This window comes from Oncorhynchus mykiss, chromosome 11, assembly GCF_057628025.1.
Source record: "Oncorhynchus mykiss isolate SJ-2025 chromosome 11, ASM5762802v1, whole genome shotgun sequence".
NCBI classification, from domain to species: Eukaryota; Metazoa; Chordata; class Actinopteri; order Salmoniformes; family Salmonidae; genus Oncorhynchus; species Oncorhynchus mykiss.
In genome coordinates, this window is record NC_143032.1 from 73459953 (window position 1) to 73604131 (window position 144179).

Below are 144179 nucleotides of genomic sequence, written 5' to 3' on the forward strand. Positions count from 1 at the left end.
AACGTGCAATCATTGGAAAACAAAATGGATGATACACGATCAAGACTATCCTACCAACGGGACATTAAACACTGTAATATCCTATGTTTCATAGAGTCGTGGCTGAATGACGACACGTATAATATAGAGCTGGCAGGATTTTCTATGCATCGGCAGGATAGAGAAGCTATGTTTGGAAAGACAAGGTTTGTTGGAAATGTCTAATAGTCTTGGTTGTATCATAAGGCAGAGTACCTTTTGATAGACTGTAGACCACACTATCTACCAAGAGAGTTCTCATATACAGTGCCTTGCAAAAGTATTCGGCCCCCTTGAACTTTGCGACCTTTTGCCACATTTCAGGCTTCAAACATAAAGATATAAAACTGTATTTTTTTGTGAAGAATCAACAACAAGTGGGACACAATCATGAAGTGGAATGACATTTATTGGATATTTCAAACTTTTTTAACAAATCAAAAACTGAAAAATTGGGCGTGCAAAATTATTCAGCCCCCTTAAGTTAATACTTTGTAGCGCCACCTTTTGATGCGATTACAGCTGTAAGTCGCTTGGGGTATGTCTCTATCAGTTTTGCACATCGAGAGACTGACATTTTTTCCCATTCCTCCTTGCAAAACAGCTCGAGCTCAGTGAGGTTGGATGGAGAGCATTTGTGAACAGCAGTTTTCAGTTCTTTCCACAGATTCTCGATTGGATTCAGGTCTGGACTTTGACTTGGCCATTCTAACACCTGGATATGTTTATTTTTGAACCATTCCATTGTAGATTTTGCTTTATGTTTTGGATCATTGTCTTGTTGGAAGACAAATCTCCGTCCCAGTCTCAGGTCTTTTGCAGACTCCATCAGGTGTTCTTCCAGAATGGTCCTGTATTTGGTTTCCATCCATCTTCCCATCAATTTTAACCATCTTCCCTGTCCCTGCTGAAGAAAAGCAGGCCCAAACCATGATGCTGCCACCACCATGTTTGACAGTGGGGATGGTGTGTTCAGCTGTGTTGCTTTTACGCCAAACATAACGTTTTGCATTGTTGCCAAAAAGTTCAATTTTGGTTTCATCTGACCAGAGCACCTTCTTCCACATGTTTGGTGTGTCTCCCAGGTGGCTTGTGGCAAACTTTAAACGACACTTTTTATGGATATCTTTAAGAAATGGCTTTCTTCTTGCCACTCTTCCATAAAGGCCAGATTTGTGCAATATATGACTGATTGTTGTCCTATGGACAGAGTCTCCCACCTCAGCTGTAGATCTCTGCAGTTCATCCAGAGTGATCATGGGCCTCTTGGCTGCATCTCTGATCAGTCTTCTCCTTGTATGAGCTGAAAGTTTAGAGGGACGGCCAGGTCTTGGTAGATTTGCAGTGGTCTGATACTCCTTCCATTTCAATATTATCGCTTGCACAGTGCTCCTTGGGATGTTTAAAGCTTGGGAAATCTTTTTGTATCCAAATCCGGCTTTAAACTTCTTCACAACAGTATCTCGGACCTGCCTGGTGTTTTCCTTGTTCTTCATGATGCTCTCTGCGCTTTTAACGGACCTCTGAGACTATCACAGTGCAGGTGCATTTATACGGAGACTTGATTACACACAGGTGGATTGTATTTATCATCATTAGTCATTTAGGTCAACATTGGATCATTCAGAGATCCTCACTGAACTTCTGGAGAGAGTTTGCTGCACTGAAAGTAAAGGGGCTGAATAATTTTGCACGCCCAATTTTTCAGTTTTTGATTTGTTAAAAAAGTTTGAAATATCCAATAAATGTTCCACTTCATGATTGTGTCCCACTTGTTGTTGATTCTTCACAAAAAAATACAGTTTTATATCTTTATGTTTGAAGCCTGGAATGTGGCAAAAGGTCGCAAAGTTCAAGGGGGCCGAATACTTTCGCAAGGCACTGTATATGTTACGGTGCGTGAATGAGGACCCAAAAGCGAATCAACTTAAACAGAGCTTCTTTAATTACCAAACATAGGTAGGCTCAGATGGACCGGCAGATTCCGACAGGACAGGACAAGGTTACAGCAAACATGACGACAGTCTGGTTCAGGCATGAATGACACAAACAAACAAGAATCCGACAAGGACAGGAGCAGAAACAGAGAGAGATATTGGGACCTAATCAGAGGGAAAAAAGGGAACAGGTGGGGAACGGGGTGAATGGGTAGTTAGAGGAGACAAGGGACAGCTGGGGGAAAGCGGGGGAGAAAAGGTAACCTAACACGACCAGCAGAGGGAGACAGGGTGAAGGGAAAGGACAGAGACAAGACAACATGACAGTACATGACAGTACCCCCCCACTCACCGAGCGCCTCCTGGCGCACTCGAGGAGGAAACCTGGCGGCAACGGAGGAAATCATCAATCAGCGCACGGTCCAGCACGTCCCGAGAGGGAACCCAACTCCTCTCCTCAGGACCGTACCCCTCCCAGTCAACTAGGTACTGATGACCACGGCCCCGAGGACGCATGTCCAAGATTTTACGGACCCTGTAGATAGGTGCGCCCTCGACAAGGATGGGGGGGGGGGGGGGGGGGGACGAGCGGGGGCGCGAAGAACGGGCTTAACACAGGAGACATGGAAGACCGGGTGGACGCGACGAAGATATCGCGGAAGAAGAAGTCGCACTGCGACAGGATTAATGACCTGAGAGATACGGAATGGACCAATGAACCGCGGGGTCAACTTGCGAGAAGCCGTCTTAAGGGGAAGGTTCTGAGTGGAGAGCCAAACTCTCTGACCGCGACAATATCTAGGGCTCTTAGTTCTACGCTTATTAGCAGCTCTCACAGTCTGCGCCCTATAACGGCAAAGTGCAGACCTGACCCTCTTCCAGGTGCGCTCGCAACGTTGGACAAAAGCCTGAGCGGAGGGGACGCTGGACTCGGCGAACTGAGATGAGAACAACGGAGGCTGGTACCCGAGGCTACTCTGAAAAGGAGATAGCCCGGTCGCAGACGAAGGAAGCGAGTTGTGGGCGTATTCTGCCCAGGGGAGCTGTTCTGACCAAGACGCAGGGTTGCGAAAAGAAAGACTGCGTAAGATGCGACCAATAGTCTGATTGGCCCGTTCTGCTTGACCGTTAGACTGGGGGTGAAAGCCGGAAGAGAGACTGACGGAAGCCCCAATCAAACGGCAAAACTCCCTCCAAAATTGAGACGTGAATTGCGGACCTCTGTCCGAAACGACGTCTGACGGAAGGCCATGAATTCTGAAAACATTCTCGATGATGATTTGTGCCGTCTCTTTAGCAGAAGGAAGCTTAGCAAGGGGAATGAAATGAGCCGCCTTAGAGAACCTATCGACAACCGTAAGAATAACAGTCTTCCCCGCTGACGAAGGCAGTCCGGTGACAAAATCTAAGGCGATGTGAGACCACGGTCGAGAGGGAATAGGAAGCGGCCTGAGACGGCCGGCAGGAGGAGAGTTACCGGACTTAGTCTGCGCGCAGACCGAACAAGCAGCCACGAAACGACGCGTGTCATGCTCCCGGGTGGGCCACCAGAAACGCTGGCGAATGGAAGCAAGCGTACCCCGAACGCCAGGGTGGCCGGCTAACTTGGCAGAGTGAGCCCACTGAAGAACGGCCAGACGAGTAGGAACGGGAACGAAAAGAAGGTTCCTAGGACAAGCGCGCGGCGACGGAGTTTGAGTGAGTGCTTGCTTTACCTGCCTCTCAATTCCCCAGACAGTCAACCCGACAACACGCCCCTCAGGGAGAATCCCCTCGGGGTCAGTGGAGGCTACTGAAGAACTGAAGAGACGAGACAAAGCATCAGGCTTGGTGTTCTTAGAGCCCGGACGATAAGAAATCACGAACTCGAAACGAGCGAAAAACAGCGCCCAACGCGCCTGACGCGCATTAAGTCGTTTGGCAGAACGGATGTACTCAAGGTTCCTATGGTCAGTCCAAACGACAAAAGGAACGGTCGCCCCCTCCAACCACTGTCGCCATTCGCCTAGGGCTAACCGGATGGCGAGCAGTTCGCGGTTACCCACATCATAGTTACGTTCCGACGGCGACAGGCGATGAGAAAAATACGCGCATGGGTGGACCTTGTCGTCAGAGAGGGAGCGCTGAGAAAGGATGGCTCCCACTCCCACCTCTGACGCGTCAACCTCGACAACGAACTGTCTAGAGACGTCAGGTGTAACAAGGATAGGAGCGGATGTAAAACGATTCTTGAGGAGATCAAAAGCTCCCTGGGCGGAAACGGACCACTTAAAGCACGTCTTGACAGAAGTAAGGGCTGTGAGAGGAGCTGCCACCTGACCGAAATTACGGATGAAACGACGATAGAAGTTCGCGAAGCCGAGAAAGCGCTGCAGCTCGACGCGTGACTTAGGGACGGGCCAATCAATGACAGCTTGGACCTTAGCGGGATCCATCTTAATGCCTTCAGCGGAAATAACTGAACCGAGAAATGTGACGGAGGAGGCATGAAAAGTGCACTTCTCAGCCTTCACAAAAAGACAATTCTCTAAAAGGCGCTGGAGGACACGTCGAACGTGCTGAACATGAATCTGGAGTGACGGTGAAAAAATCAGGATATCGTCAAGGTAAACGAAAACAAAGATGTTCAGCATGTCTCTCAGGACATCATTGACTAATGCCTGAAAGACAGCTGGAGCGTTAGCGAGGCCGAAAGGAAGAACCCGGTATTCAAAGTGCCCTAACGGAGTGTTAAACGCCGTCTTCCACTCGTCCCCCTCCCTGATGCGCACGAGATGGTAAGCGTTACGAAGGTCCAACTTAGTGAAAAACCTGGCTCCCTGCAGGATCTCGAAGGCTGAAGACATAAGAGGAAGCGGATAACGATTCTTCACTGTTATGTCATTCAGCCCTCGATAATCTATGCAGGGGCGCAGAGACCCGTCCTTCTTCTTGACAAAAAAAAACCCCGCTCCGGCGGGAGAGGAGGAGGGGACTATGGTACCGGCGTCAAGAGCTACAGACAAATAATCTTCGAGAGCCTTACGTTCGGGAGCCGACAGAGAGTATAGTCTACCCCGGGGGGGGGTGGTTCCCGGAAGGAGATCAATACTACAATCATACGACCGGTGTGGAGGAAGAGAGGTGGCCCTGGACCGACTGAACACCGTACGCAGATCGTGATATTCCTCCGGCACCCCTGTCAAATCACCAGGCTCCTCCTGTGAAGAAGAGACAGAGGAAACAGGAGGGATAGCAGACATTAAACATTTCACATGACAAGAGACGTTCCAGGAGAGGATAGAATTACTAGACCAATTAATGGAAGGATTATGACAAACTAGCCAGGGATGGCCCAAAACAACAGGTGTAAAAGGTGAACGAAAAATTAAAAAAGAAATGGTTTCACTATGATTACCAGAAACAGTGAGGGTTAAAGGTAGCGTCTCACGCTGAATCCTGGGGAGAGGACTACCATCCAGGGCGAACAAGGCCGTGGGCTCCTTTAACTGTCTGAGAGGAATGTCATGTTCCCGAGCCCAGGTCTCGTCCATAAAACAGCCCTCCGCCCCAGAGTCTATTAAGGCACTGCAGGAAGCTGACGAACCGGTCCAGCGTAGATGGACCGACAAGGTAGTGCAGGATCTTGAAGGAGAGATAGGAGTAGTAGCGCTCACCAGTAGCCCTCCGCTTACTGACGAGCTCTGGCCTTTTACTGGACATGAAGTGACAAAATGACCAGCGGAACCGCAATAGAGACAGAGGCGGTTGGTGATTCTCCGTTCCCTCTCCTCAGTCGAGATGCGGATACCTCCCAGCTGCATGGGCTCAGCACCCGAGCCGGCAGAGGAAGATGGTAGTGATGCGGAGAGGGAGGCGACGGAGAGCGCGAGCTCCTTTCCACGAGCTCGGTGACGAAGATCAACCCGTCGCTCAATGCGAATAGCGAGTTCAATCAAGGAATCCACGCTGGAAGGAACCTCCCGGGAGAGAATCTCATCCTTTACCTCTGCGCGGAAACCCTCCAGAAGACGAGCGAGCAAGGCCGGCTCGTTCCAGCCACTGGAGACAGCAAGAGTGCGAAACTCAATAGAGTAGCCTGTTATGGATCGATTGCCTTGACATAGGGAAGACAGGGCCCTGGAAGCCTCCTCCCCAAAAACAGATCGATCAAAAACCCGTATCATCTCCTCCTTAAAGTCCTGATACTGGTTAGTACACTCAGCCCTTGCCTCCCAGATTGCCGTGCCCCACTCACAAGCCCGTCCAATAAGGAGAGATATGACGTAGGCGACACGAGCAGTGCTCCTGGAGTAAGTGTTGGGCTGGAGAGAAAACACAATATCACACTGGGTGAGGAACGAGCGGCATTCAGTGGGCTCCCCAGAGTAACACGGCGGGTTATTGATTCTGGGCTCCGGAGATTCGAAAGCCCTGGAAGTGGCCGGTGGATCGAGGCGGAGATGGTGAACCTGTTCTGTGAGGTTGGAGACTTGGGTGGCCAGGGTCTCAACGGCATGTCGAGCAGCAGACAATTCCTGCTTGTGTCTGCCTAGCATCGCTCCCTGGATCTCGACGGCTGAGTGGAGAGGATCCGAAGTCGCTGGGTCCATTCTTGGTCGGATTCTTCTGTTACGGTGCGTGAATGAGGACCCAAAAGCGAATCAACTTAAACAGAGCTTCTTTAATTACCAAACATAGGTAGGCTCAGATGGACCGGCAGATTCCGACAGGACAGGACAAGGTTACAGCAAACATGACGACAGTCTGGTTCAGGCATGAATGACACAAACAAACAAGAATCCGACAAGGACAGGAGCAGAAACAGAGAGAGATATTGGGACCTAATCAGAGGGAAAAAAGGGAACAGGTGGGGAACGGGGTGAATGGGTAGTTAGAGGAGACAAGGGACAGCTGGGGGAAAGCGGGGGAGAAAAGGTAACCTAACACGACCAGCAGAGGGAGACAGGGTGAAGGGAAAGGACAGAGACAAGACAACATGACAGTACATGACAGTATATTATTCGTAGCCATCTATTTTTCGGGATCAGTGTCTCATCCATGGGACGGTTGAGCTAACGTAGGCTAATGCGATTAGCAAGAGGTTATAAGTATCAAGAAAATTTCCCAGGACATAGACATATCCTATATTGGCAGAAAGATTAAATTCTTGTTAATAATCTAACTGCACTGTCCAGTTTACAGTAGCTATTACAATGAAATAATACCATGCTATTGTTTGAGGAGAGTGCACAGTTTTGAACATGAAAAGTTATTAATAAACAAATTAGGCAAATTTGGGCAGTCTTGATACAACATTTTGAACAGAAATGCAATGGTTCATTGGATCAGGCTAAAACTTTGCACATACACTGCTGCAATCTAGTGGCCAACATCTGAATTGCACCTGGGCTGGAATAATACATTGTGGCCTTTCTATTGCATTTCAAAGATGAGGGTACAAAAACAAATGTTTTTTTTTTCCTATGTATTATCTTTTACCAGATCTTATGTGTTATAGTCTCCTACATTCCTTTCACATTTCCACAAACTTCAAAGTGTTTCCTTTCAAATGGTATCAAGAAAATGCATATCCTTGCTTCAGGGCCTGAGCTACAGGCAGTTAGATTTGGGTATGTCATTTCAGGCGAAAAATGAAAAAAAAAGGGCGGATCTGTTTTACCTTATTTCTACCAGCATGTCACATGTGCAACCACAGAGGAAAAAAAACTCTACAGCACTTTTACTCCACACACAGAGATGCATACAAAGCTCTTCCTCACCCTCCATTTGGAAAATCTGACCATAATTCTATCCTCCTGATTCCTGCTTACAAGTAAAAACTAAAGCAGGAAGTACAGCAGGAAGTGTCTTCACTGACATTTTCATCCTCTCCCTGACCGAGTCTGTAATACCTACATGTTTCAAGCAGACCACCATTGTCCCTGTGTCCAAGAAAGGGACGGTAACCTGCCTAAGTGATTACTGCCCCATAGCATTCACGTTGATAGCCATGACGTGCTTTGAAAGGCTGGCCATGGCTCACATCAACAGCATCATCCTGGATGACCTAGACCCACTCCAATTCGCATACCGCCCCAACAGATCCACAGATGATGCAATCGCACTCCATATTGCCCTTTCCCACCTGGACAAAAGGAACACCTATATGAGAATACTATTCATTGACTAGAGCTCAGCCGTCAACACCATAGTGCCCACAAAGCTCATCACTAAGCTAAGGACCCTGGGACTAAACACCACCCTCTGCAACTGCATCCTGGACTTCCTGACGGGCCACCCCCAGGTGGTAATGGTAGGCAACAACACATCTGCCATGCTGATTCTCAACACTGGGGCCCCTCCTGTGTTCCCTGTTCACCCACGACTGCGTAGCCAAACACGACTCCAACACCATCATTAAGTTTGCTGACGATACAACAGTGGTAGGCCTGAATACCGACAACGATGAGACAACCTATAGGGAGGAGGTCAGAGACCTGGCAGTGTGATGCCAGGACAACAACCTCTGCCTCATTGTGAGCAAGACAAAGGAGCTGAAAGTGGACTACAGGAAAAGGCTGGCCGAACAGGCCCCCATTAGCATCAACGGGGCTGTAGTGGAGCGGGTGGAGAGTTTCAAGTTCCTTGGTGTGTACATCACCAACAAACTACCATCGTCCAAACACACCAAGACAGTCGTGAAGAGGGCACAAAAACACCTTTCCCCCTCAGTGGGGGAAAAAAAGTTCTACAGTGTCACCATCGAGAATATCCTGACCGGTTGCATCACTGCCTGGTATGGCAACTGCTTGGCATCTGACCATAAGGCACTATAGAGGGTAATGCGTAAGGCTCAGTACATCACTGGGACCAAGCTCTCTGCCATCCAGGACCTCTATACTAGGCAGTGTCAGAGGAAAGACCAAAAAATTGTCAAATACTTCAGCCACCCAAGTCATAGACTATTCTCTCTGCTACCGCAAGGCAAGCAGAACCGGAGCGCCAAGTCAAGGAAAATAAAAGGCTACTTAACAGCTTCTACCCCCAAGCCACAAGACTGCTGAACAACGAATTAAATGGCCAATCAGACTATTTACATTGACACCCCCCCCCATTTGTTTTTACACTGCTGCTTCTCGCTGTTTATTATCGGTGCATAGTCACATTACCCATACAGTATCTACATGAACAAATGACCTCGACTAATCTGTAACCCCGCACATTGACTCGGTACTGGTACCGCCTGTATGTGGCCTCATTATTGTTATTTCATTGTGTTACTTTTTATGATTTTTTACTTTAGTTTATTTGGTCAACTCTTTCTGGTAACATTGATTTGATTTGGTAAACGCAGGCTAGGGAGATCGTAAACATTTTGTTCTATGAGATAATCTTCATCAGCTAACGTTACATTTTGTGAATTTTGAAGGATAAATGTAAACACAAAAAGCACATAATGCACATAAAGGCTTCATCATTCATTAAGGTCATGTTAACTGACTGATGTTATCTCAGAGAACAAAACGTATAAGATCTCCTACGCATGTGTTAACCTCAGACCTTATTTTCGGTGTTTATCCCCAAACCGTTTTCTTTCCCCATTCATTTTACCGGTAGGAATGGCTGAACAAAGCAGAGGTAAATCATTTCCAGTTTTTAGGACTACAAGCTGGTGAGATCTTTAGAAAGGACTAGAATCAACTAATCTCTCATGGGCAAATTCTGATAAGGAAGCTGACCAAATTTAGCAAGAAGGTACTTCCGGGTTAACAAATCTAGAAGAGAATAAAATAGAACTATTATCAATTTTGTGTGGTCTGCCTTTCTGCCTATTTCACATAGAATATATTACTTGTCTGCAATGGAACAACTTGTCTCAAAGGTTTTCAAATTAGCCTACGCAGCATTTGTAATCTGCCGTTGTCAACATACACCTTTTGAATTTGCAGACAAGACAATTTTCCAAGTTAATCGTTTACGCTTAAGATAGTATCATTGAGTTCAGTTCAAGTTCAAGTTTTTTGTCACAAGCACAATTACATTGAAGTGCTTAACTTGCAAGCTCAAACCCAAAAGTGCAGTGATCAATATCAAAATAGTAATTAATTGTTATATACCAGTCAAAAGTTGACACACCTACTCATTCCACAATTTTTCTTTATTTTTACTATTTTCTACATGTAGAATAATAGTAAAGACATCAAAACTATGAAATAACACATGGAATCATGTAGTAACCAAAAATGTTTTAAACAAATCTAAATATATTTTATATTTTAATTTCTTCAAAGTATCCATCCTTTGCCTTGATGACAGTTTTGCACACTCTTGGCATTCTCTCAACCAGCTTCACCTGGAATGCTTTTCCAATGGTCTTGAAGGAGATTCCACATACAGTGCCTTTCGAAAGTATTCGGCCCCCTTGAACTTTGCGACCTTTTGCCACATTTCAGGTTTCAAACATAAAGATATAAAACTGTATTTTTTTGTGAAGAATCAACAACAAGTGGGACACAATCATGAAGTGCGACCTTTTGCTGCGATTTAACAAGGCATACCTGTAAATTGAAATGCATTCCAGGTGACTACCTCATGAAGATGGTTGAGAGAATGCCAAGAGTGTGCAAAGCTGTCATCAAGGCAAAGGGTGGCTACTTTGAAGAATCTCATGATTCCATATGTGTTATTTCATAGTTTTGATGTCTTCACTTCCTACTCATTCAAGGGTTTTTGTTTATTTTTACTATTTTCTACAATGTAGAATAATAGTGAAGACATCCAAACTATTTTATTGGTCACATGCACATATTTAGCAGATGTTGTTGCGGGTGTAGCGAAATGCAACTTGAAGAGGTTGAGAATGCAATTATCCACAAACCATGAGTTTTTAGCCATGTGCAGCATAACAATATCAAGGTGCATCAGAGGGGTATACTACAAAACAAGATCAATGACTTATATTTTGAAATAACTTGCATTTGTTTTGAAAAGATAAGCTTGAATAGGCATGGATGGACTGATTGACCCAACAACCAAAAACACATATCTTAGTTAAGCTTTCCTAATGAACCAGAAAACCTGTAGTTATTTCTGTTTGTTTATCAAAGTTTGCTGACTAACCCATTGATCCTACTTTGTAGTAGGCCTATTTCCTATTTGTATTTGTTGTGGATCTCCATTAGTTGCTGCCAATGCAGCAGATACTCTTCCTGGGATCCAGCAAAAAATAATATTATATAACACTTTTAAACATTAAAATACATTTTACAACAGATTTCACAATGTACCCCTCAGTTTTAAATGAAATCTTGACAAATACCATTCAAATTAAATGTTTAATTGTCACATGCTTCATAAGAGAACAAGTGTAAACTATTAGTGAAAATTACTGACTGAGCATTTTGTTGGATTAAGGTTAAAAGACAAAATGCTCTTACGTTGATGAGGTTTTGCAAATCCAATTTGTCTTCATCACATTGATTTTTGTGGTCGAAATGACGTGGAAAAATATTGATTCAACAATTGTTTTCCCAGTGGGCTGTTCTACAGATCTGTGTGTGGACCAATTAAAATAAATACCATCATTGTGTCATCTAAATGGGCCAATGATTGTATAAAAAAAACTATCTTGATTGTCTTTCAATTTATACCCAGTTATACCTGTACTGTAATCTTAGCTGTGGATAAACCTTGTCCCATGGTACCTACTGCTATAATAGGTAGAAGAGTTCAACCAAGTCTTATGTAATTGACTTGCTGTGGTCCTATCTTCTAGCTAGCTGACTTCTGCCCCCTTAGTGATCACTGTTTCATAAGCTGGCCTAGATCCATACTGAATGTGAACCAATTTGCTGCTTAAGGACTTAAGCTCTGTGTTTCCCAAGAGTTCATTGCATCCTTGTATTTTTTTATGATGTCTTTGGAACATTGACTTTTATTTCTCTGTGCCCTTGAAATGAAACCCCAGAGATAAGCCATTGGCAGTTTAAACCTCTTTGTAGAAGATTGGAATTTTCATACCATGCTGCAAGACAGTACATGGAACAACTTTGGGATTTTCATACCATGCTGCAAGACAGTACATGGAACAACTTTGGGATTTTCATACCATGCTGCAAGACAGTACATGGAACAACTTTTGGATTTTCATACCATGCTGCAAGACAGTACATGGAACAACTTTGGGATTTTTTGGTGCATTTTTCTGTTCAACTTTACAACACAGTATAGCCTTCATGGGTTGCAAGTCCATACATGCAAGCTCTCTCTCCTTTTTGTTAGATTTATCTGTTTTGTGTCCAATTGTTCAGTTAGGCAATCAGGTGATATACTGTATTTGTGCTGACTTGCATAACATGCTGGACACTGGCCAACCCCCACTTCCTCTCCCTCCCCTCACCCCATTTCTTCACTACTCCTTTTTCACTTCTCCCATTCAGAGAAAAACAGGCTGTCAAAATGTTCTGTTCTTTAACCATTCTGTGGCAGGCTTCACTTTTTAAAAACAAAGGAATGAGACAGAGGTAGTCATATGATCTGCATGCAGATATAGATATAGGGACATTTTGATTTGCAAGCCTAGTGCGCACAGACATGACAAACAATTACCAAGCAATAGTGATGGTTAAAAGTTCACTGTTACTTTCCATGTTACTCTCAAGATCTGTGTACTCCCCTTCTCTCTCTCTCTCTCTCTCTCTCTCTCTCTATATATATCACTCTCTCTCTCTCTCTCTCTCTCTCTCTCTCTCTCTCTATCACACACAGATGTGCAGAAGTGCATATGCACAGAACCCCATCATGAACTTTGTCTTCCTTTCGGGTATACAGGAAAATAACAGTGTGAGTATAAAAGGGGGGAGCAGAGGGAGTTGTTGTTGTTCCAAAAGCTACTGCTAGACAGAGCTGAACTGACTAAGGAGGGACATTTTAACAGAGGGTAAGTGACTGCAGAATTATTTTGTAACTTGTTGTGCATTCTGATAATACAGAGAACAGCCTACATCTCTATATGTTTTCTTTCTGTATATAACCTGTGATGCACGATATGAACAAATTGAGATAGTGTTTTGCTATTTAAAGAAAACGCTGTTTTTTGATGCTCCGTGAGGCGTATATTTAATAATTTCCAGTTGGTTCACAATTAAGTGTTTCTATAGCATTAATATGCAGAGAAAGAGAGAGAACTTTCTGCATTTACCCACCCGTCTCCGAATCTTTCTTTTTCTGTTGTTCATCAGTTTGCCTTTGGTTGTGCAATAGAATAAAAAATAAAATAAAACAACAACAACATGATATCCCTATAATTACAGGTTAGAGTGTAAAACATCAGAAAGAATGACCTTATATTCGAATCACTAATTTATTTCATATCAGCAGATAAATATATATTTTTTCAAAGTCTTCCGTTCTTTGTCTCCGTTAAAGGGGCAATCCGCTGTTGAAACAATAACAGAGCGTCTCATCGCCACTTTTTCTGTAATAAGCTGAGGGATGGGACTGGAGAAATGTAACCACTCTCAAATTCATAGACAGAGCTATGGATGCAAGAACTGACCATCCATAATATGAAAATAGTTTTAACCATGTTTGTGGCTATACAGTGTTTGTTAACATTTACTTTATTTACAAACATTGGTGTAAAACAAGCTTATATTTTGGGTTCTGATGGGCTACGACAGTTGAACTAAGCTCACAAGGCATTCGTATGGACCAGTACCAAAATATTGTGCACTCACTAATGTAAGTCGCTCTGGGTAAGAGCATCTGCTAAATTACAACAACAACAATATATATATATATATATATACTGTATATATATATATATATATATATATATATATATTCTTCAAGAATCAATGGGTACATATAATTAATTTATGAGTCCAAAAATGGATGCAGCAACTGCAGATTGCTCCTTTACCTGCCATTGAAAAGACCTAATAAATCAGTTCCTTTCAGAGAAAGAGAAGTAATATAGGAAGATTTGGACCAAACATTTGTACATAGGGAACATCCCCCTCATTCTCTGAGATTGTCAGCTTGAGCTTTCTCTCTAGTGTTGACACAGGAAAGGGACACTGTTCAAATCTTCGTTACCTGAGCTGACTCTAACCTGAGTCCTGCTTCTTTCTCTCTCTCTCAGTCTCTCTCTTCTACTCACACACACTCAGCAGATCGAGCCTGCTGCAAGGCACCGTGATGAAGGCGGGGCTCAGCCTGCTCCTGGCTCTCTGCCTGCTCCCTGGGGGCGGAGCAGAGAGTGAGGGGGAGGGGACCCGCTGTAAGCCACCACCTGGTTGGAGCATTGGGGAGGTGGAGCCAATGAAGGGGGTTATGGGCCAGGTCACGGTGGTGGCCCTCCTCCAGGCCAGCTGATCGTTCTGCTTGGTGCAGGCATCCTTGTAAGTGGACCAGATAGGGCTCTGTTCCATTCCCTTAGCCACTTTCCTACCCCTAATGGAGTGTGTTTTTTTGAAAGAATCTTTACAATTGACACTTTTCCGGTTGTCAGCAGCACATCTCTTTATAGAATGCCCGTTCTTTATTTTGTTATAACATGATTTATTTTTGGCCATCCCTCCATATCCTCACTTTTCACTTCCTTGTGTTCCTTTGAGCAGATTGGATGAGCTGCGCCTGAAGCTGGAGGGCCAGGGTCTGGACAATGTGACCTATATGGTGGTGAACCACCAGGGGGAGCAGGCCCAGCACCTTCACACCTTGCTGAGCCAGAAACTGTCTGAGAACATCATATTGTACAAACAGGTACCCAAACAGGATGACGTGTGGCAGGCCCTGGCTGGAAAGAAGGATGACTTCCTCATCTATGACAGGTCAGCTCCTTACTGTGGTCTTGCTGTCTGTCTGTCTCTCTGTCTGTCTGTTTGTCTGTCTCTTGTCTGTTTGTCTTTCTGTCTGTCTCTTTCTCTGTCTGTCTTCCTGCCTGCCTGCGCTCGGTCTGCTCAGAAATACAAAACACTGCTCAGCATTCTGTCTGTTCCTCTCTCTCTTTCACACACAGTATCTTGTCTTATACAGTATCATATATCTCATATACATACCACTTTTTCCTACAGCATGCTGCTGTGTAATCATTAAAGTATCTCTCTCTCTCTCTCTCTCTCTCTCTCTCTCTCTCTCTCTCTCTCTCTCTCAATTAAATTCAAAGGGCTTTATATGCATGGGAAACTGTATGTTTACATTGCCAAAGCAAGTGAAATACAGTGCCTTCAGAAAATATTCATACCCCTTGATTTATTCCACATGTTGTTGTGCTATTCGACATTCTAAATGTATTAAATTAATTGTTTTCTCTCACCCATCTACACACAATACCCCATAATGACAAAGTGAAAACATGTTTTTAGAAATGTTTGCAAATGTATTAAAAATGAAATATAAAATTCTCAACCTTGAGTCAATACTTTGTAGAAGCACCTTTGGCAGCGATTACAGCTGTGTCTTTCTGGGAAATGTAAATGTATCCCCTAGTGTTCTTTGGAATGCAGACTAAACCAGGTTTTCCTCTAGGATTTTGCCTGTGCTTAGCTCCATTCCATTTATTTTTTATCCTGAAAAACTGCCCAGTTCTTAACAATTACAATAATACCCAAACATGATGCAGCCACCACTGTGCTTGAAAGTATAGTATTGTGGAGTAACTACAATGTTGTTGATCCCTCCTTAGGTTTCTCCTATCACAGCCATTAAACTCTGTAACTATTTTAAAGTCACCATTGGCTTCATGGTGAAATTCCTGAGCGGTTTCCTTCCTCTCCGGCAACTGAGTTTTTGTAGTGACTGGGTGTATTTATACATCATCAAAAGTGTAATTAATAACTTCACCATGCTCAAAGGGATATTCAATGTCTTATTTTGTTTTGCATTTACCAACAGGCGCCCTTCTTTGCGAGGCATTGGAAAATCTCGCTGCTCTTTGTGATTGAATCTTTGTTTGAAATTCACTGCTCGACTGAGGGACCTTACAATTGTATGTGTGCGGTACAGAGATGAGGTAGTCATTAAAAAATCACGTTAAACACTATTATTGCACACAGAGCCAGTCAATGCAACTTCTTATGTGACTTGTTAACCACGTTTATACTCCTGAACTTATTTAGGCAGGCCATAACAAATGGGCTGAATACTTTAACAATTTCTAAAAACATAATTCCACTTTGACATTATAGGGTATTGTGTGTAGGCCAGTGACATAACATTTACATTTAATCTATTTTAAATTCAGGCTGAAACACAACAAACTGTGGAAAGGTCAAGGGGTTTTACAAAAGTGAAATAAACCATCAGAAATGAACAGTAAACATTACACTCACAAAAGATTCAAAAATATAGAGGCATTTCAGATGTTATATTATGGCCATATACAGTGTTGTAACACTGAAAATAGTTGACGTAAACATAAATATGGGTTGTATTAACAGTAGTTTGCCCTTTTCTTGTAGCAACAGGTCACACAACTTGCTGATGTGATAGCACACTATGGTATTTCACTTAGTTTATTTTCTAATTCTTTGTGGGTCTGTGTAATCTGAGGGAAATATGTGTCTCTAATATGGCCATACATTTGGCAGGAGGTTAGGAAGTGCAGCTCAGTTTCCATCTCATTTTGTGGGCAGTGCCTGTCTTCTCTCGAGAGCCAGGTCTTCCTATGGTGGCATCTCTCAATAGCAAGGCAATGCTCACTGAGTCTGTACATAGTCAAACCTTTCCTTAATTTTGGGTCAGCCACTCAGTTATTATCCAACTGTGTACTCTCTGATTAGGGCCAAATAGCATTCCAGTTTGCTCAGTTTTTTAGTCAATTCTTTCCAATGTGTCAAATAATGATCTTTTAGTTTTCAAATGATTTGGTTGGGTGTAATTGTGTTGCTGTCCTGGGGCTCTGTGGGGTCTGTTTGTGTTTGTGAACAGAGCCCCAGGACCAGCTTGCTTAGGGGACTCTTCTCTAGGTTAATCTCTCTGTAGGTGATGGCTTTATTATGGAAGGTTTGGGAATCGCTTCCGTTAAGGTGGTTGTAGAATTAACAGCTAATTAGCAGGTATCCTCTTAATTCTGCTCTCCATGTGTTATTGGTGTTTTACATTGTACACGGAGGAGGTTTTTGTAGAATTATGCATGAAGTCTCAATTTGGTATTTGTCCAATTTTGTGAATTCTTGGTTGGTGAGCGGACACCAGACCTCACAACCATAAAGGACAATGGGTTCTATAACTGATTCAAGTATTTTTAGCCAGATCCTAACGGGAGTTTTATGATCCTTTTGATGTCATAGAATGCCCTTCTTGCCTTGTCTCTCAAATCATTCACAGCTTTGTGGAAGTTACCTGTGGTGCTGATGTTAAGGCCAAGGAATGTATAGTTTGTTCTGTGCTCTAGGGCATCGGTCTCTAGATGGAATTTGTATTTGTGGTTCTAGCATCTGGACCTTTTTTGGAACACCGATATTTTTGTCCTACTGAGATTCACTGTCAGGGAGCAGGTCTGTTAATGATAATCCAGAGGATTTTGCCAAGGTTGCTGTTGACGCATATGCCACGGTAGTTATTGGGGTCAATTTATTGGGGTCAATTTTGTCTCTCCTTTTGTGGATTGGGGAGATCATTAGTTGGTTCCAAATATTGGGGAAGATGCCAGAGCTGAGGATCATGTTAAAGAGTTTAAGTATAGCCACTAAGAATTTGTGGTCTGCATATTTTATCATTTTATTTAGGATACCATAAACACCACAGACCTTTTTGGATGGGAGGTTTCGTATTTTGTCCTGTAGTTCATTTAATGTAATTGAAGAATCCAGTGTGTTCTGCTAGTCTTTAATAGCTGATTCTAAGATGTGTAATTGATCATGTAAATGCTCTCTCTCTCTCTCTCTCTCTCTCTCTCTCTCTCTCTCTCTCTCTCTCTCTCTCTCTCTCTCTCTCTCTCTCTCTCTCTCTCTCTCTCTCTCTCTCTCTCTCTCTCTCTCTCTCTCTCTCTCTCTCTCTCTCTCTCTCTCTCTCTCTCTCTCTCTCTCTCTCTCTCTCTCTCTCTCTCTCTCTCTCTCTCTCTCTCTCTCTCTCTCTCTCTCTCTCTCTCTCTCTCTCTCTCTCTCTCTCTCTCTCTCTCTCTCTCTCTCTCCCTCTCAGGTGTGGTCGTCTGACCCACCATATCTTCCTCCCCTTTTCCATCCTGGGTACTCCCTACGTAGAGAACGCCATTAAGGAGACCTACTGCCAACGCATCTGTGGGGACTGCACGTATGAGGTACACACTCACACACACTCGGTATGTATGTGTTTGTATGTGGGAATTAGTTCTATGACAAACCATCCAACACCCATCCTCCTCTCTCACACACAGAACACAGAGATCCCAGCAGAGTGCAACAGGATGTTAGAGGTAAAGCCTGAGGGAGAAGAGAAGCCAGTCACTGGAGGGGATACACCTCACGGTGGACGCGGCCATCATCACCATGGCAATGGGCACGGTCACCATGGCAAAAGCCATGGTCACGGTCACGGTCACCATGGCGAGAGTGAGGTGGGGCGCGAACACGGTCGTGGCCATGGGGTGGAGCAGCAGCAGCACCAAAATGGCGCTGAGGGGCTCCACCATGGCCAGGCCCATGGCCAAGTGCACGTTGGTCAGGAGCATATGGGTCAGCAGCCCAAGGAGGTGCAGGAAGGGCATATTATGCAGAGGCCCTGAGTGAAGGGGAGGGCCAGGTGAAAGGCAGAGCTCAGCTGACATTTGAAGGAGGGGTCTGACATAAGTCCCTCCTCCAAGGTCAGCTGATGCTGACACTGACGGGGGCTGTTTGGCAATGGGGTGCGCAACGAGCCAATCGGGCTCTGACACTGTGATGAGGCGCTGCCCGCCTCCTGACAGTGACAGGGACTGATGGGCGACTCCAACAATCACATCAGGGAGACCTGACAGTGACGCTTGCCCCCCACAGACTGACAGCAGCCTCTGCCAGTGATGTCAGCCTGATCCCCGGGTGTTGAAACCTGAAGCTGAGAGCAGCTGTAAGCAGGGCCATGGCTCTGTGAAAGTTATCTTGCTTATAGGCCTCATATTAACATCTGTGAGACCAACACCGGGGCAAAGGGCTCATACCATCTTACCAACTAGTATTGCTCCGGTACTGTAAAGCCACACTTGATAGAGAGGGATGGAGGAATACATTGGGTCTGGTAGAAGAATGCTAAGCCTAAACCTGTTACGATATGGGGAATAGGATGGTATTTGAGATGTACCCAAAGGGATAGTATGACATCAAGGAAGGTAGCCTCCACCCTCTCTTTCTCTGTCGGTGCATTGGTGTCACCATCCCGGGAGTGTATTGGGTGACTATTTTGATGTTTCTCCCCCTCCGTTTTGCTCCCTCCATCCAAAATGAAGGTAGGCACAGAAACTACGCTGTAGTGGTGTCTGTCTGATGTCCGGCTGGGGAGAGGGGAGGGTGAGGGCCATACAATATGACCACCCCCTTAATTCAAAGTTCACAATATCGAGAGCTTTAGAAGGAGTATGAAGGAGTAGCGGCCAATGTTGAAATAAACTGAAATCATGGCCAGAAATGCAAGATTTGAACCAAAGTTAGACATTGTTATATTCAGCGTTAGTTAGACATTGTTATATTCAGCGTTAGTTAGACATTGTTATATTCAGCGTTAGTTAGACATTGTTATACTCAGCGTTAGTTAGACATTGTTATATTCAGCGTTAGTTAGACATTGTTATACTCAGCGTTAGTTAGACATTGTTATACTCAGCGTTAGTTAGACATTGTTATACTCAGCGTTAGTTAGACATTGTTATATTCAGTGTTAGTTAGACATTGTTATACTCAGCGTTAGTTAGACATTGTTATACTCAGCGTTAGTTAGACATTGTTATATTCAGCGTTAGTTAGACATTGTTATACTCAGCGTTAGTTAGACATTGTTATATTCAGCGTTAGTTAGACATTGTTATACTCAGCGTTAGTTAGACATTGTTATACTCAGCGTTAGTTAGACATTGTTATATTCAGCGTTAGTTAGACATTGTTATACTCAGCGTTAGTTAGACATTGTTATACTCAGCGTTAGTTAGACATTGTTATATTCAGCGTTAGTTAGACATTGTTATACTCAGCGTTAGTTAGACATTGTTATACTCAGCGTTAGTTAGACATTGTTATATTCAGCGTTAGTTAGACATTGTTATATTCAGCGTTAGTTAAACATTGTTATATTCAATGTTAGTTAGATATTGTTATATTCAGCGTTAGTTAAACATTGTTATATTCAGTGTTAACAAAACACATTTGAATAAAATACATTATTGATAGAGTAAGATTTTTCTATTATGACCCCATCAACCTTTTCAACTTTTTCTTCAACTAAAAATCTAATGTCACTCCTTTCAAGCAACAACATTTATTTGTACCTTTGAATTAACGCTGTGTTTATTAAAGCAGTAGTGTGTTTTGTAGACAAAATTCAATATTCATAGCGTACAGCTGTGATAATGTGTGTTTAGTTTTCCATGTTTCTGTCACTGTTATTGCTGTTGGCAATATTACACATATCTATAATGCACTGTTCATGAACTAACAAAACAAAGTGACCGCTTTTCAACCAACAAAAAAACAGCTGGAATGAAGGTGGGTAGAGAGAAATATTGAATATACTGTACTTAATGAAGGTCTCTGGGGAAGACTACGGTCACCTAGAACACCCTATGCTTTGTACAGAACAAATTCTTTCTGACTGTGGAGTGTAGGTGGTGGAACATGTAAGAAAATATCAATAAAGGTGGTTGATGCACTCATATTGCGCTATGTGGTCTCTCTCTCTCTCTCTCTCTCTATATATATATATATATATATATATATGTATATACACTGCTCAATAAAATAAAGGGAACACTTTAACAACACAATGTAACTCCAAGTCAATCACACTTCTGTGAAATCAAACTTTCCACTTAGGAAGCAACACTGATTGACAATAAATTTCACATGCTGTTGTGCAAATGGAATAGACAACAGGTGGAAATTATAGGCAATTAGCAAGACACCCCCAATAAAGGAGTGGTTCTGCAGGTGGTGACCACAGACCACTTCTCAGTTCCTATGCTTCCTGGCTGATGTTTTGGTCACTTTTGAATGCTGGCGGTGCTTTCACTCTAGTGGTAGCATGAGACGGAGTCTACAACCCACACAAGTGGCTCAGGTAGTACAGCTCATCCAGGATGATACATCAATGCGAGCTGTGGCAAGAATGTTTGCTGTGTCTGTCAGCATAGTGTCCAGAGCATGGAGGCGCTACCAGGAGACAGGCCAGTACATCAGGAGACGTGGAGAAGGCCGTAGGAGGGCAACAACCCAGCAGCAGGACCGCTACCTCCGCCCTTGTGCAAGAGGGAGTAGGAGGAGCACTGCCAGAGCCCTGCAAAATTACCTCCAGCAGGCCACAAATGTGCATGTGTCTGCTGAAACGGTCAGAAACAGACTCCATGAGGGTGGTATGAGGGCCCGACGTCCACAGGTGGGGGACCTTTGGCATTTGCCAGAGAACACCAAGATTGGCAAATTCGCCACTGGCGCCCTGTGCTCTTCACAGATGAAAGCAGGTTCACACTGAGCACGTGACAGACATGACAGAGTCTGGAGACGCCGTGGAGAATGTTCTGCTGTCTGCAACATCCTCCAGCATGACCGGTTTGGCGGTGGGTCAGTCATGGTGTGGGGTGGCATTTCTTTGGGGGGCCGCACAGCCCTCCATGTGCTCGCCAGAGGTAGCCTGACTGCCCTTAGGTACCGAGATGAGATCCTCAGACCCCTTGTGAAACCATATGCTGGTGCGGTTGGCCCTGGGTTCCTCCTAATGCAAGACCTCATGTGGCTGGAGTGTGTCAGCAGTTCCTGCAAGAGGAAGGCATTGATGCTATGGACTGGCCCGCCCGTTCCCCAGACCTGAATCCAATTGAGCACATCTGGGACATCATGTCTCGCTCCATCCACCAACGCCACGTTGCACCACAGACTGTCCAGGAGTTGGCGGATGCTTTAGTCCATGTCTGGGAGGAGATCCCTCAGGAGACCATCCGTCACCTCATCAGGAGCATGCCCAGGCATTGTAGGGAGGTCATACAGGCACGTGGAGGCCACACACACTACTGAGCCTCATTTTGACTTGTTTTAAGGACATTACATCAAAGTTGGATCAGCCTGTAGTGTGGTTTTCCACTTTACTTTTGAGTGTGACTCCAAATCCAGACCTCCATGGGTTGATAAATTTGATTCCCATTGATAATTTGTGTGTGATTGTTGTCAGCACATTCAACTATGTAAAGAAAAAAGTATTTAATAAGACTATTTAATTAATTCAGATCTAGGATGCGTTATTTTAGTGTTCCCTTTATTTTTTTGAGCAGTGTATATTCTGTGGGGCAAAAAAGTATTTAGTCAGCCACCAATTGTGCAAGTTCTCCCACTTAAAAAGTTGAGAGGCCTGTAATTTTCTTCATATGTACACTCCAACTATGACAGACAGAATAAATAAAACAATTCCAGAAAATCACATTGTAGGATTTTTAATGAATTTGCAAATTATGGTGGAAAATTTGTATTTGGTCACCTACAAACAAGCAAGATTTCTGGCTCTCACAGACCTGTAACTTCTTTAAGAGGCTCCTCTGTCCTTCACTCGTTACCTGTATTAATGGCACCTGTTTGAACTTGTTATCAGTATAAAAGACACCTGTCCACAACCTCAAAGAGTCACACTCCAAACTCTTCTATGGCCAAGACCAAAGAGCTGTCAAAGGACACCAGAAACAAAATTGTAGACCTGCACCAGGCTGGGAAGACTGAATCTGCAATAGGTAAGCAGTTTGGTTTGAAGAAATCAACTGTGGGAGCAATTATTAGGAAATGGAAGACATACAAGACCACTGATAATCTCCCTCAATCTGAGGCTCCACGCAAGATCTCACCCCGTGGGGTCAAAATGATCACAAGAATGGTGAGCAAAAATACCAGAACCACACGGGGGGACCTAGTGAATAACCTGCAGAGAGCTGGGACCAAAGTAACAAAGCCTACCATCAGTAACACACTACGCCGCCAGGGACTCAAATCCTGCAGTGCCAGACGTGTCCCCCTGCTTAAGCCAGTACATGTCCAGGCCCGTCTGAAGTTTGCTAGAGAGCATTTGGATGATCCAGAAGAAGATCGGGAGAATATCATATGGTCAGATGAAACCAAAATATAACTTTTTGGTTAAAAACTCAACTCGTCGTGTTTGGAGGACAAAGAATGCTGAGTTGCATCCAAAGAACACCATACCTACTGTGAAGCATGGGGGTGGAAACATCATGCTTTGGGGCTGTTTTTCTGCAAAGGGACCAGGACGACTGATCCGTGTAAAGGAAAGAATGAATGAGGCCATGTATTGTGAGATTTTGAGTGAGAACCTCCTTCCATCAGCAAAGGCATTGAAGATGAAATGTGGCTGGGTCTTTCAGCATGACAATGATCCCAAACACACCGCCCGGGCAACGAAGGAGTGGCTTCATAAGAAGCATTTCAAGGTCCTGGAGTGCCTAGCCAGTCTCCAGATCTCAACCCCATAGAAAATCTTTGGAGGGAGTTGAAAGTCCGTGTTGCCCAGCAACAGCCCCAAAACATCACTGCTCTAGAGGAGATCTGCATGGAGGAATGGGCCAAAATACCAGCAACAGTGTGTGAAAACATCATGATGCAAAAAGCATTATACCGACTGTCACGGCAGATTTCCTCCTCTTCGTCTGAAGAAGAGTAAGGATCGGACCAAGATGCGGCGTGGTAAGTGTTCGTCATTTTAATGGAAAAACTAAACACTACAAAACAACAACGTGACAACCGTGACGCTAATGAAACACTGTGCTAACAAGCAACATAACATAGACAATCACCCACAACCCACAATGACAAAACAGGCTACCTAAATATGGTTCCCAATCAGAGACAATGACTAACACCTGCCTCTGATTGAGAACCATATCAGGCCAAACACAGAAACAGACAAACTAGACATACAACATAGAATGCCCACTCAGATCACACCCTGACCAAACAAAACATATAAACATACAAAGCAAACTATGGTCAGGGCGTGACACCGACTGTATTTCTGTAGTTTGACAGCTATACAGTGCGCTTTTTCCACAGTTTATTTATTTATTTTTATTTATCCATTGTTTTGCCAGGTAAGTAGACTGAGAACACATTCTCATTTGCAGCAACAACCTGGAGAATAGTTACAGGGGAGAGGAGGGGGATGAATGAGCCAATTGTTAACTGGGGATTATTAGGTGACCATGATGGTTTGAGGGCCAGATTGGGAATTTAGCCAGGACACCAGGGTTAACACCCCTACTCTTACGATAAGTGCCATGGGATCTTTAATGACCTCAGAGAGTCAGGACACCCGTTTAACATCCCATCCGAAAGACGGCACCCTACACAGGGCAGTGTCCCCAATCACTGCCCTGGGATATATATATATATTTTTTAGACCAGAGGAAAGAGTGCCCCCTACTGGCCCTCCAACACCACTTCCAGCAGCATCTGGTCTCCCATCCAGGGACTGACCAGGACCAACCCTGCTTAGCTTCAGAAGCAAGCCAGTAGTGGTATGCAGGGCGGTATGCTGCTGGCATTATGTTACGTTATAGCCTTATTCTAAAATTGCTAATATTTTTCCCCCTTACAAATCTACACACAATACCCCATATTAAGTTAAGACATTTTTGAAAATGTATATTTTTTTAAATGAAATACCTTATTTACATAAGTATTCAGACCCTTTGCTATGAAACTCAAAATTGAGCTCAGGTGCATCCGGTTTCTTGGATCATCCGTGAGATGTTTTACAACTTGGAGTCCTCCTGTGGTAAATTCAATTGATTGGCCATGATTTGGAACGGCACACACCTGTCTATATAAAGAACCTACAGTTGACAGTGCATATCAGAGCAAAAAACAAGCCATGAGGTCGAATAAATTGTCCTTAGAGCTCAAAGAAAGGACTGTGTCTAGCCACAGAATTCAGGAAGTGTCCCAAAACATTTCTGCAGCATTGGGCTGCCGAGTGGTGCAGAGGTCTAAGGCACTGCAGCTCAGTGCTTGAGGCGTCACCAGACCCTGGTTCAAATCCAGACTGTATCACAACCGGCCGTAATTGGGAGTCCCATAGGGCGGCGCACAATTGTCCCAGCGTCGTCTGGGTTTGGCCAGTGTAGGCCATCATTGTAAATAATAATTTGTTCTTAACTGACTTACCCAGTTAAATAAAAAAATAAAAATAAATAAGGTCCCCCAGAACACAGAATGACCTCCATCATTCTAAAATGGAATTTGTTTGGAACCACCAAGACTCTTCCTAGAGCTGGTCGCCTGGCCAAAATGAGCATTCTGGAGAGAAGGGCCTTGGTCAGGGAGGTGACCAAGAACCCAATGTTCACTCTGTCAGAGCTCCAGAGTTCCTCTGTGCAGATGGGAGAACCTTCCGGAAGGACAACCATCTCTGCAGCACTCTACCAATCAGGCCTTTATGGTAGAGTGACCAGACGGAAGTAAAAGGCACATGACAGCATGCTTGGAGTTTGCCAAATGGCACCTAAAGGACTCTCAGACAATGGAAACCAAGATTGAACTCTTTAGCCTGAATGCCAAGGATCATGTCTAGAGGAAACCAGGCACCGCTCATCACCTGGCCAATACCATCTCTATGCTGCCACATGGTCGTGGCAGCATCATCATGCTGTGGGGATGTTTTCAGTGGCAGGGACTGGGAGACTAGTCAGAATCATGAGAAAGATGAATGGAGCAAAGTACAGAGCGATCCTTGATGAAAACCTGCTCCAGAGTGCTCAAGACCTCAGACTGGGGCAAAGGTTCACTTTTCAACAGGACAACGACCCTAAGCACACAGCCAAGTGGAGTGGCTTTGGGACAAGTCTCTGAATGTCCTTGAGTGGCCCAGCCAGAGCCTGGACTTGAACCCGATCAGAATCTCTGGAGAGACTTGATAGTAGCTCTGCAGTGACGCTCCCCATCCAACCTGACAGAGCTTGAGAGGATCTGCAGAGAATAATGGGAGTAACTCCTCAAATACAGGTGTGCCAAGCGTGTAGCTTCATACCCAAGAAGACTCGAGGCTGTAAACACTGCCAAAGATGCTTCAACAAAGTACTGAGTAAAGGGTCTGAATACTTATGTAAAAAATGGTATTTGTATAATTTTGCAAACAATTCTAAAAACCTGTTTTTGCTTGACATTATGGGGTATTGTGTGTAGCTTGATGAGGAAAAAAAACAATTGAATCCATTTTAGAATAAGGCTGTAACATAACGAAATGTGGAAAAACTGAAGGGGTGTGAATACTTACCGAATCTTTAAAACTTGATTGCTGATATACAAAACATTTTGGGACTATATCAACTATGGACTACTGAAATAAAATATAATATAAAATGTTCCTTTAAGTGTGTTTAGGGGTGTTGGCCGCGCCCAATAATTGGCAACACCTACTAATTGGCCACATCGAATTTAATGAGTGCTTCCTTTGAAATGGAGTCTGTTTAAATAGACTAAAATCATCCATCCTGGTGACAGATAATGGACTAACTACATGGATAAAGATCAGAAGATTATAGGTCATGATGCTGTGTCACAATAAAAAAGAAATGTATTTGTAGGATTAACGCCTAAGGAAATGTGTTTCCATGTGTCCTAACAGTGCTTGGAGTTTTGAAAGGTTAACCCAAAATAAGCTAGCCGTGTTATTACAAGTTGCATTAAAACATTCAGTGAAAGTTAAGTTATTGAAAAACCTCCAAATAACCTGTAACTTCCATCCTTAAAGCGTTAATAAAACCTCCCATGAAAACGTTTTAAGAGTTAAACATTCTCAGAACCTCCCTACAACCTAAAAATCAACATGCCCAGAAGGTGAAATGTTCCCTTCTGTTCTCAGAATGTTTAAAAAACATGTTGTTTTACCGGTCAGGAAACGTATGGCTTCGTTCCCACAACCAATGTGAAACCAAAAACATACAGTACCAATCAAACGTTTGGACACACCTACTCGTTCAAGGGTTTTTCTTTATTTCTACTATTTTCTACATTGTGAAGCAGGTTGAGAGAATGCCAAGAGTGTGCAAAGCTGTCGTCAAGGTAAAGGGTGGCTACTTTGAAGAATCTAAAATATTAAATAGATTTTGATTTGTTTAACACTTTTTTGGTTGCTACATGATTCCATGTGTGTTATTTCATAGTTTTGATGTCTTCAACATTATTCTACTTCTAATAAACCAAATGTGCTAGCTGGGAAGTAATTTGAGAAGCCCTTCAGAGTGGTATGACTGTCAAACGAATTTGGCATGTCGCCTACTGTACAAGTGTCTAGTTCTTTAACACCTGACTCACATGTTAGTCAAGTAGTGTTACTCATATTACTACAAACATGTATCACGGTAATAATCATGTACAACTTTTAACAACTATTCAAACAAAATAGTAAACAGTAAAGCACTCCCAGAAACACTTTTTTTTGCCTGTAATTCAGAACCATTAACACCAGATGGCAAAGGAGATACGTTAAAGGTCCCAGAGCTCTCTCTTGCACAGGCCATCCTGCTCATTGCCAGAGCGTGTCTCTTTGTGTAAGCAGCCTGTAGACTAGTTATACCAGAAAACTGGGCAGTGTCCCTTTTCACATGCACAGACGACTGAGTTCACAAATTACATTCCTGGGAGGAACATTGCTTTCAAAGTGAGTCAACTCCCTCTCTGTGTCTACATAGTACAGGCCTAGGCATAATACTGCTGCAGTAGGATAATAATTGTTTAATTAATAAAAGTGATGTTCCTACTCTAATTCTTTGTATAAAGAAACCCATGTTTCAAATATTTTTGCTGAGCTGAGTTTTCCTCGTGTAAGACATTGGCCCTTCAATGTCATCCTCACTGAATTCTCATAGTTAACAAACCACACATCAATCAAAACAGACTTTTCAACTGTGACCAGGAGGTTCCCTTCGTGTGATCAGTGTGACCAGGAGGTTCCCTTCGCGTGATCAGGAGGTTACCTTTGTGTGACTAGGTTACCTTCGTGTGACCAGGAGGTTCCCTTCGTGTGACCAGGAGGTTCCCTTCGTGTGACCAGGAGGTTACCTTTGTGTGACCAGGTTACATTCGTGTGACCAGTAGGTTACCTTCGTGTGACCAGGAGGTTCCCTTCGTGTGACCAGTGTGACCAACTGCAAACAGTGTTCTTTCTCTTTCTTTCATCAAGTTAACACGGCAGCATGTATTCTAATGCCTTACCTCTGAGGCCTAAACTGGGATTCTACACAGCACATATGCACAGAGTGTATAAAACATCAGGAACACCATCCTAATATTGACTTGCACCCCCTTTTGCCCTCAGAACAGCCTCAATTCATCTGAGCATTGACTCTACCAGGTGTTGACTCCAAAGCTTCTGACAGTTCTGTCAAGTTGGCTGGTAGTGGATCTCTACTCTGAACAGCTCGTTCCATCTCATCCCACAGATGATCAATTGGATTGAGATCTGGTGACTGGGCAGGCCACTGCAGTAAGCTGAATTCACTGTCACGTTTGTGGAACCATTCCTGGACAATCCTAGCCTTGTGGCATGGGGCTTTATCCTGCTGAAAAAAATGTGGAGATGGATACACCGCTGCCAGGATAGGCAATGATGTTTAGACATCATGTGGCATTCAAACGTTGCTCTACTTTTATCAATGGGCCCAATGTGTGCCATGAAAACACGCCACACACCATCAGTCTGCAATGTTGACACCCGGCATGATGGATGCATGACCTCATATGGTTCTCCATACCCTAGTCCTCCCATCAGCATGAAACAGCAAGAACCTGGATTCATCAGACCAGGCAATGTTTTTCCAATTATCCAGTGTTTTCGTTCCTTTGCCCACTGCAACCCCAGTGTCGTGTTTTTTTGTCAGAAAGAAGTGTAACTCCGTAAAGTCGTCGGCTGTCATACCCCATTCGTGTCAAGGTACGACGAGTTGTTTATTCTTGTTTGCGTCTTTGGGCACCAATGTTGTCCTGGACTGTCAGTTGACTAACTGTGGCCCGTCTGTTGCTCTGCACAATTCGTGTCAGTCTCCTTTGTCCTCTTTCATCAATGACACATTTTCGACCCCTGGCATGCCATTGGCAGGATGACCTTTGTGTGGTGGACCATTCTTGATACTGGTCCAATGAGCAGTGTTGCAGTTCCTGACACACTCAAAACGGTGCGCCTGGCACCAACTACCATACCCCGTTCAAAGGCACTTAAATCTTGTCTTGCCCATTCACCATCTGAATGGCACACACACGCAATCAATGTTTCAATTGTCTCAAGGCTTAAAAATCCTTCTTAAACCTGTCTCCTCCCCTTCATCTACACTGATTGAAGTGAATTTAACAGGTGACATCAATAAGGGATCATAGATTTCACCTGGTCAGTCTGTCATTGAAAGAGCAGGTGTTCCTAATGTTTGTACACTCAGTGTACTTAGGAGTTTATGTAATGGGGTCAAGGCATCCTCTTCCACCTTTAAAAAGCATATTCCAGAAGCGTCTCTAGACAGCAACTCCTCACTGTAATGGAGCTGAATAACCATTGAGACTGCTCCTCTAAGAAGGTCAACAAGCAAGCAGAGGCAATAAACGAGTGCTGTGTGGGCAGATAGCGTGGGCGTAATTGGCCTGAAGATCCAATACAGGGGGAGCAGTGACTTATGGGTAATTACCTGCAATGTCCTGGGACGCAGAGCTGTGAGTGGCTGGCTCTCTGATCCAATCAGCCCCACACTGAGCAGCTGAGTACACAGGCTCTGTCTAATTGGCCAATCTGTTGTCCTCTCGACACAGGGCTGCTTCCAGGATGCTTCCTGATCCACTTAGCTCCGGAGAGACCCACACAGTTGCATCGACAAACGCCCGAGCACGCACACACTATTTATTCCTTGCTGTGTAGAGCATTTACTGAATCAACACCCTCCACTGTCACGGCACATTGTGAACTCATCCTGAGTGACCTAAAATGTGGAATATCACACTCCTATTTCATTCTGCATCAGAAGGTTTAATGGCCCATGCATTCTGGCCTTTAAATCAGAGTATCTACACTCAGGCATGACCTTTTTAAGTAGTGTGAGAAATCAACAACAATGTACAAATACCTAACCGACAAAGATATATATTTATTGTGAATCTTTTTGAAAGATATTGAACAGAAAACAGGAAAGAAAAAAATGCAGCAGAACCTCAGAAACCCGTCGAACGTCGAGGCCCTCGAACCAGACCCTGTCAAATTTTATCAAGCTGGGTGTATAGCCAATCAACTCCAAAATAAATCCCAGAACTCAACACTTTCAGCCTAAAAATAACAAACAAACAAACAAACATAACCTGAGCCTGTAGCGTCGATGCTCTGGTCTGCTGATGCAAACGCTTCGTGACGATTTAAAAACCACTATAACTCATATCTATAGTAGCCTCCTGCTCATCTCGCTCTTTAATTGTCAACGTATGAAACACTTACGATAACCCTTTGACACAGATGACATGGGATTGTACAAAAACCAAAAACAATATAGAGTTTAGTTACAGCACGATCAGACTAAGATATTGGCTTATATCTTGAAATAATACTTGTGCTACAGTATCTATACTGTATCACCATATACAAAATACTCTGTAGGAAAAACACACAATATCTTATCTTTGTAGTGAATATCAAGGCAATAGGTGTCTCCATCTTCAATTCTTATACAATTTTAAAACAGACTTTGCTATGCATTCATGATAGATAATTCACAGACTAATTCACAGACTTGACTTTGTCTGAAATACAAAATATGTATATATAACAGCCTAATTCATACAGTGTCTAATATTCCAAAGCACAAATAATTGAGCTAATATTGACACATTAGTATTCAATTTAACATAAGGTACATTGGCAAAATTACTGACACAAATGGTAAACAAATGTCTGGTGACCTTGAATGGTAGCACTTTACTTGACACCCAGCGTCATAACATGTTATATAGTCATAACGCTGTCATGACACATATATTTAGACCCATTGTGACATATATTGCGTTATTTTATGGCTGGTTATGACACCTACATAAGAATGTCAAAACCCACAAAACCTACTGTACCACACAAGGCAAAACATTCCATTACACCACAGCCTACGAGTCCACAGTATTACCTACCTCCAACGCAGGAGGCGAACAAGACACTCTCTTTTTGACTGGTATCTGACATTAGGACGAGGCTTATATGATTCTGATGGTCATGATGCTTCTTGACAGTGTCATAAAGTGTCTTTTCAACAAGTTACTTAAAATCTGATAAAACAAAACATTACTGTAAAAAATTCATTGCAACAACAAAAAATGATTTAAGATTCAAACTTTCAAAGAAAGGAAACTATTTGGCATGGAAAAAACTAATTTGAATAAATGTGGATTTTGACACTTATGTAGGTGTCAGAACCAGCCACAAAATAATGCATAATATGTCACAACAGGTGTAAATATATGGGTCATGACAGTGATATGACCATGTTATGACAGGTTATGACCGTGTCATAATGTGTTATGACTCTGGGTGTAAGGTACAGTGTTACACCTTGGGTATAGCAACCTTGGATGCTACAAACCATGTCCATGTCGCATTGCACATTCCACTATACAAACATTTACCAACGTCCAACAGACTAAAACCTTAGCAGTACTTGTCTAAATAATCTGATAGAGCTTTCCTTATAGTGTACATACACATAGGCACCTCTGGCTTATTCAGTTAATTGCAAAGTTTTAGAATGTTGCATATAGAAATGCAATGAATAGAGCTGACTCCAATGCTTTCATATTCTACTACACAACATAGAACAATGTCTGTTCCAAGATAATGCATTTCTATTTCAACCTTCTATGAAGTTACACCCGCCTGAATAAGCCCGTGGCAAGGCTGAATGCAGACAGGAAACGTGCCGAGCAGCAATATTTCTGACTAGTAACAAGACAAAATACAACATACATAATACAGTAGTTGTTACAGCACTAGTAGAAATATATTAAGACATTTATTTTTCAATGTTTACATGCTGGTAGCAGAGAGAGAGAAAGCGAGAAAAAGAGAAAGAGAGAATAAGCATGACAGAGAATGGCACATTTGCACAGGTTGTGAACGATAGCATGTGTCTAAAAACAGTTATCATTCATTAATTGTTAAATAGATGAATCCACAAGTGAACATTCTTGCTGTGCCGGCATAATATATGTTTCATATTTACCTCAGAAACCGGGTCTTAAGGTTTGATTGGCAAGGGCTGTGTCACAGCTTCGATCTAAAATAGCTTATTCTATGCTGTTGTATTTGTGATAAAGCCATGCGAATCGTCAAGTTCAAGAGTTCCTGTAGTGAACACAAAACAATCACAGATTTCCTGCACGTACAGAGAGGCTTTTAGTCCTTATGATGCAGTTTGTACAGGCTGAATGGATCCCAGTTATACAGAGAAACGTTGCAAATCCAATCAGTTTTCCACACTGACTCAAAGTAATCACATTGAATTTGTTTGTTGAAATGACGTGGAAACAATGTTGATTCAGACAGTTTTGGTTCAGTGGGACAGCTCCTCACATATCCTCTGGAGCTGATGGTTCTCTTGTGGATCAAGATAATCTTTCTGATGATGATAATAATATTTTGTTTGTAGTGTGCATTTTCCGCGCTCAATGCGCATAAGGTAGAAAACTAAAACAAAACAACAAAAAAACAGCATGAAGTATAAACAACAATCACAATACATGGAAACATTACATACTAATGCAAAATACAGGCTTTAAGCTAATTGAGTGATGATACATGTACACTGAGTTTACCAAACATTAGGAACACCTCCATAATATTGAGTTAAATCCCCCCCCCTCTCCTTTTACCCTTAGAACAGCCTCAATTTGTCAGGGAATGGACTCTACAGGGTGTCAAAAGCATTCCACGGGGTTGCTGGCCCATGTTGACTCCAATGCTTCCCACAGTTGTGTCAAGTTGGTTGGATATCCTTTGGGTGGTGGAACATTCTGGATACACACGGGAAACTGTTGAGGGTGGAAAAACCCAGCAGCGTTGCAGTTCTTGACACAAACCAATGCGCCTGGCACCTACTACCATACCCCGTTCAAAGGCACCTAAATATTTTGTTTTGCCCATTCACCCTCTTAATGGCACACATACGCAATCCATGTCTGAATTGTCTCAAGGCTTACAAATCCTTATTTAACCTGTTAACTCCCTTTCATCTACACTGATTGAAGTGGATGAAACAAGTGACATCATTAAGGGATCATAGCGTTCACCTGGAATTACTAATGCAGATGAATGAAATATGATAATGTGTTCTTTGTTTTAATGTTACATTTCCCGTTCACAGCCAGTTGTTGTCCTTTACGACAGTGTGTGTGTATGTCAGCTCAAAAGAAGAGTGGATACTATCCTTTCCCCTTCTGTGTGTGTGTGTGTGTGTGTGCCTGGGTATGTTTGTAAGGTTGTGGGCGTATAGAAAGCTCTGAGCTTCTAAGTACATATTTCACTACATCAAAAGGAGGTAATTTTACTATCATTACAAAGTGCAAGCGAGAGCACATTAACATTGGCATTACATTTAGAAACAGAAAAATATTATAACTACCCCTTTTCACATTTCCAGTCATAGAGTAGTACCACAGTATGAGTCATAACACCCATAACACCTAGTGGTCAAACAGGGAAATGATTCCAATTATTTTCCCACCATAAATATTTCCCTTAGGGGATTTTAGAAATAGGTAAACTAAGGGCTGTGTTTGGTGTAGGTTTACCCTGGCATGACGTTTTGAGAACCATGTAAATCTCTCAAGGACAAGGTGTCTTATCAATATATTTACCTGTTTTTACCTGCACAAAAATCAAACGCTAATTCATGCTAATGTCACTATCATAAAGAACTACAAATGCCATGATGATCTGGACAAGACTGCCAAATCTAGGCAAAGGTGAGAATCTCTGGATGAACCATTGTTAGCTAAATGTAGTAATGAATATATTGGCAACATTTCTTTAAACATAGAATTCTATGAACTGTCTTGTGCAAATGTTAAATTGACACAATATCTGTTAGCAAAGGTGTCAGCTGGAGACGACGTGCAGGAGCTTGCAGGGATTTGTAGTTTTGCATGTCTACTTTGACATCAATTAGCATTTTTCAATTCTGAGCGTAAATAGATCTGAATATATTGATAAAGTCACCTTGTCCGTGAGAGATTTACAAGGTTATCAAAACGCCACGCCAGGGAAAGCCTACATGAAACACAACCCTTATTTTAAGTGTTTCTAAAATCCCCTATGGTGGAAAAAGAATGATTGGAACTATTTCCCTGTTTGACCACTAGGTTTTATGGTTATTATGACACCTCCACTGTGGAGCTCTATTGTCCCTGCATTTACAATTAATGCAAAGTCAGAAAGTAGAACATATAAAAGCAGTCTTTCCTATATTGTGAGAATGAAGTCTATGCTGTAAGTGAAATCTGCTTGGTGTTACGGGTTTTCTTGTTCTCTGTTTATTATAGTGACCGGTGTCTGAGTTGTCACAGTGAGTGCAGACAGGTCGTCACATGGCCGTGTTAAAAACTGACCTCAGTCTGGTAATAATTAGATGACTCTGCCGCAAAAAGGATGCAAGAGAAATATAAGCATGAAAACATGCCATTAAGCAAAATAATGAGAGCGCAAAATGAACGACCGTAGTTACTAATAGTCACTGCTCGCTGTAGCGCTAAGTTTGACAAACAGCACACTCAAGTGTTCTGTCAATTAATGAGGCCATAACGATGATGTTAAAGTTGGTGTGTTTGTATAAATGGCAAGTAGATGTGCTTGTTATTCTCCCAGACATGTTGTTATTGGATCCATCTACAGTCAAATTAAGACTTAAACCAACAAGCTAGAGTATTAAATATGTATATGTTAAACGTAGATATTTATACATTAAGGTGGGACTAGGTGTGTCTGCAAGGCAAATGTTTACATTGCACCTCATCAGTAAAACAACAGATCTATTGAAGTATCAGGTAACATAGAACTAGAACCATGTCTGAGCTTGTCTGTCTGCGTATGTATGGTGCATAAGTGTATCTGTGTGTATATTAGAGAACCGTGCATTTCAAGGTTTCAGACTGTGGGTTTTTCGGTGTCTCAGTCTTAGTCAGAAAGAACACAGTAAGATTTGTTCACATATTACTTTAAGCCTTGTCAAACCAGAAAGGCCAATTTTACAGAAGCTCTTTCCTCAAGTTCCAGTCACTCATAAAAGCCAAACACAACAACTAAACATTTCTCTTCCTCAGCTTCCCTTCAAGCAAACTCTCAAACAAACGACCATGCTTGTTGTCGAGTCTGTCCCGTGAGATATTTGGCTTCCAGCATTGATCAAGTAGAACAAGGCTGTCTGTGATGATTATTGACTTCATGACAAGTGGCCTCCAACCTCTACGCCCCAAGGCCTACTGGGCAGTGTAGTTTTTCTTAAGGCGAGAGGTTGCCCAACAGGTCCGGGGTGAGGTACCCTATGGGCATGACGGGCAGGGGCTTGGAGGGAGGTTGTGGGGAACAGGTAGGGGACCTCTGGGGGGAAGGGGGGTTGAGGAGAAGGCTGTGCTGGAAATCAACATCCTGAACCACAGTGTAGTCCGAAACAGGGGGGAGGAACTGAGCAGGGGGGGAGTCAGGAAGGATGTAGGGGGACTGGTAGTCCCCTAGGAGGGTGGTAGCAGGAAGATAGGCCTCCTGGTGGGGCTTGCTCTCGGCAGAAGGTGGAGGGAAGGTGTGGTAGACATCCCCAGGTGAGGAGGGGTCAGGGGTGCTCATCTGCCGGCTACTGCTCTCTGTCGTGTAGCCCCCTGCCTCAGGAGCAACCACCAGCAGCTGAAACTTCAGCTTGTTCGTTCTCCTATCCTCCTCTTCCTCACTCTCCTCCTCTCCTCCCTCCATTTTTCCCTTCTTATCCTTCTCTGTTGTTGGAGTGTTCTCCGGGGCTCCGACCTGCTGGCCTGGCGAGAGCACCACCCCTCCGGTGGGCGTCACATCGCTGACCTGGGCATAGAAGTCCATGTTAACCCAGCTCTGAGGGCCTCCCAGCTGGGTCTGGACCAGGTGCCTCTCCCCTCCCTCTGGAGGTAAGTCTGGAGCCTGGAGCCCGGGGCATGGGACCTCCAGCACATCTAGGGATGGGGTGCTTGAGTGGCTACAGTTCCCCAAGCATGGCTCAACTTTGTTGGGTTGGCAGGACAGGAGGGCAGCCATTAACATCAGGGTTTCCTGGTCAGGCAGCTCTGGATCATAGGAGCTGGCCCGGCCAGAGTCATCCTCAGGGATACTGAGAGAGGGAGGGAGAGAGAAAGAGAGAGGGGGACAGAGGGAGGGAGAGAGGGACAGAGGGAGGGGGAGAGAGAAAGAGAGATAGAGGGAGGAGGAAAGAGAGAAAGAGGAGGAAAGAGTGAGAGGAAGGGGTGGAAGGGGAGAGAGAGTTACCTGGAGGTACCATTCCAGATCTCATAGCTAGCTACTTTAACGCTGCTTCATGCAAAGAGGCTCCTGTAGACTGACTCTTTCCTAGTATAATTTCAGAATTGTTTCACTGAACAAAGCCTGCTCCATCCTATACCTGAGGCCATGAAAGCAGCCATGGTTTGTGTGGTGGTTGTTGTGACCCAGCAGTCTCTGTGAGTCTGAGCTCTGGTTGTCCTTCTCCCCAGGCTCAGGCTCGTCTGCGTCCAGCTCGATGAACTCCACCCAGGGCACGTCCTGGTACAGGTCCGGGGGGTAGGAGTGGAGAGCCCCCATACCAGCTCCACTCAGGATGAAGTTCAGCTCGTCCAGCTTTCCCTTCTGGATGGAGTGTGACAGAGGGAGAGACATTTGAAATGTCATTATTCTTTTGGAACTTCTGTGAGTGTAATATTTACTGTACATTTTTATTATCTACTGTCTTTTTATTTTTTTTATTTCACCTTTATTTAACCAGGTAGGCTAGTTGAGAACATGTTCTCATTTACAACTGTGACCTGGCCAAGATAAAGCATAGCAGTGTGAACAGACAACAACACAGAGTTACACATGGAGTAAACAATAAACAAGTCAATAACACAGTAGAAAAAAAGGAGTCTATATACAGTGTGTGCAAAAGGCCTGAGGAGGTATGCGAATAATTACAATTTAGCAGATTAACACTGGAGTGATAAATGATCAGATGGTTATGTGCAGGTAGAGATACTGGTGTGCAAAAGAGCAGAAAAGTAAATAAATAAAAACAGTATGGGGATGAGGTAGGTAAAATGGGTGGGCTATTTACCGATGGACTATGTACAGCTGCAGCGATCGGTTCAGAGAGCAGATGTTTAAAGTTGGTGAGGGAGATAAAAGTCTCCAACTTCAGCGATTTTTGCAATTCGTTCCAGTCACAGGCAGCAGAGAACTGGAAGGAAAGGCGGCCAAATGAGGTGTTGGCTTTAGGGATGATCAGTGAGATCCGCCTGCTGGAGCGTGTGCTACGGGTGGGTGTTGCCATCGTGACCAGTGAACTGAGATAAGGTGGAGCTTTACCTAGCATGGACTTGTAGATGACCTGGAGCCAGTGGGTCTGGCGACGAATATGTAGTGAGGACCAGCCGACTAGAGCATACAGGTCGCAGTGGTGGGTGGTATAAGGTGCTTTAGTAACAAAACGGATGGCACTGTGATAAACTGCATCCAGTTTGCTGAGTAGAGTATTGGAAGCTATTTTGTAGATGACATCGCCGAAGTCGAGGATCGGTAGGATAGTCAGTTTTACTAGGGTAGGTTTGGCGGCGTGAGTGATGGAGGCTTTGTTTTGCGAAATAGAAAGCTGACTCTAGATTTGATTTTAGATTGGAGATGTTTGATATGAGTCTGGAAGGAGAGTTTACAGTCTAGCCAGACACCTAGGTACTTATAGATGTCCACATATTCTAGGTCGGAACCATCCAGGATGGTGATGCTAGTCGGGCGTGCGGGTGCAGGCAGCGAACGGTTGAAAAGCATGCATTTGGTTTTACTAGCGTTTAAGAGCAGTTGGAGGCCACGGAAGGAGTGTTGTATGACATTGAAGCTCGTCTTGCTATGGCAATGTTAACATGTGTTTCCCATGCCAAAAAAGCCCTTGAAAGAGTGGAATAGAGAGAGAGAGAGCCCACCACACAATAAATACTCATACAAAACCAGTTACACATCAATTAAAAACACAAGTCCAATTCCTCCTCCACAGTAACTAAACACAACAGCCTCTGAATACCCCATATACTCAAAAACAGATCAATATTGTTGACAAGTTTATTATAGGCAAACTCAACACTTAGTCTCGCTGAAAACATTCCCTCCAGCATTCCCACCACATCCACAGACCCCTGTCCCCGAATGCTGTTCTTTCGGGTCTTCCATATCGCTAATTTTGCTGCCCCTAACACAAAATTGAGCAACACAACTACAGCCTTTTGACTGAACCTGTACTTTGGCCCAAATATATACAGTTGCGAAGAGAAAACCTCTCCCAACGTTGAGAACCAATTAGTGATCAGGTCAATCATCCGGACCAACCTGGGACAGATGTGCCAGAGTTTCAGACTCAGCACAGAATGGACACCCCTCCCCAACAGTAGGATCCAGGTGTACCAAATGTATATTGGTGGCTATGGCTCCATGTATTATCCTCCATTGGAGGTTATCAATAGGCAGTTTATATAATGATCGCCAACAGCCATTTGGGGAGGCACCTGGACCAAGCACCCACCTCGTTGATTTCACCCCTTCCAGGGAAGAGGCATGGGACACCTTTACACATATTCTGTACATGGCCTTCTTTCCCACCTCCTTGAACTCCCCCAGCTCCGGGGTATCGAAGGAAAGCAGCATCCCCACGTCCTCCTCAAATGCCCTCGCTGCAGCACTAACAATCAGTGCAGGAAACACAATCCAGACCCTCCTTCCACCGATCAGAATTGGAAGTGTCAGTCACATACTGCAGATGAAGCACTGGCAAGGAGTCACAGACCTCACCGTCGACCTTCCTCAGTAGGCGAGATAATCGGATCCCCGCTCTTTCTCCCAGCTCCTACAACAATCTGCTCCTGCTCCGCATCAGATGACCCAGCTTGGTACACCCCACACCTAACAGGCATGAACGTAGGCTGGCTGAACCCACAGCACGGGACTGGATGGCAGTGTTGTTAAAAAGAGGCTCTTAAAAAAAAGCACATCCCTGGTGGCGTGCAGGCGTTACAGGACTTGACAAGAACCCTCCAAGCCTGCATAACACACTCATAAAATGGAGTCAGGCCAGGCAAATCACCCCCCTTCAGCTTTAAGAGGAAAAGGTGCTTGTCTAAGCCCAAACAGCCCGCTCTCCTCATCAATATGTAGGCTGTTTTGACCCAGCTAGAACCGTCTCTGGCTGCTTGAAGTGGGAAAGCCATGATTCTAGAGGAAATGTCCACCAGGCCTTGCCCACCCTCATGCAGTGGCAGGTACAGGGCTGCAGCTTTAATCCAGTGTTGTCCAGACCTGAAGAAATATACAAGGGTCCTCTGAAGCTCTTGTATCAGACCCTTTGGTGGCTGCAAAATCATTAGTCTGTGCCACAGGGTAGAGGCATCAAGATTATTAGCTAGACAAGTGAATATCAACAGTAACATTATGGTGATCAGAGAAACCCACAGGAGTAATGTCACACCTTCCAACCCTACTACAGTAGTGATCAGAGACATACAACCTGTCTAACCTTCCAACCCTACTAGAGTAGTGATCAGATACATACAGCCTGTCTAACCTTCCAACCCTACTAGAGTAGTGATCAGATACATACAGCCTGTCTAACCTTCCAACCCTACTAGAGTAGTGATCAGATACATACAACCTGTCTAACCTTCCAACCCTACTACAGTAGTGCTCAGATACATACAACCTGTCTAACCTACCAACCCTACTACAGTAGTGATCAGATAAATACAACCTGTCTAACCTTCCAACCCTACTAGAGTAGTGATCAGATACATACAACCTGTCTAACCTTCCAACCCTACTACAGTATTGCTCAGATACATACAACCTGTCTAACCTTGCTGCACTGACACGACCTTCATGAACTTTTAGCCATGTGCACTGTCTAACTTTTGCATTCCTTACCCTCCACAGAAAGCTCAAACTCAGTTAATAGACCAGACAGGCAAGTGGCTGACCGCAGGAGTGGTTCTTCAGAGGTGCGATCAACAGTAAAATCCACTGTACAGTTCCAGTACCCCCCTAAAACCATACACCCCTCTTGGTCACACTGTCTTAAGGTTTCCTTTACTTTATCAAAAACAACAATACGCTCTGTATCCTCATTAGCAGCAGAAACATAACAAATAAAAATAAAAACATAACATCCACCTTGACCAATAAAACCCGACCCCTGACAATCTGTTGTAGATACCAGTCACCCCTAAGCCTGAGGAAAATAAGATTGCCAACCCAGCACTGAAATTAGTACCATGACTGAGTACATGCTGCCCCTCCCACCACATACCCCAGTCAACCTCATTTTCCTCATCACTATGCGCTTCCTGTAGGAAAACTAAATTAAGCCTTTTCTGTTTTATTACTTCTAATACCCAAGCCCTCTTATTCCTGTCCCTTCCCCCATTAATATTGAGAGGACCTACCCTTAGTAGCTCCATATAGAAAAGAGAAAAGAAAAGCAGAAGAAACCACAGAGAAACCAACGAGAAAAAAGACACCCTGTTGTAGATACCCTCACCAGTCTGAGGAACTGGCTCTTCAGATCCATCACTCGTACCATTATCATCATCATTATTTAAATATTCTCTTATTAACCTGACCACGTTTCCCACCACCTTTTGCTGCTGCAAAAATTATTCAGCCCCTTTACTTTCAGTGCAGCAAACTCTCTCCAGAAGTTCAGTGAGGATCTCTGAATGATCCAATGTTGACCTAAATGACTAATGAGGATAAATACAATCCACCTGTGTGTAATCAAGTCTCCGTATAAATGCACCTGCACTGTGATAGTCTCAGAGGTCCGTTAAAAGCGCAGAGAGCATCATGAAGAACAAGGAACACACCAGGCAGGTCTGAGATACTGTTGTGAAGAAGTTTAAAGCCGGATTTGGTTACAAAAAGATTTCCCAAGCTTTAAACATCCCAAGGAGCACTGTGCAAGCGATAATATTGAAATGGAAGGAGTATCAGACCACTGCAAATCTACCAAGACCTGGCCGTCCCTCTAAACTTTCAGCTCATACAAGGAGAAGATTGATCAGAGATGCAGCCAAGAGGCCCATGATCACTCTGGATGAACTGCAGAGATCTACAGCTGAGGTGGGAGACTCTGTCCATAGGACAACAATCAGTCGTATATTGCACAAATCTGGCCTTTATGGAAGAGTGGCAAGAAGAAAGCCATTTCTTAAAGATATCCATAAAAAGTGTCATTTAAAGTTTGCCACAAGACTTTGCTGTTGTTCTGGGATTGATTTCCACTTTTTGCACCAAAGTACGTTCATCTCTAGGAGTCAGAACGCGTCTCCTTCCTGAGCGGTATGACGGCTGCGTGGTCCCATGGTGTTTATACTTGCGTACTATTGTTTGTACAGATGAACTTGGTACCTTCAGGCGTTTGGAAATTGCTCCCAAGGAGGAACCAGACTTGTGGAGGTCTACAATTGTTTTTCTGAGGTCTTGGCTGATTTCTTTAGATTTTCCCATAATGTCAAGCAAAGAGGCACTGAGTTTGAAGGTAGGCCTTGAAATACATCCACAGATACACCTCCAATTGACTCAGATTATGTCAATTAGCCTATCAGAAGCTTCTAAAGCCATGACATCATTTTCTGGAATTTTCCCAGCTGTTTAAAGGCACAGTCAACTTAGTGTATGTAAACTTCTGACCCACTGGAATTGTGATACAGTGAATTATAAGTGTAAATAATCTGTCTGTAAACAATTGTTTGAAAAATTACTTGTGTCATGCACAAAGTAGATGTCCTAACCAACTTGCCAAAACTATGGTTTCTTAACAATACATTTGTGGAGTGGTTGAAAAACAAATTTTAATGACTCCAACCTAAGTGTATGTAAACTTCCGACTTCAACTGTGTATTTGTGTTTTAAGCAGGTATACAAAAAAATAAGAATACGTATTTTAAGTAATGTTTCAATTGCAATTCTGGTTCTAGGCAAAACAATTCAAATACATACATAATGATGTATTTGAATGTATGTGGCTATGAGAAGTGTAACGTGTATGACAGGGATACTGTGCAACATGTTGAGTGTGTAAGGACCCATTTATATTTTGTATACAGCAGTACTGTGTATTGAAGACAATTTTCCCCTCTGAAACATTCAACTTCCTCATATGCTGGCATTATCACTCTCCATTAGGGTAGCAAAGGGTCAGAAACTTTCCAGGAAATTTCAGGAAATTTTCCATGGGAAGATAGGCCTGGGAATTTTGCTTAAATTCATCAAAAAAATTAGCTTATAACAGTGAACCTTTTTTAGTGGGATAGACATGTCAAATTTAGGTCTTTTGGCATATTTTGGTTAAACTATCCCCAATTCAATGGAATTGCAACCCTCTGCATGCACAGTGCACTCTTCCATCACATGTACAGCTGATTCTTAAGATGTTGCTATTGAGCCCACACTACTACACTGTCTGACCGAAGGACTACACACTTTCTGTTTTGATTACAATACTGGGTGGGGTGAATATATTTTATGACATACATTATTATTTGTTAACTAGTAAATAGTAGCCTACAGCAGTGTGTTTAAATCATTTTTAACTTGTTAACAATTTCTGCTAGTTATTTTTTGCTACCATGTGGCTTTTAGCTTGCTTGAGCCTGCTAACCGAGGAGTGTAATTCATCTGTTTCCATACATGTTTCATTTTAAAATACGTATCTTACAAAGCAGTTGTTTAATCTAACTGCTTAACTATTTATCTGTACAAGAAATTGTATTGGTTTAAAAAAAAAATCTTTATAGGAAAATGCCACAGGCACTATCTGATGTGTGGAGACATTAAACTGCAGAACATGTAGAAGGAAAAGCTGTGTATATTTGCAAATATTGTGCCAAATCATATGTGAAGAATGCAACACAGATGCAGAATCATCTGGCCAAGTGCATAAAGTTCCCTCAGCGCTCACAACAAGCAACCTCTACTTCTATTTGAGGTGAAAATTATTAATCAGACACCTTATCGATAGCAACAGCTCATGGTCCTCCTGGAATCAATAGTTTTTTTTGACTCAATGGAGGAACATCGTCAGAAAAATAGTGATGAATGTATCGCTCGAGCTGTGTATGCAACTGGTTCACCTCTGATGCTCACAGTCAATGTGTATTGGGAGAGATTTCTGAATGTTCTTCGCCCAGCACGCACCCCTCCAACCAGACATGCTTTATCTACTAATTTGCTGGATGCAGATTTCAACAGAGTTTAAGTGAAGGTCAAGCAAATCATAGAGAAAGCAGACTGTATTGCAATCATCTTTGATGTGTGGTTGAATGTTTGTGGGCAAGGAATAATTAACTACATTATCTCCACCCCTCAACCAGTATTCTACAAGAGCACAGACACAAGGGACCACAGACATAACGGTCTCTACATTGCAAATGAGCTGAAGGCAGTCATTAATGACCTTGTACCACAGGAGGTATTTGCACTGGTGACAGACAATGCTGCAAACATGGGTAGACCAAACAAGGCTGCTTGTTCTACCCTCACATCACACCCATTGGCTGTGCTGCTCATGCATTGAATCTGCTCCTCAAGGACATCATGGCACTGAAAAGAATGGATACACTCTACAAGAGAGCCAAGGAAATGGTTAGGTATGTGAAGGGTCATCAAGTTATAGCAGCAACCTACCTCACCAGGTTGCTGGTGAGGTAGCAGATTCACTTGGTGCTGGTGAGCACCAAGTGAGAAGAATAAGAGCACCACATTGAAGCTGCTCAGCAACACCCGTTGGGGTGGTGTTGTCATGTTTGACAGTCTCCTGGTGGGGAATGAGTCTCTCCAAGAAATGGCCATATCACAGTCTGCCGATATGGACAGCCCCATCAAGAGGATCCTCCTGGATTATGTATTTTTGGAGAGAGTGGTAAGCAGCCTGAAACTCCTGAAACCGGTAGCAGTTGTCATTGCACGGATTGAGGGAGACAATGCCATCCTGTCTGGTCTGATGTTCAGACTCTGCTTGCAGATGTAAGGGAAGAAATATGTACTGCCCTGCCCACTTTACTGTTGCTCCAAGCAGAGGAAACTGCAGTTCTGAAATACATCAAAAAGCGTGAAGACTTCTGCCTGAAGCCCATACACGCCACAGCGTACATGTTGGACCCCAAGTATACTGTTAAGAGCATCCTGTCTGGTGCAGAGATCAACAAGGCCTATGGTGTCATCACTACCATGTCTCACCACCTTGGCCTGGGTGAGGGCAAGGTTCTTGGCAGTCTGGCAAAGTACACTTCCAAGCAAGGGCTTTGGGATGGAGATGCAATATTGCAGTCGTGCCAACATACCTCATCAGCCACCTGGTAGGGACTTTGTGGATCTGAGGCTCTTTCCCCTGTTGTCTCTATCATCCTCCAAATTCCACTAACATCAGCCATCTCAGAGCGCAACTGGTCCTTGTTTGGGAACACACACACCAAAGCACACAACAGGCTGACCAATACAAGGGATGAAAATTTGGTGGCCGTCCAGGCAAATGTTTGCCTTTTTGACCCTGACAACGAGCCTTCCTCAACAAGGTTGGAAAGTGACAGTGAAGATGGGGCCTTAGAGTCTGATGTTCAAGAGGTGGACATTGAGGAGGTCCAGGGAGAAGACATGGAAGCCTGAGAGGAAGACAACCAAAGCTTTAGTTTCTAGACTATCATTTTACAGATGTATGTTGACAACGTTTTTGGGAAACGCGATGGATCATTGGGGAACATTCAATATTCTCTTTATTTTGTTGTTCAGTGAAATCATCCCATGTTTAGAGTCAACTCATTTAATTAAAGTTCAATTTGTAACTAAATATATGTATTTTTCTATTGGAAGGATTTAATCATTTGCAATGATGTCTACTTATGATCAGGTAAAATGTTTATGTTTCTGTCTCCATATGATATGGTAAATATATCCAATGCAAAAACCATCTACATTTAAATGGTATTAATATTAATTTGCATATATTTCCGTTAATTCCCACCGAAAGTTTCCACCTGAATATTCCCCAAAATGTGCAACCCTACCCTCCATCTTATCAATTGTCTCTAAATGTTAAAGTATACAATATGTTGTACCGTATATGCTGTTGTCCTAAGATCCAGTCCTTAAAATAGTATAAGAGCATCTTGAACTCTGACCACTGAAAAGTATAGTGGAGCAGAGAGTTTATAAATTGGCTATAAAAAAACTCCAGGCATTTCCAAGGACAAAATTGATGGTCTTTGCGTTTCATTGCCAAGCCCTCATGTGTACCCACAAAGCCTATTATTATAATAATATCAATAATTTAGATTCTATTTCTATGTGCGTGCCCTGGTAATTTCCAGTCCTATCATATTACTGTGTTAATATGAAAGTAATAATAAAAACACAACAAGTCATCTCTTATAGTATGTCATTGTTCAACTTCCTACTCAAACCATCTCTTGAATTAACATCAATGTGGATTATGTGTTTTCATCATATGTACTTGCACATATAGCTTATGATACGCTACATGACCAAAATTATGTGGACACCTGCTCTTCGAAAATCTCATTCCAAAATCATGGGCAATAATATGGAGTTGGTCCCCCCTTTCCTGTTATAGCCTCCCACTCTTCTGGGAAGGCTTTCCACTAAATGTTGAAACATTGCTGCGGGGACTTGCTTGCTTTTAGCCACAAGAGCTTTAGTGAGGTCGGGCACTGATGTTGGGCAATTAGGCTTGGCTCATATTCGGCATTCCAATTCATCCCAAAGGTGTTTGATGGGGTTGTGGTCAGGGCTCTGTGCAAGCCAGTCAAGTTCTTCCACACCGAACGACAAACCATTTCTGTATGGATCTTGCTTTGCACGGGGGCATTGTCATGCTGAAACAGGATATGACCTTCCCCAATCTGTTGCCACAAAGTTGGAAGCACAGAATTGTCTAGAATGTCATTGTATGCTGTAGAGTAAATGTTTCCCTTCACTGGAACTAAAGGACCTAGCCTGAATCATTAAAAACAGCCTCCTCCACCAAACAGTCCACGTGTAATCACGCCAGACCAGGACCCCCACATCTGGCTTTTTAACCTGCGGGATAGTGGTGGGGTTATGGTATGGGCAGGCATAAACTACGGAAACAAACACAATTACACTTAATTGATGGCAATTTAAATCCAGAGAGATACCGTGACAAGATCCTGAGGCCCATTGTTGTACCATTCATCCGCCGCCATCACCTCATGTTTCAGCATGATTATTCATGGCCCCATGTCGCAAGGATCTGTACACAATTCCTGGAAGCTGAAAATGTCCCAGTTCTTCCATGACCTGCATACTCACCAGACATGTCACCCATTGAGCCTGTTTGGGATGCTCTGGATTGACGTGTACGACAGCATGTTCCAGTTCCCGCCAATATCAGCAACTTTGCACAGCCATTGAAGAGGAGTTGGACAACATTCCACAGGCCACAATCAACAGCCTGATCAACTCTATGTGAAGGAGATGTGTCGCACTGCATGAGGCAAATGGTCACACCAGATACTGACTGGTTTTCTAATCCACACCCCTACCTTTTTATAGGTATCTGTGACCAACAGATGCATATCTGTATTCCCTGTCATTTGAAATCCATAGATTAGGGCCTAATAAATGTATTTAAATTGACTGATTTCCTTATATGAACTCTAACTAGGTAAAATCTTTGAAATTGTTGCATGTATATTTTTGTTGAGTATAATAATCTGTAATGCACTCTGAGCCATAACAATTCATACTTGTTTTTACATCCTAAATAGTTGATCACACCTACTCAAAAGACAAACGCACGCACACACTCAGTGTTTGTTGTCTTACCTTAAGCAGTGCTGGATCTATCCCTTTGATTTTGGGTGCAGGGACAGGAGGCAGCAGAATCACCATCAATCTGAGAGGAAGAGGATGAGATGAAGATGACTGTGTGTGTGTGTTTGTGCACATGCCTGTGTGTGTGTGTGCGCGCATGCCTGTGTGTGTGTGTGTGTGTGTGTGTGTGTGTCCTCACCTCTGCTGCTGAGAGAAGATGATGAGCATGAGGAGAATGGCCACGCCCACAGCCCCGAAGATCAGGACCAGAGTCACAGGGAACGTTGACTCTAGAACAGGATCATCATCATCAACTTAATCATCATCATCATCTTCATCACAGCCATCATCATCATCATGGACCATCATCATCATCACGGACCATCATTATCATCATCATCATCATCACCACCAACATATCTTATAATGAAGAACACTTATTTAACCATTGTCATTATGCAGTGATACTATCTTATCCTTGCACAAGATGGCTGCCATGTTTGTTCCCAGGGACGGCAGTTGAAAAATCTGGATAAAATGGGCACTTTTACAGTAATGTTGATTAATGTGCACTGTCTCTGTAAAACTACATTTAATAGTGTAAACAACACCGCCCCTCCTCTTCCCTCTGCCTCAACATGAGCCACTCTGTCTGACTCCACCCAGACCCCGCTCTACCACACCCTGCCTGGCCCCAACCTGCCCTGCCCGACCCCACCTGACCCCAACCTCTCACCTTTATTGGGAATCTCTGGCACGTGGACAAAGATGACATCACTGAACTCCCCAAAGTTATTGAAGGCCCTCATTGCACAGTGCACACGCACCTCGTACGCCTCTCCTGTCTGAAGGCCGTAGATAGACTGCTGGGTGCCAAACTCATGCTCCAACTGAGAGAGAGACGGGGGAAGGGGGAGACATGGGAAAAAACATTTGTAAGAGAGGAATATGATGTAAAGCTATGAAATGTCCAAATAAAAAGTGATTATGTTTCAGAGTAAATGTGTTTCTATATACAGTCTTCTGTGCCACAAACAAACTTGGTACTGTCGCCGATTGAGGCAGTCAACAACAGAATCTCTCCACTTGTTTGTGTCTATGAGAGGTTGATCTGTCAGTTACCTTCCCTGGCCTTGCCCTCTAACTCCTCTGACCCCTGCCCCTCATCAAGACCCTGTTTTCCCAGAAGGCCTAGCTCTGGCTTCCGCTACGGCCCCATCAAAGCTACAGAGTCAGCTGGGTAATAGGCCGTCAGGGTGTGTGTGTGTGTGTGTGTCCCTGTGACTCACCACTTTCCAGTGTGAGCTGTTCCTTCTCCTGTACTGGACTTCATACACCAGTGTCAACCATCCAACGGATACGTCGGCCGAGGGCGGGGGTTCCCAGCTCGCCATGATGTCATAGTTCAGGCCCGACCGGCTGATGTTCAGCAGCGTCCAATTCAGAGCCACTGGCGGGTCAGGGTGCACTGGTAGGGACGAAAGGGCATAGGTCAGTATATGAATGACTGGCCAATAAATGACCAATAGTGTAAAGTGGTTTCCTTCTCCATATGCATTATGCACTGATGAGACAAGTCAACCAATTTAGAATTGTCTTCAACATAAACCTCAATTGGTTTAATCATGTGTTTTTGAGCTGGACTGGGACAAAGCCTGTACCCCTTGTGGCTCCCAGGACCAAAATCTCACGTTCCGCTGCTAGTCTATAGACCAGGGGTCCCCAACTACATTCAGCCGCCGGCAGATTGTTTCTTGAGCGGAGGGTCGAGGGGCCAGAACATAATTATAAATAACTTGTACACTGCAAATGGACCGCAATAAGCCCAAACAGATACAGTATTTGACTAAATATAATAATTTCATACCTTGATTACATTGGGATACGTTCACACGTGTCTCTATGGGAAGACTTGGGAACAGACTTCTTACATCACTTTGACCTGATTTCCTGGCAATTTTTTTTCCTGATGTATTTTCTGTCCAACAATAAAATGTTTTAACTCAATTATTTATTTCATTTATTTACTTTTACATGGGGGGCCAAATAAAATCATCCGCGGGCCGCCAGTTGGGGAACCCTGCTATAGAAAATGTCTATCACACTGTCCACCTTACATTAGAAGAGCATGTCTGACACCTGTCCCCGCCAGTGTACCTGTATCCACTAGTCCAGTCGGTGTGAAACCTCCGAATAATAACAACAGGTGCTGCTATGATCAATCATTATCATCAGTTCTATTCTGACTGAGGATTGTCCACCCCTCCTCCATCTGTTCATCCCTGCTGTCATCTTTCATTTCACCTCTGAACACAGGGTTTCTGGTAGAAACGGCCTCCATCCCTCAGCTATCATTAGTCCCACATGCTGATCGTCCTTCTCTACTTTTGGAGGGGCGGGATGGAGAAGTTGCTTTACAATATTTCATTATTTTTCCTACGGTGTCGTCTAATATGGATCCTTGTCATTTCCACACATGTTCCCACTGTAAATTAGATACAGTATATTAAAACTGTGGGAGCATGGTCTGATATTGACCAACATGCAACAGGACAATGCTGTTGTCCTAGTATTTCTGATAACGTGTTGGACCTCTAGGCCTTACTGCTCCTGGTCCTCCTGGGAACCCAGTGTGCTTACAGGTTTTCATTTCAACCCAATTACTTTTGTCAACATGATTTAACGAAACAGTAATCAACCCCTCATCCCACGACATGTTTGGATGGCCCCTCAACCAATCAGGTAGATGGACGCAACAAAGTGTTAAAGTCAACTGCCACTGATGATGTCAAGACTGAGACTTGATGACAATTGTGTATTTCAAACAGTCAAGTTCTGGATTTTTAAAAGACATCAGAGGCTTCCAGAAAATGAACAGGGATTTCATTGAGAACCCCACCCAGTAGGTAAGCCAGTCAGGCCCATTCAGATTCCTCAGTTCTGCATCTGGGCATAAAGAAGTGTCTAGGGGCTATCAACTAAGTGTTGTTAAGTACAACAGTCCATATTAGCATGTCTCTGTTGTGCCCTCACCAATGTCCTGCAATTCGAAGCACAAGGTATCGTAGGTTTTGTTCTGGCTTTCAGAGTGGAGCCGCACACAGTATTTGATCCAGATAACTGTGTTGTTCTTATTAAAGAAACACTCGTTCTTCACAGAGGAGGAGTAGTCAGGGCACTCCTTCCATTCCTTCGTCAAGTCATTCCTAAGGGAGAGAGAGAGGTATTTTAGAGGTCTATTATGCAAATATACATTTTAGAGGTATATATAGGCATACTCTCAAGTCGGGGTGTGCCGAGTACCCGGACAAAACGAGTATCGGAACGGATATGGAGAATTTTCAGAATACGATTATGACGCAAGTACTATTTATTATTATCCGTGATCAGAAAAAAAAACACGTCAAGGTAAGTAAATCGCATTTAAATCACACTTCCTCTTTTTAAATAATGTATAATGAGATCGGCACACCCCTACTCTCAAGTCCGCATCGGTCATTCATAAAGAGAGAATAAAATTTAAACAATAAACAGCTCTCTCTCTCTGCTCACTTCTTCCAGTACTGGATTTGCAGTGCTCCGGGTTCCGTGAGATTCTGGAAGCTTCCGGGACTCCACCAACACCTAAACGTCTCCTGTTCCCTGGACTTACACCCAGTCAAATGAGGAGCCTGGACGGAGGGATCTGAGGGAGAGATTTTTATATTGAAAAATACCTTTATTTGCCCAGTAGTTTGATTTCAGCACAATCTTTAATTCTGAGAGAGAGAAAGAGAGAGAGAGAGAGAAAGAGAGAGAGAGAGAGAGAGAGAGACTTCAATGATCACAGAGAAGCAAACTAACAAAATAACATGGGCTACTGCATAAGACAAGACACAGTATATGACTCCATCTGTGGTATGGATCAAATCTTTCATTAGGAGAAATATGCAGGCCTCTGGGGTGTGGACTTGGAACAAACTTTGATATGGGGTGGAACTGAGTGTAATTGAGTTTGTGCTTTTCTCTGGGTTGAGACAGAGAGAAGCAAAGCATTTCATACAACAGTTAATCAATGGCTGTTCATACATATACATTCCAAACCCCTGCTAGCTGTGCTCTGTGCATTTCAATCAGACAGAGTATTACTACAGTAGAAAACAGTGACATTTTGAGTCATCAAATCTTGGTAGCAGGGCACCTGAGTGTAACCTAAATATACAGTTTCCTACTCTGTTTTTCCATTGCCACTTCTCTTCTATCCCTCATCAGCCACTTCTCTTCCTCTACCCCCTCTACACCCCCACCGGCCAATCCTCCTCCACACACACGCCCCCCACCGGCCCATCCTCCTTTACTCTACCTCCTCCACACACACGCCCCCCACCGGCCCATCCTCCCTTCCTAGCCATTTCAATGAAAATGTACTTGTACACTTTTTGTTTGTGGAAATGCTTTGCATTTGATAAGTGGCAATATCATCACCATCACAACCATTATCAACATGGAACATACACTACATGACCAAAAGTATGTGGACACCTGTACGATCATCTCATTCGAATATCATTGTCATTATTATGGAGTTGGTCCCCCATTTGGAATCATCTTCCCTACCTCTACCCCCCCCCCACCGGCCTATCCTCCCTTCCTCTACCCCCTCCAAACCGGCCCTACCCCCGCCACACACACCCCCACCGGCCTATCCTCCCTTCCTCTACCCCCTCCAAACCGGCCCTACCCCCGCCACACACACACACCCCACCGGCCCATCCTCCCTTCCTCTACCCCCTCCACACCGGCCCATCCTGCCATCCTCGACCCCCTCCACACACACACACACACACACACACACATACACACCCCACCGGCCCATCCTCCCTTCCGCTACCCCCTCCACACACACATACCCCCCCCCCCCCCACCAGCCCACCCTGCCTTCCTCTACCCCCTCCACACACATACCCTACCCCCCACCTGCCCATCCTGCCTTCTTCTACCCCCTCCACACACACCCCCACCGGCCTATCCTCCCTTCCTCTACCCCCTCCAAACCGGCCCTACCCCCGCCACACACACGCACACACACACCCCACCGGCCCATCCTCCCTTCCTCTACCCCCTCTACACCGGCCCATCCTCCCTTCCTCTAGCCCCTCCACACACCCACCGGCCCATCCTCCCTTCCTCTAACCCCTCCACACCCCCACCGGCCCATCCTCCCTTCCTCCACCTCCTCCACACACCCCCACCTGCCCATTCTCCCTTCTTCCACCCCCGCCACACCCCCATCCTCCCTTCCAGCGAGTTTGTCATCCAGTCGTGAGGCTCTGGGTTTGGCACAACCATAAATTAGGGTCTGAAGGTGCCATTGATTTCTGCTCTCCCCTACTGAATGCAGCACAGAACCCAGAACCCACACAAAGTTATCTACTCTCATAAACATGTCTACTAAAATCTTCAAATACTAGCCTTGTACATTTTTTGTTTGTGGAAATGCTTTGCATTTGATAAGTGACAAAATCATCACCATCACAACCATTATCAACATGGAACATACACTACATGACCAAAAGTATGTGGACACCTGTTCGAACATCTCATTCCAAAATCATGGGCATTAATATGGAGTTGGTCCCCCCTTTGCTACCTTCAATCTTCTGGGAAGGCTTTCCACTAGATGTTGGAACATTGCTGCAGGGAATTTCTTCCATTCAGCCACAAGAGCATTAGTAAGGTTGTGTACTGATGTTGGGCAATTAGGCCTGGCTCGCAGTTGGTGTTCCAATTCAACCCAAAGGTGTTCGATGGGGTTGAGTTCAGGGCTCCGTGCAGGCCAGTCAAGTTCTTCCACACCGATCTTGACAAACCATTTTTGCATGGACCTCACTTTGTGCACGAGTGCATAGTCATACTGAAACTGGAAAGGGCCTTCCCCAAACTTTTGCCACAAAGTTGGAATCACAGGATTATCTAGAATGTCATCGTATGCTGTAGCGTTAAGATTTCCCGTCACTGGCACTAAGGAGCCTAGTCCAGAACCATTAAAACAGCCCCAGGCCATTATTCCTCCTCCACCAAACGTTACAGTTGTCAGATATGTATTCGGGCAGGTAGCGTTCTCCTGGCATCCGCCAAACCCAGATTTGTCCGTCGGGATTGCCAGATGGTGAAGCGTGACTCATCACTCCAGATTAGTCAGCACTCGGCAGTCCCATTCTGTGAGCTTGTGCGGCCTACCACTTCTGAGCCGTTGTTGCTCCTAGACGTTTCCACTTCACAATACCAGCACTTACATTTGACCTGGGCAGCTCTAGAGGGCAGAAATTTGACGAACTGACCTGTTGAAAGGTGGCATCCTATGACGGTGCAACATTGAAAGTCACTGAGCTCTCCAGTAGGGCCATTCTACTGCCAATGTTTGTCTATGGAGATTGCATGGCTGTGTGCTCGATTTTATACACCTGTCAGCAACGGGCGTGGCTGAAATAGCCAAATCCACTAATTTGAAAGGGTGTATTTGGATACTTGTGTGTATATAGTGTATTTCTCAGTTTCTTTGTGATGTTAAATACATGTACATACTGCATTCAGGTTTTATGTGAATATGGGCCTACATCTCCTATTTCAGTGCATTCCTCTCTCTCGCCGTCTCTTCCTCTCTTTCTCTCTCTCTCACACCAAGGTCGATCTGTTGCTCCCTGCACTCTGTTATTTCAACCCTCCCTAACTCCCACCCCTCGAATTCCAGCTGCCACAATCAGAGTTACCGCAGACCTGGAAAGCCATGAGGGCACAACCTATAGCAAGGAGAATGGCCTACAAGTCAAGTCAAGTCAAAGTTTATTTGTCATTCCGTAATCACATGGCACAACACAGTAAAATAAAATGCTTACTTGCAGGTTCACTCTCGACAGGGTGCATAACAAGAAGTAATAGTTATAATAAAATACATATAAATACAGAATATAAATACAGTGAGGCACTTAAACAATGTTCGTTTTTGTGTGTTTGTATGTTTGGGCATATGTGCTAAGGTCTGAGAGTCTGCAAGGAGACTGTTGGTGTGCAGGTGGTCAGCAGTCATTATGTAGATAATGACCGTACCATCTAAAACCGTTGTGACATATCTTTTCCATAACCAAAAATATTGTATTTTCAGCTGTTTGAAGCTGGTGTACAAAACCGAAAGTAAAAGACGCAAAAAGTCAATTGTGGAACGGGAAGCATAGAAATAGCATATCTACCGCTTCTTAGATTTACTTTCAATGACAAATCTATAACTTACATATCTATGTGAATTTGGTTGGGTCGGCCAAAAAGTGACATATTGAAGCTTTAATATACTCAGAGTTAAATATTAATTTTAAAAAATCTAACCCCTGCCAACTGAAAGATTAGATTAATGGTAGAGATTCATCGAAGAAAACACGTACAGATGTAGGATCTAAAATTTGAGACAGTTTTCTATAACAAGAATATAATCCTGCCGCAACAGGAAATGTGAATTATTATGTTTATTAAAAATGTATGGACATTTTTGTAGGGGTTGATACATTTTTCATTAGGGCAAATCAAGTCTGACATTTCTATGTGGAAATTACAAACTTTAGAAGCCTTTTTAAAACTCAAATACACGTTTGTATGTCCTGCTTTGCAGGATAATTCTCAGCAACAAAAGAGTGATCAAATTAAGATCCTCCATCTGCATTTTAAAACAACTTGCCAAGGCAATTACTGTAAAGCTAAACTAATAGGCTAAGCATGAATGGAAATATTGCATTAAAGTCTGAACAGTAAATTGTTTACGAATGTCAAATCATGACCTTTTCTCTCAAAATGTATCAAAATAGACTAAGATCAAATAAATCTGAGTCATGATACCATAATAATAATAATAATAGTAATAATAAGGCCCCGTCAAAAGAAAGTGTGCTCTATCGTAGCTTGTGTACTAGGCTAAGTAAGTGAAAGGATTGTGATGAACTAATGCCGAAGTTGTAAAGTTGTAAGTGATTTTATATAAAAGTGTCTGCTAAATTACCATATAATGAGGCAATTCTCCACTAATCTATCACCAACGGGACACATCTATCCAGCCTCCCAGCCAACCTCATCTGTTTTGCCCCATGGTTGCGCACACACATCATTTTTGTTGCTAAAACAACCAACCCGTCTCGTCAACATCAACTCATTTGTTGATGATGCCATATCTATTTTACTACTAAACATAGAAATGTGCCATTTTCACATACATGTGTGTTGATGTTGGGGTGGTGCTGGAGATGATGAATATGAGTTGAAACATGTTAACATTTCCCTTTTAAGGGAACATTTTTTGTTAGCTGGGCATTTACCAAATGAGTTGGAAATGAGTCAGCGTTAGCCTCTTCAGGGTAATTAACTTACCGTTTAGGAATATACCCACTGATTCATCCCTATCATGCCTTTTGCTCTTTTCAAACTAGGATTTATCACTAGTCATCAGGCAGCTTTGGTACTCCCATAAAGTGATTTATTTTGACTGGTGAGGGTCTGTATGATGCATGATGACCAAAGCTGACATCTGGGCAGTGACTCTTGTTTCCTAGCTACGCTGTATGGAGGAAGAAATGCAGGCAAACACTGTTTGAGAGAGAGATAATTATTTATTTGTCCTTTTTTGTAATTTTCATCACTTCATTTTCATCATCATTTTCATCACTTCAACTATGAAAGACAAAATGAGAAAAAAAAATCCAGAAAATCACATTGTAGGATTTTTAATGAATTCATTTGCAAATTATGGTGTCGTCCAGGTTAGGGGAGGGTCTGGCTGGGGTAGGCCGTCATTGTAAATAAGAATTGTTTCTTAACTGACTTGCCTAGTTTTAAAAAAAGTAACTCACAACAATACACAAATCTAAAAGTGAAATAATAAAGTCTACATGCGTGTGCTGTCCGAGTTAGCATGCATTTCTACATGCATAAAAAGGATGTTCACAATAATTAAAAACAGCCTTTTATTGTCATTACATTCACAGGCTCATCAGAATGCCATGTTGGCCTTTACAGTTTCTTCTTCATCTAGACACACCAGCTAGCTGCAGTCTGATCCTTGCCTTAAATGTTTCCCATCATTAGATCCTTGCCTTAAATGTTTCCCATCATTAGATCCTTGCCTTAAATGTTTCCCATCATTAGATCCTTGCCTTAAATGTTTCCCATCATTAGATCCTTGCCTTAAATGTTTCCCATCATTAGATCCTTGCCTTAAATGTTTCCCATCATTAGATCCATTACTCCCTTGTAACTACTGTGCTTAAACCTGTAGCTCTGAATACAGATGTGATTAGCTAGTAAGTGCCCTATATCCATCCCCATAGGCCCCATGTAATATCCCTCTGCTTTACAGGACATTCTGTCATTTTAAAAGCATGTCCTTTCACCAACCATGTTGCTCTCTCCACTTAAGTGTCCAAATCAGTGGGATTGAATGTGATTTCCGTGCAAATTGAGTTAGGCTACATCCATTCAGAGCATGACATGAGAAAGGCCACAGCTTTTTACACACACATTAACGTGCACACAAACACACACAAAAACACTGTACACACAGACTAAACACACAGAACAGAGGAAGCTGTTGTTTCTTACTAGTCTCTGAGGTACGCTGGCAATTCTTTGCTCTTAGCTTTCTATCACCAGTACAAACCAAATTAAATGCTACTCAAGGCCATCGCACTGTGTATACACGTCTGCAGGACTGATCCATTAAAGCCAAACAGATGAGCAAGACAGACAGAGTGAGTGTTATAACAACTGTGTTTACTGAACACTGATTCTATTAAGTAGGATGATAATAGCTAATAATAACTGTTACAGTGAATGTGTGTTGACGGGGAAGGTCTCCTCTGACTGGGGTGTTCATGCAGCATTATTACATTAGTAACCATAGAATTAGGATTATAATACCAATAGGATCTCTATGACATTAACCATATCCATCATTCTCACTCATCTGACTAATTAGCAAATGATGGAACACAGTATAGTTTGTCACCACGCTGATAAGAGAGACGTGGGACAAAACCCAATCCACAAGGCTGGTTATGTCTTACAATATGGAATAGAGTGAGACACACACACCAACATACAGTGCCTTGCGAAAGTATTCGGCCCCCTTGAACTTTGCGACCTTTTGCCACATTTCAGGCTTCAAACATAAAGATATAAAACTGTATTTTTTTGTGAAGAATCAACAACAAGTGGGACACAATCATGAAGTGGAACGACATTTATTGGATATTTCAAACTTTTTTAACAACTCAAAAACGGAAAAATTACTTTTTTTATTTTCATCAAAATGCATTTTTTTTGGCAGACATGCCTTCTCGAACATGTGAACTTTTATGTGCCTTAATAACAAAATTGTATGCCATCTGTAAATACGAATACAATTGATATATTACGAGCCTAGTTGGTTTAGCCAAAGAAGACATTAACCTTCCCGCTCGCCATGATTGGCTGAGATAATGAGTGGGCTGGACATGCCGAGAGATGAGTTTGTATTGTTCTGCCATATAGCACGCTTCTGTCTATTTGAGCTGGACAGTATGTCTAGGTAATCCTGTCTAACCTGGCTTTAAAAAAAATGTAGCATGTATTACAACTGCATAAGTGTTGTTCTCCACTTTCTGGAGGACTGAGTTTTGAAATCAGTGGAATTTGAGTGTGATAGCTAAGGAGATGGAGAAAACACCTGTCCCCGGATTACATCTTCAAACTAAGGGTAACCATGGTATCTGACAGGAGACACGTCCAACCATGAATAGTCTAGCTAGCTACATTTTCAGATATTACACATTTCTAATTGACAGAAAGAGCCATTTGCTTGGCTAGCTAAAGCCTAATGTTAGCTAGCTAATGTTCAACCTGGTTGGTTAGCTACCTGCAGATTCATGCAGGGTAGTAATGTCATGAGTTGTGATTATGGTTCATTGTTTACCATACTAACTAGCTAGAGGGGAGGGGTTTTGAGTACAGATTTGAAAACCTCTAGCTGGCCGGCTGGCTAGCATTATGTGTATGAGCTTATTATTTGTATCTCAGAGCCATTTGCTTAGCTAGCTATAGCCTAATGTTAGCTAGCTAACATTAGATTACCAACCAGGTTCACTTGTAGATTCATGCAGGATAGTAACATCATTATGTGATTATGGTTCATTAGGGTTCATTGTTTACCTAACTAGCTAGCTAACTACATGTCTTAACAAAATAATCTACTATGCAAGTAACCATTTAGAGTGCATTCGTAAATTCAGTCTGGCCATCTACACCGGTTTCAGAGCACTCTCGTCTGAATGTGCGAGACAGCGCAGAATAACTGATGAATTTACAAATGCTAAACACCCGTTGAATATGGCCGGTGTCAGTAAACTCATCAGCCAGAGTGTCTGCTGTGCGCTCTGAACGCGAAGTGCTCTGAATTTACGAACGGGCAATCTGACAGCACAGTTGCAGTCACCAACGCTGTTGTTGTTGTTGCTGTTCTCGCTCACTTAGATGTCTGGAAGTAGCTAGCAACTTAGGTTGTGTGCTTGACTGCTGTTAGTACATTCGGATGAACCCTTAAAGAGATGGGTGGGGCTAAAGCTTAAGAGATTGTGAACGATGCTGAATGGGTGTAGACAAAGAAGAGCTCTCCAATAGTCGTACCAAAACATTCAAAGGACATTCTCTCAAAAGTTAGTTTACAAGTTTATCGACTTTCAAAGCAAAATTACTTTCACACTGTTCCTCAACTGTAGTTTTGTAGCTCTGAGTCTTTACTTTTATCAAATGTAAAAAACACAATTAAATATTTTGCTACATAAGACCGATTTGAGCCGGACGGTCACATACGGTCTTTATATTAGATAAATCTCAAGAAAGGAATAAAGGAAGGGACTATTCACACCAAGGCTGGTTGTTGAAATCGTCTTCTCCATCATGATACGTGAACAGGATCTCGTGACCGATGCCGATGTCCCGGTGCCTTGGATTAGCATGATTTATTATCCTGATTATCCTTATTATCCTGAGCTGGTGCTTGAATTGGAGACCTGGATTTTAACCCAAAAGTTCTCTAGTAGTCACTGCTTACCTGCAAAATTGTCGCATCAGATACCTCCATGTTGTCATTCAGTGAAGCCTGGATGGTAAACATGGGTGTACTTTTCAAAAGGGGAGGGTTGGAGGGGGGTTGAGTACAGATTTGAAAACCTTCCCCTAGAAACCAAATGGAGTGGCAGGACATTAAGATGCTAATTCTTAAGCAGAGTTTTGGCAAACTATGTATATCTACGGTTCTGCTGTGTCACCATGACCTGCTGGCCCATATGTCTTCCTGGCACCAACCTGACACACACACAATTCCATTCAGGAAGTGGCTGAGATTTAAAATCATCGATGTAGGAAGTGCTCCAATAGAACTTTTCTCAAATCTAAACATATGTTTTTCAGAATATGAAAAATAAGCCTGAATGACAAAGAAATGTTAATAAAGTACACTACCTTTTCAAAAGTGTGGGGTCAAACTTAGAAATGTCCTTGTTTTTGAAACATTAAAATAACATCAAATTGATCAGAAATACAATGTAGACATTGTTAATATTGTAAATGACAATTGTAGCTGGAAACAATTGTAGCTGGATTTTTTTTATGGAATATCTACATAGGCGTACAGAGGCCCATTATCAGCAACCATCACTCCTGTGTTCCAATGGCATGTTGTTAACTAATCCAAGTTGATCATTTTAAAAGGTGAATTGATCATTAGAAAACCCTTTTGCAAGTATGTTAGGACAGCTGCAAACTGTTTTTCTGATTAAAGAAGCAATAAAACTGGCCTTCTTTAGACTAGTTGAGTATCTGGAGCATCAGCATTTGTGGGTTCGATTACAGGCTCAAAATGGCCAGAAACAAATAACTTTCTTCTGAAACTCGTCAGGCTATTCTTGTTCTGAGAAATGAAGGCTATTCCATGCGAGAAATTGCCAAGAAACTGAAGATCTCATACAACGCTGTCTACTACTCCCTTCACAGAACAGAGCAAACTGGCTCTAACCAGTATAGAAAGAGGAGTGGGAGGCCCTGGTGCACAACCTATCCAAGAGGACAAGTACATTAGTGTCTAGTTTGAGAAACAGACGCCTCACAAGTCCTCAACTGGCAGCTTCATTAAATAGTACCCGCAAAACACCAGTCTCAATGTCAACAGTGAAGAGGCAGCTTCTGGATGCTGGCCTTCTAGGCAGAGTTGTAAAGAAAAAGCCATATCTCAGACTGGCCAATAAAAATAAAATATTAAGATGGGCAAAAGAACACAGACACTGGACAAAGGAAGATTGGAAAAATGTGTTATGGACAGACAAATCTAAGTTTGAGGTGTTCGGATCACAAAGAAAAACATTTGTGAGACGCAGAAAAAATAAAAAGAGGCTGGAGGAGTGCTTGACGGCATCTGTCAAGCATGGTGGGGTAAAAGGGATCTTGAAGAAGGAAGGCTATCATTCCATTTTGCAACGTCATGCCATACCCTGCAGATGGCGCTTAATTGGATCCAATTTCCTCCTACAACAGGACAATGACCCAAATCAGAGCTCCAAACTATGCAATAACTATTTAGGGAAGAAGCAGTCAGCCTGTATTCTGTCTATAATGGAGTGGCCAGCACAGTCACCGGATCTCAACCCTATTGAGCTGTTGTGGGAGCATCTTGACAATATGGTACATAAGAAGTGCCCATCAAGCCAATCCAACTTGTGGGAGGTGCTTCAGGAAGCATGGGATGAAATCTCTTCAGATGACCTCAACAAATTGACAATTAGAATGCCAAAGGTCTGCAAGGCTGCAAATGGAAGATTCTTTGACGAAAACAAAGTTTGAAGGACACTATTATTTCAATTAAAAATCAATATTTATAACCTTGTCAACGTCTTGACTATATTTCCTATTCATTTTCCAACTCATTTCATGTATGTTTTCATGGAAAACAAGGACATTTCTAAGTGACCCCAAACATTTGAACGCTAGTGTATATTGGGTCATATCTTAAGCTGTAGGCCTGAATAGCCTAATTTCCACAAGAATACAAACGTTGAGCTCAGCTGTAGGGTAAAAAACACATTTACATCGTAAGCGGTTAAAAAGACACTTTAAAGCACGTGTCAAACTCCTTCCACGGAGGGCCGAGCGGTTGCAGCTTTTCGCTTCTCCCCTGTCCTTGATTGATGAATTGAGGTCACTGATTAGTAAGGAACTCCCCTCACCTGGTTGTTTAGGTCTTAATTGAAAGTAAAAAACTAAAACCTGCAGACACTCGGCCCTCCGTGGAATGAGTTTGACAACCCTTCTTTAAATGGTCTTTTTAACTGTTTTTAAGGGGGAAATATGCTTTTTACCGTACAACTGAGCTTCACCGTTTGGAGTCGTGTAAAGTTTTACAGCCCTGCTTTAGAGGTTCATGCTGAGGCATCATCCTGGTTTTGAAGTGAACAGATGAGGATGAGGTATTGGTTGTGTATGTAACATTTACATGTGTATAAAGGAAGCTTCAGTGAATTATGCCCCTATACTGTACATCATCAAGTTAAAGGTCAACTAACCATAAGGTGGACAGGCTGAGGGGCCGTGTTAGACTACACGCTGTTTTCATGGACAGAAACGAAGCACAGAGAGACACAGACGGACGGGACAGACACACTGAACAACAGATTCACACAAGGGATTGTAAACAGGTGTTAAAAATAACTGCCAACACGCACACTCACCTATGTCTTACTATACTTGTGAGGACTTTTTGGGGATCAACAATTGATTATCATTCAAAATCCTACTTTCCCTAACCGGTAAGCCAAACCCTTAACCCCCTAATCCTAAAATAGCCTTTTTTACAAGTGAGGACCGTCAAAATGTCCTCACTAACCTTAACCCCTGGGCCTAAAATAGCCTTTTTACAAGCAAGGACCGGCAAAATGTCCTCACTTCTGAATTTGAGTTGGTTTAGTATTCTAGTGAGGACTTCTGGTACTCACAAGTACAGTAAAATGTGTGTACACACACACACACACACACACACACACACACACACACACACACACACACACACACACACACACACACACACACAATGTCCATAACAAACCAAACCCCTGTGTTCAGATCTACAAAGACAACTTCAACACACCTCTAAGAAACTAAATAGAATCCCCTATAAAAGTTAACTGGAGCTCTATCTAAGGTTGAAAATCTATTCAACTTGTCAATGTTTACACCGTGCTAGTCCATATTCACAAACTACTGTCTGCACACCAAAACGTCTTATTCTGAAAACAGACCGGAAGCAAACCTGTGAAATGAAAGTAGCAGGAGTTGTTCGTTTTTAAAGTACATTAAACCATTTAGTGAATGTATATGGCCATAGGAAAAATAACTACTCAGTTAATAGCTTCCAATTGATTCATTCACCCCCCCCCCTCCTCTCCCCTGTAACTATCCCCCAGATCATTGCTGCAAATGAGAATGTGTTCTCAGTCAATTTACCTTGTAAAATAAGAGTTAAAGAAAATACCAACAATACTTCTATGTGGGTTAGATTGAGTTGAGCCTTAATACCATCATCCCCATTCTACTTTGAAGTATGATAACCATAGTTTGCCGGGGTCCACTCACAGTCCCAGACAGATTAGCCAGGATCCAGTCATTTATTAGCCCAAGATAATGTTCATCTCCTGTAATAACCTCCCAACCACAGCATTAGCTTGGTTATGTCATATTAAGAATGGCTGAGAGTAAATATAGATGAGTCGGTCGGGTTACAGTTACCCTTCTCAACAGACACGCGCACACTGCTTTGGCATTGGATTGCTTAAGATTAGTCGCTGGTCTCTCACACGGACTGACTGAGGTGGTTCTAGCCTAGTTTTCACTGGGGGCTTTTAGTTGTCATGAGCCAACATAAAATATTCTCACATCATTTTGTTCTGTTACTGGCCTCCTTATAGAGTGTGTTTCTATCTGGAACATGGAATAAGGCCTGAGCATTGTATGGTTTCTCCAGGCTAATATCTGCCAGATGTTTGAATGTTGTGCCAAGAACACTACGAGAACTGAACAAAGCTGGGATCTCCTGGCAAGAGGCCAAAGCCCTCATACAGAAGAGAGTGAGATGGAGAGCCATGGTGGACGCCCAATGTTGTCAAGAACACTACGAGAACTGAACAAAGCTGGGATCTCCTGGCAAGAGGCCAAAGCCCTCATACAGAAGAGAGTGAGGTGCAGAGCCATGGTGGACACCCAATGTTGTGCCAGTGGCACCCTGAACTAGTAGCACAAATTGGAAATGTATCATCTTAACATCCCTCATACCCTCCATCCCTCACCCCTTGAAAGTTCTTCCCTGGTTCTCCTTCCATTCTTTCCCATAAATGCTTGTCTGTATCGTTGGGCCCTGTCTCTCCTTAACTTGGCTGTATCGTTGGGCCCTGTCTCTCCTTCACTTGGCTGTATCGTTGGGCCCTGTCTCTACTTAACTTGGCTGTATCGTTGGGCCCTGTCTCTACTTAACTTGGCTGTATCGTTGGGCCCTTTTCTCTCCTTAACTTGGCTGTATCGTTGGGCCCTGTCTCTACTTAACTTGGCTATATCGTTGCGCCCTTTTCTCTCCTTAACTTGGCTGTATGGTTGGGCCCTGCCTCTACTTAACTTGGCTGTATCGTTGGGCTCTTTTCTCTCCTTAACTTGGCTGTATCGTTGGGCCCTGTCTCTCCTTAACTTGGCTGTATCGTTGGGCCCTGTCTCTACTTAACTTGGCTGTATCGTTGGGCCCTGTCTCTACTTAACTTGGCTGTATCGTTGCGCCCTTTTCTCTCCTTAACTTGGCTGTATCGTTGGGGCCTGTATCTACTTAACTTGGCTGTATCGTTGGGCCCTGTCTCTACTTAATTTGGCTGTATCGTTGGGCCCTGTCTCTACTTAACTTGGCTGTATCGTTGGGCCCTGCCTCTAATTAACTTGGCAGTATCGTTGGGCCCTTTTCTCTCCTTAACTTGGCTGTATCGTTGGGCCCTGTCTCTACTTAACTTGGCTGTATCGTTGGGCCCTGTCTCTACTTAACTTGGCTGTATCGTTGGGCCCTGTCTCTACTTAACTTGGCTGTATCGTTGGGCCCTGTCTCTACTTAACTTGGCTGTATCGTTGGGCCCTTTTCTCTCCTTAACTTGGCTGTATCGTTGGGCCCTGTCTCTACTTAACTTGGCTGTATCGTTGCGCCCTTTTCTCTCCTTAACTTGGCTGTATGGTTGGGCCCTGCCTCTCCTTAACTTGGCTGTATCGTTGGGCCCTGTCTCTCCTTAACTTGGCTGTATCGTTGGGCCCTGTCTCTACTTAACTTGGCTGTATCGTTGGGCCCTGTCTCTCCTTAACTTGGCTGTATCGTTGGGCCCTGTCTCTACTTAACTTGGCTGTATCGTTGGGCCCTGCCTCTACTTAACTTGGCTGTATCGTTGGGCCCTTTTCTCTCCTTAACTTGGCTGTATCGTTGGGCCCTGCCTCTACTTAACTTGGCTGTATTGTTGGGCCCTGCCTCTACTTTAATTGGCTGTATGCCCTGCCTCTACTTAACTTGGCTGTATCGTTGCACCCTTTTCTCTCCTTAACTTGGCTGTATCGTTGGGCCCTGTCTCTACTTAACTTGGCTGTATCGTTGGGCCCTGTCTCTCCTTAACTTGGCTGTATCGTTGGGCCCTGTCTCTACTTACCTTGGCTGTATCGTTGGGCCCTGCCTCTACTTAACTTGGCTGTATCGTTGGGCCCTGCCTCTACTTTAATTGGCTGTATGCCCTGCCTCTACTTAACTTGGCTGTATCGTTGCACCCTTTTCTCTCCTTAACTTGGCTGTATCGTTGGGCCCTGCCTCTACTTAACTTGGCTGTATTGTTGGGCCCTTTTCTCTCCTTAACTTGGCTGTATCGTTGGGCCCTTTTCTCTCCTTAACTTGGCTGTATCGTTGGGCCCTTTTCTCTACTTAACTTGGCTGTATCGTTGGGCCCTGTCTCTCCTTAACTTGGCTGCATCGTTGGGCCCTTTTCTCTCCTTAACTTGGCTGTATCGTTGGGCCCTTTTCTCTCCTTAACTTGGCTGTATCGTTGGGCCCTTTTCTCTACTTAACTTGGCTGTATCGTTGGGCCCTGTCTCTCCTTAACTTGGCTGTATCGTTGGGCCCTTTTCTCTACTTAACTTGGCTGTATCGTTGGGCCCTTTTCTCTCCTTAACTTGGCTGTATCGTTGGGCCCTTTTCTCTCCTTAACTTGGCTGTATCGTTGGGCCCTTTTCTCTCCTTAACTTGGCTGTATTGTTGGGCCCTGTCTCTACTTAACATGGATGTATCGTTGGGCCCTGTCTCTACTTAACTTGGCCAAGCCCTGCTACAAACCGTAAACACAACCCAGTACTGCTCTTTGTAGGGCTCAGACTGAGGGCTCTGAAATTGTAGTGTATGTGTGTGTGTGTGTGTGTGTGGGGCGAGGCGTACCAAACCCTGTGCAGTCACCGCTTGTTTCTGCCTGCATGGCTAAATAGCAAGAGCCTCAAAATCAGCACAACAGGATCAATAGGTACGCAGGGTCCAGACAGTCAGACACACACACATAGGCACACACTCACACTCTAATCACCCTGGTCTGGCCCTAAACACAGGGAGCGTCTCTAAAAGCATATTTTCTACTTGTTATGTGGTCTGCCCACTGGTGAAAAAACATGTAGCTAAACATTTCTAGGAAGGCCCAACAGAACTTGCATCTCAGAGGCACATCTGGTAAATATATGTAAAGGGTAGAAATACTAAAACAGGTTGGGGTAGAAACTATGACGGAACTAGAGACACGCTGAGAGTTTCAGGGGCGTTTAGATAGAAGCGTGGTAGAGGAAATAGTGTAGTGACTAAGAGAGGAGAGAGAATGAGAGAGGCAGAGAGAGGCGGAGAAAGGAGGAAGATGTTTCACCGTTGTTGAGGAAGACTGGGCCAGTTCCAAATCAAATCAAATTTTATTGGTCACATACACATGGTTAGCAGATGTTATTGGTCACATACACATGGTTAGCGGAAGTTATTGGTCACATACACATGGTTAGCAGATGTTATTGGTCACATACACATGGTTAGCAGATGTTATTGGTCACATACACATGGTTAGCAGATGTTAATGGTCACATACACATGGTTAGCAGATGTTATTGGTCACATACACATGGTTAGCAGATGTTATTGGTCACATACACATGGTTAGCAGATGTTAATACGAGTGTAGCGAAATGCTTGTGCTTCTACTTCCGACAGTACAGTAATATCTAAAAGTAATCTAACAATTCCCTAACAACTACCTAATACACACAAATCTAAAGGGCTGAATGAATTTATATGTGCATATAAATATATGGATGAGCGATGGCCGAGCGGCATAGGCAAGGTGCAATAGATGGTATAAAATATAGTATATACATATGATATGAGTAATGTAAGATATGTAAACATTATTAAAGTGGCATTATTTAAAGTGACTTATTAAAGTGGCCAGTGATTTGGTCTCAATGCAGGCAGCAGCCTCTCTGAGTTAGTGATTGCTGTTTAGCAGTCTGATGGCCTTGAGGTAGAAGCTGTTTTTCAGTTTCTCAGTCCCAGCTTTGATGCACCTGTACTGACCTCGCCTTCTGGATGTTAGCGGTATGAACAGAAAGTGGCTCGGGTGGTTGCTGTCCTTGATGATCTTTTTGGCCTTCCTGTGACGTTGGGTGCTGTAGGTGTACTGGAGGGCAGGTAGTTTGCTCCCGGTGATGCGTTGTGCAGACCTCACCACCCTCTGGAGAACGTTGTGGATAAGGGCGGTACAGTTGCCGTACCAGGCTGTGATACAGCCCGACAGGATGCTCTCGACTGTGCATCTGTAAAAGTTTGTCATGGTTTTGGATGACAAGCCAAATTTCTTCAGCCTCCTGAGGTTGAAGAGGCGCTGTTGCACCTTCTTCACCACACTGTCTGTGTGGGTGGACCAATTCAGTTTGTCTGTGAGGTGTACGCCGAGGAACTTAAAACTTTCCACCTTCTCCACTGCTGTCCCTTAGATGTGGATGGGGGGGGGGTGCTCCCTCTGCTGTTTCCTGAAGTCCACAATCATCTCCTTAGCACTGCCTTCATTGACAACCAATCAAATGAACACAGAACTCTGTGGTTCCCGGAGACTGCTCAGCGTCTGACTACATCCCAAATGACACCCTATTCCCCATAGGGCTCTGTTCAAAAGTAGTGCACTTCATAGGGAATAAGGTGGAATTTTGGACACATCATGATGGTCAGTCATTATCTAAATAGTTATCAGAAGTTTATGTAAACTGGAAGCGATAAGTGTTTGCAGCAGTTTTTGGGAAAATCCTATTGCCAGGTGAACTAAAGACCCCCGGGGAAAGACAGACACTAGAATCAAACTATTTGTGTATAATTTTAGCTACCCACAATTCAGTAACACATATCACAAACTCAAAACCAGAGAAAGCTCACTAATAAAAACTAGTTTAGTAGGCATTATTATTGTCATTGCGTTTTTATTTAGCCAACTTTTGAAATTATTAAAATGATATGTTCTACATGCTTTTGTCACCTGTATGAACCTTATCCATACCCACTCTGACCTTCTAGAAGTCCAGGAACAAAGTGAGGCTTAGTTTCAGAGAGGAGAGGCCACACCACCCAGATGTTAATGTGAGAGAGGGGCGAGGCCACACCACCCAGATGTTAATGTGAGAGAGGGGCGAGGCCACACCACCCAGATGTTAATGTGAGAGAGGGGCGAGGCCACACCACCTAGTTGTTAATGTGAGAGACGAGCGAGACCACACCACCCAGGTATACATGTGAGAGAGGGGAGAGGCCACACCACCCAGGTATTCATGTGAGAGAGGCCACGCCACCCAGGTATTCATGTGAGAGAGGGGAGAGGCCACACCACCCAGGTATTCATTTGAGAGAGGGGAGAGGCCATACCACCCAGGTATTCATGTGAGAGGAGAGAGGCTACACCACCCAGGTATTCATGTGAGAGGAGAGAGGCAACACCACCCAGGTATTCATGTGAGAGGGGAGAGGCCACACCACCCAGGTATTCATGTGAGAGGGGAGAGACCACACCACCCAGGTATTAATGTGAGAGAGGGGAGAGGCCACACCACCCAGGTATTCATGTGAGAGGAGAGAGGCCACACCACCCAGGTATTCATGTGAGAGGAGAGAGGCCACACCACCCAGGTATTCATGTGAGAGGAGAGAGGCCACACCACCCAGGTATTCATGTGAGAGAGGAGCGAGGCCACACCACCCAAGTATTCATGTGAGAGACGAGCGAGGCCACACCACCCAGGTATTCATGTGAGAGAGGGGAGAGGCCACACCACCCAGGTATTCATGTGAGAGAGGGGAGAGGCCACATCACCCAGGTATTCATGTGCGAGAGGGGAGAGAGATCCCTGTGTGATGACTCAGGGGAGAGTTCTCAACTCCTGCCAAAGACGTGTTCCAACATTAAATCTTCACCAGCAGGCCAACAGCGACCCATTACTTTTACAGTTTAATCCATAAGGGAGTGCTACAGGTTTATGCCCTTATAATCTATGGACCACTGAGCTCTGGGTAGAGGAGGAGGCGAGGAAGAGAGGATGAGGAGAGGATTGAGGACTCCCCATGGAGAGTGCTGTTAGACAGGGTCACAGAGAGATACATAATGTACTGGAGCCCTCCAGACCAAATGAAAAAACATTCCAGAGTAGTGGAGACAGGCTCATGGTAAGAGGCAAAACATTCTAGATCACTCCATACAGATTGACCAAACATCATGTGAGGGAACAGTTTCTACAATAGAGGTTGGCCCAGAGCTGTTCACTTTAACCCACTTACAATGGACAGAGTCCATTTGAGCAGCAGCCAGTGCATTGCAAGGACATCGCTCAACTCTGGGTCCAGCTATCTCTCTCTATAACGCCATGTTCTGAACTCAGAGACTCGGAGCATAGTTTCACAAATGATGTGGCAACAGAATATGGCCATGAATATGACATTCCTGAATTTTGGTCCCTTAGATTGCACCACTCAGGAGAGACACCATTTACATGGTTACTGGAGCAAAACAATTAGGGCTCCCTTCCCCATTTTTTTACTCATGATATCTATAGCTTATTACGTTTTACATATTATTTGTCCTTTGTAGTAGTGGTTAATAAACGTGCAGTATATAAAATGCATGTTTTCCTTGGCTGTATGGAGGGAGCTGTGTTAGGTCAACATGTAACCCATCCTGTCTGCCTGTCCCTGGACTTTGTCACAGCCCAGTTCAATCTATTTACCTTCACTATTGATCTGGTGCAGTCGGACTGGCTGAAAAAGGAAAGGCTGCCGTTTGCTCAACCAACAACCTTTTCCCATGTGTGCAAACACAGGACTCTGCAACTGTTGTCTGATATAAGATTTGATAAGTGTAAATGCCCTGGACTGTGCAATATTGGATCAAACAAGAAAGGGCATTGGTTCACATGCTAAAGATTTGATACTAAAAAGAGCAATAGATCGGATTTAGAAAAACATGAGTATTGTGTTGTAAGATAGATGATTGTTGTCAGAGATAAATGTCAGTTACCGTAGGTGGAATCAGATACAGTAGGAGTGTCATACATTTCAACACATCACACTCTCTCTACAGTGCTGACAATCACATGACGAGACAAACGAGTGTGTGAAAAGGTATGGGGTGTAGCAGTCTACCTGATGACGTCATAGAGCCAGGGTCCATCAGCGAGGCTGATCTCACAGCAGACAGCAAACCCAGGGGGAAGAGGAGGAGGAAGGATGGAGCAGCCATGCCAGGGGGGAGCTTTCCTTTGCTGGAGAGAGAGAAACAGACAATTGTCAGCGATGTTACCCAATGACATCCCTGTGTGAAATACAGAGCCAATATCTTCTTTACCCTGCACGCTCTTCCTTTCCCTACCACCCAACCCGCCCCCCCCTCCTCTCTCCACCCTTATCTGCCCTGCAAGCACAAACTGTGACTGACATTTATTTTCAGCTGGCCTATGTGAAACCTAACCCCGGACAGCACATAATTAACATCCAAGCAGCTACAGAGACGCTCCACACTACTGTGCACAAGGTACTGTATGTTGCCCAATGTGTTCGTAGTGTGTGTGCGTGCATAATATAAGAGGCACAGTATAACTTGTGTGCATATGAAATAGTTCCCTCGAAGGCTTTATGCATTGATTGTATGGCTGTCAGCCAGGTCATTGAGACATCAACAGAAATCTACAGAGGTGACAGTCTGGTGATTGACTGGAACATTATGCTCCATTCTCTTACGCTGCCAGCTTGGGATATATATAAGCATAAAATGTAAATGCAATACATTTTGTATTTCAAACGCACTCCAATGTATAATTAAGCTGACCTTCAATGGTCTACCCTTAGTGACTTAGCAAACATCCATTCGATATGACTACAGTAGTTGCTGACTGTAACCTTTACAGTTCCAGGTGGTCCCATGCGGTGCCATCCTCCTAAAACTAAAATAGCAGTTCTCATGAAGGCGGCGTGGCAGTGACACAGCAACACTGACAAACTGTTGTGGTTCACCAAGGGGAACAGATTCTACATGTGGCAAGTCCAGACCCTATATATAGGCCAACCTCTGTCTCTCTCCCTTTGTCTCCGTGTCTCTCCCTTTGTCTACGTCTCTCTCCCTTTGTCTCCGTCTCTCTCCCTTTGTCTCCGTCTCTCTCCCTTTGTCTCCGTCTCTCTCCCTTTGTCTCCGTCTCTCTCCGTCTCTCTCCCTGTCTCTGTCTCTCTCCCTGTCTCACTGTCTCTCTCTCTCTCTCTCTCTCTCTCACTCTCTCTCAAACATCTATTTAGAGCACTGCTTCCCAAATCTGACTGGATTGGGGTCAACTAGAAGTCTTCAGAACCTTCTGGTAACCCATAAGCGGATATAACAGGTGTTTCTTGCCACAACCTTGTCCAAAGCTACCACCCAGAAGGGACTGACTGACTGGCTGGTCAGGAAGCCTTAGGGGAGACACTAGAGACTAATATTCCTATCGATACTAAAATCTCAATTTATCCAAGTGGGGTATTCATGACAGTATCCAATAACGACCTGGCCATGTTAGAATAACGACTTGGCTATGTTAGAAAAACGACCTGGCCATGTTAGAATAACGACCTGGCTATGTTAGAAAAACGACCTGGCCATGTAAGAATAACGACCTGGCCATGTTAGAATAACAACCTGGTCATGTTAGAATAACGACCTGGCCATGTTAGAATAACGACCTGGCCATGTTAGAAAAACGAACTGGCTATGTTAGAATAACGACCTGGCCATGTTAGAAAAACGACCTGGCTATGTTAGAATAACGACCTGGCTATGTTAGAAAAACGATCTGGCCATGTTAGAAAAACGACCTGGCCATGTTAGAATAATGACCTGGCCATGTTAGAATAACAACCTGGCTATGTTAGAATAACGACCTGGCCATGTTAGAATAACGACCTGGCCATGTTAGAAAAACGACCTGGCCATGTTAGAATAACGACCTGGCCATGTTAGAAAAACAACCTGGCCATGTTAGAAAAACGACCTGGCCATGTTAGAATAACGACCTGGCTATGTTAGAATAACGACCTGGCTATGTTAGAATAACGACCTGGCCATGTTAGAAAAACAACCTGGCCATGTTAGAAAAACGACCTGGCTATGTTAGAATAACGACCTGGCCATGTTAGAATAACGACCTGGCTATGTTAGAATAACGACCTGGCCATGTTAGAATAACGACCTGGCTATGTTAGAAAAACGATCTGGCCATGTTAGAAAAACGACCTGGCCATGTTAGAATAATGACCTGGCCATGTTAGAATAACGACCTGGCTATGTTAGAATAACGACCTGGCCATGTTAGAATAACGACCTGGCCATGTTAGAAAAACGACCTGGCCATGTTAGAATAACGACCTGGCCATGTTAGAAAAACAACCTGGCCATGTTAGAAAAACGACCTGGCCATGTTAGAATAACGACCTGGCTATGTTAGAATAACGACCTGGCTATGTTAGAATAACGACCTGGCCATGTTAGAAAAACAACCTGGCCATGTTAGAAAAACGACCTGGCTATGTTAGAATAACGACCTGGCCATGTTAGAATAACGACCTGGCTATGTTAGAATAACGACCTGGCCATGTTAGAATAACGACCTGGCCATGTTAGAAAAACGACCTGGCCATGTTAGAATAACGACCTGGCCATGTTAGAATAACGACCTGGCCATGTTAGAATAACGACCTGGCTATGTTAGAAAAACGACCTGGCCTTGTTAGAATAACGACCTGGCTATGTTAGAATAACGACCTGGCCATGTTAGAAAAACGACCTGGCTATGTTAGAATAACGACCTGGCTATGTTAGAAAAACGATCTGGCCATGTTAGAAAAACGACCTGGCCATGTTAGAATAACGACCTGGCCATGTTAGAATAACGACCTGGCTATGTTAGAATAACGACCTGGCCATGTTAGAATAACGACCTGGCCATGTTAGAAAAACGACCTGGCCATGTTAGAATAACGACCTGGCCATGTTAGAAAAACAACCTGGCCATGTTAGAAAAACGACCTGGCCATGTTAGAATAACGACCTGGCTATGTTAGAATAACGACCTGGCTATGTTAGAATAACGACCTGGCCATGTTAGAAAAACAACCTGGCCATGTTAGAAAAACGACCTGGCTATGTTAGAATAACGACCTGGCCATGTTAGAATAACGACCTGGCTATGTTAGAATAACGACCTGGCCATGTTAGAATAACAACCTGGCCATGTTAGAAAAACGACCTGGCCATGTTAGAATAACGACCTGGCCATGTTAGAATAACGACCTGGCCATGTTAGAATAACGACCTGGCTATGTTAGAATAACGACCTGGCTATGTTAGAAAAACGACCTGGCCATGTTAGAATAACGACCTGGCTATGTTAGAAAAACGACCTGGCCATGTTAGAAAAACGACCTGGCTATGTTAGAAAAACGACCTGGCCAAGATGTGTTTTATGACAAAGCCACCTATGACAACAATGCAGAGACCGGCAGAACAGGAAGGACTAGAAATTCAAACCTATTGGACTGAAATAGACACTGTTGTGAAGACCTGAAGTATCAGCTTCAAGGCAAAGTAGGTTGAGAATGGGTTACATATCTGCTACATTTGGTTTTGAAATGTTTTTATGTATTGTATGGCATTTGTGAAAAGTGTCAAATGTTATCCTACATATGATCTGTCCATTGAGAAGCATAGGAGCTCAATTATATATACACTGAGTGCACAAAACATTAGGAACAGTGTGGTCCTAATATTGAGTTGCACCCCCTTTTGCCCTCAGGACAGTCTCAATTCGTCGGGGCATGGAAGCTCACTCATATCTGTAATATAAACAAACCACTTCCTGAGAGTCAAAGCCCATCTGTTGCGTGTGTGTTTACAGGCCAGGAGGCCAAGATATACAAGGCAGGGATTCAAAAGTAAGGAATCTGGCAAGAGGGATGCTTGTTTGGCCATAGAAAATGGTTCAGTCCAAAATCAATTACTTCTTTCCTTCCACTTAGTTGTGCTCCCTCTTTCTCACCATCTACGTTTATCACCCTCTATTCCTTCTTCTCGCACCTCACACACCTCGGGGAATGCACTCCTCGCAGTCTCTGAAAAAGTGTTCTAGTGAAAAAGTTTGGCTACTAGCTAGCTACCTTCTGAGTTTGGATCCCGCGACAGGGTTTGCCACAGTTGCTGGGACCTCTGCCATCTGTCCAGGGATCCTGCCGAACAAGGGTCTGATGTGCTGCTTGGTGTAGCAGCTAGCCTAGCTACCACTGTTAGCTGCCTATCAAGCCAGCTGGGTTTTCTTGAGGGTTTGAAAGTGGCCCACGACGCAGTTAGCTCTTGTAGCTGGGAACGCAGATTGTCCCGGTCTTTGAACTGTCTAGATCCCTGTTGCTGTTTCGGGACTATCCTGAAGCTGTGCGCCAGAAGAGAAAATAACTTATCCCGGCCATGAAAGCAGCCAGAGCGCGTGGGGACATTGCTTACATTTGCTATGACAGACTCATTGTCCACCCTCCCTCTGAAAATCCTGGAAGAGATGAGACAGCCAAGCCTATGGGTTTATAGTTTCAACCCCCCCCGCTCTGCACACACATCAACTGAATTGTTTGTTCTTTTCCATATTATGTCTATCTCTGAGTTACCCAGGAAAGGGATGAAAATAGCCCATTTTAATATATGTATTCTTACATGCTGACCACACCACTCGCGTGCGAGAGTGTTGCAAAATAAATGTACACATACATGTTATTCAATCATTGCACCCACACTGCACACGCGCGTCTACGAGCATCTGCGTGGCCAGGCGCTAATATAGTACTGGATTCTATTTGTGGCGCTCAATGCGCTGCAAGAACGGCCTCTCCCCTATCCTCATTGGTTTTTAGGAGCATATACCCATGTGCCATCTCCTCGAAGAATAAATACACAACACAGAGGACTAAAGGTCAAGAGGGAATTAACGATCAATAGAAAGTGTTTTTTTTGTAATAGGGAATTATGATCAATGGAAATAGTTGTTTTTAAGGATTAATGGTTCAGAGACATTGGAGGAATTTCAGTCCACAACTCATAGCTACATGTGGCAAGATCTCATTGGTCTGAAAATTCTATACATTGAGCTTGACTATGGATACTTGTTATTTGGCCATTGGCCAATTTTATTGCCAGAAATTCTAATTGGTCAACCACAGGTGGTTAAAAATTACATCATGTCTTTTGTTCTGTGGAGAATCATTGAGGACAGGGAAGAATTAACATCTACCATCTACTTCTCAGCATAACAACTATGATTTGTTCTCTTTGAATAAACCTATTTTTCTCCCCCTGATTTGCTTTGGGGTCAGTGTTATTGAAGAATAACAACAACTGCTAACAGTTTTTAGGAGCATATACCCAGGTGGGTGATTGAAAGATTAACTGAGGTCCACACTCCAGTCGGTGGTGGTAATCCACCTAAAGTTAGTTGCCAACCGCCATATAAAGTCCAAAATAAGAAGAAACCTGAAGGAAGGAGGAGAGTGTGCTCCCCCCTAAAACAAAATCGGGGCTGTCTTTTGGGCTTTCTCTGTGGTCGCGAACACCGTCGTCGTCGCTGTCCTCCCTTCTCTCCTTGCGTCTGCTTCCAAGGAAGGCTTTCGTGTCCTCCCAAGTCCAGGATATCTTCTCGTCCTTGATCTCCTCCCAAGCCCAGGATACCTTCTCCTACTGAGCACGCTGCTTGTTCCTGGTGTGGTGGGATCTTCTGTCACGGTCGTCGTAAGTACATTCGTACCAAAGCGCAGCGTGATATGGGTTCCACATATTATAATTCGTGAAACTCACAAAAAACAATAGAGAGCAAACAACACATGAAGCTATGGAGTGCTCACAGGCAACTAAACATAAACAAGATCCCACAAAACACAGTGGGGAAATGGCTGCCTAAATATGATCCCCAATCAGAGACAACGCTAAACAGCTGCATCTGATTGGGAACCATACCAGGCCAACATAGAAATAAACAACCTAGATTACCCACCCTAGTCACACCCCGACCAAACCAAAATAGAGAATAAAAAGGCTCTCTATGGTCAGGGCATGACACACACAGTATATACACAGTATATATATACACAGATCTATATATATATACACACACATACATACACTGATATATATATATATATATATATATAAATATATATATATATATATATATATATATATATATATATATATATACATATATATAAAGTCGGAAGTTTACATACACTTAGGTTGGAGTCATTAAAACTCGTTCTTCAACCACTCCACAAATTTCCCGTTAACAAACTATAGTTTTGGCAAGTCAGTTAGGACATCTACTTTGTGCATGACACAAGTAATTTTTCCAACAATTGTTTACAGACAGTAGTACGCAAGTATAAACACCATGGGACCACGTAGCCTTCATACCGCTCAGGAAGGAGACGCGTTCTGTCTCCTAGAGATTAACGTACTTTGGTGCGAAAAATGCAAATAAATCCCAGAACAACAGCAAAGGACCTTGTGGAGATGCTTGAGGAAACATGTACAAAAGTATCTATATCCACAGTAAAACGAGTCCAATATCGACATAACCTGAAAGTCCGTTCAGCAAGGAAGAAGCCACTGCTCCAAAACTGCCATAAACTGCACATGGGGACAAAGATCGTACTTTTTGGAGAAATGTCCTCTGGTCTGATGAAACAAAAACACAATTGTTTTGCCGTAATGACCATCGTTATGTTTGCAGAAAAAAGGGAGAGGCTTGCAAGCCGAAGAACACCATCCCAACCGTGAAGCATGGGGGTGGCAGCATCATGTCGTGGGGTTGCATTGCTGCAGGAGGGACTGGTGCACTTCACAAAATAGTTGGCATCATGAGGAAGGAAAATGATGTGGATATATTGAAGTAACATCAAGACATCAGTCAGGAAGTTAAAGCTTGTTTGCAAATGGGTCTTCCAAATGGACAATGACCCCAAACATTCTTCTAAAGTTGTGGCAAAATGGCTTAAGGAAAACAAAGTCAAGGTATTGGAGTGGCCATCACAAAGCCCTGACCTCAATCCCATAGAAAATTTGTGGGCAGAACTGAAAAAGTGTGTGCGAGCAAGAAGGCCTACAAACCTGATTCAGTTACACCAGCTCTGTCAGGAGTAAATGGGACAAAATTCACCCAACTTATTGTGGGAAGCTTGTGGAAGGCTACCTGAAACGTATGAACCAAGTTAGACAATTTAAAGGCAATGCTCCCAAATACTAATTGAGTGTATGTAAACTTCTGACCCACTGGGAATGTGATGAAAGAAATAAAAGCTGAAATAAACGATTCTCTCTACTATTATTCTGACATTTCACATTCTTAAAATAAAGCGGTGATCTTAACTGACCTAAAACAGGGAACTTTTACTAGGATTAAATGTATTTGGCTAAGGTGTATGTAAACTTCCGACTTCGGAGGTCGAGAGCTGTGTGTCCTCCGAAACACAAACCAACCAAGCCATACTGCTTCTTGACACAATGCCCGCTTAAACCGGAAGTCAGCCACACCAATGTGTCGGAGGAAACACTGTACACCTGGTGACCGTGTCAGCCAAACCGCCACAGAAGTCGCTAGAGCAAGATTGGACAAGGACATCCCTGCCGGCCAAACCCTCCCCTTACCCAGACAACGCTGGGCCAATTGTGTTCCTCCCCATGGGTCTCCCGGGCGTGGCCGGCTGCGACAGAGCCTGGACATGAACCAGAATCACTAGTGGCACAGTTAGCACTGCAATGTGCCTTAGACCACTGCACTACTCGGAAGGCCTGATTCGGGGAACTAAATCAACCTATCAGGGAATTTACAAATACTAGAGGAAAAAGATCATCCACACGTATTGATCAAATTTGTACTCATATTGTAGAACTTTGTCCTAAAGCTGTATCCATACCCATTGGATGCAGTGATCAAAATAGTGGAGTTCCAAAAGCTGGGCCTAAAATAGTATATAAGAGATCATACAAAATATTGTGTGACTCTTATTTGGATAATGTTAAAAATAAAAATATTTATTGGTCTGAGGTGATAAATAAGGAGCATACAAATGCTGCACTTTATGAATGTACGCATTTGCTTCTTCCAATTATTGATAAACATGCACGTGTTAAGAAACTGACTGTTTGAACTGTTACGGTTCCATGGATTGATGAGGAATTGAAAAGCTGTATGGATGAAAGAGATGGGGCTAAAGGACTGGCTAATAAGTCTGGCTGCACATCTGACTGGCTGACTTACTGCAAATTGAGAAATGATGTGACTTAACTCAACAAAAAGGAAGAATAAACTGTATTATGAAGCCAAGATCAACGATATAAAGAATGATGGAAGTACTTTAAATAAAATTATGGACAGAAAGACATATTCAACTCCATCTTTCATCAAATCAGATGGCTTATTCATCACAAAACCATGATGTTGCCAATTATTTTTATGAGTAATTAATTGGCACAGTGGACAAGCTTAGGCAGGAAAAGCCAACAACGAACAATCGTATGCATGCATAAAAAAAACGAATAATGAAAGAACAGCATTGTAAGTTTGAATTTTAACTATGGGAGAGTTGAATTTATTGTTATCAATTACTAATGACAAACCTCCTGGCATTGTTAGATGTTAGATGGAAAGCTACTGAGGATGATAGCTGACTATGTCATATATTTAATCTGAGTCTAGATGAAGGTGTTTGTCCTCAGGCCTGGAGGGAAGCCAAAGTCATTCCGCTACCCAAGAGTGGTAAAGCAGCCTTTACTGGTTCTAACAGCAGACCTATCAGCTTGTTGCCATCTCTTAGCAAACTGTTGGGAAGGGCACTCAACATGTACACTCAACAGTGCACTCAACTGCACTGACACAAATGACTGATGATTGGTTGAAAGAAAGTGATAATAAGAAGAATGTGGGAGCTGTTCTGCTAGATTTAGTGCAGCTTTTGGTATTATTGCCCGTGACCTGTTGTTGAGATAATGCACACTACCGTTCAAAAGTTTGGGGTCACTTAGAAATGTCCTTGTTTGCCATGAAAACATACATGAAATGAGTTGAAAAATGAATAGGAAATATAGTCAAGACGTTGACAAGGTTATAAATAATTATTTTTAATTGAAATAATAGTGTCCTTCAAATTTTGCTTTCGTCAAAGAATCCTCCATTTGCAGCCTTGCAGACCTTTGGCATTCTAATTGTCAATTTGTTGAGGTCATCTGAAGAGATTTCACCCCATGCTTCCTGAAGCACCTCCCACAAGTTGGATTGGCTTGATGGGCACTTCTTATGTACCATATTGTCAAGATGCTCCCACAACAGCTCAATAGGGTTGAGATCCGGTGACTGTGCTGGCCACTCCATTATAGACAGAATACAGGCTGACTGCTTCTTCCCTAAATAGTTATTGCATAGTTTGGAGATGTGATTTGTCATTGTCCTGTTGTTGGAGGGGAAAAAATCTGCCGTTTCCAGCAACAAAAGTAATTTACAACATTAACAACGTCTACACTGTATTTCTGATCAATTTGATGTTATTTTAAAAATTGACAAAAACAATAGCTTTTCTTTCAAAAACAAGGACATTTCTAAGTGACCCCAAACTTTTGAAAGGCTTTTCAACCTTCATCTAATATAACTCAGAGGGTTTTGTTTAATGGAAGCCTCTCTAATGTCAAACTAATAGGGTGTGGTGTACCGCAGGACAGCTCTCTAGACCCGCTACTCTTTTCTATTTTTACCAATGATCTGCCACTGGCATTAAACAAAGCCTGTGTGTCCATGTATGTTGATGATTCAATCATATAAACTCAGCAAAAAAAGAAACGTCTTCTCACAGTCAACTGCGTTTATTTTCAGCAAACTTAATGTGTAAATATTTGTATGAACATAACAAGATTCAACAACAGACATAAACTGAACAAGTTCCAAAGACATGTGACTAACAGAAATGGAACAATGAACAAAGGGGGGGTCAAAATCAAAAGTAACCATATCTGGTGTGGCCACCAGCTGTTTTAAGTACTGCAGTGCATTTCCTCCTCATGGACTACACAGATTTGCCAGTTCATTCTGTGAGATGTTACCCCACTCTTCCACCAAGGCACCTGCAAGTAACCAGACATTTCTGGGGAGAATGGCCCTAGCCCTCACCCTCCGATCCAACAGGTCCCAGACGTGCTCAATGGGATTGAGATCCGGGCTCTTCACTGGTCATTATAATTATGTTAAGATTGATTGTTTTTTATAAGATATGTTTAATACTAGCTAGCAACTTACCTTGGCTCCTTGCTGCGCTCGCATAACAGGTAGTCAGCCTGCCACGCAGTCTCCTCATGGAGTGCAATGTAATCGGCCATAATCGGCGTCCAAAAATGCAGATTACCGATTGTTATGAAAACTTAAAATCGGCCCTAATTAATCGGCCATGTCGATTAATCGGTCGAACTCTATTTTAAACCCTTTACAATGAAGATCTGTGAAGTTATTTGGATATTTAGGAATTATCTTTAAAAGACAGGACCCTTTTTTTGCTGAGTTTACGTGTCAGCAACCAGAGCTAATGAAGTCACTGAAACCCTTAAGAGTTGTAGTCAGTAACTGTTCCTGAACATCTCTAAAATGAAGAGCGCTGTATTTGGTACAAATCATTCCCTAAACTCTAGACCTAAGCTGAATCTTGTAATGAATAGTGTGGCTGTTGAACAAGTTGATGAGACTAAATGACTTGGTGTTACCTTAGACTGTAAACTTTCATGGTCAACACATAGATTCAATGGTTGTAAAGATGGGGAGAGGTCTGTCCATAACAAAGAGATGCTCTGATTTTTTGACACCACACTCCATAAAGCAAGTCCTACAGGCTCTAGTTTTGTCTCACCTTGATTATTGTACAGTCATGTGGCCAAGCACTGCAAAGAAAGAAATACAGTTGAAGTCAAGAATTTACCTTAGCCAAATACATTTAAACTCAGTTTTCCACAATTCCTGATATTTAATCCTAATATAAATTCCCTGTCTTAGGTCAGTTAGGATCACCACTTATTTTAAGAATGTGAAATGTCAGAATGATAGTAGCTTTAGATAATTATTTCAGCTTTTATTTCTTTCATCACATTCCCAGTGGGTCAGAAGTTTACATACACTCAATTAGTATTTGGGAGTATTGCCTTGAATTTTTTTTACTTGGGTCAAACATTCCGGGTAGCCTTCCACAAGCTTCCCACAATAAATTGGGTGAATTTTGGCCCATTACTCCTGACAGAGCTGGTGTAACAGAGTCAGGTTTGTAGGCCTCCTTGCTCACACACACTTTTTCAGTTCTGCCCACAAAATGTCTATAGGATGGAGGTCAGGGCATTGCGACGGCAACTCCAATACCTTGACTTTGTTGTCCTTAAGCCATTTTGCCACAACTTTGGAAGTATGCTTGGGGTCATTGTCCATTTGGAAGACCCATTTGCGACCAAGCTTTAACTTCCTGACTGATGTCTTAGATGTTGCTTTAATATAGCCACATAATTTTCATCACCAATGATGCCATCTATTTTGTGAAGTGCACCAGTCCCTCCTGCAGCAATGCACCCCCACAACATGATGCTGCCACTCCCGTGCGTCACGGTTGGGATGGTGTTCTTCGGCTTGCAAGCCTCCCTCTTTTTCCTCCAAACATAACGACGGTCATTATGGCCAAACAATTATGTTTTTGTTTCATCAGACCAGAGGACATTTCTCCAAAAAGTACGATCTTTGTCCCCATGTGCAGTTGCAAACCGTATTCTGGCTTTTTTATGGCGGTTTTGGAGCAGTGGCTTCTTCCTTGCTGAGTGGCCTTTCAGGTTATGTCGATATAGGACTCGTTTTACTGTGGATATAGATACTTTTGTACCTGTTTCCTCCAGCATCTTCACAAGGTCCTTTGCTGTTGTTCTGGGATTTGCACTTTTCGCACCAAAGTACGTTCAACAATGACGGCTGCGTGGTCCCATGGTGTTTATACTTGCGTACTATTCTTTGTACAGATGAACGTGGTACCTTCAGGCATTTGGAAACTGCTCCCAAGGATGAACCAGACGTGGAGGTCTACAATTTTTTTCTGAGATCTTAGCTGGTTTATTTTGATTTTCCCATGATGTCAAGCAAAGAGGTACTGAGTTTGAAGGTAGGCCTTGAAATACATCCACAGATACACCTCCAATTGACTCAAATGATGTCAATTAGCCTATCAGAAGCTTCTAAAGCCATGACATCATTTTCTGGAATTTTCCAAGCTATTTTAAAGGCACAGTCAACTTAGTGTATGTAAACTTCTGACCCACTGGAATTGTGATACAGTGAATTATAAATGAAATAATCTGTCTGTAAACAATTGTTGGAAAAATGACTTGAGTCATGCACACAGTAGAATTCGTGGAGTGGTTCGTGGAGTGGTTGAAAAACAAGTTTTAATGACTCCAACCTAAGTGTATGTAAACTTCCGACTTCAACTTCAACTTCAGCGGCACGTCTTGCTCTTCATTGTAATCAGAAGGATAATATAAATACTATACATGCCAGTCTCTTGGCTAAGATTTGAGGAGAGACTGACTGCATCACTGCTTCTTTTATAGGAAACATTAATGTGCTGAAAATTCTCCCTCCCTCTCTCGCTCCAACCCCCCTACTCCAGCATGTGGCCTCATTCTAATTGACCATCAATCTTCACTTCTTTCCCTTTCCTCTAGATTCTGCTGTTTAACCTCTCGCTCAATTCTCTACCAAACAAGACCAGACAGCTTACTCTACTCCATAATCTTTGAGTTTCTGCTCCGCGCTTTTAGAAAAAAAGTCTGTCCCCATTAGAGGTCGACCGATTAATCAGAATGGCCTATTGATTAGGGCCGATTTCAAGTTTTCATAACAATCGGAAATCGGTATTTTGGGGCGCCGATTTCCTATTTTTTATTTTTTTAATACCTTTATTTAACTAGGCAAGTCCGTTAAGAACACATTCTTATTTTCAATGACGGACTAGGAACGGTGGGTTAACTGCCTTGTTTAGAGGCAGAACGACAGATTTTCACCTTGTCAGCTCAGGGGATCCAATCTTGCAACCGCCCAACGCTCTAACCACTCCACGAGGAGCCTGCCTGTTAGGCGAATGCAGTAGAAGCCAAGGTAAATTGCTAGCTAGCATTAAACTTATCTGATAAAAAAGCAATCAATCATAATTACTAGTCATAACTACTAATCCAGTTTAGCAGGCAATATTAACCAGGTGAAATTGTGTCATTTCTCTTGCGTTCATTGCACGCAGAGTCAGGGTATATGCAGCAGTTTGGGCCGCCTGGCTCATTGCGAACTAATTTGCCAGAATTGTACGTAATTATGACATAACATTGAAGGTTGTGCAATGTAACAAGAATATTTAGACTTAGGGATGCCACCCGTTAGATAAAATACCGAACGGTTCCGTATTTCACTGAAATAATAAACGTCTTGTTTTCGAGGTGACAGTTTCCGGATTCGGCCATACATAATGTTATTATGTTATAATTAAGTCTGATTTGATTTAGCAGTCTGACTGAGCAGCAGCAGGCTCGTAATCATTCATTCAAACAGCACTTTAGTGCATTTTGCCAGCAGCTCTTCACAAGCACAGCGCTGTTTATGACTTCAAGCCTATCAGCCTAATGGCTGGTGTAACCAATGTGAAATGGCTAGCTAGTTAGCTGGGTGTGCGCTAATACTGTTTCAAACGTCACTCGCTTTTAGATTTGGAGTAGTTATTCCCCTTGCGCTCCAAGGGCCGTGGCTTTTGTGGAGCGATGGGTAACACTTCTTAGAGTGTGGCTGTTGTCGATGTGTTCCTGGTTCGAGGGGCGAGGAGAAGGACGGAAGCTATACTGTTACACTGGCAATACTATAGTGCCTATAAGAACATCCAATAGTCAAAGGTATATGAAATACAAATGGTATGGTGAGAAATAGTCCTATAAATACTATATTAACTACAACCTAAAACCTCTTACCTTGGAATATTGAAGTCTCATGTTAAAAGGAACCACCAACTTTCATATGTTCTCATGTTCTGAGCAAGGAACTTAAACGTTAGCTTTTTTACAAGGCACATATTTTACATGGCACACATTTTTACATATACATGGCACATATTGCATTCTTCTCCAAAACTTTGTTTTTGCATTATTTAAACCAAATTGAACATGTTTCCTTATTTATTTGAGGCTAAATAGATTTTTTTGATGTATTATATTAAGTTAAAATAAGTGTTCATTCAGTATTGTTGTAATTGTCATTATTACAAATTTAAAAATGTAAAAAAATCGGCTGATTAATCGGTATCGGCTTTTTTGGTCCTCCAATAATTGGTATCGGCGTTGAAAAATCATAATCGGTCGACCTCTAGTCCCCATAGGAGAACCTACGGGACTGCAGGCACACTCTGAATCCATCTAAAACACACTGCTACTGTTCTGAGGATCAACCCCTAACACTCACTAAGAACCAACCAAACTCCTGCCAGAGATACATGACTACACCTTCCTGACTAAATGCTTTGGGTAGCCTCGGTATTGTACTGCGCAGCAATCATTCAACAAAGTTACTTATAGTCACCTAGGAGGCAATGGTGTCATAATGTACAACCTATTAGGATCTAAATCTATAACTTTATTAACACCATAATCAAATCAACCAAACAGCATCATACTTTGTTGTCCATAACATAGGCAAAGGGGTATGGATGGTTAGCCAACATCAAATCAGGCCGAAAGGTAGAATTGCTTAAAGGCCCTACCTGAACTGAAATCCCAATGGAAGTTCTTTCCATTTATTGATTGGGGCTTTCATCCAGTCAGTTAGTCTAAGTGGAGAATTGTTTTCATGTTTTGCCTTTGTTGCAATGTCTTTAGTGTTGTGAGCAGAACGTGTAGAATTAGAGGGTTGTAAAGTCTATGGATCTGAGGCCTCTCTAATCTCCTGTCTATCTTTGTTCTGTCCTGCTCAGGTTCTTGTTCTATGGAGGCCCTCATTGAAGTGTTGTTATTCTTACCTGGGGTAACAGGGTTCGGCAGCTAACACTCATCAGACTAGCCTCGATCTAATTCCTATCTCGTTCCCTCTCCTCCACTCCCCCCTTCTCTCGTTTTCTCTCACCCCCCCTCTCTCGTTCTCACTCACCCCAACCTCTCTCTCTCTCGTTCTCCCTCACCCCTCTCTCTAGTTCTCTCCTCCAAAACTCTCTCGTCCCTACCTCTCTCTCGTTCTCTCGTTCTCTCTCCTCCCTCTCTCTCGTTCTCTCTCCTCCCTCTCTCTCTCTCATTCTTCTTCCCCCCTCTTGTTCTCTCCTCTCCACCTCTCTCCACGCCACCTCTCTCGTTCTCTCCTCCCCACCTCTCGTCCCCCTCTCTCATGTTATCTCCCACCCCCCCTCTCTCTCGTTCTCTTCCACCCCACCTCTCTCTCATTCTCTCCCACCCCTTCTCTCTCATTCTCTCCCACCCCTTCTCTCTCATTCTCTCCCACCCCCCCTCTCTCGTTCTCTCCCACCCCCCACTCTCGTTCTACTTGCCACCTATCACCTCGCCAACTCTCTCGTTCTCTCACCCCATAGTTCTCTCCCACCCCCCCTCTCGTTCTCTCCCCCCGCTTGTTCTCCCTCATCCCCCTCTCTCTCGTTCTCCCTCACCCCCCCTCTCTCGTTCTCCCTCACCCCCCCTCTCGTTTTCGCACTCCCCCTCGCTCTCTCCCACCTCCCTCTCGTTCTCCCTCGCCCCCTCTCTCTTGTTCTCCCTTGCCCCCCTCTCTCTTGTTCTCCCTCGCCCCCCCTCTCTCTTGTTCTCCCTCGCCCCCCCTCTCTCTCTTGTTCTCCCTTGCCCCCCTCTCTCTCTTGTTCTCCCTTTCCCCCCTCTCTCCCTTGTTCTCCCTTGCCCCCCTCTCTCTCTTGTTCTTCCTTGCCCCCCCTCTTGTTCGCTCACCCCCCTCTCAATCTCCCTCACCCCCCTCTCGTTCTCCCTCACCCCCTGTCTCACTCTCTCTCATTCTCACTCACCCCCGCCTCTCTCACTCTCGTTCTCACCCCCCTCTCTCATTCTCCCTCAACCCCCACCTTTCTCGTTCTCCCTCACCCCCATTCTCTCGTTTTCCCTCACACCCCTCTCTCGTTCTCCCCCACCCCCCATCTCTCGTTCTCTCTCACCCTCCTCTTTCGTTCTCTCCTATCCACCTCTCTCCTTCTCTCCTCCCCACCTCTAGTCCCCACCTCTCTCGTTCTCTCCCACCCCCACTCTCACGTTCTCTCCCACCCCACCTCTCTCGTCCTCTCCCTCCCCCCACCTCTTGTTCTCTCCCTCCCCCCACCGCTTGTTCTCTCCCTCCCCTCATTTCTCTCGTTCTCCCCCCCTCTCGTTCTCCCCTCTCGCTCTCGTTTTCTCCTCTACCCGTTCACTCTCGTTTTCGCCTCTACCCCCTCGCTCTCGTTCTCTCCTCGCCCCATCTTGTTCTCTCCCACCCCCCACTCTCTCCCTCCCCCTCTTTGCTCGCGCCCTCTCCCCCTTCGCGAGCGCCCTCCCCCTCTCCTCACGCCCTCCCCCTTCTCTCGCGCCCTCCCCCTTCTCTCGCGCCCTCCCCCTTCTCTCGCGCCCTCCCCCTTCTCTCGCGCCCTCCCCCTTCTCCCCCGAGCTCCCCTCCTCTCCTCACGCTCCCCCCTCTCCTCCTCCCTCACCCCCCCCTTCCTCCTCTCTCACACCCCTCTTCCTCCTCTCTCACACCCCTCTTCCTCCTCTCTCGTTCCCCCCTCTCTCCTCCTCCTCTCGTTCCTCCTCTCTCTCCTTCTTCCTCTCTCACCCCCCTCTCATCTCTCGCCACCCCTACCCCCTCTCCTCTCTCACCCCCCCCCCCCCCCCTCTCTCTCTCAGTTCACTTGAACCCTCTTATTGAGCCACCGAGGAAAATACTGAGAGGGATGCGCTGAACAGTGTGCGTGTGTTTGCGTGCGAGTGCAAGGTTTCTTTGAGAGCCTGACATGGATCACTTGGCTCTCCAGCTCGTCTCTCCTATCTTAGTGTAGTGTAGTGTAGTGTAGTGTAGTGTAGTGTAGTGTAGTGTAGTGTAGTGTAGTGTGTGTGTGTGTGTGTGCGTGCGTGCGTGTGCGTGCGGCCTGCTGGTTCTTCCTCTGTAGAATGATGTTGACACATCATCAAGGGTCAAGAGTCCACTCAATCATCACAACATGGAGACATCCCTCCAAGAGTGTATGAGGGTGATCTCATTCTCACCTAAATTTGTGTGCTACCTATAATCTGCATCCAACCGGCATAAATTCTCACCACCAACTTCAAGACATCATAAAGAGAGAGCTTTTGAAATGAAAGTAATACAGCATTTTTTTCTTCACGTTGCCAAATGAAGCCCTTGGTTCTAGATTGAAGCGGTGCTATAACTTTTTGATTACAGGCTCAAAATGGAAACTCTTCAGTCTATTCTTCTTCTGAGAAATGAAAGCTATTCCATGTGAGAAATTGTCAAGAAGATCTCGTACAACGCAGAGTACTACTCCCTTCACAGAACAGCACATTCTGGCTCTAACCAGAATAGAAAGAGTGAGAGGCCCTGGTAAACAACTGAGCAAGAGGACAAGTACATTAGTGTTTTTTGAATGGTAGTATATATATATATATATATATATATATATATATAAAACACACATACTGTTTCCCGTGTGTGTGGGTGTGTGTGTGTATACGTATATATATATTATATACACACACACACACACACACACACACACAGGAAACACTGTGTGTGTATGTATGCATGCATGTATGTTGTCACGCCCTGACCTTAGAGATCCTTTTTATGTCTCTATTTGGTTTGGTCAGGGTGTGATTTGGGGTGGGTATTCTATGTTCTATTATTTGTATTTCTATGTTTTGGCCAGGTAGGGTTCTCAATCAGGGACAGCTGTCTATCGTTGTCTCGGATTGAGAACCACACTTAGGTAGCCCTTTTCCCACCTGTCTTTGTGGGAGGTTGACTTTAGTTTATGGCACATAGCCTGTAGCTTCACATTTTTATTTATTTTTTATAATAAAAGAAAATGTACGCTCAAAACGCTGCACCTTGGTCCACTTCCTTCAACTTCCTATGTACGTACACACAGTACCAGTCACAAGTTGACACACCTACTCATTCAAGGTTTTTCTTTATTTTATTATTTTCTACATTGTAGAATAATAGTGAGACATCAAAACTATGAAATAAAACATATGGAACCATGTAGAAACCAAAAAAGGTTTGGCCAATAGGCTTGGAGCCTCTTCGGATTGTGATGCGGCTAAAATTCTGACAGTCAATCTAGAAGCTATTGAACCAAGATGCAAAGTATAAGGTTCGCCATTGCCCCCACCAATTGCAAAAGTTTGCAAATAGTTATTTTTCATCAGTAAGTTAAAAACTTGAGCAAACACCACACCGCCTACAACATGAGTGTGCATGTCCTACAGATGTGGCAATGGTTAGAACACATTGGTGTGTGTGTGTGTGTGTGTGTGTGTGTATGTGTGTGTGTGTGTGTGTGTGTGTGTGTATGTGTGTGTGTGTGTGTGAACCACATAGGCAGGAATGTTCTCTTCAGTCTAGGGGTGTGAACGTTTAAAGAAAGTTGGGATCCTTAACATTTTCTAGACGATAGGCTATAAAGGCCTGGGGAAAGTTGTGTAATTTAAATAAAACCAGAGAGGAAGAGGCATGCAAAACAAGACATTGCAAGATGCATATTACCAAGACATTGGCGCATGGTCCTGCCTGCCCCTCCTCTCCCTCCCTCCCTCAGGCTGTCCTGCCTGCCCCTCCTCTCCCTTCCTCCCTCAGGCTGTCCTGCCTGCCTCTCCTCTCCCTCCCGCTGGCCGGCCTGCCCCTCCTCTCCCTCCCTCCCTCAGGCTGTCCTGCCTGCCCCTCCTCTCCCTCCCTCCCTCCCTCAGGCTGTCCTGCCTGCCCCTCCTCTCCCTCCCTCCCTCCCTCAGGCTGTCCTGCCTGCCCCTCCTCTCCCTCCCTCCCTCAGGCTGTCCTGCCTGCCCCTCCTCTTCCTCCCTCCCTCCCTCAGGCTGTCCTGCCTGCCCCTCCTCTTCCTCCCTCCCTCCCTCCCTCAGGCTGTCCTGCCTGCCCCTCCTCTTCCTCCCTCCCTCCCTCAGGCTGTCCTGCCTGCCCCTCCTCTTCCTCCCTCCCTCAGGCTGTCCTGCCTGCCCCTCCTCTCCCTTCCTCCCTCAGGCTGTCCTGCCTGCCTCTCCTCTCCCTCAGGCTGTCCTGCCTGCCCCTCCTCTTCCTCCCTCCCTCCCTCAGGCTGTCCTGCCTGCCCCTCCTCTCCCTCCCTCCCTCCCTCAGGCTGTCCTGCCTGCCCCTCCTCTTCCTCCCTCCCTCCCTCAGGCTGTCCTGCCTGCCCCTCCTCTCCCTCCCTCCCTTCCTCGTGCTGGCCGGCCTGACCCTCCTCTCAAATCAATTTAAGGGGCTTTTATTGGCATGGGAAACACATGTTAACATTGCCAAGGCAAGTGAAGTAGACAATAAACAATAAAAATGAACAGTAAACATTACACACACAGAAGTTCCAAAATAATAAGACATTTCAAATCTCTCTCTGTCTTTATTGGCATGGGAAAATACGTTTACATTGCCAAAGCAAGTGAAAAACAAAAGTGAAATAAGCAATCAGAAATTAACAGTAAACACTACACACACACACACACACAAAGGTTTCAAAAGGATAAAGACATCTCAAATGTTATATTATTAGCGATGTACAGTGTTGTAACCATGTGCGAATAGTTGTAGTATGAATGGCAAGGAGAAATAAATAAACAGATATATATGGGTTGTATTTACAATGTTGTTTGCGCTCCACTGGTTGCTTTTTTAGTGGCAACAGGTCACTGCGGAATTCTTGATTCTCCCCCTTCACCGGGTTACTGATGTTGCTGGGATACAGAGGTATCTTCGGGCCAGTCTTGCAAGCACAGGGTACTTACTCTTTATTGCTGAGCGAGTGGTTTTCTTTTTTTGTATCAATATTAAAATTACAGTAGGCTACTTGTATCGATGACCTTTTTCAGACAATGAAATGTGGCCCCTTGAAAGCATCTCGGCTACGACATGTTTGCTTGTCTGTTAGGGTAGGCTACACTACGTATTTTTTAAACACCAACAAGAAACCTTCTCTGGAGATACGAAACATTTTACTTGTCTGTAAAGGAATGCCGCTTCTGAAGTTCCATCACTAGGCGACCAGAACTGTCAATCAAATCATCTTGAGCTGCTGCGTGCAGCCTGCCTACCTGTGCACAGACCAACCTTCTCCTAAAAAAGTACTTTAAAGTTTGTTAAATACCGGGACTTACCAAGACATTTACACTGAACAAAATATATAAAACGCAACATGTAAAGTGTTGGACCCATGTTTCATGAGCTGAAATAAAATATCCCCGAAATGAACCACATGCACAAAAAGCTTATTTCTCTCAAATTTGTTTACATCCCAGTTTGTGAGCATTTTAGCCTGTCAAGATAATCCATCCACCTAAACAGCATGATCATTACACAGGTGCACCTTGTGCTGGCGACAATAAAATGCCACACTAAAATGTACACCATGCCACAGATGTCTCAAGTTTTGAGGGAGCGTGCATTTGACATGCTGACTGCAGGAATGTTCACAAGAGCTGTTGCCAGAGAATTCAATGTTAATTTCTCTACCATAAACCACCTCCAACCTCATTTTAGAGAATTTGTCAGTACGTCCAACCAGCCTCACAACCGTAGACCACGTGTAACCTGCGCATATAAATGTTGCGTTTATATTTTTGTTCAGTATAGTAGAAAGAAAACACATCTAGCTGCCATACCATAAAAACGGCAGAAAAAAATACATCAGCACATCTATCAGCAATGTTTATTGTTGTCAGGGAAACTATCCAAGGCTTGCAGTTAACGTACGACGCCTCCTGGGGGCCATGTTGAAAGACGACCACATGAATTATTCCGTTAACAACAGCCGACAGGCTAACCCAAACTGCAGTGCCTAAAACTAGTTGATTCATCACCACGGGCATTTTCTGTAGATCATTTGGCTGCTCTAACAAGGCAGGAAAGACAACAGGAAAACAATGTTTACAGATTCCCCTCAATCATAAAACACCGTTGGTGACACCAATGAGCTAAGACTCAAGAACGGTCAAAAAAGTGAATAAACCTTTTTGCACGTTAGAACCTAAACCTGAGATGAATTTAGATGTTATGCTAACAAGGTGTTAACAACAACACTACAGTAAGTTAGCCAAAATTAGCTAGCTAGATAGCTTGCAGTCTTAGCATGTGTCACATGAGTTTCTAAGTTTGGGGAAGCAGTGTTTTCACCGTGATCGTTCAATAAAAACTAACTTGTCTTGAATGTAACCATGTAACCTAGGCCAAAAAGGCGTCCTGGCTAAACGGGATCCAACTTCTGTCAAATTAACGTCAAAGTCATTTTTTGCACTTTAGCTTACCCTTAACCCTATTCCTAACCTTAATCTAATGATCCTAACCTGCTATATTCATTCTCGTAACCTGCTGCGTAAATTCTACTAACTTGCTATGAAATGTCAAATATGAAGTTAATTTGACCAAAGCTGGATCCCTTCTATGACCATGGAAAAGTGAGACGCAAGTTGTACGATATGACATCCCTATATCCTGGAGGACATTATTGTTACCATGTATTCATATAACAACCCAATGATAATCTGTTGAGAACTTCATTCATAAGAGGGAAAATGTCTGGACATAGAACAAAGGCTTCAATGGGGTAGGACAACCTGCTGTGTTGACTATTGGTTGTTCTTTATATGACACTAAAACACCTGAATGAATTAAACACAGCCAAACAACACTGAAGAGACCTGATGGTATAGCTGACCTGAGAAAGTGATTCTAACATCAGGTGGGCTTTTCATTTGTTATGTACTACTGTAGGTTCAACCAGCTGACCTCTATCAAGACACCCATGTCGACTGGATTCCCACTGTGAAGATGAGCAATGCTGCAGCAGCATCCGTTTCTACTGTGTCCTTTTCCAGATATAACTGAGGGATGTCTCCTCTCATACGAGATGTTTGTCATAGGCTGTGACAATCTGAATGATTCTGTTGTGCCATTTAGAGAGCACCTTCAGGTGTGTTAGTGCAGGGCTGGAACAGACGCCTGCACACCCAGCAGGGTTGGCCTGCTGGAATAGGACTATACAATGTGTGTAACTTTTAAACTGTATTTTTGTTCACAAAATGTGCTATCATAGGTACACAGAATCCATGGTATACAAGGATGTACCCTTATTCTCTTGTGACATTCATTGGGACCTCTTCATCTGCAGACAGGGTTTTACGGCTCTGTATCTGAGGACAGAAAACATCAAAGAAACAGGCTTCATTATACTGAAATTAGACAGCACTGAATATTATGTTGCTATACAGTATCTCTCTGTCCTCAGTTTTTCCTTGCTAGGGACTGGAACAGGAGAATAGGTTCATAATGTCCTCCCACAAAGGTAATGCACGTGCCCTATCCAGAGTAGCCTACTCTGCCTTCTCGGACAGCTGGAACAGCTGGCTAATCCGTTCATCCACTTCCATGGCTGTTAACTAGCTACCAAGCTACAAATTCATTTAGAGCTACAGTACAATGATAAATACATCAAGATAGGTAGCTAACTAGCTAATTACAGTAGGAAGTTAGCAAGCTGGTTATATTTAATTCACTTAGCTAGCTACATTATGTAAAGTTAGCTAACTGGTGAACATTACATTAGTAGCTTATTTGAGTAAGGCTGCACACTAGGTTTCTTACATTGAACATTTTCAAAATATATTTACTTACTTGAGTAGGTTCTCCCACTGCCTCCATTTTCTAGGTCCTGAGAAAAATGAAGTTTCCATTGGTTGCAAAAGGCAGCCAGCCACGTGGACGATTAGAGGACTTCCAACAGACTGAGTTTGGTCATCCAACATGGCGCCTGGTGCGGTTGCTAGGTGATTTGTGACGCAACTGCAAGCCCTCTATAAAGAACAGTCTATACCGGAGCGGAATTCTACTGTCTGATAAGGTACAGACGCTTCTAATTGTCTGAAAAGTTATCAATTGTTGCGGTCGACGTGTTGCTGTAGCTGTGTTCTATGTCTGTAAAACGTTGTGGTAGATAGAGCTTCATTGCCCAGCCCTAGAGGTCATAGATATCTAATAGGACCATTATTCTGCATTCTGAATTGAGGTGGAATTGTATGGGTTTTTTCTTACTGTTTTAACGGATTGATTTTAAAAAACAAACCGTTTAAACATTAAGCAAAATTGTCCATTTGTCACATCCCTACTTCAGACCAGGGCAGGGATAGTTTGACTATAGGGTGTCCTCCTGCTTTCCAGTGTTGTATACAAATATATGAACTTTCAAATCAGATGGTGGTGCTTGGATTATATACTAGTCTCTCTTTTGTGCCAGTAGGCAAGGCCTGAGTGGGAAGTGCTGTGGGTGTGCATGTGTGCGCGTAAAGGCATGCAGGCCTGGTCTTTGGATGGTGCTCATGTCTCCTGCTCTTATTTCAGAGGATTGGAAAACTCCCAGTCAGCACAGTGAGTCTGGAAGGGGATCAGTACAAACATCTCCAAGCCCTGCTATGGGAAGGCAAGTGGATGTATGTTTGTATGTGTGAGTGTGACAGGCAGCAACTGGTAGAATATGGTGCTTGTGTATGTTTTCAGTTTTCATATGTGTGAGAGTGAGAATAGAGAGTAATCAATTTGATACCGAGTCTCTGCACATCTTTTAGATGAGCCGCGGCATGGAAAATGTCTGCTGCGTAGAATTCCTCCTTAGTTTTGTGTGTGAATAGCTGCTATGTTCATTCATCTACCTGAAACACATCTTTATAACGTCTCACCGATCTTCGCATTGTGTTCTAGAAACCCTAGCCAAGGCAGCAGATTACTGAAAAAAATGTGTGGATGTTACATAAGATAGTAGGCTGGGTCTAACTCATTTTGGTGAAAGTAAGACAGGCCCGGTTCCAGTCTGAGGGCCCTATGCGTAATATTTCTGTCATGTGTGCTGTGTGTATTACAATACAATAAAATCAGACATGAGTGCGAGTGGCACAGCGGTGTAAGGCACTGCATTTCAGTGCTAGAGGTGTCACTACAGACCCTGGTTTGATCCCGGGCTGTATCACAACTGGCTGTGATTGAGAGTCCCTTAGAGCGGTGCACAATTGGCCCCAGCGTCGTCCAGGTTAGGGGAGGGTTTGGCTGGGGTAGGCAGTCAATGTAAAATAAGAATTTGTTCTTAAGTCACTTACCTAGCAACATAAAGGTGAAATAAAATAAATACAACACCCACCACCTACATAAAATGTGATTTTAAACTTGTTTTTTTCACCTCTTCAAACCTCTCTAAATGGCATTGTTAGGTTAGAGATCCAACCAAGCCACATTTAAAGTGTTTATAACAGTGTCAAACAAATATTCCCCGGGGGCCGCATTCGATCTTCAATGAGGTCCGGAGGCCTGCACTGAATATTCGTTACAACTACAAATACCTAGGTGTCTGGTTAGACTGTAAACTCTCCTTCCAGACTCACATTAAGCATCCCCAATCCAAAATTAAATTTAGAATTGGCGTCCTATAATGCAACAAAGCATCCTTCACTCATGCTGCCAAATATACCCTCGTAAAACTGACCATCCTACCGATCCTCGACTTCGGTGATGTCATCTATAAAATAGCATCCAACACTCTACTCAACAAACTGGATGCAGTCTATCACAGTGCCATCCGTTTTGTCACCAAAGCCCCATACACTAGCCACCATTGCGACCTGTACGCTCTCATTGGTTGGCCCTCGCTTCATACTCGTCGCCAAACCCACTGGCTACAGGTTATCTACAAGTCTCTGCTAGGTAAAGCCACTCCTTATCTCAGCTCACTGGTCACCATAGCAGCACCCACTTGTAGCATGCGCTCCAGTAGGTATATCTCACTGGTCACCCCCAAAGCCAATTCCTCCTTTGGTCGTCTTTCCTTCCAGTTCTCTGCTGCCAATGACTGGAACGAACTGCAAAAATCTCTGAAGCTGGAGACTCATATCTCCCTCACTAGCTTTAAGCACCAGCTGTCAGAGCAGCTCACAGATCACTGCACCTGTACATAGCCCATCTGTAAACAGCCCATCTATCTACCTACCTACCTCATCCCCATACTGTATTTATTTATTTATCTTGCTCCTTTGCACCCCAGTATCTCTACTTGCACATTCGTCTTCTGCATATCTACCATTCCAGTGTTTAATTGCTATATTGTAATTACTTCGCCACCATGGCCTATTTATTGCCTTAACTTCCTTATCTTACCTCATTTGCACACACTGTATATAGACTTTTTGTTTTCTTTTGTTCTACTGTACTATTGATTATGTTTTGTTTATTCCATGTGTAACTCTGTGTTGTTCTATGTGTCGAATTGCTATGCTTTATCTTGGCCAGGTCGCAGTTGCAAATGAGAACTTGTTCTCAACTGGCCAACCTGGTTAAATAAAGGTGAAATAAAAAAAAATATATATATATATATATATTTCCTCACGGTCAAAATTTGTAAAACAATACATTTTAAAAAGTCCTCTATTGTTTTGGTGCTTCCTGACTGTCTAGCTTTCATTTTGTGATTATTAGCAAGCTGGACATGGTCAAGAAACTGTGACTGTAGGTCCACCTAAAAATATAATATCTATTTTTTATTAGTCACTCAAACCACACCTTCCGGATTGGATCCCCTCGCATGTTGGACACCACTAGATTCTAATAAATGAAAAGCCCTTTTCAACCCACTCTGTATCCTGAGGACCACTATTCTCTCCTCTCAATTCTTACTGCTGTTCCCACACCACACTGGGAGTGACTGGCCCATCACTGCAGCCTGAGATTTGAGCGTGTGTGTGTGTGTGTCTGTGTGTGTGTGTGTGTGTGTCTGTGCGTGTGTGTGTGTGTGTCTGTGCGTGTGTGTGTGTGTGTGTCTGCGTGTGTGTGTCTGTGTCTGTGTGTGTGTGTGCGTGTGTGTGAGAACCACATAGGCAGGAATGTTCTCTTCAGTCTAGGGGTGTGAACGTAAGGTACATCACATACCGTATGCCAATCAGCCTGCATTACAGAGGCAGCTTCTAAAGTTCAATGTTGTTCACTATACTTATTTATAAAGGGTCCCTATCACTGCCCGCTGCACTAAGCACAGACATGTTGATGAAGTATAATATACAGGGGCAAACAAAGTATGACGTCTGTAAAACGACATTCTCTTCAGCTCATCTCTGCTCACCCTGTACCTGATTTAGAATAGTGAATCACCATGTACTAGACCTACACTCCATAGAATAACAGAGATAACGGAAGTAGCTCGATTCTCGGCTCTCCAAACAACCCATTTAAAACATCTGATGCACAGTATCTCTCAGCCAGTGGTCTGGTCCCACTTTTTTTAGTCATGTCAATTTTTCGTACCTTGAATCAGCATGGGGAATAATATAACGGTGTACGCACACAGTCTATAACATTTAGAAACAGCGGTAAATACTTCACAAAATCTTCACATAACACATTCATTTAGATAGCCACTCTGTGTGGGTGCTGGCAAACTTGCAAGCAGGCTAAGTAGCGCTAGGTATCAACTGCCAATCCAGTAGGGGCTTGATGCTAAAGTGAGCTTTGATTGATCAATAGCATTGTGATATCGTGGAGTATTTGCACAAAGTTCAGCTTTCCCCACCTTTGGTCCCGCCCTCTTCGTGCTCCCTCGCCCATGGTCATGGCTAGAAGTCATCCAGCTTTTGTCAAATTTGTCAAGATTTGACTTTTTGTAGCAGGTTAGGAGACCTTACACAGCAGGTTTGGATAATTAATGTAGCAGGTTAGGATAATTAGGTTAAGGTTAGAAAAAGGGTTAGGGTTTGCTAAAATGCAAAAAAACAACACTTTTAATGTTATTTTGACAAAAGCTGGATCCCTTCTAGCCATGACCCTCGCCCATGCTATTGCCCAACTGCCTACTTCACTTCCCTCCATTGAAAATGAAAGGGTCTCCATTTGTTTTATGGCTCCCCAAAGTGTTATGTTGAAATACACTGTCAGTTTTGTCCCAATTTGGTTGAGTATAAAACAATTAGAATAGAGAAAGACATTAAAACAACTTGTCCTTAATTTAATGCCATCCTAGGGTCATGCACTACTCATAGCATATTTAGACTTTTATCATTCAGATACATGAAATACCGTCAAATACCTCTATAGCAACCTACTGTCAAAAACATTGAAAAATACTGTGACATGATATTTTGGCCATATCGCCCAGCCCATAATAGGGCAACAAGACAGGAATCAGGAAGATTGAGATATGATGTTCCCAACAATTGAGAATAGATCAGACTAGGGATGTCACCGACTAAAAATAATCTGAGTCAACCAAGATTCGTGTGTTCTTTCAACCAATCGATTGGTTGAACGTGTATTTTTCCATATTTAGACACAACCTGTTTGAATAAAATCAACTATGTGTTGAGCATGTCTGATGCTTTAAAAAGAAACAATCTTATAAATCACATTGGCTACTCATGGCCTGTCTGCAAGGGACTTGAAACATTGTATCAACTATTGTATTAGCCTGGGTGTTTAAAGGCAAAGAAAAAATGACTTTGAGAAGCGCCACAGTGATGGTGAATGAAGACAATCAGAAATAGTATCAGATCCCCAAATGGGGACATTTATAGGCCTACATTTGCACGCAGGTCAGGTAGACCAGTCCAACTTCAATATGTGTAATCAAGTGCGTGTCCTTACTCAACATTGACTGGAGCGCTCCAAACAAAAGACAATGACTCAATTGAGAACTCGTAAATGGAATAAAATAAAGCAAAACTTGTTTCTCACAAGTGTAACCTAGGCTGTGTGCTCTGCAAACCACTTGTCCTCTCCTACAATGACAACGGTGAAACTGTAATAATAACATTTTGAATGCATTAACAGAAATGACATAACCAAACAAACATTGTAGATTAGCAATTATGGGAATTAACGGTAAATGGTGTGCCATCCCTGCAACCTCCCAACTGATTAGTCCACTCAGACAGGCGTGAATCAGACAGGTGTTTCACATGCCATATATATATATATATATATATATACACACACACAGGTTAAGTCTGAAGTTTACATACACTTAGGGTGGAGTCATTAAAACTAGTTTTTCAACCACTCCACAAATTTCTTGTTAGCGTTAACCTGACAGGTTAACAAACTATAGTTTTGGCAAGTCGGTTAGGACATCTACTTTGTGCATGACGCAAGTAATTTTTCCAACAACTGTTTCCAGACAGATTATTTCACTTATAATTCACTGTATCACAATTCCAGTGGGTCAGACGTTCACGTACACAAAGTTGACTGTGCCTTTAAACAGCTTGGAAAATTCCAGAAAATGATGTCATGGCTTTAGAAGCTTCTGATAGGCTAATTGACATCATTTGAGACAAATGGAGGTGTACCTGTGGATGTATTTCAAGGCCTACTTTCAAACAGTGCCTCTTTGCTTGACATCATGGGAAAATCTAAAGAAATCAGACAAAAATTGCAGACCTCCACAAGTCTGGTTCAAACAATAGTACGCAAGTATAAACACCATGGGACCACACAGCCGTCATACCGCTCAGGAAGGAGACTTGTTCTGTCTCCTAGAGATGAACGTACTTTGGTGCGAAAAGTGCAAATCAATCCCAGAACAACAGCAAAGGACCTTGTGAAGATGCTGGAGGAAACAGGTACAAAAGTATCTATATCCACAGTAAAACGAGTTCTATATAAATCAAATCAAATTGATTTATATAGCCCTTTGTACATCAGCTGATATCTCAAAGTGCTGTACAGAAATAAAGCCTGTACAGAAATCAAGCCTAAAACCCCAAACAGCAAGCAATGCACGGTGGCTAGGGAAAACTCCCTAGAAAGGCCAAAACCTAGGAAGAAACCTAGAGAGGAACCAGGCTATGGGGGGTGGCCAGTCCTCTTCTGGCTGTGACGGGTGGAGATTATAACAGAACATGGCCAAGATGTTCAAATGTTCATAAATGACCAGCATGGTCAAATAATAATAATCACAGTAGTTGACGAGGGTGCAGCAAGTCACCTCAGGAGTAAATGTCAGTTGGCTTTTCATAGCCGATCATTAAGAGTATCTCTACCACTCCTGCTGTCTCTAGAGAGTTGAAAACAGCAGGTCTGGGACAGGTAGCACCTCCGGTGAACAGGTCAGGATTCCATAGCCACAGGCAGAACAGTTGAAACTGTTATAGACATAACCTGAAAGGCCGCTCAGCAAGGAAGAAGCCACTGCTTCAAAACTGCCATAAAAAAGCCAGACTGCGGTTTGCAACTGCACATGTGGACAAAGATTCTGATGAATATCCACTGGTCTGATGAAACAAAAATAGAACTGGTTGACCATAATGACCATTGATATGTTTGGAAGAAAAAGGGGGAGGCTTGCAAGCCGAAGAACACCATCCCAACCGTGAAGCAAGTGGGTGGCAGCATCATGTTGTGGGGGTGCATTGCTGCAGGAGGGACTGGTGCACGTCACAAAATAGATGGTCTCATGAGGAAGGAAAATGATGTGGATATATTGAAGCAACATCTCAAGACATCAGTCAGGAAGTTAAAGCTTGGTCGCAAAAGGGGCTTCCAAATGGACAATGAGCCCAAGCATACTTCCAAAGTTGTGGGAAAATGGCTTAAGGACAACAAAGTCAAGGTACTGGAGTGGCCATCACAAACCCTGACCTCAATCCTATATACAATTTGTGGGCAGAACTGAAAAAGCGTGTGCGAGCAAGGAGGCCAACAAACCTTACTCAGTTTCACCAGCTCTGTCAAGAGGAATGGCCAAAATTCACCCAACTTATTGTGAGAAGCTTGTGGAAGGCTACCCGGAACGTTTCACCCAAGTTAAACAATTTAAAGGCAATACTACCAAATATTAATTGGTGTATGTAAACTTCTGACCCACTGGGAATGTAATGAAAGAAATAAAAGCTGAAATAAGTAATTTGCTCTACTATTATTCTGACATTTCACATTCTTCAAATAAAGTGGTGATCCTAACTGACCTAAGACAGGGAATTTTACTCTGATTAAATGTCAAGAATTGTGAAAAACTGAGTTTAAATGTATTTGGCTAAGGTGTATGTAAACTTCCGACTTCAACTGTATTTGCCGCTGCTCGACTAAAAACAATATTGACGACCAATAGCCTATCAACCAAACAATTGACCAGTCAACTAAATGTGGTCACCCATAGATCAGACAATAGACCATTGATCACTTTCCTGTTGTAGATGCGCCCACAACAGTGGGTTTTTGCACCCAAAAGGTTTATAAATAAAGGCCAGCGAATATTGTATTCATTCATAACAACCATTGAATAGCCTGTAGCCTGTTTAATGTAAATTCCTAACAATTTTTGACTGAAATGGATTTAGTGGCCTATTGCATGGTTGGCATACATGTATAACAGCACATCTTTTTTTTAAAGATCCTATACCATCATCCAATTTCTAATTTAAAAAAGCCTTTGAGTGACCAATACATAGGCAAATTAAGGTTCAAAAATACAATTATGACATGGATTTCAGTATGTATAGGTCACTCCATGCATTTCGAATGGTAATGCAGTTCTAGCTCAGTGCCATACTTCAGATTGGAGTTTTGAGTTATTGCAGGTTTACACTAGGGCTAGGCTATCATTCATTCACACACTGTCAACAGGAGTAGCAGCCCTGCGAAATCAATAGGGAACAAATGGAGCTATGAAGCATTGACGTCTGTCCTGAGAATCTTTAACTATTCAAGCATGCATAGTATACCGATATAATGATGCACTAAATAGTGTTTGAAAAGGGAATTCCAGAGGTGTGAACTTCTTACAATTTCTGAAATCCTTTGGAAACCGAAACACCTTAACCACCTCCATCAGAAGACATCTGCCACGCCGAAAACGACCAAATATTAACATCGCAGAAATGTGCACCGCACGTAATAAATCGCTTCAGATAGCAGATCATTCAAAAATAATAAAATAACTAGTTCCCTTGAGGGTTTCCGCAAAAATAAAAACAGCTTTTATCAATAGGCTAATATTGAAACATAATATAATAGAATTGCACACCGACAAATGTAGCAACACGATGATAATTATGTTGAATAGCGATTTGTCAAAACTTTTTGCCAGTTTCAGTGTGCGAGTTGCATCCCCAAAAAGCATTGAGAGGACATCTCAAATGAAATCAAATACATTTTTATAATAGGCAGACAATTGAATGAATCATTTTATTCTATTAACACACTCACCTAACACAAAGATGTCAGCTGGAAAAATGCGCGAGGGGTATCGACTTCTTACGACTTGTTCATCTGACAGAACCAGGGAAAACACAAGTGGTCCGCCTTTTAACTCCACGAGTAGCCTACCCCCTCAACGGTCGATGTAAAGAAAAAAATCCAAGAATATCCCAATGTTCACTTTACCATACTTCAAGCTATGAGTAGGCACTACTAACAGCGATTATTTTTGATTGATTCCTCTATTTGACCAAGTTGACCCGTCCCTATCGTTAGATTATTTCGACTGGGATCAAGTGCGACAGAGGGATTCGGAAAGGGACAGTGTCCCTTTCACTGCTCCGGGCTCTTGCATCAGTCAAGCACATAAATACGCGCCCCCGTCCGGAAAATATTTACCAAACTCCTTACTGAAATCAAGAGGGTGAAATACATTTCCCACTGGGCACAGACGTCAATTCAACGTCTATTAGTAGCTTCAATTTGGTAGCTTCAATTTTATTTAATTGAAATGAAGTGGAAACGGTCGTGATTGGGAGTCCCATAGGGTGGCGCACAATTGGCCCATCGTCGTCCGGGTTTGGCCGGGGTAGGCCGTCATTGTAAATAATAATTTGTTCTTAACTGACTTGCCCAGTTAAATAAAGGTTCAATAAAATAAATAAATATGGAAGTGATTAACAAGCAGGTTGTTTTGTAAATGTGAAATGTTATGTTAATGCCTATGAATTGAATGTTAGCCTTTCAATTGCATCCTAAATTCCTGTCATCAGACTCAATTCAAACTGCTGTGGAAGAGTCAAGAGAACATTTATTTTACATTTTTAGTGCAAGCTTCTATTTGCCTCGATCTGATTAGGCTATTCGCAATTAACAGATTTTTTTATTGAACCTTTATTTCACTAGGCAAGTCAGTAAACTTAAGGATCCAACCCTTTCTTAAAATTTTCGCCTAAAATGACATACCCAAATCTAACTACCTGGAGCTCAGGACCTGAAGCAAGGATATGCATATTCTTGATACTATTTGAAGGAAACACTTTAAAGTTTGTGGAAATGTTAAATTAATGTAGGAGAATATAACACATTAGATATGGTAAAAGATAACACAAAGAAAAAACATGCAAGAGAAAGGCCATAATATATTATGCCAGCCCAGGCGCAATTTAGATTTTGGCCACTAGATGGCAGCAGTGTGTGTGCAAAGTTTTAGACTGATCCAATTAACCATTCTATTTCTGTTCAAAATGTTGTATCAAGACTATCAAATGTGCCTAATTGGTTTATTAATACATTTTCAAGTTCATAACTGTGCAGTCTCCACAAACAATAGCATGGTATTCTCTCACTGTAATGCTATTGTAAATTGGACAGTGCAGTTAGATTAACAATAATTTAAGCTTTCTACCAGTATGTCTATGTCCTGGGATGATAGGCCTACTTAAAGGGGCAATAAGCTTGTTTTACTCCATTGTTTGTAAACAATGTAAAAGTAAACAACAAACACTGTACCGCCTCAAAATACGGTTAAAACGGTCATTTTGAAGCTCTGTCTATGAGTTTGAGATTGGCTACATTTCTCCAGCCCCATCCCTCAGCTGTTTCCCAAAACAGTGGTGGGGTGACCCGCTTTGTTGTTGGTTGAACAACAGATTGCCTCTTTTAGGTGATTGTTATTTGCAATAGTGTGTGGGACATGTTTAGTAACTAGGCAGTTTTCATTTCTTACTTCTGAGTCTAAACCATGAATCCATCTCCAATTTGCCTAAATCTAACCACCAATTACTGCTGGAATGTAATGCTTTGGTGTGTGTCATCTTTGCATGTTCTCTTGGTAGAAATTGTCCTTCAGAAAGATATCTGCTGAACTAAATGATGAGGTAAAAATCATAGATCATCTCGAAATTGCAGATGAATGATGACATAGATCGCCTATGATGATTTGTATTTTTGTTTCAGGTGTGGTTGAAATAAAAAATGTTGTCTGATTTGTAGCCTGATCTGTACGATTGCAGAATTGATTTAAAAGTTGTCAAAACGGTTGTTCAGGCTCATGTGGAGGTCCCACTGGAGGAATGTGGAGCTGTTTGTGGTCCCTGAATTTCAGCTGTCAGTGAAGGTGAAGGTGACGCGGGGTCCCATGTGCGTACCTCTTCACTTCTTTGCACATAGACCCCATTGAAGAACTGATGTTTTTTTTAACCCTGTACATCACAGTAGATTGGTGTCACCTTAACTGTAGAGAATGGGATGTGGTAATGACTGGAGGGGAATAGGTGGAATGGTATCAAATATATCAAATACATGGTTTCCAGGTGTTTGATGCCATTACATTTGCTCCGGTCCGGCCATTATTATGAGCCGTATGAATTAGGCCTATCTACTGTATCTATACCAGGCAAAACAGTGAAATGTGCCAATTCAGTCATATAGTTCAACTTTATGGAAACTACAAATTATACTGCAGTCTTTATTGGAACTCCCCCCCCCCCCCCCCCCCCCTCAATTTAATTATCATATAGCAATGCATTCAAATACGTTTTCCCTATTAATTTAACAATCTAGGCATTTGGTTGTCTGTTTGGATTCTGCCTTGTTGTATTTTGCATGCATTCATCTGTCTGGTAACCAGTTTCTGTACTATCCAAGGGGCTCAGCAGCCGAGGGCAGCAGCTCAGTGTTTCTGTACTATCCAAGGGGCTCAGCAGCCGAGGGCAGCAGCTCAGTGTTTCTGTACTATCCAAGGGGCTCAGCAGCCGAGGGCAGCAGCTCAGTGTTTCTGTACTATCCAAGGTGCTCAGCAGCCGAGGGCAGCAGCTCAGTGTTTCTGTACTATCCAAGGTGCTCAGCAGCCGAGGGCAGCAGCTCAGTGTTTCTGTACTATCCAAGGTGCTCAGCAGCCGAGGGCAGCAGCTCAGTGTTTCTGTACTATCCAAGGGGCTCAGCAGCCGAGGGCAGCAGCTCAGTGTTTCTGTACTATCCAAGGGGCTCAGCAGCCGAGGGCAGCAGCTCAGTGTTTCTGTACTTTCCAAGGTGCTCAGCAGCCGAGGGCAGCAGCTCAGTGTTTCTGTACTATCCAAGGTGCTCAGCAGCCGAGGGCAGCAGCTCAGTGTTTCTGTACTATCCAAGGGGCTCAGCAGCCGAGGGCAGCAGCTCAGTGTTTCTGTACTATCCAAGGGGCTCAGCAGCCGAGGGCAGCAGCTCAGTGTTTCTGTACTATCCAAGGGGCTCAGCAGCCGAGGGCAGCAGCTCAGTGTTTCTGTACTATCCAAGGGGCTCAGCAGCCGAGGGCAGCAGCTCAGTGTTTCTGTACTATCCAAGGGGTTCAGCAGCCGAGGGCAGCAGCTCAGTGTTTCTGTACTATCCAAGGTGCTCAGCAGCCGAGGGCAGCAGCTCAGTGTTTCTGTACTATCCAAGGGGCTCAGCAGCCGAGGGCAGCAGCTCAGTGTTTCTGTACTATCCAAGGGGCTCAGCAGCCGAGGGCAGCAGCTCAGTGTTTCTGTACTATCCAAGGGGCTCAGCAGCCGAGGGCAGCAGCTCAGTGTTTCTGTACTATCCAAGGGGCTCAGCAGCCGAGGGCAGCAGCTCAGTGTTTCTGTACTATCCAAGGGGTTCAGCAGCCGAGGGCAGCAGCTCAGTGTTTCTGTACTATCCAAGGTGCTCAGCAGCCGAGGGCAGCAGCTCAGTGTTTCTGTACTATCCAAGGGGCTCAGCAGCCGAGGGCAGCAGCTCAGTGTTTCTGTACTATCCAAGGGGCTCAGCAGCCGAGGGCAGCAGCTCAGTGTTTCTGTACTATCCAAGGGGTTCAGCAGCCGAGGGCAGCAGCTCAGTGTTTCTGTACTATCCAAGGTGCTCAGCAGCCGAGGGCAGCAGCTCAGTGTTTCTGGCCATGTGCCACTTCTACGCTCGCCTCCAGAATGCTCTGCTGATATAAATCGTGCTGCAGAAGGATAGATGGAATTGCCCTGTCTGTGTTGAGTTACCGACTCCTGTATTCATACCCCCTTACCTTGTCCATTTATAGGACTCAGAAGTTACGGCTTTCCCTGCTCCTCTCTCTGCACCGTGAAAAAAACGCTGTGCAGACGAGCGGGATGGATCCTGTTGTAAACAAACTATAACTCAGGTCTGGAGGGATGAGATTTAAAGGGGAAGGACTCCCCAGCTCATCTATAAATGTGTTTTAGAGAGATGCATATTTCTGTTTGTGATTCAAAATGAGCTATACATGGAGTATTCACTCTCAATTTTGCTTTGAGATCAGAGATTGGTAGCCTGGTCCCAGATCTGTTTGTGCTTTTGCCTACTTCAGTGTCATTGTCACGACGATTCCACCAGGAGTTGGCAAGAGAGCAGAAACAGACGGGCCCCCAGGCTAAGAGATGGGGGCTACATGTGACACTATTGCTTTGAGTTCAGGACAGTGTGTTATTTGGCAAAGGCAATTCCCAGGTTTTCCAGAAAACCCTGTTGGAATTCCCAGAATCAGGAGGAAATAAGCAGGAACTCCAAAATCCTTCAATCGGGACTTCTGGAAAATCGGAGTATTTGGGGAATTTTTGGAACCTAACAGCGGTATTACACTACCTAATCTTTCAATGAACCTTACACTTCCTAATTGTTCAATGGATTTTTTCCACCAAGGGGAAAAAGAGGGCCTCCACCCACTGCACCACTGATTGGTTATTTGGCAAACGCACAGTAAAACAGAGCTTTGTCTGGGTGGAGACCCTCTCCATTTTATCCACTTAATAAGGGAGTAAAAAAGAAGAAAGGACACATTCGTTTGTTATTTTGTTCCCTTCTGGTTCCTCTCTAAATGATCATGTAAATTGGATGTGACATGAGAACAATACAACCATATTGCTCTCATAGTCCTCTGAACCCTGCTACAATAATTTATGGGATGTTTGGCCAACTTTTTTGGTGTTGGTAATTAACATGACTGTGAAAAACGTAATAATGTTACGCAACACAACAACTGTTGTTGGCCTTGTTGGATGTCTCATATGCTACAGTGGGCAACCAAATATAGCACAGAGATACATACAAAAAAAAAATATGTTTAATCAGTGTCACTTTCTGACCTTAGTTCCTTTATTTTGTCTTTGTGTTAGTATGGTCAGGGCGTGAGTTGGGGTGGGCAGTCTATGTTTGTTTTTCTAGGTTGTGTTTATGTGTTTGGACTGGTATGGTTCTTAATCAGAGGCAGGTGTCGTTCGTTGTCTCTGATTGAGAATCATACTTAGGTAGCCTTTTCCCACCTGTGTTTTGTGGGTGAATGTTTTCTGTTTAGTGTATGCCACCTTTCAGAACTGTTTTGTTTCATTCTCCCTTGTTATTTTGTTGAGTGTTCTGTTAAATAAATTAACATGGACACATACCACGCTGCATATTGGTCCGATCTCTCCTACTCCTCCTCAGACGAGGACGACGAACGTTACAATCAGGCTTTATCATAGTACAACCATCAACTAACTAGTGCATAGACCTACTTCATGTGATGATGAACCACAATATACCCCACAAGACATTCCACCAGAGGTCTCTTCACAATCCCAAAAGTCCAGAATAGACTATGGGAGGCGCAGTGCTACATAGAGCCATGACTACATGGAACTCTATTCCACATCAGGTAACTGATGCAAGCAGTGGAATCAGATTTAAAAAACTGATAAAAAATACACCTTATGGAACAGCGGGGACTGTGAAGAGACACACACACTGGCACAGACACACACTTACGCATACACATAATAAGACATGCACTCTACACACAAGTACACACGGATTTTGTATTGTAGATATTTGGTAGTAGAGTAGTGGCCTGAGGGCAAACACTTCATGTGCTGTGAAAATTGTTATGAAATATAATGTCACGTAATATTTTAAATTGTATATAACTGCCTTAATGTTGCTGGTCCCCAGGAAGAGTAGCTGCTGCCTTGGGGATCCTTAATAAATACAAATCCAAAACTTGAACCTACCTGTCTCTGGTGCCATCTATCACTACATAACCTGTAGTTGATCAAGTCTACGGATTACTGTAAATTCAAAACATTTTTCTACAATAATCATAAAATGTTATACAATTGTAATTAATCAATCACTGATATCATGGTCAGTTAAGCAAAAATAAGACAAATTAAAAATGCCTGTCTGTATTGCTATGGCAAAAAGCTGTCCAGAAGATGAATGTCCAGAGGTGCTGTTGCTGTCCTCCCAGAGCAGCCAGGGACTATTGATTGCGAAGCCTCTGGGTACACATATCTAATGAAGGCTTGGACAGCGGAGACTCAGAAGAGCGTTTACTAATCATCACCAGAGCCATATACAATATCTATTTACGTGGGGAGGTTGAACCAAGCGGCACTTCTTTACCATCAGAAGATCAACTGGATCACAGCCTGGTGGTTTGGAATGCCTAGGATTCTTTGATGCGGTCAATCTATTCCTTGTCTTCTCTCAGTGATGTATCTGTGCTAATAATTCCGTTTGATTGACTTCCCACAACATTGCATGATGTCTAAGAATGATATAGAATAAGATACATTTGTAACTGAAGGCTTTGTGGCGATACTCATGTCAAATTGGATATTTTCTCCTCCTACTGAAATGGACTGTACCTCAAAGGCCATGTTTAATTTAGTTAATTTAGTTCAAAGGATGTTGTTCCTCAAGGCAGGGGCCTTTGCAATGTCCCCTGCCTTGTCACCCATAATGCATTTAGTAAAGGTTCACATGGAGAGTGTGGCCATTCACCAACGCTGTCAACAGCTTGCACTCTATTGAATTAGGATGGCAGGAGCTGAGAGCACCGCAGGCTTCACACACGTATGCAGGTGGGCACAAACTCACACTACTGCCAGAAGATAGTGGCATTAATGGCTTCATTGGTGTGTGTGTGTGTGTGTGTGTGTGTGTGTGTGTGTGTGTGTGTGTGTGTGTGTGTGTGTGTGTGTGTGTGTGTGTGTGTGTGTGTGTGTGTGTGTGTGTGTGTGTGTGTGTGTGTGTGTGTGTGTGTGTGTGTGTGTGTGTGTGTGTGTGATTGAGAATGACAATAATCAAAGCATAACAAATCATATACACTCAGTGGCCAGTTCATCTCGTACTGGTTCGTAAGTACAAGATGGCGCCAGAGAAGAAGGTTGACGTTTTACGTATTCCTCACCAATTGTGTTTTTTGTTAGTTTCTTTGTGTTGTTTGTAACTTATTTTTTTAACTTATTTTATAAGTAATGTTGCTGCTACCGTCTCTTATGACCGAAAAAAAACTTCTGGACATCAGAAATGCGATTACTCACCACGAACTGGCAGAGTCCTTTTTTCCCTTTTAACAAGTCCGACGAGCCTGACATGAATGACATACTGCTTTCCCTGGAACAGATCCCGGTCATTTGCGTGAAGAGAAGGCGGAAAAAAAGGGGCCGGAGGGCGGGCTGCCTTCTGAGAATTCGTAGGCGACCGAATAAACCCCCACCTCCTTCCATTCTGCTAGCAAACGAGCAATCTTTGGAAAATAAAATCGATGACCTACGCAGAAGATTAAACTACCAACGGGACATTCAAAACTGTAATATCTTATGCTTCACAGAGTTGTGGCTGAACGACGACATTATCAACATACAGCTGGCTGGTTATATGCTGTATCGGCAGGATAGAACAGTGGCGTCTGGTAAGACAACGGGTCGCGGACTATGCATTTTTGTAAATACAGCTGGTGCACAATATCTAAGGAAGTCTCGAGGTTTTGATCACCTGAGGTAGAGTATCTTATGATAAACTGTAGACCCCACTATCTACCTAGAGAGTTTTCATCTGTATATTTCGTAGCTGTCTACATACCACCACAGACTAATGCTGGCACTAAGACCGCACTCAATGAGCTGTATTCCGCCTGGTGGCCAGGGACTTTAATCTAGGGATACTTAAATCCGTTTTACCAAATTTCTATCAGCATATTAAATGTGCAACCAGAGGAAAAAAAACTCTGGACCACCTTTACGCCACACACAGACACGCATACAAAGCTCTCCCATGCCCTCCATTTGGCAAATCTGACCATAATACTATCCTCCTGATTCCTGCTTACAAGCAAAAATGAAAGCAGGAAGCACCTGTGACTCGATCAATAAAAAGTGGTCAGATGAAGCAGATGCTAAGCTACAGGACTGTTTTGCTAGCACAGACTGGAATATGTTCCTCCGATGGCATTGAGGAGTACACCACATCAATAAATGCAATAAATACATCGATGACGTCATCCCCACAGTGACCATATGTACATACGCCAACCAGAAGCCATGGATTACAGGCAACATCTGCACTGAGCTAAAGGAAGCTTATAAACCCGGAAGCTTATAAAAAATCGAACAGCCAAACAGGCAAAGCGTCAAAACAGGACTAAGATCAAATCGTACTACACCAGCTCTGACGCTTGACGGATGTGGCAGGGCTTGCAAACCATTACAGACTACGAAGGGATGCACAGCCGAGAGCTGCCCTGTTACACTAGCATACCAGATGAGCTAAACTACTTCTAGGCTCGCTCCGAGGCAAATAACACTGAAACATGCATGAGAGCACCAGCTGTTCCGGAAGACTGTGTGATCACGCTCTCTGCAGCCGATGTGAGTAAGACCTTTAAACAGGTCAACATTCACAAGGCCGCAGGGTCAGATGGATTACGAGGATGTGTACTGCCAGCATGCGCTGACCAACTGGCATGTGTCTTCACTGACATTTTCAACCTCTCCCTGCCCGAGTCTGTAGTACCAACATGTTTTAAGCAGACCCCTATAGTCCCTGTGCCCAATAACACTAAGGTGACCTGCCTCAACGACAACTGACCAGTAGCACTCACATCATGGCTCACATCAACACCATTATCCCAGAAACCCTAGATCCACTCTAATTTACATACTTCCCAGATCCACAGATGATGCAATCTCTATTGCACTCCACACTACACTATGTGAGAATGCTATTCATTGACTACAGCTCAGCGTTCAACACCATAGTGCCCTCAAAACTCATCAATAAGCTAAGGACCCTGGGACTAAACACCTCCCTCTGCAACTGAATCCTGGACTTCCTGACGGGCCGCCCCAGGTGGTAAAGGTAGGAAACAACACATCCGCCATGCTGATCCTCAATACAGGGGGCCCTCAGTGGTGAGTGCTCAGTCCCCTCATGTATTCCCTGTTCACTCATGACTGCACGGCCAGGTATGACTCCAACACCATCATTAAGTTTTCCGATGACAGGCCTGATCAACAGGCCTGATCAATGATGAGACAGCCTATAGGGAGGAGGTCAGAGAACTGGTCAAATGGTGTCAGGACAACAACCTCTCCCTCTACGTGATCAAGATCAAGAAGATGATTGTGGACTACAGGAAAAAGAGGACCGAGCACGCCCCCATTCTCATCGACTAGGCTGTAGTGGAGCAAGTTGAGAGCTTCAAGCTCTTTTTTATTTTATTTTTATTTTTATTTTACCTTTATTTAACCAGGTAGGCAAGTTGAGAACAAGTTCTCATTTACAATTGCGACCTGGCCAAGATAAAGCAAAGCAGTTCGACAGATACAACAACACAGAGTTACACATGGAGTAAAACAAACATACAGTCAATAATAAAGTATAAACAAGTCTATATACAATGTGAGCAAATGAGGTGAGAAGGGAGGTAAAGGCAAAAAAGGCCTTGGTGGCAAGGTAAATACAATATAGCAAGTAAAACACTGGAATGGTAGTTTTGCAATGGAAGAATGTGCAAAGTAGAAATAAAAATAATGGGGTGCAAAGGAGCAAAATAAATAAATAAATTAAATACAGTTGGGAAAGAGGTAGTTGATAGGGCTAAATTATAGGTGGGCTATGTACAGGTGCAGTAATCTGTGAGCTGCTCTGACAGTTGGTGCTTAAAGCTAGTGAGGGAGATAAGTGTTTCCAGTTTCAGAGATTTTTGTAGTTCGTTCCAGTCATTGGCAGCAGAGAACTGGAAAGAGAGGCGGCCAAAGAAAGAATTGGTTTTGGGGGTGACTAGAGAGATATACCTGCTGGAGCGTGTGCTACAGGTGGGAGATGCTATGGTGACCAGCGAGCTGAGATAAGGGGGGACTTTACCTAGCAGGGTCTTGTAGATGACATGGAGCCAGTGGGTTTGGCGACGAGTATGAAGCGAGGGCCAGCCAACGAGAGCGTACAGGTCGCAATGGTGGGTAGTATATGGGGCTTTGGTGACAAAACGGATTGCACTGTGATAGACTGCATCCAATTTGTTGAGTAGGGTATTGGAGGCTATTTTGTAAATTACATCGCCAAAGTCGAGGATTGGTAGGATGGTCAGTTTTACAAGGGTATGTTTGGCAGCATGAGTGAAGGATGCTTTGTTGCGAAATAGGAAGCCAATTCTAGATTTAACTTTGGATTGGAGATGTTTGATATGGGTCTGGAAGGAGAGTTTACAGTCTAACCAGACACCTAAGTATTTGTAGTTGTCCACGTATTCTAAGTCAGAGCCGTCCAGAGTAGTGATGTTGGACAGGCGGGTAGGTGCAGGTAGCGATCGGTTGAAGAGCATGCATTTAGTTTTACTTGTATTTAAGAGCAATTGGAGGCCACGGAAGGAGAGTTGTATGGCATTGAAGCTTGCCTGGAGGGTTGTTAACACAGTGTCCAAAGAAGGGCCGGAAGTATACAGAATGGTGTCGTCTGCGTAGAGGTGGATCAGAGACTCACCAGCAGCAAGAGCGACCTCATTGATGTATACATGTGATGATATAGATGATATAGATGATATAGACATGTGTTCTCAGATCTTCTCTCTCCCAGTTCAGTAAATTAGATTAAATTGACTTGTGTATAGGGGTCACTTCTTTATGATTTACTTCATTTCTAAAAACCTATTTAATCTAATTTACTGAACTGGGAGAGAGAAGATCTGAGAACACATGTCTATATCTGATAACCACTAATAGCCTCACACCGTTCTGACGCTGGCTCTCACCCTTCATTTACGCAAAGCACCATTCAAAGCATCATGACTCCTTACCTAGTCAAACACATAAAAAACAGGCGTTGGAGGGATGGAGGGACGGATGGATGGAGGGGGAAATTGAAGTGAATGGGTGCTACTTGTGATTGGATGAGAGAGGTCCACAGAGAAGCAGCGTGAGAGACCCAGTCAGGGGCAAAACAAGACAATTAAAACAGACGCCCACCCTAATCACTGAATGCATCATGCAAATGTTGTTTTATAAGAGGCTGCTTGTGTCTTAATACTCAGAATACAAATCAGGGACTTAACACTGATGACAAGAGGGAGGGGGATGGGGTGGAAAGTGAGTGTAGGAAGGAACCCACTCAGACAGAAAGAGAGAAAGAAAAAGACAGAACAAATAAGGAGCAACTCCACAATCTACATCAACAGGTTCAAGAGTGAAACATTCTGAAAACAAAATCGAATTGCATTTACTTTCTTGTTACTCATACTATTCTATCACTACATGAATAACCATCATCGTTATTATTATTAAGCAATAAGGCCCGAGGGGGTGTGGTATATGGCCAATATACCATGGCTAAGGGCTGTTCGTTCGCACAACGCAATGTGGAGTGCCTGGATATTGGCAATATACTATACACACTGAGGTGCCTTATTGCTATTATAAACTGGTTACCAATGTAATTAGAGCAGTAAAAATAAATGTTTTGTCATACCCGTGGTATACGGTCTGATATACCTCGGCTTTCAGCCAATCAGCATTCAGGGCTCGAACCACCCAGTTTATAATCTTGAAGAGAGTTTGACATAATCTGCCTGTTTTCATGTCAGCGATGCAGGGATGGGATTTGGAGGGAACTGAATGCATGTGGAAGGGAGAAAGAGGGAGATTGGGCATTTGTTCATGTTTTTCACATATCGTGGTTTTTAGATCTGTCAAATCAGAAAATAGATGCATAGCATAAAAGAAAACTTGGGTGCTTTTAAATCAAAACTGGACAACGTGCACATCACATTTTAATAATAATAACAATAATCATGTTAAATTGTGGAGTGCATTTCCTACTTTCAATGTGCTTATTTGTAAGGTAAATATGTTTTACCTTTGGTTTCAATTAAATCAATGAAACCAAGTCTGCCGTCTGTGTGGGATAAATAGTGACGCAACAACAAACAACATATTCAAACATTTTCCACGGTAAGAATGATTTATTCTGTTTGTCAGTTAGCAGTGTTGAAAAGTGAGCCTTACTCTAGAGGCTTAGACAAGTGCCTTTGGGAAATGTGTGTGTGCGCATGCGTGTGTGTGTGCGTGTGTCTGAATGTGCATGTATGAGTTGTGTATGTATGAGTGTTAGCCAAGGTGAAAGACACTTTTATTTAAAAAGCAGCCCATGCCAAACGCAACCTTGAGCTTCAAATGCTGTGTTTTGCCAATTTTGTGTTTTAAACCACTAATGTTTGACTTGTACTTATATTTATATTTATTCCATTTTATTTTAAACAAACTATCATCAAACCATTGTTAACATTTCATTATGTACTACAGTATCTTCATTCAACATTGAGAAAACATACTCAGAGGAAGCCAGCTAAAATAGACAAGGGGTCAAATATGACTATTGACAATGTACAGGAAATACTTCACTGTCCAATACACTTCCTACTTGACATAACACACCTGGTCTGGTCCCATTGACTCAGGGAAAAGAGACAGAGAGACGAGGCAAGAGTGGTTAACGTCTTATACTGTATAGTCTCTCAATATCATCTTTCAATGGCATCTTTCTGTCTCAATGGCATCTTTCTATCTCAATGTCATATTTCTGTCTCAATGGCATATTTCTATCTCGATGGCATCGTTCTATCTCAATGGAACCTTTCAATGGCATCTTTCTGTCTCAATGGCACCTTTCTGTCTCAATAGAATCTTTCTGTCTCAGTGGCATCTTTCAATGGCATCTTTCTGTCTAAATATCATCTTTCAATGGCATCTTTCTATCTCAATGGCATCTTTCTGTCTCAATGGCACCTTTCAATGGCATCTTTCTGTCTCAGTGGCATCTTTCTGTCTTAATGGCATCTTTCTATCTCAATAGCATATTTCTGTCTCAATGGCATCTTTCTATCTCAATGTCATCTTTCTGTCTCAGTGGCATCTTTCTGTCTCAGTGGCATCTTTCAATGTCATCTTTCTGTCTCAATGTCATCTTTCTGTCTCAATGGCATCTTTCTGTCTTAATGGCATCTTTCTATCTCAATGGCATATTTCTGTCTCAATGGCATCTTTCTATCTCAATGTCATCTTTCTGTCTCAATGGCATCTTTCTGTCTTAATGGCATCTTTCTGTCTTAATGGCATCTTTCTGTCTCAATGGCATCTTTCTGTCTCCATGTCATCTTTCTGTCTCAATGACATCTTTCTGTCTCAATTTTACATTTCAATGTCATCTTTCTGTCTCAATGTCATCTTTCTGTCTCAATGTCATCTTTCTGTCTCAATAGCATCTTTCTGTCTCAATGGCATCTTTAATTGGCATCCTTCTGTCTCAATGGCATCTTTCTATCTCAGTGGCATCTTTCAATGTCATCTTTCTGTCTCCATGTCATCTTTCTGTCTCAATGGCATCTTTCTGTCTCAATGGCACCTTTCTGTCTCAATGGCATCTTTCTATCTCAATGTAATCTTTCTGTCTCAGTGGCATCTTTCTGTCTCAGTGGCATCTTTCAATGTCATCTTTCTGTCTCAATGTCATCTTTCTGTCTCAATGGCATCTTTCTGTCTTAATGGCATCTTTCTATCTCAATGGCATATTTCTGTCTCAATGGCATCTTTCTATCTCAATGTCATCTTTCTGTCTTAATGGCATCTTTCTGTCTTAATGGCATCTTTCTGTCTCAATGGCATCTTTCTGTCTCCATGTCATCTTTCTGTCTCAATGACATCTTTCTGTCTCAATTTTACATTTCAATGTCATCTTTCTGTCTCAATGTCATCTTTCTGTCTCAATGTCATCTTTCTGTCTCAATAGCATCTTTCTGTCTCAATGGCATCTTTAATTGGCATCCTTCTGTCTCAATGGCATCTTTCTATCTCAGTGGCATCTTTCAATGTCATCTTTCTGTCTCCATGTCATCTTTCTGTCTCAATGGCATCTTTCTGTCTCAATGGCACCTTTCTGTCTCAATGGCATCTTTCTGTCTCAATGGCATCTTTCTGTCTCCATGTCATCTTTCTGTCTCAATGGCATCTTTCTGTCTCAATGGCATCTTTCTGTCTCCATGTCATCTTTCTGTCTCCATGTCATCTTTCTGTCTCCATGGCATCTTTCTGTCTCCATGTCATCTTTCTGTCTCCATGTCATCTTTCTGTCTCAATGGCACCTTTCTGTCTCAATGGCATCTTTCTGTCTCAATGGCATCTTTCTGTCTCAATGGCATCTTTCTGTCTTAATGTCATCTTTCTGTCTCAATGGCATCTTTCTGTCTCTCCGTCCTTTCCTTCATTGTCCTTTGCTCTTTCACGGTCCCCGTCCCCTCCCTTTCATTCACACTTTTTTCTGTATTTTACTCATCCCACTCTCCTGGAACTGACTGAGGGATCCCTGGCTGTGTTTGGTTAAGCTGTGGAACACTGCCCAGATTGCGTCACCTCCAAATACAGCCCAAATGTCCCACCCGGTGATTCCGGCCTTGCACGGAACTTCAACTCAAGTAAAATCAAATCTAAGTTTATTGGTCAAGTACACAGATTTTCAGATGTTATCGCAGGTGCGTCAAAATGCTTGTGTTTATAGCTACAACAGTGCAGTAACACCCGGCAATAAAAATAAGACAAATACACACACAATCCAGAAAAATTTAAAGCGCGGTTATATAGGATGAGCCATGACTAGAACACAGTATATACATACAAAGTGGGTAAAACAGTATGTAAACATTATTAAAGTGACCAGTGTTCAATGACTCTGAGTACATAGGGGCATCAGTCTCTAAGGTGCAGGGTAGAGTACCAGGTGGTAGCTGCCTTGTAACAGTGACTATGTTCATGGCAGGGTACTGGGTGGAGGCCCGGCTAGTGGTAACAGTTTAACAGTCTAATGGCCTGGAGATAGAAGCTGTTTCATAGTCTCTTGGTCCCAGATTTGATGCACCTGTACTGTCTACACCTTCAGATGTAGCAGGGTGAACAGGCCATGTCTCGGGTGGCTGAGGTCCTTGATGAGCTTCTTGACCTTCCTGTGACACCGGGTGCTGTAGATATCCCGGAGGGCAGGCAGTGTGCCTTGGGCTGACTGCACCACACAATGGAGAGACCTGCGGTTGTGGACGGTGCAATTGCCGTGCCAGGCTGTGATACAGCCCGACAGGATGCTCTCAATGGTGCACCTGTAGAGGTTTGTGAGGGTCTTAGGGGCCAAGACAAATTTCTTTAGCCTCCTGAGGTTGAAGAGGCGCTGTTGCTCCTTCTTCACCATGTTGTCTGTTTGAAGGGACAATTCATGTATTGTTGCTGACGGTTGTGAGGCTCATCACGCCAGTCTTTAATAAACAGTTGACAAGGTTCTCTGGGATGCCACACAAACCAAACCCTGGAGAGAAACATAATAAATCAATGAATCAGCATATCAGCACACTCATGTATACACTCTCACACACACACAAACACTCTCATCTATCTTCCACAAGACGTCACGCATCCTTGAGGCCCTTTTCCACTGGGAAGGACACCAGAATAAGATGATCTGGAACCCATCCCCCCTCCAGAACATGACACTTGAACCAGCCCTACCCCCCCCAAGTGTACAGTCTCACGCTGCTACAGGCCCAGCCCTAGTTTCAGCAAAGCAGTCTAACTAAATCCCCCATGCAGCCCCATCCCATCTACAGTTCCCTCTCTGTGGGTAGAGGCAGAGCAGACGTCCCTCTCCTACTGGGCCGTGGCAGACAGTCAGCGAGTAATACATGGAAGGGATTTGTCATTGTTATTCCCTGCATACCTGCTCTGATGGTAGGTTCCCACGCTAGAAGGAATACACACGCAGGAGGAGTTGGCACACACGCACTTTCACATCAGGGATCACTAATGAGTTTGCAAGTGTGAAATCAACCTCCTACAGAGGTTGTAAATATATAATTGGAGATGACCTGAAACAAAAGAAAAGACTGAGTGGGCGATTAGTAAAATGTTCTAGATTATTTTGAATGCAAATATGGTAGTATTTTGTGTTCGTTTGGTTTAACTTAATCAACAAAGAATCACAAACATCCACATCCCAAAAACAGCCAGCTGACTGGGTGGGTGTGTGGCTGAGTAGAGGGAGAAGCAGGGAGGTACATCCTGTTTAGAGCAGCCTGTTGGATGAAAGGGGCGGCTGTGTCACAGCAAAGCCCTCACTCTTCCTCCATTCAGCCCAGTCTGATAACACCATGTAGACAAGAGAACACTGCTTCCATCTCTCTCCACTATTCACACAGGACTTAATGCACCCAAATGGCAACAATCATGACTGCGTTCTAAATATATATTTCCGTGACGATGATTATTACCATTCAGGAACCTTTTGAGGTGGGGGTTTCAGAAAAGAGGTGGTTAGGGAGAAGATTCTCCATTTTGTTGCCTAGGAGACTAGAAGAAAAGACAGGCATTAAAGCACATTATCCTATTACAGTTGACAGTGTATGAGTGAGGGAGGGACCAACTTTGAGTAAAGCACAGATCAGTTGCTTATTTTCACAATGGACATGGATAGAAAATGGGATACGAGTCCATCAGTTTACTGTCCGCACATATGTGACGTGAATATGTGACGTTAGCATCAGAAGCCTCCTCCCTAAGTTTGCTTTATTCACTGCTTTAGCACACTCTGCCAACCCTGATATCCTATCTGTGTCTGAATCCTGGCTTAGGATGGCCACCAAAAATTCAGAAATGTCCATCCCCAATTACAACATTTTCTGTCAAGATAGAACTGCTAAAGTGGGCAGAGTTGCAATCTACTTTAGAGGTTTTGTCATACTATCCAGGTCTGTGCCCAAACAGTTCAAGCTTCTACTTTAAAAAATCCATCTCTCCAGAAATAAGTCCCTCTCTGTTGCTGCTTGTTATAGAGCCCCCTGGGCTCCCAGCTGTGCCCTGGATACCATATGTGAATTGATTGCCCCCCATCTATTGTCAGAGTTCGTACTGTTAGTTGACCTAAACAGGGATATGCTTAACACCCGAGCCATCCTACAATCTAAACTAGATGCCATCAATCTCACACAAATTATCAAGGAACCTAAAAAGTACAACCCCAAATCTGTAAACATGGGCACCCTCATAGATATCATCCTGATCAACTTGCCCTCTAAATACACCTCTGCTGTTCATCATTGCCTGCATCCGCTATGGGTCCGCGGTCAAACGACCACCCCTCATCACTGTCAAACGCACCCTAAAACACTTCTGCGAGCAGGCCTTTCTAATCGATCTGGCCCGGGTATCCTGGAAGGATATTGACCTCATCCCGTCAGTAGAGGATGCCTGGTTGTTCATTAAAAGTGGTTTCCTCACCATCTTAAATAAGCACGCCCCATTCAAAAAATGTAGAACTAAGAACAGATATAGCCATTGGTTGACTCCAGACTTGACTTCCCTTGACCAGCACAAAAACATCCTGTGGCGTACTGCACTAGCATCGAATAGTCCCCGCGATATGCAACTTTTCAGGGAAGTCAGGAACCAATATACAGTGGGGCAAAAAATAATTTAGTCAGCCACCAATTGTGCAGGTTCTCCCACTTAAAAAGATGAGAGGCCTGTAATTTTCATCATAGGTACACTTCAAATATGACAGACAAAATTAGAAAAAAAATCCAGAAAATCACATTGTAGGATTTTTTATGAATTTATTTGCAAGTTATGGTGGAAAATAAGTATTTGGTCAATAACAAAAGTTTATCTCAATACATTGTTATTTAAATAACCTTTGTTGGCAAAGACAGAGGTCAACCGTTTTCTGTAAGTCTTCACAAGGTTTTCACACAATGTTGCTGGTATTTTGGCCCATTCCTCCATTCCTCCTCTAGAGCAGTGATGTTTTGGGGCTGTTGCTGGGCAACACGGACTTTCAACTCCCTCCAAAGATTTTCTATGGGGTTGAGATCTGGAGACTGGGCTAGGACACTCCAGGACCTTGAAATGCTTTTTACGAAGCCACTCCTTCGTTGCCCGGGCGGTGTATTTGGGATCATTGTCATGCTGAAAGACCCAGCCACGTTTCATCTTCAATGCCCTTGCTGATGGAAGGAGGTTTTCACTCAAAATCTCACGATACATGGCCCCATTCATTAATTCCTTTACACGGATCAGTCGTCCTGGTCCCTTTGCAGAAAAACAGCCCCAAAGCATGATGTTTCCACCCCCATGCTTCACAGTAGGTATGGTGTTCTTTGGATGCAACTCAGCATTCTTTGTCCTCCAAACACGACGAGTTTTTACCAAAAAGTTATATTTTGGTTTCATCTGACCATATGACCTTCTCCCGATCTTCTTCTGGATCATCCAAATGCTCTCTAGCAAACTACAGACGGGCCTGGACATGTACTGGCTTAAGCAGGGGGACAAGTCTGGCACTGCAGGATTTGAGTCCGTGGCGGCGTAGTGTGTTACTGATGGTAGGCTTTGTTACTTTGGTCCCAGCTCTCTGCAGGTCATTCACTAGGTCCTCCCTGTGTGGTTCTGGGATTTTTGCTCACCATTCTTGTGATCATTTTGACCCCACGGGGTGAGATCTTGCATGGAGCCCCAGATCGAGGGAGATTATCAGTGGTCTTGTATGTCTTCCATTTCCTTATAATTGCTCCCACAGTCAATTTCTTCAAACCAAGCTGCTTACCTATTGCAGATTCAGTCTTCCCAGCCTGGTGCAGGTCTACAATTTTGTTTCTGGTGTCCTATGTCCTGGCCATAGTGGAGTTTGGAGTGTGACTGTTTGAGGTTGTGGACAGGTGTCTTTTATACTAACAGGTGCCATTAATACAGGTAACGAGTGGAGGACAGAGGAGCCTCTTAAAGAAGAAGTTACAGGTCTGTGAGAGCCAGAAATCTTGCTTGTTTGTAGGTAACCAAATACTTATTTTACACCATAATAATATACAATGTGATTTTCTGGATTTTTTTTATCATTTTGTCTGTCATAGTTGAAGTGTACCTATGATGAAAATTACAGGCCTCTCTCATCTTTTTAAGTGGGAGAACTTGCACAATTGGTGGCTGACTAAATACTTTTTTTGCCCCACTGTACACAGTCAGTTTCAAACAGAAATTTGCATCCTGCAACACTAATTTCCAAGGAGAATAAGAGCACCGCCTCCTAGCTGCCCACTGCACTGAGGCTAGGAAACACTGCCACCACTGATAAATTCACTATAATCGAGAATTTCAATAAGCATTTCTCTATGGCTGGCCACGCTTTCCACCTGGCTACTCCAACCCCGGCCAACAGCTCTGCACCCCCAGCAGCAACTGCCCCCCCCCCCTTCTCCTTCACCCAAATCCAGACAGCTGATGTTCTGAAAGAGCTGCAAAATCAGGATCCCTACAAATCAGGTAGGCTAGACAATCTGGACCCTCTCTTCCTAAAATGATCCACCGCCATTGTTGCAACCCCTATTACTAGTCTGTTCAACCTCTCTTTCGTATCGTCTGAGATTCCTAAAGATTGGAATGCGGCTGTGGTCATCACCCTCTTCCAAGGCGGAGACACTCTAGACCCAAACTGTTACAGATTTATATCCATCCTGCCCTGCCTTTCTAAAGTCTTCGAAAGCCAAGTGTACAAAGAGATCACCTACCATTTCGAGTCCCACCGTACCTTCTCCGCTATGCAATCCGGTTTCCGAGCTGGTCACGGGTGCACGTCAGCCACGTTCAAGGTCCTAAACGATATCATAACAGCCATCAATAAAAGACAGTACTGTGCAGCCGTCTTCATCGACCTGGTCAAGGCTTTGTATTAGGCACTGTATTATTATTTGCACTCAACAGCATTGGTTTCTCTAATGACTGCCTTGTCTGGTTCACTAACAACTTCACAAATAGAGTTCAGTGTGTCAAATCGGAGAGCCTGTTGTCTGGACCTCTGGCAGTCTCTATGGGGGTGCCACCGGGTTCAATTTTCGGGCCCACTCTTTTCTCTGTATACATCAATGATATCGCTCTTGCTGCGGGTGATTCTTTGATCCACCTCTACACAGACGACACCATTCTGTATACATCGGGCCTTTCTTTGGACACTGTGTTAACAAACCTCCAAACTAGCTTCAATGCCATACAACACCCCTTCTGTGGCCTCCAACTGCTCTTACATGCTAGTAAAATTATATGCATGCTCTTCAACAAATTGCTGCCCGGACTCGACCAGCATCACTACTCTGGATGGTTCTGACTAATGTGGACAACTATAAATACCTATGTGTCTGGCTAGACTGTAAACTCTCCTTCCAGACTCATATTAAGAATCTCCAATCCAAAATTGAATCGAGTCGGCTTCCTACTTCCCAACAAAGCCTCCTTCACTCATGCTGCCAAACATACCCTCGTAAAACTGACTATCCAACCAATCCTTGACTTTGGCGGTGACATTTTGTCACGACTTCCATCGAAGACGGTCCCTCTCCTTGTTCGGGCGGCGTTCGGCGGTCGACGTCACCGGTCTTCTAGCCATCGCCGCTCCACCTTTCATTTTCCATTTGTTTTATCTTGGTTTTCCGCACACCTGGTTCACATTCCCTCATCTGACTATATGTATATTACCCTCTGTTCCCGCCATGTCTGTGTGTGGAATTGTTTGTTTGTTACGTGTGGTTGGCATCAGGCTGGTTTGCGCCGGGTGTGTTTTGTTTATTGTACCGTTTGTGTACTTTGGGAATTATCGCTGTTTTCTTTGGGCACAAATAAAGTGCGCCTGTTATCTCCCATCTCTGCTCTCCTGCACCTGACTTACCTTCAACCAGTTGCGCACATTGTGACACATTTACAAAATAGCCTCCAACACTCTATACTCAGCAAATTGGATGCAGTCTATCACAGTACCATCCGTTTTGTCACCAAAGCCCCATATACCCACCACTGTGACCTGTATGCTCTCGTTGGCTGGCCTTCGCTACACATTCGTCGCCAAATCCACTGGCTCCAAGTCATCTATAAGTCTTTGCTAGGTAAAGCTCCGCCTTATCTCAGCTCACTGGTCCCCATAACAACACCCACTTGTAGCATACGCTCCAGCAGGTATATTTCACTGGCCATCCCCAAAACCAACACCCCCTTTGGCCGCCTTTTCTTCCAGTTCTCTGCTGCCAATGACTGGAACGAATTGCGAAAATCACTGAAGCTGGAGATTCCCTCACTAACTTTAAGCATCAGCTGTTAGAGCAGCTTACTGATCGCTGCAGCTGCACACAGCCCATCTGTAAATAGCCCATCCAACCAACTACCTACCTCATCCCCATATTTGTTTTTTGCACACCAGTATTCCTACTTGCAGATCCTCATCTGTACATCTATCACTCCAGTGAGAATTGTAATTACTTTGCCACTATTGGCCTATTTATTGCCTTAGCTCCTTCATTTGCACACACTGTATTCAGATTTTTCTATTGTGCTATTGACTGTACGTTTGTTTATCCCATGTGTAAGTCTGTGTTGTTGTTTTTGTCACACTGCTTTGCTTTATCTTGGCCAGGTTGCAGTTGTAAATGATAACTTGTTCGCAACATGCCTACCTGGTTAAATAAAGGTGAAGTAAAAAAAACAAAAATGTTTTATAAAAAAAATGGATAGTTCAGAGCAGAAGGTCTACTCTATCATGGTCACCTACCAAAGCACCGGTTGGTCAGTGAGAACTTACAAGTAATAGAATAGACTGGTGCAATTTTCAAGTACTGTAATTGAACATGGTTTAGACAAAACGAAGCTGATGAGTGTTGAGCAGCATGCTAAAACTGCAGGACAAATTCTGCAATATTGTCCAAGCGGGGGATGGGGGGGTCAAGTGTTAGTTGTTTGCAATGACTTCTTTGTTGTTGTAATATCTGAAACGGATGTTTCACTATTAAGGATTCCAGCTCTAATGTATTGTATCAGACAACGACCTCCACACTTTATCAACAGATAACAAGCAGGGGAAAGTGAGCTTGTCCGTGGTGGTATTCAAACCGCCAACCTTCCGGCCATAGCCCAGCGTGCTGTGCCACAAAAGTGTGCTCATGTGGCAGAGTTGATATTGGTGCTTATAAACACAGGGTTGCTACAGTACATTCTTGATTGTGTTTAGAAATGTGTGGTTTGAGTTTTCATTTTAATTTGTTTTCAGGGGGGGTCACAGCGCAACCCCCATGCCCAAAACATAGTAAACCAAGCTGCAACTAGTCTACATTCTACAGCTTCCCCTGGCCCTGAGAAGCAGGAGCAGGCCTGCCCCATTGTGGTGTAAATAGGAACATTGTCCTCCCCCCATCAGACAGATGTGAATTCAGTTTAGTGTGCCAATACTGACCTCAGAGGAAAATAACCACAGAAAACTTGGAGTAGCATGTTGTACCATTGCCTGAGCCAGAGGGGTGTATCTCAATACTTTAAAATGACTTCCTGTCTCCTCTCCTTCCAGTCTGCGCTCATCTGAAAACACAGTAGAAGGAATACAGGTGCCTAGTGGAGAGATGTTTCACCTGTCCATTTCTTCTTCTTTTCTTGTTGTTTTTCATGGTGCAGATTAAGGAAGAAATGAAAGGTTTGGCCTGTGAACTACTGTTTGACTACGAAGCAAACGCCTTTCACTGTTCCAGACGCACAGCTCACCAACGTTTCTGTGCTGTGACCCACCGAAGGCTTTCAGTTGCTTTATAACAACTTGTGCAGTGGTAATTTAGAACATGAATTTAAACAATGAAAGAAAAAAGCATAATACTTTGGAGTATAAAAAAATTATAACTTATATGAAAGAAATGAAAAAAAATTGCATGATTTGCTGAAATAAAGGTATAATTTTTTTTTGACCCATAATTCCTTGTCACATCAATATGATTCTAAATGCTTCTAAACTACGCAGTAGTAGTAGAAGAAAAGAATGTGATAACCAAAACCCTTTATTATCTTCACTAAAGTACCATAGCTACAGTTAAACAGTAGTTCTCTTCACTTCTGTTTTGTTTCACAACCCACTATTTATTCACAAAAAAATTACTACAGGGTTATTAAATAATATTTACCCAATAATGACTTTTTCTTTTGCGATTCATTGAAACAAGGCACATCAGAGGTAGAACATTCCTTCAGAAGCATTTGTGCTGAAGATAGCTATCTGTCTAAGGAACTACAGCCTGAGACCTGAGACCACAGCCCCCCAGCAGACAGGATCCTCTGACAGATAGCTACAGCCTGAGACCAGAGCACCCCAGCAGACAGACAGACTACATAGACCATAGACAGACAGACAAACAGAGAGACTACATAGACCATAGACAGACAGACAAACAGACAGACAGACAGACAGACAGACAATCCAGGGGTTAGGCAGCAGGCACAGGCAGAGCCTCTGTGCAATATCTACACTGGGGGTCCTGGTCTTTAATCTAGCAGTACTGGGACTAGTGGTTCTGATTGGGTCTGGTTCCTCTCTGGACACAAAAGTCAGGACAAGGAGGGTTCCGGAGGATGAACACTAGGCAGGGTCCACCAATGCCTGAATCTAAGACGCCTCCCCCTCACCACCTAATAGAGACAGAATAGGGTAACAGGGTAGATTTGTAGAGATGTTGCCATAAACAACTGCATCACTTTTCATTTGTGGCTTGACACATAGACACATCCAGTAATACAAAATGAGATTGGAATACAGCATATCACTATTACATCGTGTGTCACATATGCAAAGTGAGCATCTGCTAAATAACCGAAACTCCTGCAGGAACGAGGCAATAAGGCTCTAGGGTTGCAGATGCAGGCTATATTATGGAATGGGGGGCCTTGGTCTCACCTTTCACTGGATTTGGTCCTGGAAGGTAGCCTGGTGGAACGAGCCTGATCTTTCCCTGGATCTGGTCCTGGAAGGTAGCCTGGTGGAACCAGCCTGATGTTGCGATAGCTTGACAAGATTATCTGGCTGGCAACAAGGGCCTAGGAATAGGAGCAAGTATGAGGAATGTGTTGGAGTCTTGGTGTTACCTCTTCCTGTCTCTGCATTGGCCACATAGATGAACTCATCCACCTCCTGACATACTTCCTGGACCTGAGGGGCGGGACTGAAATATGGCTGTCCTGATTGGTCCGTTCTTTCCAGGATGAAGAGGTTACTGCTGAGACTCTGCTGCGTCACACTGGCTCTCTTCCTCCCCGCCCTACACACACACACACACACACACACACACACACACACACAATGATAGACATATACACACACACGTAACCATATGAACGCAAGGTGTACATTACCTCAAATGGTAACAGACAGTACATTTCAAATCAATCAGAGGAGGACTATAGTGAAAATAGTAACCTAATGTTTCTTACTCAACTCATCATCAAACCTTTGATTAGTGGAATCAGGTGTGTAGTGCTAGGGAAAAAATACAAAGTGTCCCCCTTTGATTCCCCAGGATCAGGATGAAGGAACACTGCACTAACCTGTTGGTGGAGTAAAGTGAGAATGTTGTATTTTTGCTGAACAACATTGCTTTTGTTTAGTTAGTAAGCTGCAGAAAGATATATTCAAAGGCTTTAGGTGCGTAACCACAGCATGGAAGTGTTTGGCAAGAGAGCCCCCTTCTGGTTGCTAATTACTTCTGCAGGATGGTTTAAATACGTTTCACCATACCTGTACAGTACTAATCTTCTTTACTCAGCATTGAGCTGTTGTGTTTGTTGTGAGCTAACAAAATGCAGGTAAGACCAATATGGTGGATGTCTATTGTAACTGTGTCAATTTTGCTTATCACATACAATACCAGTCAAAAGTTTGGACACACCTACACATTCATGTTTTTTTTTACTTAAAAAAAAAAACCTATTTTCTACATTGTAGAATAGAAGTGAAGACATCAAAACTACGAAATAACATATATGGTATCATGTAGTAACCAAAAAAGTGCTACGTGTCGGCAACATTAACTTGATTGACCATGTAGGTCATGTAACTGTTTGTTACATGCAATATGCTTTGTGGACACCACCGGACAGATGTTTCTCTCCAGTTTTGTAATGAAACAAAGGTGTGGTTGAATTTATTCTGCCACTGTGTCTTCAGCCTTAGGCATAAATCCAACGTTCCCTTAATAGTGTTCCCGGCACTGAGCAAATTTCAAGTCTGCTGAGCTCAAACTTGAACATTGTGAAAATTCTGTGCAACTTCCAGCGCCCGTTTACTGTGAACAGTGAGGCTGTACCCACTTTAATTTACAGTTTCTGACAGTGGTCAAGTCGGCTACTATGGCTATTTAATAATAATGTAGGCCTACCAGAGTGGCCTCCCATTAAAAAAAACATAACATTTTAATATGGAAATAGCGGTTCTATCATTCAGCCTACAGTAGCAGCCAATGTGTGGTGTTCAACGTAGGCCTACATTCCATGAGTCTTTTGAAAAAAAACATGCAAGGCTCAACATTAAACTGTTTATCCACTTGTCCTTCAGATAAGGAGGTGACTCAAAATATTGTGTTGTTTGATGCAAGAAACCACTTTACAAAATAAAATGCATTATTATTCCCATACCATTATTACAGAGAATCAGACAAATGATGCTACCTTCTGCCTATTGTCTACTTAGCTTATTCAAGACCGTCTCAAAATACAACACCACCCCTTAAAGACAAAAAAAAAGCTCTTTACCTGACTCCCTTTTCAAAGATGTCTAGAAATGCACATGTGTTGTGCCCATTTCTGACTACAAATGGTCTATAACTGGTCTAATAACTCACTAACTAGCAAAGGATATGAACAAATATGCAGCTCTCGCTTTGATCTCAAAACCAGCACATTTACTCATGACCTATCATGCTGTTTACACAGTCCAGTTCAAAGAAAATGGCACAGATCCATATATGGCAATGGTCTATTTGCATATAGGCCTAATGCAGCTCTGATTGGTTCTGCCACACTGTTTTTTTATATATAGATGCAATAGAATCATATTCCGATGCGTTCTGCCTACAACAAAATAACTTGCATAGCTTGTTTTGTTTTCGGGTATGTTGCATTGAAAGTGGCTAATTTTGCATTGATTCGACCACAATTCCCACAGTAAAGGCAAACATTGATAGTGTTAACTGGAAGAGTTTTACTGGGGGAGCTCAGGTAATATAATTATGTGCACAAGCATAAATCACCGCATTTGTCATTTTAGAACCGTCCGAATCTGCCACGTCAGTCATTTTTACTTGGCCGGAAGGTTATTATCTCAGCCCTAAAAAACTATTTTTTTCCGACAAACTCCAAGGTCCTCTGATAATACTTATCCCGTGCAAATCGTCATCCCCGTGTTTTGAGGGATATTACAGTTGAACAGGTGCTGCACCCAGTTTGGGTAAGAACAAATTGATGCTTAAAGCAAAGTGCTATGCACATAGCCTATAGATGAACGATCTGTTCTGTAATAGATCAACCTTCCTAGTGCCATCCTTCTCTTTTAAAAGATGAGGTGGACGATATCGTGTCAATTAATTGATACATTGACAAATGTCAGTTAATTAAATATCTGCGTAGGTTACAGTTTACGGTTCTTATTGATATGCATTATTATTTGGACTTTCCCTAGACATATTAAATATCTTCACACCTAGAAGAGCCTCAAGGCTTCCGTCATAATGGTCAATTGTGAATGCGGAAAAAAAAATCATGACGGGCAGTTCGGTAAAACGAATCCCGTCGGAATCGCCTTCTCGAAAAACAGACATACTGGGGTAATAATTACATAACCGAGGTTCTATAGCAATACTTCCGAATATGGCTTAAGGGGGAAAATTCTATGAAGTTCAATCTCGTCCTTTGTGCAGGTTGATATTTCCTCTGTTCCGCGCTCCCGGTAACGTTGCTTATTTTTATTTTATTGAACTAGGCATGTCAGTTAAAGAACAAATTATCATTTACAATGACGGCCTAGTATGTGACGGTGGCAAGGCATGTTAACTAACAAAATAATAAAGAGCAAACAACACTTATCTCAACAAATAGGTTGTAATAAGGCTTTTCCCCCCTGGCTTCACCAGTGATTTTACCCACGAACCGCTACTAGTTCGCATATGCAGATTCATGGACCTTCTATATCCGGTTTGCATCCGGTTCATACAGATATATTAGAGCAATCAGAGTCAGGGTATGAGTCCAGAAACCTGCGTATTTCCCTCGAAAGTACGTAATCTCACGATTCCAAAACTATACAGATACAAAGTTAATTGTCTCACATCTCAGAAAATATTTGTAACCTTGTATTTCTTGTTGACGAAATTCATGCTTATGTTTGGTTTTTGAGCTGGCGCCCAATTGACTCCCATACAGTCCTTGAAGACGAGCTCTATGGAAATTAGCTTTCTGGGCAGGGCATTATTTAAACTGCAGTAACCATTGAGCATTATCCGGAAGGAGGTAAACAGCAACAATCTAGTAAATTCCTGATAAGGCAGGCGAGTTTCGGTGAAGTGGGTACCAGGAGTGATTGTGGAAGTCAAGTCGAGATAAGGTCAACAGTTAAAGAGAGAAGAAACCTCTGGGAAGGGAGGCCAGAGGGGCCGCCACATCGACCCTCTCTCTAACTACAGTTCTGTCTCACATACACACTACCACACCCATGAAGGTTCTAGACGTAGGCAGGGCCATGAGAATACCAATAAGAGGAAGACTGAATTCTTGCCAAGCAACATAGATGGATTGTTTATCTTAGTCATATATGGAGGTGACTCCGCTTATTCGGAAAGTGTAAATATACCGAACAAAAATATCAAAGCAACATGTAAAGTGTTGTCAACGTTGAGAACAGCGTGCCCCATAGTGGCAGTTGGGTTATGGGCAGGCATAACGAACACAACAAACACAATTGCATTTTATCGATGGTAATTTGAATGCAGAGATACCGTGATGAGAACCTGAGGCCCATTGTCGTGCCGTTCATCACTCACCATCGCCTCATGTTTCAGCTTGATAATGCACGGCCCCATGTCGCAAGGGTCTGTAAACAATTATTCAAAGCTGAACATTTCCCAGTTCATCCATGGCCTGCATACTCACCAGACATGTCACCCATGTTCGGGATGCTCTGAATTGACGTGTACGACAGTGTGTTCCAGTTCCCAACAATATACAGCAACTTCGCACAGCCATTAAAGAGGAGTGGCACATTCCACAATCAACAACCTGATCAACTCTATGCACAGGAGATTGCGCTGCATGAGGCAAATGGTGGTCACACCAGATACTGACTGGTTTCTGATCCACACCACTCCTTTTTTAAGGTATTTGTGACAAAGATGCATATCTGTATTCTTAGTCATGTAAAATCAATAGATTAGGGATTAATTCATTTACTTCAATTGACTGACTTCCTTATATGAACTGTAACTCAATAAAATAATTTGTTTTTGTTCAGTATATACGCTTGTGTAACTTGTATTTTGTCTCTGCAGCTATATGACCCAATGGGATAAATAAACTTGGCTTGAGCCTTTTGTAGTCGCCCATTTGAGTAATTACTATTTGTTAAGAACGTAACCGGGTAAACAGACCCAAAAGCCTGCCAGTGCATTTTCACTGGTGTATGAATGCTCTTGATCATTGATGCATTTCCTTCCACTGAAGCACCGTCTCTGAACTGTCTGAGACTTCGTATAACTACAGACTCCTTCCACCTGCTTTCGATGTGACAATAAGGCGTCTAAGCTATCCTCAATGTGCTAAACATTACTTATCAAAGCTCAAATCGGTACTGTGAAATAGAAGTTGAAAGCAAATCTGACATTTCTTGTTACCGCCATAGAGAATAGTATTTTTTATATCTGTGCCATTATAGTGTCTGTGACAGAATGGGCAGCACCATTATGGCTACAACCCATAGGAATCCCCACCCAGTTGACTACTTTAAAACGGCGGAAGCCCTCAATGGCGCTGCCCATGCTAAATCTGCCTTTTGACCACTAGAGGCCTCGATCATTCTGAGTTTACAAAAGTTCCCCACCTTGTGGAAGAGGTGCATTGTGGTTATTGTAGTTGTTTTTTACTACACATTTTAATCCAACATTTATTTTCAATGACATAAAAAAAAAAAAAAAAATGAAATGTTTTTTTTTCTTCCAAAAAGAACACAGAATCTACATTTAAATGCATACTATCAAAATATCAAAGTTCCTGTCACTGGGACATTACTATTTGTCCAAGTGAGGTCCATTTTTTTTTTAGAATAATAATAATAAAAAAAAAAAGAGATTGCATATTACAAAACTGATGTTAAAAAAAAATTAAAAAAAACTGTACATACTCAAAAATGGTCATGAATAATTCAGTCACCAACTCTGTGTATTCCCCATCTTACACCCCCCCCCATATATATTTATATATAAATGCAAGTAATTTAAAACATAACAAAATAATTAAAATAAATAAAAAAAAGTTGCTGTGCAATGTTTCATTACAAGCTAGATTATGATACATCTTCAAACAATACTTTATGTTTTTACAATTTATTTAGTTAATAATCTTATTAAATGTATTTATTATTCTACCACATTCTCAGAGCAAAACACATGCCCAACCAACAGTCTGAAATCTGGAAGATAAGTGCTTCTTGCAGGAGATGGGAGACTCACATTTCATTAACATCCCTCCCTACCCTAGCCCTTCATTCTTCACCTACCCTTGCCCCAAACTTCACCGCATCAGTCAGCCAGAGCCTTTCAGAACAGAAAGAAGTTCACCCTAGAAACTGATCCATCAGATGCCTCCTCCCGTAATGCTTAGCATTACAATGTGGGGTTTGATAATCTGATCCTAGATCAGTGCCTAAAGGAAACTTGTACCCATAGCCCTCCCTAGTTCACTGTAAGATACTTAGGATTTCCTTGGCATTCTCTGTGTTCCAGCCCTGGCCCTGAAGAGGGCCGTCACAGACAAGCACGTATTTGTGTAGGATCTGCGTCCCAATGTCCCGGAAGTGAAGCCGGTCCTCTTTGCGTTCCGTGGAATCCACGCTGCAGTCCTCGTACTTCACTGCCCAGAAACACATCTCCCCTATGTACATCATTGTCAGCAGGTGGGTGTCTGAGAAGATGCCTATTGGAAAATAAATAAAAACATAAATAACCATGTTTTTTCATCCCTTTATGAGAAACTAAGAAAAGGTTTGTCTTGATAATGTCAAAACAAAAATGTAACATTAACAAAATAAACAAGCCACAACACATGTATAACAGCGGTTCTATGTTTACCTTCAGCCAGGAAGTTGGCGGTAGCAGAGTCGTGAAACACCACCCCATCGTTGAGCTTCACGGAGTTCCTCACCTGCAGCATCCTCATCAGGTAACGTACACCCTCCTGAAGACACTGAAACCAGACAGACAACACTGCATGAACAACAGGCATAAGGAATCCAACTCTAATAGTAGCAGTTGCACTACAATTCAAGTTTGGCCTTCTATGTAAAGTTAAATGGTCATACCTTGAGGAAAGTGGCTTTGTTCTTCTTGATCCACTGCTTGCGTTGGTGGAGTGTGTGGCAGTACATGTAAAGCAGTGCTCCACGTCTCCAGTAGAGGCACTCTAACACCTCTAGCCCCAGCACTGACTGCACCTGGAACAGGGACAGCTGTCACTAAACAACAGTGTGCGTGTGTCACCGGAGGATGGTGACACCTTAATTGGGGAGGACGGGCTCATGTTAATGGTTGGAGCTAAATAAGTGGAATGGTATCAAATACATCATACACATGGTTTCCATGTGTTTGATACCATTCCATCCACTCCGTTCCAGCCATTATGAGCCGTCCTCCCCTCAGCAGCCTCCACTGGTGTGTGTGTGGTGTGTAAATCTGCTGTTATTTTCATGTAGTGAACAAAATACTCAATGCATAGGGTATAAGGTCCTATGCACATGCATTGCCCTTTAAGAGCAGGCTGAATATCTTTTGCACAAAGACACACACACCTCTTGGGCCGGGACCAGTCTACCGGCCAACACCTCTGGCTCTGTGAGGTCCTGCAGCAGCTGTTGGATCTTAAAGGGTGAGCAGTCCTCTGGAAACTCCTGGTCCACCAGCTTGTTTTCCTCATAGAATGTGATGTCCAGGATCACCTACACACACACTAGTGTCATTCTTTACTTTTAAAAAGGCCCAGTGCAGTCAAATGTGATTTCCTGTGTTTTATATACATTTCCACACTATGAGATTGGAATAATACTGTGACATTGTGAAAATGATAATTCCCTTTAAGTGTAAGAACTCTGGTGACATCACCATGCAGTAAATTAGTTAATATACCAATAAATAAAAAATAAATAAAAGTTCCAAATCTCTGCCAACAGCTAGTTTTCCCCTTACCACTCAGACCGTCTTAGAACAATTCTTGCTTGAGAAATTATTGGCTAAGAAGCTGTTTACCATCACAGTAAGGTACTTTAATGTTACCGATAAATTAATTGATAAAAAAAGAAACGGCTACATTTAACACAAATATGATTAAACAGTAATAGTTTTGCAATTAATCTATTCAGCCATGCTCTTTCGCAAAAATGTATGACAAGAGTAACATGGTCGGCCGGCCTTCAACTCTAATGCAGGTGAATTGCAGACTTCTTCCACAAGCTGTGGGCCAACAACCTTCAATAAGACAAATGTCTCCGTCTCTCCAACAGGCTGTCTACAACTCTGCTATGATGGGTGTGGATGATGCGGATAACTCAGACAGACCGTGGGTTGGGCGTTATGTCAATGTCATCAACAGGACAAGTCACTTGGTTCATCATCAGCACTGCACTTTGAAGTTGGAATTCTAATATTTTGAACTCTTCTAGATTTCCACATTTGTGGAATAATCCCACTTTTTAAAATGCATCTTTGCGTCATTTCTTCATTTGAAAGTAATCACTGATTTTCTACGCTCTGACAGGTGAAAGGATGAAAAAAACATTCCATTCACTATCAGAGCAGTGATTGGGCTACTTCAAGGACATGAGGAAGGGTGCATTTAAGTCTGTCAGTCTGTCACAGAGGATAGTGGTCAGTTGAAAGTTCCCGCGTCAAGGAAGGACAACAAGTGTGTCGGCTCTTTCACACCTTCAGACTCGAGTCATTGGATGACATGAACGACTTAAAATAGAATACTGTTATCCTATTTCAAAACAGCAGGTGGAAGAACTACTTGAACACAAAAGGACACTTTGCTTGCCACGTGAACCAGCCTGGGCCTGCCATATATCACCAAAACAACAAATGTTTGGTTCTACGAGGCTACCTATTTGCAACTAACAAGGCCTGAACACATGAAGTCTACCATTTACATCCAGGCCACTTGCCTGCCTACCTACCTGGCTGAACAGGATTATCAGAGATGAAGGCAACTTGGATGGTATGGTATGGTAACACATTTGAATTCACACAAAGCCTAAAACATTTGGTCTAGTATCTAGCTACAACATTAACATTCAATGAACTGCAATACCTGAGTGTAATCCTGAAGCAGTTTAGGCAGACTGTTACTTTCCCCCCCTTGTCTGTAAAAGCTTTTCAACTTGTCTAGTATCGAAGAAGCATTCTGTAAATAGTCATCATCTAGGAGAAAATAAAGTTGTTTAATATGTATTACAGGTCTAACTTTATGTCCAAACATTACATCTCATGCTTACAGAGTTTAATGTATCATTTAACGTGTTAGTTTAAAAACACACTGATCATTTCTATGACTTGTTGATAATGTGTTTTACAGTGACATGATAATGGCGTAAAATGTAAGGAGCTGCCCCTTGAGATAGTCAATAAAGAAGATAATCTAGCCATGTCCATCCGGCCACCATTGTACACAGTATTATGACAGTCTAGACTAGAGTTGACAAAATCAAGTTCATTGGAAAATAATTGTTGGCCAGTAAGCCAAGAACGTACACAAAGTGGAATACTTTTAGATACCTAGCTAATACATCCCAGAATAGCCTAGATAGATTGTTTGACCAATCTGCAATAACATTATGCATTGAATGTTTGAAAAGTAACGGCTCAATACCCTAGCTCAGCATCTTTGTCGACACATTAACACCAGTTAGCCAGCTATCGCTAACGTTACCTAGCTAACGTTACTGTACCACATAATGAATTCAGTTAAATTCAAAACGGTTTTATTGGCATGGTAAACCTGTTTACATTGCCAAAAGAAGTGAAGTAAACAAACCAAATTTAAAACAATTAGCTAACTAGTTAGGTACCATGTTAGCTCGCTAACTAGCTAACGTGGCTAATCACATTAACTTTACCAGCAAACATAGCTAGCTAGCTAGCGAATGTATGCAATGAGTCATATTGTTTACTGTTGTTGTTGTTTCAACTCTGACTAGCTAGTTTATCTACCTTGGTCTGTGTGTTATCATAAAGTATTTCTGGTGATATGGTAACGTTAGCTAACGTAGCTAACTAACTAAGCCAGATGAGAAGAACTTTCAACTGAACAAACTGAAGGTGCATCGACATTAGCTACCTTTCATTACAAATGATTGTTTTAACAGTGTACACCTTACCTTGTTTCTCGGTTCTGAGGCTGGCGCACTTATTGTCCAACTCAAAAATCCTTCTCTCCAGTTCGAACGCCTGTCTTCTGCAGTCGTCGGCCATGACTAAAACACTGTCACGTGACGCTATGACGATCCATTCACATGGTGAACGTGTTTATTTTATTATCTGGGGCAGGTTTCATGCCACTATTCTAAAATCCGCATTAAGAAAATATGATAGTTTTCCCATCAAACGGATTTGTGCGTTGTGACGTATAAACACGAAATGTACTTTTTAATTACGTTTTCATGAACCGAATAAAAATCTAAAATTAGTTGTGCTTCCATTGCATTTTCGACTCTACCTATGGTTTTGGTACATAAACGGTTGCGTTAAATAGCAAAGGTGCCTACATGTGCTCTTGCCAACAGTTTGCAGATAGACTACAGTGCGGCTAGGATGTGTGGGTAGGCTCCTCTACATGATGAGATTATTATGGATAAGAGCGAGAATATTTGTATTCGTCAAACATCGATCATCATGTTACCAGAATAAAACCATCGATATGTATTGTAAAGGAGCATCACACTCATCACCATGCACTTTCACCACCATGTGAAGTTAATCATAACGTATTCTTCTATAAAATTATGGCTGTCTGCGAACACACGTTCATCATAATTTATGTAACCTGTTGCCTAATAAACTGTATGGTTACCCAAATCGTAATGCGAGAACTATCATCGTGTGTCTCCAAATTTACTTCGATATATGATGGTTATTATATAAATATTTGTGCATAATGGAGTTTCCACCTCCATATCTTGCATAATGTTTTGTTTTGACGACATTGGGAAAGATCACCGAAATGTACTTTAATCGCATAAAAAGGATTTGATGGAAACCTGGTTAGTGATCCAATACATGTTTGCTCCAAATATATCAATTTATTTGTGCCCTCTGTCAATTGCAAATCCATACTTTTTCAATAAACCTTAATGAAATACACCCGCCGACTGTTTTGCGTGTGCCAATTGAATCTCAACAAGGAAACAAACTGTATTTGATTGGATTTCAGCAAATAAAGCACGCAACGACAGAGAAGAAACATAGGTACAAGGTTAGCGTTTCATATAAACTCAGCAAAAAAAGAAACGTCCCTTTTCAGGACCCTGTCTTTCAAAGATAATTAGTAAACATCTAAATAACTTCACATATCTTCATTGTAAAAGAGTTTAAACACTGTTTCCCAATGAACCATAAACAATTAATGAACATACACCTGAACATACAATGCACAATTAATGAACAATTAATGAACACGGTAGGCAATTAAGGTCACAGTTTTGATAACTTATGACCTAAAGAGGCCTTTCAACTGACTCTGAAAAACACAAAAATAAGATGCCCAGGGTCCCTGCTCATCTGTGTGGATGTGCCTTAGGCATGCTACAAGGAGGCATGAGGACTTCAGATGTGGCCAGGGCAATAAATTGCAATGTCCGTACTGTGAGAGGCCTAAGACAGTGCTACAGAGAGACAGGATGGACAGCTGGTCGTTCTCGCAGTGGAAGACCATGTGTAAAAAACCCACACAGGATCGGTACATCTGAACATCACACCTGCGGGACAGGTACAGGAAGGCAACAAGATCTGCCCGAGTTACACCAGGAACGCACAATCCCTCCATCAGTGATCAGACTGTCTGCAATAGGCTGAGAGCGGCTGGACTGAGGGCTTATAGGCCTGTTGTAAGGCAGGTCCTCACCAGACATCACGGGCAACAACATCGCCTATGTCTCACCAGGGTTGATGGTCGGATTAATGTTTATCTTAGACGGAATGAGCGTTTCACCGAGTTCTGTACTCTGGAGCGGGATCGATCTTGGAGGTGGAGAGTCAGTCATGGTCTGGGGCGGTGTGTCACAGCAACATTGGACTGAGCTTTTTGTCATTGTAGGCTTTCTCAACGCTGTGCGTTACAGAGAAGACATCCTCCTCCCTCATGTGGTACCCTTCCTGCAGGCTCATCCTGACATGACCCTCCAGCATGACAATGCCACCAGCCATACTGCTCGTTCTGTGCGTGATTTCCTGCAAGACCGGAATGTCAGTGTTCTGCCATGGCCAGCAACGATCCCATTGAGCATGTCTGGGACCTGTTGGATTGGAGGGTGAGGGCTAGGGCCATTCCCCCCAGAAATGTCTGTGAAATTGCAGGTGCCTTGGTGGAAGAGTGGGGTAACATCTCACAGCAATTTTGGTGCAGACCACGAGGAGGAGATGCACTGCAGTACCTAATGCAGCTGGTGGTCACACCAGATACTGACTGATACTTTGGATTTTGCCCCCCCCCCCCCCCTCCCCCCCTTTGTTCAGGGACACATTATTCAGTCTCTGTTAGTGACATGTCTGTGGAACTTGTTCAGTTTATGTATGTTGTTTAAACCCCTCTGGGATATGTGGGAGGGTAGCGTCCCACCTCGCCAACAGCCAGTGAAAGTGAAGGGAGCCAAATTCTAAACAACAAAAATCTTATAATTAAAATTCCTCAAGCATACACGTATTTTACACAGTTTTAAAGATAACATTTTCGTTAATCCCGCCACAGTGTCTGATTTCAAATAGGCTTTACAGCAAATGCACCACAAACGATTATGTTAGGTCACCACCAACTCACAGAAAAACACAGCCATTTTCTAGCCAAAGAGAGGAGTCACAAAAAGCACAAATAGAGATAAAATTAATCACTAACCTTTGATGATCTTCATCAGATGACCTTCATACGACTTCATGTTACACAATACATGTATGTTTTGTTCAATAAAGTGCATATTTATATCAAGAAATCTCATTTTACATTGACGTGTTACGTTCAGTAGTTCTAAAACATCCGGTGAAAGTGCAGAGAGCCACATCAATTTACAGAAATAGTCATCATACATGGTGATGAAAATACAAGTGTTATACATGGAATTAGAAATATACTTCTCCTTAATGCAACCGCTGTGTCAGATTTCAAAAGAGCTTTATGGAAAAAGAAAACGATGCAATAATCTGAGTACAGCTTTCAGACAACAAAGCAGCCAAAAAGATATTTGCCATATTGTGTAGTCAAAACTAGTCAGAAATAGCATTATAAATATTAACTTACCTTTGATGATCTACATCAGAATGCACTCCCAGGAATCCCAGTTCCACAATAAATGTTTGATTTGTTCGATAAAGTTCATAATTTATGTCCAAATAGCTTCTTTTGTTAGGGCGTTTGGTAAACAAATCCAAATGCGCATTCAGGTCCAGCCGAACGTCTGACGAAAAGTTCAAAAAGTTCCGTTACAGCCCGTAGAAACTTGTCAAACTAAGTACAGAATCAATCTTTAGGATGTTTTTAACATAAATCTTCAATAATGTTCCAACCGAATAATTCCTATGTCTGTAGAAAAGCAATGGAACGAGAGCTAACTTTCTCGTGACCGCGCGTCAGAGCCTGTGGCACTCTGCCAGACACCTGGCTCAATCCCCTCTCTTTCGCCCCACTTCACAGTAGAAGCCTCAAAGTTCTAAAGACTGTTGACATCTAGTGGAAGCCTTAGGAAGTTCAATATGACCCCATTTACACTGTATATTGGAATGGCAAAGAGTTGAAAAACTACAAACCTTTTTCTCAGGTTTTCGCCTGCCATATGAGTTCTGTTATACTCACAGACATCATTCAAACAGTTTTAGAAACTTCACAGTGTTTTCTATCCAACAATACTACCAATATGCATATATTAGCATCTGGGACAGAGTAGCAGGCAGTTTACTCTGGGCACCTTATTCATCCAAGCTACTCAATACTGCCTCCCAGTCACCAAGAAGTTATTCATCTTATGTTAATACAAATATTTACACATGTTAAGTTTTCTGAAAATAAACGCAGTTGACAATGAGAGGACTTTTTAAAAGTTTATTTTAAGGTATTGATCTTGGGCGAATCTATGTCGTTGGAGCTGAATTCCACAAAGCCTGGTCTCTGCTCCACTCTGTTGGTGGAGTTCATCAGAAACTTCCTTCACCATGGAGTGAAGTTTAGTCAACTAGGTCCAGCGGAAAAAAACTATTAACAGGTAAATCTAGGGAGGAAGAGAGAGGCATATATATATAAAAAAGGGGACATATGTATTTATATTATGGACTCTTCTCTAGCCGCGAAACAGTTAAATTATAATGAGCTAGCCGAGCCTCTTTTGCTCGCGCTGATCGTCCTCCGCTAGCCCCGCCCCTCCCCTTCTAGCTTTAGTGTCATTTTACCAGCTGGGACTGTGAGTTCCTGCAAAGTCTGATCACACATGCACGCCATAACTCAACCGCTCCGCAGCCTCACATTGCTCATCATTTAGGAAAGCCTGTTGGTTAGCTTCAAAAACATGGCGGCCCTTAAAGTATTATCACGAGCGGATACTGTATTCTTCAAAAACCTATCTGCCACCTGCATACCCAATTTGAACTTCACCCATTCCTTGAACAAGGTTAGTATCGACATGCGTCAATGAAATAGACCAAGTACAAACACGCATCCAGTTAAATAGATACATTGGGAAGCGTTGCTATTTTTGTGCGAGTGTTTATTTTAAGCCTGCTACGTCAGGTTAGTGCGAATGTGTCATATGGCACCTTCTATTTTAACCCCTAAATTGTTCTCTGAAATGCAATTGAAATCAAAATTCATCATTTGCATTTACTGTTGGCTACGATCAGCGTATACTTGGCTACTGATCCGTTATGTTATACCTCAACACTACTGACCCCTTTCATAAATGTTCGTGATGTCTGATGCTTCCATGATCCATGTTAGCTATTTCCCGTCCTGGTATCTTAGTAGCCTACATGGTGGCTAGCAGTAGACACTACTCTACACTACCCATAAAAACTCAAATGACCTTGGCTGAGAAAGGGACCTTGGATTTCAATTTAATGTCTCCATTTGTTTGTTTTTTATGTTTACAGTAGATAGTTCCTATTGAAGACACTCGCTCACCCCCCCCCCCCCCCCCAATCTTTGTGATATAAGGTCCAACTATATTACGATCGATTGGGGAACATATCTAGTGAATATATTTGGAAGTTATTGATGTTGACTACCGATATTTTTTCTCTCTCCGTAATGCTCCTTTAAACTGTAAAGAATTCACCCTGCCAACATAGCAACACACATAAGCCTAAGAATGTTGGTCATTGACATTGCGCTGCAGGTTGCAACCCAGTTCCCCTTTGCGTGTCACGCGCACTAAGGACAGCCAGAAGTAGAGGCATGTAAAAATGCAGTTCAGAACAGTCTCTGTAAAGTATAGTCTACAGGTAGTATAATAGAAAATAATGTACACAGTTCTCCGATAAGGGTATTGTTTAATCATGTGTTTGCATTTCGGTTTTAGAAGTAGTGAATTGGAGGGTATACACAGTACACACCTCAATGTTTAGATAATTACAGTCTGACGCCATGCTAGTGTTGTTCAATACATTTTATTGTGCATTTCTTCACCTATAGAAGTTGGCCTCTCAGTGTGCAGGAATCCTTTTATATTGTTATGTTTTCGCCTCCTTTTGTCACATGATATGCAGTTGCTTTTGTTTGGCTTTGCTGCCACAGTACAGTTTGTAGTTAGACCTCAGATAAGTTGTTGTAGGTTATAACCGTAAACAGAGCTAATGGTCGTTAATCGCCCTGAAAGGTTCCGTCTAGGTCAAGACTAAATACAAGATGCTGGTCCTAGGTTAACAGTCAAGCCTATTTTGTGAAATGTTTTCCTTTTCCTTCTGGGAGCATTTTCCTCGTGCTTGATTGGTCATAATTGCTGATTCGCTATTGACAATTCATTTTTATATGAGCTGAGGTCAAAATCAAGCCACTTATGTCAAATTTCTATTATGAACTATCTTCTATTTGGTCACAAATCCACCCAGAATATAGTTCCTCCCCAAAAGTTTGGTGGATCATAATAGAGCGAAAGGTGTGATAATGGGTGAAAAGTAAAACTGGTCATAGGTTAATACAGACTAATGACTAATGAGTTCACTACATCAGGGGGGAATTGCAGACCTATTCTATTTATAACAAGAGGTTGATCCACCAGACTGCCTCATTCCCCCAGTGAACCTTCCATCTACACTAGTGCAGTGGTGGATATAATTAGCTACAGCAGAGGAGTTAAAGGATGAGCGAACGGTGGGTTAATGGCAGAAAATGAAAGGCTTGATGAGGTTAAAGGGTCTCCGTCTGCTCTCCACGTCTCAGCTGGAGGAATATGCTTCCTGGCAGAGTTCCAATACAAGCAGTTCAAGACCGTCTGCTTGCCACTCTTACTCTAGCTGAGAAAGTGTTGTGAACTGGACATATCTCTTTTGTTTCTTGTACTTTGCCTGCCTGGTCCATCTTTTCTGTGCTGTAACTGAATACATTCTATACTCTTGGTGTTGGTTTTTATCTCACTGCACATAATGTGAAGTGCTGATTTTGACCCGACAGCCTTATCTGTGATGGAATGCTAGCACTGGGGAAATTCCACGTTAACAGAGTGATGCTGAAACTAAGATTAAAAAACTGTATAAAATGAAATGTATGCCAAACAAAATCCAATGATCGCAAAGTTAAACAAACCATAGAACTCTATGCACAAGGACTACTTTTAACAATTTACACAGCATTTAACTAAAACACATTTACTTGAAGAACAGTGCAGATGCAAAGTTTTGTAACAGAATATCGGATTGTGCTGTTTTTGCCGTCCGTCTGTTACCAAACTTAGCATCTGCACTGTTCTTCAAGTAAATGTGTTTTTGTTAAATGTTCAGTGTAAAAAGTAGTGCTTGTACACTGAGTTGTATGATTTGTTAAACTTTGTTTTGCAATCCGTTACCGTGGAAAGATCAGAGTGGAATTTCCAGGATCTTTGTTTTTCACTACTCCCCAGCACACATCTTATTCTGAGAGGAGGTGAATCCACCTGTGAGAAGAGTACTGAATATGGTAAAGTATTATTGAATGCTGCCAGAGTTTGTCTAACTGTGGGACTGTTCCTCTGTGTACCCCAGATGTGTGGCTGCTCCTTGTCCACCTCCAGTCAGAGAAAGTCCCAGTTCTACACAGACCCCACAGAGGCTGTGAAGGACATCCCCAGTGGAGCCACCATCCTAGTGGGAGGTAAGATCAGGAGACGGTGAAGACTTCACTGTGGGCACTGGGATGCCTTGCAAATGCAGCACTGAAGACTGTTTACGCCTGAACATTTACATGTACATTTTAGTCATTTAGCAGATTCTCTTATCCAGAGCGACTTACAGAAGCAATTAGAGTTCTGTCTATGCCAAGGGCTCATCAACAGATTTTTCACCTAGTCGGCTCAGGGATTCAAACCAGCGACCTTCCGATTCCTGGACAAACGCACTTAACCGCTAGGCTAAGATTTATAAGAATTGAATAGGAGTGTAAGCAAAATGATGGACATTTCACCTCTCCTATCAGAGAGCAAAGTGGGACTATTATGTTATTTCTAATACGTGCACTATACAGTACTGTACCAGTCAAAAGTTAGGACACACCTACCTGATCACACTCAACACACACATATACAGTACCAGTCAAAAGGTTGGACACACCTACCTGATCACAATCAACACACACATATACAGTACCAGTCAAAAGGTTGGACACACCTACCTGATCACACTCAACACACACATATACAGTACCAGTCAAAAGGTTGGACACACCTACCTGATCACACTCAACACACACATATACAGTACCAGTCAAAAGGTTGGACACACCTACCTGATCACAATCAACACTCACATATACAGTACCAGTCAAAAGGTTGGACACACCTACTCATTCAAGCGTTTTTCTTTATTTGCACTATTTTATTTATTGTAGAATAATAGTGAAGATATGAAAACTATGAAATAACACATATGGAATCATCTAGTAACCAAAGAAGTGTTAAATAAATCAAAATATATTTTAGATTCTTCAAAATAGCCACCCTTTGCCTTGATGACAGCTTTGCACACGCTTGGCAGTGAGCCAGGCCTAATGGCCCAACATCAGTGCCCGACCTCACTAATGCTCTTGTGGCTGAATGGAAGCAAGTCCTCTCAGCAATGTTCTAACATGTAATGGAAAGCCTTCCCAGAAGAGTGAAGGCTGTTACAGCAGCAAAGGGGGGACCAACTCCATATTAAGGCCCATGATTTTGTGAGATGAGATGTTCGATGAGCAGGTGTCCACATACTGTTGGTCATTTTAAATGTTTTATTTCACCTTTATTTAACCAGGTAGGCAAGTTGAGAACAAGTTCACATTTACAATTGCGACCTGGCAATGTAGTGTACCTCCTACAAATAGGCTAGGGAGAAACTTGTGTTATATGATCCAAGTGTAGTTTTTCTGTAAAAACTGTTTCTCAGTAGGAGAAATGTTCATTCACACATTGCCTTGTTTGCTGTTCTTAGATAATGGACCATGCTCTCAATTTTAGCTGCTCTGTCTGAATCATTCTGCGTCATTGCCCCCGACAGACTGGGCTTATATGACAGATTCCATATGTCATAATAATAGAATTGGGCTTGTGCTTGTTTCCACTGTGTGTAAGGAAGGCCTAACTACACAGGGTCATTTTCCAAGGAAAATAAGTCATTAATAGAAATGACTGTAAGCATTTATGTTTCTCTCTCCAGGGTTTGGTTTGTGTGGTATTCCAGAGAACCTTATCAACAGTTTATTAAAGACTGGCGTGAAGAGCCTTACAGCCGTCAGCAACAATGCTGGGTAAGTGTGTGTGCGTCTGTCTGTCTCTCTGTGTGTGTCTGTTTGCGTGTGTTTGCACACACATGCAGGTGCCTGTGTGTAACCCAAAAGCATGGATTGATTTTCCATCTCGAACCTCGTTTACTGCTGTTAAGAAAATGCCTGTGTTTCCTAATGCTAATTAGAATCTGTTTTAAATTACAGGCCTCCAACCATGATAGTATCAAACATTTTAAACTGTTTCTCGTAAAGATGCCCTGCGTGGGATCATGGGGGATGCCCTGCTGATCTAAAGTCCGTTTTAGGC

At 43.1% G+C, this 144179-nt stretch overlaps 3 protein-coding genes, 2 long non-coding RNA genes and 1 pseudogene across 12 annotated transcripts in view; 2 read left to right on the forward strand and 4 right to left on the reverse strand.

Moving 5' to 3' along the window:
* The first annotated feature begins 12370 nt into the window (after positions 1–12370).
* Positions 12371–20757, forward strand: LOC110536350 (selenoprotein Pa-like; annotated as a pseudogene). 3 transcript variants are annotated; one of them, XR_016484689.1, is made up of 5 exons: positions 12371–12779; positions 14083–14341; positions 14561–14773; positions 18084–18201; positions 18298–20757. The product of XR_016484689.1 is annotated as a selenoprotein Pa-like, transcript variant X2 (transcript). The 3 variants fall into 3 exon arrangements; XR_005034737.2 differs by having other exon boundaries at positions 12518–12876; XR_002475414.3 differs by having other exon boundaries at positions 12664–12876; positions 14111–14341.
* A 9439-nt stretch (positions 20758–30196) lies between these two features.
* On the reverse strand, positions 30197–101878 carry LOC100135988 (growth hormone receptor). 4 transcript variants are annotated; one of them, XM_021622098.3, is made up of 11 exons: positions 101364–101742; positions 80788–80818; positions 69994–70112; positions 50745–50877; positions 50226–50398; positions 48482–48660; positions 47929–48082; positions 47392–47482; positions 47205–47274; positions 36736–36959; positions 30197–36447 (listed from the first exon to the last, which is right to left on the reverse strand). In XM_021622098.3, the coding sequence occupies exons 3-11, from the start codon at positions 70088–70090 to the stop codon at positions 35598–35600; spliced, it is 1971 nt and encodes a 656-aa protein (XP_021477773.3). In that variant the 5' UTR covers positions 70091–70112; positions 80788–80818; positions 101364–101742; the 3' UTR covers positions 30197–35597. The 4 variants fall into 4 exon arrangements, with proteins under 4 accessions (XP_021477773.3, XP_090047237.1, XP_021477772.3 ...); XM_090191111.1 differs by having other exon boundaries at positions 50745–50950; positions 101364–101718; XM_021622097.3 differs by lacking the exon at positions 80788–80818 and having other exon boundaries at positions 101364–101878.
* Positions 101879–116077: 14199 nt separating this feature from the next.
* Positions 116078–117510, reverse strand: LOC149979854 (uncharacterized). Its single transcript, XR_016484692.1, has 2 exons — positions 117363–117510; positions 116078–116954 (listed from the first exon to the last, which is right to left on the reverse strand). It is a non-coding gene; the product is annotated as an uncharacterized LOC149979854 (long non-coding RNA).
* A 6862-nt stretch (positions 117511–124372) lies between these two features.
* Positions 124373–129774, reverse strand: LOC110536351 (uncharacterized). Of its 2 annotated transcripts, XR_016484691.1 has the most exons (4): positions 129623–129774; positions 125625–125742; positions 125382–125521; positions 124373–125116 (listed from the first exon to the last, which is right to left on the reverse strand). It is a non-coding gene; the product is annotated as an uncharacterized LOC110536351 (long non-coding RNA). The 2 variants fall into 2 exon arrangements; XR_016484690.1 differs by lacking the exons at positions 125625–125742; positions 129623–129774 and having other exon boundaries at positions 125382–125600.
* An 840-nt stretch (positions 129775–130614) lies between these two features.
* LOC110536352 (RAB7A-interacting MON1-CCZ1 complex subunit 1) lies at positions 130615–135238 on the reverse strand. The gene is made up of 6 exons (XM_021622100.3): positions 135108–135238; positions 134042–134151; positions 132528–132674; positions 132042–132173; positions 131812–131926; positions 130615–131656 (listed from the first exon to the last, which is right to left on the reverse strand). The coding sequence occupies exons 1-6, from the start codon at positions 135199–135201 to the stop codon at positions 131421–131423; spliced, it is 834 nt and encodes a 277-aa protein (XP_021477775.1). The 5' UTR covers positions 135202–135238; the 3' UTR covers positions 130615–131420.
* A 4126-nt stretch (positions 135239–139364) lies between these two features.
* LOC110535107 (succinyl-CoA:3-ketoacid coenzyme A transferase 1, mitochondrial) overlaps positions 139365–144179 on the forward strand; it is a 95623-nt gene continuing 90808 nt past the window's right edge. The window contains exons 1-3 of the mRNA XM_036936256.2: positions 139365–139595; positions 142159–142267; positions 143803–143893. Of these exons, the coding sequence (XP_036792151.1) occupies positions 139494–139595; positions 142159–142267; positions 143803–143893 (302 nt within the window). The 5' untranslated portion in view covers positions 139365–139493. The remainder of the gene's footprint in view (positions 139596–142158; positions 142268–143802; positions 143894–144179) is intronic.

Excerpts from the sequence above, each read along its gene's own strand:
- LOC100135988 (XM_021622097.3), bottom strand. The coding sequence starts at position 70,090 with ATGGCTGCTCCATCCTTCCTCCTCCTCTTCCCCCTGGGTTTGCTGTCT. Across the intron at positions 48,083-48,481 it reads ACAGCTCACACTGGAAAGTG|TTGGAGCATGAGTTTGGCAC; the intron begins GTGAGTCACAGG and ends TCTCTCTCTCAG. Across the intron at positions 47,483-47,928 it reads GCCAGAGATTCCCAATAAAG|AGTCAACGTTCCCTGTGACT; the intron begins GTGAGAGGTTGG and ends ATCCTGTTCTAG.
- LOC110536352 (XM_021622100.3), bottom strand. The coding sequence starts at position 135,201 with ATGGCCGACGACTGCAGAAGACAGGCGTTCGAACTGGAGAGAAGGATT. Across the intron at positions 131,927-132,041 it reads ACAAAGCCACTTTCCTCAAG|TGTCTTCAGGAGGGTGTACG; the intron begins GTATGACCATTT and ends GTCTGGTTTCAG. Across the intron at positions 131,657-131,811 it reads CGCCAACTTCCTGGCTGAAG|GCATCTTCTCAGACACCCAC; the intron begins GTAAACATAGAA and ends ATTTTCCAATAG.